General features: G+C 43.9%; 3 protein-coding genes and 1 pseudogene across 4 annotated transcripts in view; 3 read left to right on the top strand and 1 right to left on the bottom strand.

The window, feature by feature from the left end:
- Positions 1–18717, top strand: part of Map1b (microtubule associated protein 1B) — a 93088-nt gene extending 74371 nt beyond the window's left edge. Inside the window, exons 5-7 of the mRNA XM_055598449.1 lie at positions 3514–9997; positions 12920–13158; positions 14279–18717. Of these exons, the coding sequence (XP_055454424.1) occupies positions 3514–9997; positions 12920–13158; positions 14279–14434 (6879 nt within the window). The 3' untranslated portion in view covers positions 14435–18717. The remainder of the gene's footprint in view (positions 1–3513; positions 9998–12919; positions 13159–14278) is intronic.
- A 7385-nt stretch (positions 18718–26102) lies between these two features.
- On the bottom strand, positions 26103–95181 carry Mrps27 (mitochondrial ribosomal protein S27). Of its 2 annotated transcripts, XM_055598394.1 has the most exons (12): positions 95093–95181; positions 89916–89993; positions 79607–79677; positions 77630–77688; positions 41449–41563; positions 38098–38176; positions 35685–35800; positions 33643–33745; positions 31325–31467; positions 28985–29155; positions 26781–26902; positions 26103–26683 (listed from the first exon to the last, which is right to left on the bottom strand). In XM_055598394.1, exons 1-12 carry the CDS (start codon positions 95163–95165, stop codon positions 26620–26622), a joined length of 1194 nt encoding a protein of 397 aa, XP_055454369.1. In that variant the 5' UTR covers positions 95166–95181; the 3' UTR covers positions 26103–26619. The 2 variants fall into 2 exon arrangements, with proteins under 2 accessions (XP_055454369.1, XP_055454368.1); XM_055598393.1 differs by having other exon boundaries at positions 26103–26902.
- Positions 87402–87979, top strand: LOC129670007 (acyl carrier protein, mitochondrial-like; annotated as a pseudogene).
- A 98-nt stretch (positions 95182–95279) lies between the features above and the next one.
- On the top strand, positions 95280–118881 carry Ptcd2 (pentatricopeptide repeat domain 2). Its single transcript, XM_055598395.1, has 10 exons — positions 95280–95420; positions 96576–96668; positions 99901–100030; positions 103357–103474; positions 106151–106229; positions 106607–106698; positions 107853–107966; positions 111265–111339; positions 116883–116996; positions 118137–118881. Exons 1-10 carry the CDS (start codon positions 95315–95317, stop codon positions 118359–118361), a joined length of 1146 nt encoding a protein of 381 aa, XP_055454370.1. The 5' UTR covers positions 95280–95314; the 3' UTR covers positions 118362–118881.
- The last annotated feature ends 25298 nt before the right edge of the window (positions 118882–144179 follow it).

Here is a 144179-nt window from a genome sequence, read left to right as displayed (position 1 = left end):
TCAGATTTGACAAGCATGTCTGCTCCATTTTCATCCTAGTCAGTACTCAGCAGGACAGAAGTGAACTTAAAGCAGCCTTCCCCAGATTGTCCTCTGGGCTGACCTGAAGGAGCACCGCTTGTGTGGCTGCCTGTAAATCCACCTAATTCTGCTATCGCATGATTCTAAGACCCCGTTAAATGTCTTGCAAAAGCTGGGAGATACACTGTCTACAGTGTTTCCTCTTCAGCTAAGCACGTCACTTAATCAAAAAAGAAAATGCAGTTAGAAGTCCATGGTTTAGAAATTAAAGTCTGGTTTTGTTAATATCTCCAGTAAAGCCACTTATTCCTTTATCTTCCTTCCTCTTTCAGTGTGCCTGCACTTAATCAGGAAAGGTAATTAACAAAAGAGACAATTTTACCCTACAGCAGTATTACTCCTACTCATGTCTATCGTCCATCTTGTAAGAGCCATGGTGACAGTCTCTGCTTGATAAGCATGGGCAGGCATTTGTTACAGCTTCAGGGAGACAACATGTGTTGAGCTGACCAGACTTAGTGCAGTATAACCTAGTATACTTAGCCTGGTTTAAATACTGGGGAAAAAAGATAAGGATGCTTTCATTGTAGTTGGGTTTGCTGTGTGGTTGCTGTTACCGTTAACATGGCTTCCCAGTTCACTAGGAAGCAGCCCCAGTTTCAAAGAAAAAAGTCATCGTTTCCTTACTACAGCCAGCATCATCAACTCCTTCTTACTGATGTCACCATTCACTGTGTGGACTGAGCATCACTGTGGACTGGGGATCTTGAGGCACCTGTTGCCCTTGAATCCTGTCCTCATCCTAATACTTGTCCTGGAACTGTGGATTCTGGGAAAACCCAGAGGCTTTAGGTCTGTTGGGTAGTCCCAAGGATGTTGTGATATCCTTATCTCCTTAACCGGCTTTCTCCAACGCTTGTCTTTGAGTTCTTGTTTCATTGGGTACAGCATGCTAATGTTTTTCCAGAGAAATTAGATTTTTCCCTCTCCGCGTAGTCTTGTCCAGCAGTGCTGGGTTGCCTTTCTGATCGCCTTGAATCAGATTCCTATCCAGTGATGGCTCTTGGATGCCTTTCATGCTTCCTGACTTCCTCAGAATTCTTGGCAATCTTATATGTGTTTGAGTCATTTCCTGCATTTTCATAGGAACCCTCTGGGAAAAGGTAAAAAGATGGAAAGTAGGATAATATCCCTCAAGTCTTTTTACTTTCTCATTGAATGAGGTGACTATATATTTCATATTAAAAAGTTAATGATTGGGGGCTAAAGAGATGGCTCAGCAGTTAGAACTGGCTGCTCTTCCAGAGGACTTGAGTTCTGTTCCCAGTACCTACATCCATAACTTCAGCTCAGGGATTTGACTCCTTTTCTTTACATCATAAGCACCAGCCATGCATATCGAACACATACATGCATGCAGGCAAAACAGTTATACACATTAAACAAAATAAATAAATCTAAAAAAGTTAGGGACTGAATAACTTCAGACACACACAGCTAGACTATGCCTTCAGTATGCTTCAGATCAGTTAAACTGGAGCTCAAAGATTAAAATGAACTGAACTTAGTTTTACATTTTTGCTGTGAAAGACTTCTCAGTTTGGATTATCTTTAATTTGTGCCCTAAAATGTAAAACATGAATAGTTCTTCTGTACTCTGTATGAAAGTTAAGAATGAGAGAAGCTTTACCATGTTGAAATTGTAGTGGTGACACACACCATAGACAAGAAACTGTATTTTTAAATAAATAAATAAATAAATAAATAAAATGTAGTAAAAAAAAATTAAAGGACCGATGAGATGGAGATGGCTCAATGAGTAAGGACTTAAGTTTCATCACCACCTCCTTCTGATCCACATGTTATAAAGAGACAACCAACTCCAGGAGGTTGTCCTCTGACCGTCACACACTGCACCATGACACACATGTGCCCAACAAATAAATAAATAAATGCATGAGTAAATGCAATAGCAGTGAATTCTTATTCATGTTTGCTTGGCTAGCAAATAATCTGAAGAAAGATTCCCCCAAGGATGGCTGACGTTTATAAGAAATTATTTGATCAGGGATTCCCTTCACCCTGTGGGTACCTCCATTTGCTATTTTAGTTTTCTTCGATTCCAAAACAGGAGTTGAGTCTTAATTGTTTTATGGAACATTATTAAGTCAAGTAAGAGGAAAAAAGCCCAGCATTGTTACTTTGGTATTTTGTGACATCGACTGTTATGCCTTGGCATTGATAGTCTGACAAAACAAAAATGACTGTTCTCCTGCAATCTAACATAGGAAAGTACGGGCTCAACACATTGTCTTTGTGCACATACCCTCACAGTCATAGCTTTGGAATGATAGTATTCTGGAATTCATTGAAGTGAGAAACGAAAGGTAAGAGTGCAGAGCCAATGGCTCAGGAATGGCCATTTGTTTGAACCCTGAATCATTTGCATCAGGATACAGAGCCCTTGTCACTTGAATCTCTGAGCTGATGTGTGAGATTTGCTGAAAGAAGTTTGGAGTTTATGACATGATTTGCCTTTGCTGAGTCAAAACTGATAAAACAAAACAACAACAACAAAACATGGCCTTGGTACTAAAAAAGAAAACCATTTCTGTAAACCATATTTGTTATTTTGGTGCTGATTCAGTTTTCCAAATTCCTTTCCTTAGGAAGTACTGAGTGGCATGTTGGAAAACACAAAGAAAAACAGTGTTTAAAGCAAATGAGATCTTATCACTCGCAGCTAAAGTAAAGATCTATAATCCATGGTGAAATGATGGCTACAGCTTTCTCCTGTGATAGTCTAGTATTTGTTAAAGAGCATCTTTGCATGGAAAATACCCAAAGGCAGTATTCAAATTATTTCATAATTGCTGAGATATAAGCACCAGTACCCAGATAGTTCCCTATTTTGGAACTGGAGCAGGGTTCTGGGGCAAGGGCATACAGGGAGAGGATTCTACAGCAGGAGCCACAAGATAGCAGAGGGTGCATATGGGGACTCAGACCAGAGGCTGTCCACCTTCCAAAATTCAAGTGTATCAATAATTTAATCAGGACCATGGCCAAGTAATTGTCAAGTACTCACAGGCTTTCTCTATATAACCCTGGCTGTGCTGGAACTTGCTCTGTAGACTAGGCTGGTCTTGAATTTAGAGAGCCACCTGCCTCTGACTCCCAAGTGCTGGGAATAAAGACGTGTACTACACTGCTTGGCTAAGCCAAGTGCATTTGTTGTTGTTGTTTTGTTCTCTGTGACAGAGTTTCTCTGTGCAACCCTGGCTGTTCTGGAAGTCTCTCTGTAGACTAGGCTGGCCTCGAACCCACAGAGAACCACCAGCCTCTGCCTCCCAAGTGCCGGGGCCAAGTACATTTTTGATACTAGCCCTGTTCATTAGGGCTAGTATCCTATAATAACTAAGAGTAGATGGAGGTGAGGAGCCAATGATGACATAACTTAATCCTTTTCTTCCTTTCTTTTTTTGAACCCAGATTGGGGAGCTCCTGAGCACTACCCACCCTGCCAACAAAGCCAGCCTCACCCTCTTCTGCCCCGAGGAGGGAGACTGGAAGAACTCCAACCTTGACAGACACAATCTTCAAGACTTCATCAACATTAAGCTCAACTCAGCTTCTATCTTGCCAGAAATGGAGGGACTTTCTGAGTTTACTGAGTATCTCTCAGAGTCTGTGGAAGTCCCTTCTCCCTTTGACATCCTGGAACCCCCGACCTCGGGTGGATTTCTCAAGCTCTCCAAGCCCTGCTGTTATATTTTCCCAGGGGGTCGGGGTGATTCTGCCCTGTTTGCAGTGAACGGATTCAATATGCTCATTAATGGAGGATCGGAAAGAAAATCTTGCTTCTGGAAGCTCATTCGGCACTTGGACCGAGTGGACTCCATCCTGCTCACCCATATTGGGGATGACAATTTGCCCGGGATCAATAGCATGCTGCAGCGGAAAATTGCAGAGCTGGAGGAGGAACGGTCCCAGGGTTCCACCAGCAACAGTGACTGGATGAAAAACCTCATCTCCCCTGATTTGGGGGTTGTGTTTCTCAATGTCCCTGAAAATCTGAAAAACCCAGAGCCCAACCTCAAGATGAAGAGAAGCGTAGAAGAAGCATGCTTCACCCTCCAGTATCTAAACAAATTGTCCATGAAACCGGAGCCTCTATTTAGAAATGTAGGCAATACCATTGAGCCTGTCATCCTATTCCAAAAAATGGGAGTCGGCAAACTTGAGATGTACGTGCTTAACCCAGTCAAGAGCAGCAAGGAGATGCAGTATTTTATGCAACAGTGGACTGGCACCAACAAAGACAAGGCAGAATTAATCCTGCCCAACGGTCAAGAAGTAGATATCCCAATTTCCTACTTAACTTCAGTCTCATCTTTGATTGTGTGGCATCCAGCCAACCCTGCTGAGAAAATCATTCGTGTTCTGTTTCCTGGAAACAGCACTCAATACAACATCCTAGAAGGGCTAGAAAAACTCAAACATCTAGACTTCCTAAAGCAACCACTAGCCACCCAAAAAGATCTCACTGGCCAGGTGCCCACCCCCACAACTAAACAAGTCAAGCTGAAACAGAGGGCTGACAGCCGAGAAAGTCTGAAGCCAGCTGCAAAACCACTTCCCAGTAAATCGGTGAGGAAGGAGTCCAAAGAAGAAGTTCCTGAAGTCACAAAAGCTAGTCAAGTGGAAAAAACACCCAAAGTTGAAAGCAAAGAGAAGGTAATAGTGAAAAAAGATAAGCCGGTAAAGACGGAAACCAAACCTTCAGTGACAGAAAAGGAGGCGCCCAGCCGAGAGGAACAGTCCCCAGTGAAAGCTGAGGTGGCTGAGAAGCAAGCCACTGAGAGCAAACCCAAGGTCACCAAAGAGAAAGTGGTGAAAAAAGAAATCAAGGCAAAACCCGAAGAGAAGAAAGAGGAGAAGCCCAAGAAAGAAGTGGCTAAAAAGGAAGACAAAACACCTATCAAGAAAGACGAGAAACCAAAAAAGGAAGAGGTTAAGAAGGAGGTCAAAAAAGAAATCAAAAAAGAAGAGAAAAAAGAGATCAAGAAAGAGGTTAAGAAAGAAACGCCCATGAAGGATGCCAAGAAGGAAGTGAAGAAAGAGGAAAAGAAAGAAGTTAAAAAGGAAGAAAAAGAACCCAAAAAAGAAATTAAGAAGATCTCCAAGGACATAAAGAAATCGACACCTCTGTCAGAAACAAAAAAACCAGCTGCACTGAAACCAAAAGTAACAAAGAAAGAAGAGTCCACCAAGAAGGAGCCTGTTACTGCTGGGAAACTCAAGGACAAGGGGAAGGTTAAAGTCATTAAGAAGGAAGGCAAGACCACAGAAGCGGCTGCCACAGCTGTTGGCTCTGCTGCCACCACGGCTGCTGCAGTGGCAGCAGCTGGAATAGCTGCCAGTGGTCCTGCCAAAGAACTTGAAGCTGAGAGGTCCCTTATGTCATCCCCTGAGGATCTAACCAAGGACTTTGAAGAGTTAAAGGCTGAGGAGATTGATGTGGCCAAGGACATCAAGCCTCAGCTGGAGCTCATTGACGATGAAGAGAAACTGAAGGAAACAGAGCCTGTAGAAGCCTACGTCATCCAGAAAGAGACAGAAGTCATCAAAGGTTCTGCTGAGTCACCCGATGAGGGGATCACTACCACTGAAGGGGAGGGTGAGTGTGAGCAAACCCCAGAGGAGCTGGAGCCAGTTGAGAAGCAGGGGGTGGATGACATTGAGAAATTTGAAGATGAAGGAGCTGGCTTTGAAGAATCCTCAGAGACTGGAGACTATGAAGAGAAGGCAGAAACTGAGGAGGCTGAAGAGCCAGAAGAGGATGGGGAAGACAATGTAAGTGGGAGTGCCTCCAAGCACAGCCCCACAGAAGATGATGAAAGTGCGAAGGCTGAGGCTGATGTGCACATCAAGGAGAAGAGGGAGTCTGTGGCCAGTGGTGATGACCGGGCAGAAGAAGACATGGATGAGGTGCTTGAGAAAGGAGAAGCCGAACAATCTGAGGAGGGTGAAGAGGAGGACAAAGCAGAGGATGCCAGAGAGGAAGACTATGAGCCTGAAAAAATTGAGGCTGAAGATTACGTGATGGCTGTGGTTGACAAGGCTGCGGAAGCTGGCATTGCTGAAGAGCAGTACGGATTCCTGAGCACATCAGCCAAGCAACCTGGAGCCCAGTCTCCTGGCCGAGAACCTGCATCTTCTATTCATGATGAGACCCTACCCGGAGGCTCCGAGAGTGAGGCCACTGCTTCTGATGAGGAGAATCGAGAAGACCAACCTGAGGAATTCACTGCCACCTCAGGATATACTCAGTCTACCATTGAGATATCTAGTGAGCCTACCCCCATGGATGAGATGTCTACTCCTCGTGATGTGATGAGCGATGAGACCAACAATGAGGAGACCGAGTCCCCCTCTCAGGAGTTCGTAAACATTACCAAATATGAGTCCTCACTGTATTCTCAGGAATACTCCAAACCTGTCGTTGCATCATTCAATGGACTGTCAGAAGGGTCAAAAACAGATGCCACTGATGGCAAGGATTATAATGCTTCTGCCTCCACCATATCACCTCCTTCATCCATGGAAGAAGACAAATTCAGCAAGTCTGCTCTGCGTGACGCTTACTGCTCAGAAGAGAAAGATGTGAAGGCCAGTGCCGTGTTGGACATCAAAGATGTTTCAGATGAGAGACTTAGCCCAGCCAAGAGTCCATCCCTGAGTCCTTCTCCACCATCACCCATAGAGAAGACTCCCCTGGGTGAACGTAGCGTGAATTTCTCTCTGACACCCAATGAGATTAAAGCCTCTGCAGAGGCTGAAGCAACATCAGTGTCTCCTGGAGCGACCCCTGCAGTAGTTGAAGAGCATTGTGCCAGTCCCGAGGAGAAGACCCTGGAGGTAGTGTCACCATCTCAGTCTGTGACTGGCAGTGCTGGCCATACGCCTTACTACCAATCTCCCACAGAAGAGAAGTCCAGTCACCTACCTTCAGAAGCCACTGAGAAGTCCCAGGCGGCTCCAGTGAGTTTTGAGTTCAGTGAGGCCAAAGATGAGAATGAGAGAGCTTCCATGAGTCCCATGGATGAGCCTGTGCCTGACTCAGAGTCTCCTATCGAGAAAGTTCTGTCTCCTTTACGCAGCCCTCCCCTCATTGGATCTGAGTCTGCATACGAAGACTTTCTAAGTGCTGATAGCAAGACTCTTGGCAGATGTACTGAAAGCCCCTTTGAAGGAAAGAGTGGAAAGCAAAGCCCAGATAAAGAAAGCCCAGTTTCTGACCTGACTTCCACTGGTCTTTACCAAGACAAACAGGAAGAGAAAAGCACAGGCTTCATACCCATAAAGGATGACTTTGGTCCAGAGAAGAAAACCGATGATGTTGAAATCACAAGTTCTCAATCAGCTCTGGCTTTGGATGAAAGGAAATTGGGAGGAGATGTATCTCCAACACAAATCGATGTCAGTCAGTTTGGCTCTTTCAAAGAAGACACCAAGATGTCCATTTCAGAAGGCACTGTATCAGACAAGTCAGCCACGCCTGTGGATGAGGGCGTGGCAGAAGATACCTACTCTCACATGGAGGGCGTGGCCTCAGTCTCTACTGCCTCTGTGGCTACAAGCTCATTTCCAGAGCCAACCACAGATGATGTGTCTCCTTCTCTGCATGCTGAAGTGGGCTCCCCACATTCCACAGAGGTGGATGACTCCCTTTCAGTATCTGTTGTGCAAACACCTACCACTTTCCAGGAAACAGAAATGTCCCCATCTAAAGAAGAGTGCCCAAGACCAATGTCAATTTCTCCTCCAGACTTCTCCCCCAAGACAGCCAAATCCAGGACACCAGTTCAAGATCACCGATCTGAACAGTCTTCGATGTCTATTGAATTTGGCCAGGAATCTCCTGAGCACTCCCTTGCTATGGACTTTAGTCGCCAGTCTCCAGATCACCCTACTGTGGGTGCGAGTATGCTTCACATCACAGAAAATGGGCCGACTGAAGTGGACTATAGTCCCTCTGATATCCAAGACTCTAGTTTGTCACATAAGATCCCCCCAATGGAGGAGCCGTCCTACACCCAGGATAATGATCTGTCTGAGCTCATCTCTGTGTCCCAGGTGGAGGCTTCCCCATCCACCTCTTCTGCTCACACCCCCTCTCAGATAGCCTCTCCGCTTCAGGAAGACACTCTCTCTGATGTAGTTCCTCCCAGAGATATGTCCTTATATGCCTCACTCACATCTGAAAAAGTGCAAAGTCTGGAAGGGGAGAAGCTCTCTCCAAAATCCGATATTTCTCCACTCACCCCACGAGAGTCCTCACCTTTATATTCACCTGGCTTTTCAGAGTCTACCTGTGCAGCTAAAGAGAATGCAGCAGCTCGCCAGACCTCCTCTTCCCCACCAGAAGATGCAGCGTCGGCAGAGCCTTATGGCTTCCGTGCCTCAATGCTATTTGATACAATGCAACATCACCTGGCCTTGAATAGAGATTTGACCACATCTAGTGTGGAGAAGGACAGTGGAGGGAAGACACCTGGTGACTTTAACTATGGCTATCAAAAGCCTGAGAAAGCCACCAGGTCCCCCGATGAAGAAGATTATGACTATGGATCATATGAGAAAACCACCCGGACCCCCGATATGGGTGGATATTACTATGAGAAGACAGAGAGAACCATAAAGTCTCCATGTGACAGTGGGTACTCCTATGAGACCATTGAGAAGACCACCAAGACCCCAGAAGATGGTGGCTATGCCTGTGAAATTACTGAGAAGACCACACGGACCCCTGAAGAGGGTGGGTATTCATATGAGATCATTGAGAAGACAACACGGACCCCTGAAGTGAGCGGCTACACCTATGAAAAGACTGAGAGGTCTAGAAGGCTCCTGGATGACATCAGCAATGGCTATGATGACTCCGAGGATGGCGGCCACACGCTTGGGGACTGTAGCTACTCCTACGAAACCACTGAGAAGGTTACCAGCTTTCCCGAGTCTGAAAGCTATTCCTATGAGACATCTACAAAAACCACACGGAGCCCAGATGCCTCCACATACTGTTATGAGACCATGGAGAAGATCAGCAAGACCCCGCAGGCATCCACATACTCCTATGAGACCTCAGACCGATGTTACACTACAGAGAAGAAGTCCCCCTCAGAGGCCCGCCAGGATGTTGATTTATGTCTGGTGTCCTCCTGTGAGTACAAGCATCCCAAGACGGAGCTCTCACCTTCCTTCATTAATCCGAATCCTCTCGAGTGGTTTGCGGGGGAGGAGCCCACGGAAGAATCCGAGAAGCCCCTCACTCAGTCTGGAGGAGGGCCCCCACCCTCAGGAGGAAAACAACAGGGCCGCCAATGCGATGAGACTCCACCCACCTCAGTCAGCGAGTCAGCCCCATCGCAGACTGACTCTGATGTCCCCCCAGAGACTGAAGAGTGTCCCTCCATCACAGCTGACGCCAACATCGACTCCGAAGACGAGTCGGAGACCATCCCCACAGACAAAACCGTCACGTACAAACACATGGACCCCCCTCCAGCCCCCATGCAAGACCGGAGCCCTTCTCCTCGTCACCCTGACGTGTCCATGGTGGACCCCGAGGCCTTGGCCATTGAGCAGAACCTAGGAAAAGCTCTGAAGAAGGACCTGAAAGAGAAGACCAAGACCAAGAAGCCAGGCACAAAGACCAAGTCCTCTTCACCGGTGAAGAAAGCTGATGGGAAGTCTAAGCCTTTGGCAGCTTCCCCCAAACCAGGAGCCTTGAAGGAATCCTCGGACAAGGTGTCCAGAGTGGCTTCTCCCAAGAAGAAAGAATCCATGGAAAAAGCTACGAAGACCGCCACCACTCCTGAGTTCAAGGCCACGCGTGGGGAAGAGAAAGACAAGGACACCAAGAACGCCGCCAACGCCTCTGCATCCAAGTCAGCGAAAACCGCAACAGCAGGTAGATGGGGGTGCTGGGGTCCGCTTACACACCATGTGCGTGTCTTCACGCACATGGCTCCTCTGTTTGCCCTTTTGCTGGGAAGACCGGAGAGCATGGGCTAATGCTTCACCTTCCCTCTGCCTTCCTCTTCTGCTTAAAGGTACACCTCTTGCCCCAGTGTGGCTCAGAGATAGTAGATTATGTGGCCCAGCGCCGCAGGGATCTGTGTGGTGGAACTGCTGGGTTGGTATCATTCTGGGCAGCAGCTACAGGCCTGTTGCAAACCTTCAGAAATAAACCCTCAGGCTGTTCTGGGAGGCTTTAGGCCTCCCATTGACCGTAAAAAATCACATTGGGAGCCAGGTGCAGTGGTTCATGTCTGTAATCCCAGCATTCAGGGAGGCAGAGGCAGGTGGGATCTTTGGGAGTTTGGGGCCAGCCTAGTCTGCAAAGTCCAGGATAGCCAAGGCTACACAGAGAAACCCTGTCTTAAAAAAGAAAGAAAGGGAGAGTGAGAGAAATCAATCAATCAGCCAATCGATCGATCAATCAATCAGTCCTACTGGGGTGATAGGCCAGGAGCTCCCAAAGGCCTATGGCAAACCAGAGGTTTCCTGGCAGACCTGGAATCTTCAGTCTAGGCCCAATATTTATTCTGTAAAATTTAAAATGTAAAATTCTTTTTCAAACTACACATTTTTTAAAAGCCATCCATTGAAGCATCTGCTGTATTTTCTTACCTGTTCACGGACAGTGTGATTCCAGTTGAACAATAAGTGTCTAGTGGAAAAAGAGGAAAACATTTGAAGGCTGTTTCTTCTTCCTTCGTACCTGTGGCCTCACTAACCGGAATTCTTCTCAGCAGAAGCAGAGCAGCGATTTCCGATGGCTCCTAATTTGCCACTGATACCCAGCCTTCTCCATTTCTGAGTAGTGACTTGAGACTTCTCTTTCCTTTGGTGAGATAGGTTCTTGGTTTGTAGCCCAGGCTGGTTTTCATCTTGTGATCCTCTTGCCTCCACCCCTTGTTTTGGGTTAATAGGGTGCCCAGGCTTTTGATGGGGTGGCTCCTTGGCAGCACAATTTCATCTTATTGTTGTCATCATTTATATTAATACACTTTGCTTGCTTCACATACTCACCCAGAGATCTTCAAAACACAAAATAGTAGACACTTATCCAAATGTGCAAAGCATAAAATTAATTTAAGCATTTCCTTGCTCTATGAGGGGAAATCTGAAGGACCAGCTTCTGGGGCTTTCAAATCCAGTGCTTTTTAGGACATTTTGGTTACAACCTCAGGCTTTTATTTTATTGTGGACATCAGATTTTGTCAGGCGTGGCCTTTACAAAATTTATGTAGAAAACAAACTGACTTTCTTCATGATCAGATTAAACATAAAACCACTAAATAGTTTCCTCCCTGGTCTGGGAGAGTTGACAGTTGACTTATACTTAGGAGAAAGCATGGAATTCATCTAATAGGTTAAGAAAAAAAAAAAAAAAACAGTTGAATTTTGACAAAACACTATCATTTTTTTTTTTTTTTATGTTAGAGCTAAAGACAGGGGCTGGTGAGATGGCTTTATGGGCAAAAGCCCTTGTCATGCAAGCCTGATGAGCCTTAGGTGCTGAGGACCATGGAGGCCATATGGGTTGAGGTCTTAGCTACTTCCTAGATCAAATGTTAGGGAATCCTGTTTAGCTGTGGGTGGGGGTCAAAATACTTCTAAGAAATCCTAAAAAGGATTATTAAGGTCACCAAACTATGGTTTGCCAAATATGAATGCTTCTTTTGGATTTTTAACATGTTTATTAATTAAGGGCTTCTTAATCTTTTTCTCTTTTGTCCAAGAAATTTTTATACAACCCTGGGTATCCAGACATATAAATAGATATATAAATCAAACATTTACTGATATGAACTTATATAGAAATTTACCTTAAATCAGTTCTTTGGTATATATACATGTATATATAGTATTTATTAAAGATGAAAATCTGAATATTGATGAAGTGAATGTACTTTTCATTTATACATGAAGAATTAAATTCTAGCTGAATATTTGATACTGTGGGACGGAGAGAGCCATCAGCATTTTTCAAACTTGACCAATAATTTTGTTTTATAATAATCAATGCTGAGAACATTGCCTGTCATAAATATATATAAATAAATATGGCAGAAGTATATTTAGGGCCATTTCAGAAATTATTGGAAATTATTTCCCAGCTCCAATTCAAAATTTCTTGAACATTTTTTTTTTCTGAAGCTCAAGTCATTAACTCAAATAACAGTGTTTTGTTTTTAAATCAAACATTTTAGCGCAAGCAATACAAAGATACACTAATTTGAAACTTACATGCTGAGGTGATGGTAGAAAACTATGAAAAGACTTTGTTTTCATAATGAAACCGTTATGTTTCCGCAAGAGCTGCTTGTTTCAAATACCATCCATTGCCCCTGTAGTTATGACAGCACGCACAGGTACAGAGGGTGATCAGAAATGTCTTACTGTTGAAAACGTATCTATCCATTTGTGTTTAGTTGTTCAGTTCCATATGGCACCAGGATCTATAGCTTACGCCTCTCACAGAGCTCTCACAGAGCTTTTCAACTTAAAGTGCACGCTAGTAGGTCCTTCGGGTAAGGGCACTACTATCTAATCCCTTCTTTTGAAAAGTCCTGGAAACTCTTTTTACTTCTTCATGGGTTGTCTGCACAGGGAAGCCATCTCATTCTCAGTTTCTCCTATTGAGATGACAAACAACCATGGTATATTGTCTCAGATTCCCAGAGTTTGATATTCTGTCCAAGGTGCCAGGGAAATGGGAATACTACCAGCCTTTCCATGTCCCAGAGGACCTAGCCGGGCATATCTGTGAATACATCAGTGTCTTCACACTGCTATGACCCTTGCTTTGTCTTTGTTCCCAAAGGACCAGGAACCACTAAGACGGCCAAGCCATCCACCGTGCCTCCAGGCCTCCCTGTGTATTTGGACCTGTGCTATATTCCCAACCACAGCAACAGTAAGAATGTTGACGTGGAATTTTTCAAGAGAGTGAGGTCATCTTACTACGTGGTGAGTGGGAATGACCCCGCTGCCGAGGAGCCCAGCCGGGCTGTCCTGGATGCCTTGTTGGAAGGGAAGGCTCAGTGGGGAAGCAACATGCAGGTAAGACTGTGAGGCCTACCTCTCAGCTGCATTCAAGCTAGTTCTAGAGGCGAAGAGAAGGAACCGTGTTTGAATAGGCAGCTCCGTGATTGTGTGTCCACATATGGGGCCCCTGAGTATTGCATGTGAAATATACTGCACAGAGGGTCAGTTTAGCATACAGAAGGTAACCCAGAGTAGAATTCGTGACAGGCCCACCATCAGTGGCAGTGGAGGCGAGCAGTGGGTGGAATTCATGCATCTGTAAAATGACCTGAAGTGAATTGCTGCCCCCACCTCCACCCCACCATGCTGAGCATTGTGTGTGTATCAGAGTTGTCCTGTGGAATTGATGCTAAGGAATTGTTTTCACTCATTTGTGTTTGGCGAAGCAGACTAGAACTAGCAACGTGGTCACCAGGCTAGAGGGATGTGGGTCAAGTCCTCAGGTAGAGGCCTAGAGTGGCTCCACTGTTTCTCAGGGTATTATTATCTAGCTCCAGACCCTCAGGGCTCTTTCAGTCTCTGTGTTCCTACTAAGCTGAGATTTCTGGTTATCTGATTTGTGTTTCTGCAAATAATCACTCAGCGACCGTGTTCACATCTTCAATAAGATTGCTTTCTAATACTTCCATAATATTCACACAAGAAGTACCAATCAGTACCCCACTCCTATCTTCCGCAGCCTGCTTTCAGGCCAAAGAGTGGGTTTCTAACGGTTTTGAGCAATAACTAAAACATCTTGGATTAAGTATGGAGTATAGTCTGTACAATATTTCCCCTGTGTTAATGGAAATATGAGAAATTATACCTAATCCAAACACCCCCTAACACAACAGCATTAACGAGCCAACAGTGAAATTTAGATGAATGGACTGGTAAGTTCCTAGCTGATTTAGATTCTCATCTCCAAATCCTCCTCTCACTGAAAAACAAACAAACAACAACCTTTTTTAATTTTCGAGTTTGGTTATGGCTCCTGGAAAACATCAGTTGAAAGCTTCATTTGCATTTTTTGGGAGAGAAAGATATTTTTCTTTTGTTCCCTTCTTCTCAGGAGCCAACCAATACCTTGTTCTGTTTTAAATCCCGGCGTCCATCTCTGCTGCCCTTTAAATATCGCCTTTCTCCCCCTCTGCAGGTGACTCTGATCCCGACACATGACTCCGAAGTGATGAGGGAATGGTACCAGGAGACCCATGAGAAGCAGCAGGACCTCAGCATCATGGTCCTAGCCAGCAGCAGCACCGTGGTCATGCAAGATGAATCCTTCCCTGCATGCAAGATAGAGCTGTAGAAAGCAGCCCGCCACTCCATGGGATTTGAACTTTGTTTCCAGAAATTCTTGAATTTGAAACTACCTTTTCTAAAACGTCCATTCATCTAATTAAGTCACTGAACACTTACCTGCCAAACGCTGTACTGTGTCACGGTGATGCAAGTCACTGAGATTTCTCAATTTTTGCTGATTGCTAAGGGAAGTAACCATTTTCCCATAATAGAATTCAAGTTACTGCAAAATTACCTACCCTTGTTCATCTCTGCTGAATATTTGGAAGCCATGCACTCGCGCACCCAACTGACTTCTGCTAGGTATTGGCATTTGTCTTAGAGAGAGAAAGAGAGAGGGGAAGAGAGGCAGCTTGAGGGGAGGGAGATGGGGCAGTGAGGGACAAGAGAATGCAGGAGAGAGAGAGAGAGTGAGAGAGGAAGGATGAGGAAGAAAAAGAATGCAAGAGAAGGAGAGCTAATGGTGGAGAGTTCTGCTGACATGCCCGGGGAGAAAGCGGGCAGGATGGGGTAGAGAGAGACGCCAGCAAGTTCGTCTGCATTTCCTCAGACCGCCATGGTGTGGTCTACACCAGTGCAGTTTTCTGTTTTCATCAGAGGCATCAAAAAGAATCTTAACCTCCTACAGCATGTTTCTAAAGAACAAAAAGAGTGAGCCTGTTCCGAGGGCATGAGATTTTTCACGCCTTAATTAAATGCCTTTCCTCTAAAGGCTGCACACGCCGTCACGTAGCAAGTGCAGACTGGACACGCACGTGGTCGGAGCCCCACTCAGAACTCTCAGATGTTTCGACACAGGAGTAGGTTAGCTAAGGCATGCTCCCAGCATTTGTCCACCCAAGCCCACCGAGTCAGCCTGCATGCAGCAACGCCCACGTCCACCCCAGTCAACTGAAGCAAATACCAAAGCAGTTGGGAGTACATATGGGAGATACTTTGCCTTAGGAAGTGACGTGAATGTACAAAGATACCTGATGCACTTATTTTTTAACGTGAGACAGCAAGTTTTTAAACCATCCATGTAGGACTGTAGCTACTCCAGGTAAAGGAGCGTGTGGGGAGGGGAGGTACTAGAAGCTCATCTGATTGGTCCAGTGGTTTAATGCTGAGTCGTGCTTGCCGAATACCATCACTTCGGATGTACCTGTGGCCCCTCAGCCAAACAAGCTGCACCTTTCATAGTGTGTTTAATACTTCAAGATCAAGATGGAAATGGCTTCTGTGATCAGAACTGGGAAAACAGTGAATCTTACGGTGGAAGAGATTCCAGCAAGTGTACAGTATTTGCCTTCATTTGTCTTGCATTGGCTATTTTAATTTTCCATTAATTTCAACGCAATTATGGGAACACATGTACAGAAGATTTTTTTTTAAGATAAGTGAGAACTTTTCTTAGATGAACTTTTTAACGAATGTTTTCATTTACAGGAAAATGCAAAAAAAATCAAGTGATGATCTTTTTTATTTTAAGTGTTTTTTGTAAGACAAAAATTGAAGGTTTTTGAGGTTCTGGCAAGATTTGAAGTCTGATATTGAAGTTGTAATATTTATTAAAAACCCATAACCACCAGAAATGGTGATACCTCCCACCCTTTGACTCTCATAACCTAACAGTCTGATACATGCTGTTTGAGAGTGGGTGGGCGGCAGGGTAGACCACTGTCAGGGCCTTAGTACATTACCCAGTACTGCCCCACCTCTCCTTCCAGGGTTCTTCAACATGTGGTAAAAGAGCCCGGGTCAGAAGAGCCCCAGCACCAGTTTGCTTGGGGGCTTGCTTTTCTGAAAAACATTACATGAAAGAAATAACAGATTGAAAACAAATGAATTCCCAGCTCCTACGCTCACCAATGTAGAGTTCAGACATAGTGTCCAGCGTTGTCTCGCTGAACCACAAACCTGTAAGGCCAGATCACGAGGACAAGTGATGTCAAGTTTCAAGTGGCAGGTCCGTGTGCCAGGGTTCAGGGGTGGCAGAGTTCTCAGAGACAGCCGTCCTGTGCTGTCACACTAGGTTTCCTGCAGACGACGGGGTAGTGAACAATGACCTCATTTTATTTTCTACGTTAGTTATTTATTTCAAAATTTACATTTTAGTTTATTTTCGTCTGTGAAGTATATGTTTCGCACTGCTATTTACTCTTGAGGGTTCAAACAATACTTTCTCCAGGGTCCCCTCACTGAGGACCTGTGCAGTCTACTTAATGCTGTGAATCACATTTTCCAAATGTTTAATTTTTTAAAGAAAATTAATATTCTATTTTTGTTAGGTGTCTCTAGGAATGCAATTTTTTATTTATTATCCTATTTCTTTCAAACCCACAAAAGTAATGCATTAGAGGTACAAACATGTCATATATGATAGAAAAGTCATCGTGATGAAGACAGACTTCATTGACTATAACCTCATTTGCTTCACACTTCATGAGACAAGTTGATACACACAAGGTAGTTATTTAATGGTAGCTGTTGGGCTGGTCCACATAATATACACAGAGAGAAACAGTTTCTAGCCTTCTTGCCAAATCCAGACCTCTGGGTGATTTTTCTTTTATAGACGATGGAGTTATTTCTCAGTTTACCAAATTAAATTTATTTAGCCTGTATATTATTTTGTTTTAAAAGTATAAACATCTTAGAAGAGCCATAGCCAGCCTTCAGTTATAACCACTCTACCCAACACTCATTATCTTTCCTACAGGTTCTAATAGGAAAAATACTATTCAAAACTGTCACCGATCCACTGGCTCTGATTCCTATCCAATCTGGCAGCACCCTTTTGCACCCGCCGTTCTCAGTGGTGGCCATGGGGCTGAGGACACCAGGGTGAATTACATTTGCTTTACAGGTGGCTCCTGACTTCCCAGGCACCTCTCCTACCTGCGTGGCTAGTCTGATTTTGCTAGTTCCATACATACACAATTAGTTTAGAAGCAGCCATCACAATGGACCATGTACATTTGTGGTGAGGACTAAAAAACTGACAAAGACATCTAGAAGATTTGTGCATACAATCCTTAATCCAATTGTATAGATTGAATATTTGAGTGGAAGGGATTTCCACCCTGTTTAAATGATGGAATTCTATTGAGCTAGCGCTCTTGATCATGACCTTTTTGGTAGTGTTTGTAAACAAAATTCTACAGAGACTAAATCTTAGAGATAATCCTCCGTTTTCAATTTTAACCAATCTGTCCTCTTTTTCCAACCCCAACCCCCATGCATGCTTTCTCAGTCTTGTGATGGGACTGGATACAGTGACCACCCCCCCTCACCCCAAACACCATTTTCCATGAAATTCAAAAGAAAAAAAAAAAAAACTTTTTTCTTAATGTTACATATCATAGTGAATGTTTTCCCCAGTGTATATTGAATGTTTTAAGTGTTTCCAATAGCTTATGAAATTTAGAAGCTTTCTAATACTCGTTTTATAAATTTAATCATTTGCTAATGGGAATTTTACCACCTTCCATTTCTGTTACAAATCTCGGCTCCAGGGAGCGACGCTACAACGCTACAATTCTGGAGTTGCTTTTCTTGCCTGTCACAGGAGGTCCCTGCTCGGCAATGACCTTTGTGAGTTAGGATAATGACTTTTCTTCTTTTCTTTCTTTTTTCCTTTTGTACTTCAGATGTAGGAAAAAAGGATTCTGTTTCCATGTGAAAGGAACTGTAAGCGTTTATCATTTAACCAGCTGAACAACACACCAAAAGCAGCCTAGAGATGGACACTGCTTTGGTAGCAATTAGGTCTTATTCACCTGGTATTTAAACTATTTACAATTTCAAACAAACAAACAAACAAACAAACTGTGACTTTATGAATTCATTTCAAGGGCAGCATCCAGAACTGAAAAGGAAGAAAAACAACAGCTAATAATAACCACCACGGGCTTCTCCGAGTGGGTGGAGCTCCAGAAGCAGGGACCCTGGAGAGGCTCTGCTCAGCTGCCCTGGCCCCAGTGATGGTTCTTGCTTTTTCGCACCTGCAGCTCGTGTGCAGCCCGAGCCCGGCTGTGGAGAAGCTCACTCCTCTCTCTTGTTCTGAATGGTGTTTGTGTCAGTCTGCAGCTGTGTATGGTATTATGTCTAATAATCCTGCATCACTTCCATCCTATCCAGTCATATCTAATGTAGAAAAATTAGTTTCCAGTGAAAGTAATATGTAGTGCTTTTATGATATTTGTGTGCAATATCCCCTCTTCCATTGAGGATATTTGATGTAAAGGAAAAAAACAAAACAAAACAGAAACTCAGTTCCACAATAAAATGCAAAGTGGCAAAAGTTCACTCGTGTACTGAGGCATCTTTAGCTTTTTCTTTTTCGTCGTCTGTATTTTGTCACCATGATCGGGCTTTTCGTGGTGGGCTCCCTGGCTGTGGATGATCAGCCAAGAGGGGCCTAAACCGAATTTTGCAACTTATTTTTGGTGTCTTTTATAGTCAAGCAAATAGCTGCCCAGGGGAGGGGCTTTGTGCGCACAAGAAGGAGACTTCTGGGTGTGGCTTTTGCCATCAAGTGGACGGACAATGATGTCTAGGGGGCACCCCTCCCAGCAGGGGCCCAGCACACTGCAGGGATCTTTATACGGAAGAGGGCCTCCGATAGTATTTTAAGGATTAATATTTTGAACTCTGGAGATGAAGGGGGGGAGGACAAATGCTTTTATACCATTAGGCAATAAAAAATTATTTATTTATTGGCTTTTCAAGACAGGGTTCTTCTGTGTAGCCTTGGCTGTCCTGGAACTCCTTCTGTAGACCAGGCTGGCCTCGAAGTCAGAGATCTCCCTGCCTCTGCCTCCTGAGTACTGGGATTAATGGTGTACCACCATTGCCCGACTGACAAAGTCTTTTCATAAATCTTATGGGTTTGACAAGAATAAGTTCCCTGTTTTCCTGACAATGTCAAGGACAGACAGGGAATCTGATATGCATACTCACTGTCAGTCGCACACGGCCTAAGTAATGACCTTGCTTTAAACACATATTTAAACATATATTGACATGGTCTGAGGGACATTGCCTCTAATTTTTTTTCTTTTTAACTTGTCAGGGCTGTAAGCAAAGACCAAATTAGAGGGAAGAAAAGGTGTTTTGTTGTTGTTTGTTTGTTTGTTTGTTTGTTTTGTTTAAGCCCAGAAGTTGCTAGACCAAGAGGCAAGCTTCCAGATGCTACCCTGTCGGAAAGCCCTTCTCTTGGCCCTTGTTCATAAAGTGGGATTTTACAATGCTTATCACCTTTGGTGCTGCAAAGTTCACATCCGCATCACATTTTCTGCTGTTATGACTCACTAAAAGCCAAAACATGGGCCTCTTTCAGATGAGGCCCCTTCTCATCCACACCTACTAAGGCTATTGGGTGCCAACAGAATCATAGTCCCCTGACTTCCATGATCATGTCACAGCATGTCCACTTGAGAACTCCAGACTTCTAACCCATGCTGGGAGCAAAAAAAGTCATCATTTGTCCCTTTCCCTGAGGAACCATGTTCAGAACGAGTAACAGTCTACCCTTCATTGTGCATCTCATAGGCATATTTGATCAGGAAAGAAACAACCCAAATTGCTCTCCCAGTATGTTTAATCTCTGTCACTCCAGAAAGGCTCTTGAGTGCCCTATTCATAGGTCTTAGGCTGAGGGTTCTGAACTATCAGTTTGGACTGGGGAGTCCTAGGGGTTCATGGCAGGAGGCCCTCCTGTGCCCTCTGAGATGGTTAACAGAATACCTGGCCTCTATTCGGGAGATCCCAATAGCAGCCCCTCAGCTGAGCATCAAAAATACCAACAAACATTGCAGAAAGTGCCCTGGGAGAAAAGTACATCGGTTGAGAAGCATGACCTCAGCTCCTGTAGATAGCTGCCAGGGTTTTTGCTCGTTGTGGTAGTATGCTAGAAGGCCAGCAGTGCAGCCACCCGATGAAGAGTTCACACATATGTACTTGACTGCCACGCTCCTTGGTAAAAGCTGCCGAGGTGTGCACTCTTGGAGGGTCACTGGCAGGAGCGGGGCTGCCCTCCCCCCGAACTTGTGTATTCCCTATAGGGTTTTTCATCTTTCCCTGTTGAATTTCTTCCCCTTTCACCTGCCTCCTTGGGATCACTCCAATTGAGTCCTTCTAGCCTACTTTTGTGGTGTGGGGTGTGTGTGTGTGTGTGTGTGTGTGTGTGTGTGTGTGTGTTCCAAGACAATCACCTGCCAAGTCTGATGTGGCGTGGCTCTGGCTCTCTGTCCCATTGAGGCCATGGCCTCGATGCTTCATCACTTTTCTACGAGTGTGTTTTCTTGCATGTGTGAAGCACAGTTGCAACAGGACTCAACATGTTCTTCTGGATTAAATACAGTAAGGTGTGTAAATGTTTACTCTGCCATTTGGCTATGAATGATCAATAAGCATTAGCTTTTGCTGGGCACAGTGGTGCTGGCTTCTAGCTGCTTCACCTCCTAGTTGTGTGCTCACAGGGCAAGCTGCCTAGTAGGATACATGTGAGACAGTGATAATTATGATATGTTCTCCCTCCCCTTAAAACATCGAGCTGACAAACCACTTAGTCTGAACTACTCACAGAGGTTTCCCTGTGGTCAAACCCTCATCTTAGTATATGTGGCTTTTAGCATGTCAGTTGTTCTCTTGGGAGAATAATATAGCTCTGTCCTCAGACTTTCAACATGAGGAAATGTTACTCAGTAAATATAAGTGCTTTCCTCATGGTTATGACTGTTCCTGGACACAGTAATTCAGAAGGTAAGAACTTGTTTTTCATAGAGTCTGGTGCCACTGCTGAGTTCAGGGAATTCAGAATCCATAAAATGGATAGGGGTTAACACTGTAAGGGGTGTGGCAAACTTGCCCTAAGGATGGTTCACAAAAATCTATAGGGACAAGGGTAAAGCTCTCAGTTTAATCCCTTCAGCCCCCTCACAGTGGGAAGTCAGGCAAGGAGGAAATAAAAATGAATAGTCTCTTCAGTATTCAGGAAACAAAGGATGGATGATATTGAGCATGAGGCTAGCCTGGGCTACATGGCAAGACTCCACTTTATCTACCGAAACAAAAGAGCCCAGAGACAGGGAAGAACCACACAGAGCAAGGCTGAAACGTTTGACTCGCTCTGGTATGCAGGGGCTACAGATTAAGTCTCAGAAAAATGGGCCTGCTAGTGGTGTATGTGTCACAGGAAGCCAGAAACTTCCCAGCAGAGGGTCATAGTCCACAGAAGCAAAGGAGGCACACCATTCAAGACCGCACTGGGGAAAGAGCCCTTAAGTGGTGGCTCAGGACTCCCAAGAGCTAGTCCCAAGCCCAGTTCGCTGGCAATGGTTATGAAAATGACGAGCCCTGAGCGTCTCCTGGCAGCAGATGCGGGTGGTGATAGCCCTCGTGGGGTGCGTCTCCACACCACCTCATCCCTTGTTCCAGGCAGGAAACCTGCCTACACCTGAACCGCGGACTCTGTCCAAACCTCAGGGACCCGAATGACACAGGCTTCTAAAACTGTTCCTTCTACCCAGTCCTAATTCCTTGTTCCACCTCAGCAGCCACTTATGTTTATTTATTTTCTGCACTGGTTAACGATTCCTCAAAGGGCACGTGCAGCTGCAGTGAAGAACAAAAAAGCAGCACACTGACTTCTCAGTATTGAAAGCAAAACCAGGAGGCTGTCAGAGCTGGTTTTCAGTCAGGGTGAAAAGGAGCTAAAATCTGTTCTTTTTCAAGGCCACTTGCGATTCCTCATAAACTCTCCAACCTTGGGCTGGCCTAGCGGTGCAGTGGAGAGAGCGCCTGTGCGAGCATGAGGACTGAATTACAGCCTAAGTCACTTAATGAGACCTACATGTATAGCCTCAGCAGTGTGTATGTGGGAGGGAGGGAGGGAGGGAATTAGAGAGAGAGAGAGCGAGAGAGAGAGCGCTCATTGGCCAGCCAGCGAAGCTGAATTGATGACTAGTGAGAAAGAGCACGACTGAGGAAGATACCCAACCTAAGGCGCTGGTTTCCGCAGGGACATGTGTGCACACCTACACGAACCAGCACATGCGTCACACACCCACACTCAAGATCTACAGTCCTCCCACGGCCACACCAGATAGCCATAGCCTTGTAAAAGGTAGTAAAACACAATGCAAAGGTTGGTGCGGCAAAGCCCCGAGAGATGCTGTTTTCTTCTTGACTCGTTTTCCTTCATTAGTGCTTCCCTGTCTCCCCGGCTCTTCCGCAGCTCCCTGTTTCTTTACCTGTGTATGAATCATTTCAGCTGGGTGTTGCTAGACGTGAGTAGGCGGCCTCCTCTGCCTCTGGAATCCCACTTTTAGAGGGTTGTTCATCTTTACCTGAGTGTTTGCCTGCATGTACGCATGTGCACCTCATGTATTTGGTTCCCCAGAGGCCAGATGAGAGCACCTGATCCCCTAGAACTGTTGCTAGACATGTTTGTGAACCACCATGAGGGTGCTGGGAACTGGACACTGATCGTCTGGAAGAGCAGCCAGTGTTCTTAGCCACTAAGCCATCTCTGCAGCCCCTGGAACCTAAGTTATTTCAAGGAGGGTCTGTATCCCTCATCTTGGCCTGTTCCATAGCTCTTAGCATGGTGCACCGCATGCAGAACATGCTGAATAACTGTGTGCAGAATGTATGATGCAGACCACAGTTCCTCAGGTGGTGGTTGGTAGGGCCAAGTGGAAGAACTCACAGAGGCAGGCAACTGGCTGTAGTTGGAAGAACATGTTGTTCTATGGACTGATTCAAGGTTGAATCAATAAACCACCGGCTAGTCAGCACCCACATTTCAAGAAGTTTGCTGACAGAAGGAAGGGGAAGGATGAGCTTGACTAATGACAGGATGGAGGGGAATTTGAATCAGACTTCAGACCGAGATGGACGAGCTCAATAGGGCTGATACCAGGTAGAAAGGGAATCCTCGATGATCCCTGAAGTACCAGTAAGTACAGACTGAGGCTATAAATGAGTCTAACCTTCTCAGGAGGAAGAAGCTAGCAAGTTGTCACCTGAGAGGGGAGATGGTGGAAAGAAACGATAGGGTTAGGACACTGTGAGGGGAAGGAGACCAAGGCTATGTGATGCGGCCCCATTTTCCTGACGAAGTAGGAGGCATCTTCCCAGTTCTCAGGGTGGAGTGGCGAGGCTGCTAAGATCCAAATGAGTCTGTAGCTGCCCAAAGTGACAATGAGTTCAGAGGACAGAGGAATGTGAAGAGGAATTTAATCAGCCTCAAATTATTACTTTGCACACTAACACCAGCTCAGAAGCAAACAGAAAGAATACACTTATGATGGACTGGTTATTCCCAAGGCTGCTGTTACAAAGAACCCAACATCAAGGTTGCCTGACAGAACACTCTTGAGGCTCGAAGACTGAAGCCCAGTCATGGCAGGGCTGAGTTGTCTGAGCCTCCAGGAGAAACTCTTTCCTTGCCTTTTCTGTCCTGAGCTTGGCGGGCACCTATAGCTCGTAACTGCCCGACTGGTCATGGTTACCCTATCTGTTCTAATACCGCCTTTCTTCTGTGCTGTGCTTTGGTCTTTACAATCCAACCCCCCTCCTCAATACTAGTCTTAGTGGATTAGTAATCTCATTTTAATTTGATTCCCTCCACAAAAGACCTTATTCCCAACTAAGGCCAGATTCTAAGGTACTGAGGAGTAGGGACCATTTTTAGTGAATAACTAAGGGTCTTCCAGCGGTAGGTCCACGGATGATGGGCCAGAATAATGTGAGAAGATGCTAATGTGAACATCAGGGTTCTCCTGGGCTAACCATGGAGTCTAGGTTATATGGAAGCAAGGAAGGGTGACAGGGCACAGATGAAGGGTTTGCGGCTGGGAGGAGCAGGGACAAGCTGGCTTAGCAGGGGTCATGGTATGAGAAAAGCAGAGAAAGGCACTTCAAATCTAAGGCCTTAGATAGTCTGCTCCAAATTCTCACAGGCTGAGGTATCAGTGGAAGGGACAGAGGACAACTGTAGCCAGAAGCCTCAGTTGTCAAGTGAGAGAGGAGGACACTGGACTTTAGAAGACACGTACATGGGGAAGGGAAAAGAGTCTGGAAAGCCAGGAGTTCCCACGATGGGGACACAGTCACAGTGGAATCTGAGGAGGGGAAGTTTGTAGGCTCCTGCCAGGGTGGTGACTCAGGGACAGGAATATCTCTGCGAGCAAGGACTGGAACAGCAATAATGGCATTAGGGGAAGAAAAACGAAGGCAAAACTAGGAGCCAAAGAATGAACAAGCTTCAACTGTAACAGGCATTTCTTGGTCGCCATTGGATTTATCCTGAATCTATAAAGGAATGGCAAAGAAAACCCTGCCTTTGATAAACGAGGGTGCCAGTCCTGACTTTTGCTGATAACCCTGTACCTGTCAGTACTGCACCCTGGCTGAGGCAGAGAGGACAGTGTGGGCTGGGGCGGCAGCAACTGAGCTCAGGGGAGCTACTCAGTTCTATTGCCTTCCTTATAGCACAGGGATAACGGCACTACCTCACAGCCCAAGATACTGGCACACTGCAAGCCTCATGACTGAGTAATGATTGTTATTACCACACTTGTCAGAGTCTGATGGAAGAGGGCTAAAAATGTGCTGCTCAAAATAGTAAAGGTAACAAGGGCAAGACCCTCTCCCTCCTTTCCCCAAAAGGTAAGTGTTCTGGAATTACTTTGGTGTCATGATTGCCTCAAGTTTTGATAGAAGAATACAACCTTTGAACAAAGGTGCACTTCGGTACCTAGAGGCAACATGACATGGCTTTCCAGGAATATTATACTCATCTTTTGCCAGTGTACACTGATTTCTATCACCTATGCAGTTGTTCCAAAACCAGAAACAAGAATAAACCCTGCAAAGTAACGGGAGACCAAACAGAGAAAATATACTTTGCAGGTTAGTGGCTGTTTGCAGTTAAGACAGTTAAGCGTAAATTCGTTTGTCCCATCTGCACCAGCTGTGCTTGACCACATGTGGGAGGGAGGTATGCAGGCAGGAAGTACGTCAGGATATATGCCTGTTCCTTACGGGGCCTGATGGGAAATACAGGGGCCTTACGGGTGTGCTTTTATAAGCTGCAGCAAAATGTGACTTGTTGCCATTTCCTGGGAATCCCAGAATGGTCCTCCCCAGAGCCCATCATCCTGACTAGTAATTAACTAAAGTCTGCTTCAAATTTGGCCCTGAATTGTAGAATTTGTCTTTCTCTCGCAATTCTCAGGTTTAACTCATCCCCGCTCATTTTTTACTTTACTGGAAATGTTTGCTCTAAAGTTGTCTATGTGTGTGTGTAGCGGTGCACTCGTGCACACCAAGGGCTCGTTTAACATATTTGACAATGTGTGGGAAGTTATCCCAATATGCTGAAGGCCAGGCCGTAGGGGCTTCACCCCCAGGTCAAAGTTTCTCCTCAAAAGCACTTGCATCCTGTAAGTGTCTCTGTGTGTACCTACAATAAGGCACCCACCTGGAGACCTTCTGTGCCGGACTTCTCCCAAAGGGGAATGAGGAGGGAAGGCTGCGGTGGGGGTACTCATAGGAACATATGAGTACCAAGAGCCAGATCACCAGGATATTTATTTGCATTAGTGAGGGGACTATGGGGCATAAGGTCTCAGATAGAACTGTTTTGTGGCCACTGGAGTGCCAAGGAATGCTACCATGCAACAGACGTCACAGGAAGGATTTATTGGGGAGGGGGTATACAAATGGCTGTCCGAGAGTGGGGATGGAAAGCATGCAGGCTGGGAAAGCTTATGGCGCACACACAGGGAGAATATGCGGCCCACGAAGACAGTGGAAAGGTGTCACATCTGGCGGCAGCTGCTGCTGAGTCCACTGAAGGTAGGCTGGGGGAGCACCTGGTTCACCAGCCTCACTGGCCTAGGTGCCTGCGCAGGGCAGGAAATCACTCAAACACTGTGCTGCACACTCTTCAGCTGCAGCCTCTCCCCTCACTCTCAGCGGATACTGGAGCTTTTCACATTCTGCTCAGGACTGCACTGTGGGCCATGAAAGCCCCGTATAAGAGATTTGGCTGGTGGCGTCAGCCCAACCATTTGACACTCTCTTAGTTCCTTGGCTCTTGACATCTGGGTGCACACGCTGTCTTGACATGCAGCATGTCTAGCTTTCAGGCTATACACAGCTTCCTGTAAGAAAAGAAGCTGGACAGCAGGGGCTGAGTCACACCCTGCCTGTGACGAATGCCAGGGTGGCCTGAGGCCCTTCAGGCCGCAGTCTTTGCTGCCTGCAGCGCCTGGTATTCTTGTTTCGCTTTTTCCCGCTGTGCCTCTTCCCTCTGGATCAACTGCATCTGCTCCAGGTGCCACTCACGCAGCTTCTGCTCATAGGCGGCCAGGTCCTCGGCCTCGCAGGCGGGAAGCTCTTCTTTTACAAGGTGGCTGGTCAGGGTCAGAAGACTTTCGGACTCCACTCTGCCCAGCTCCTGCAGCTTAGACTGAGAGACCTGTTAGAAACAGAGGGCAAATAAAGGTAAGGGAGCAGGTGGAGAAAGAGAGGGCAGGAGACGCCACCGAGTCCCCAGCTGAAAGCCCGCATTGTCTGCTTGCAGGTTTGACAGGGCAGCGCAGCACAGGGATCAGCCCAGCTTGACACACAGAGGGCAGCTCCACAGCCCTGTTCCCCGAGTCAGCTCTTATTTAAGCCCCAGGCCAGCAGAACTGTAACACATATTTCCATTCCTGCCTGCTCCAAACTAAGCAGTGAGCTCCAAGTGCCCAGATTCTAGGATGCAAACAAGATGGCAGGGATGTCTGAAGGGAGAGCCTTCCCTTTCTTTTCATTCAAGTGACTTCAGTGTCACTTCCCCGGGTTCCTTTCAACAGGTGGCAGTGGCTAAGGCTTCCTCAGCAATGTCAAACAGCTTTCTGGAGTGCTGGTGCACTGCAGACCTCCACCTGCTGTGCCCCTGCAGGGCAGCCCGTACCTCCTGCCTGCCTACAGCTCCATTTGAGCTGGCAGCCTGGTTGGTCAGTGCAGTATTCCCTGAGAAGTACTAAAAGCACTAATCTACCTAAGTGCTTCAAGACGCACATCGCCAGGGAGCATCCTTTAGAGCAGCTGCGACACAGCCACACAGGGCCGTGTTCTCAGATGACATAGTGCAACAGGGTAAGACCTGGCCAGGAAGACAGTGGGAGGAGGCAAGGCCACGAGCTCCAAGGAGCAGACAGAGGTCTAATTATAGAAAACAGCCCCAAACAGATTACCTCAGACTAATGAAAATCAGGCAACAGGAAGAAAAGAAAATGTAAACTGAAAATGATTTCTTTTTGACGTAATTTTCCAGGTAGTCTGAGGCTAAAGAGATAGCCAGGGACACCAGAATAAAATCTCAACTGTGAGGCAGCAGACTTTTGTCCAAATCCCAACTTCAATTACAGACAGACTCAGGCCTCCTGTGAGGATAAAGGAAGTGCAGCAGGGCCTAACACAGCTAAGGTCACTGCTCTCAGCCTGAAAACACTTGTTTCTGTTCTTTCTTGAATGCTCATGAAGTGTATTGTGGAAGGGCTGAGAAGTCAGTGAAGGCGCGGTTTTCATCCTCAAATGAGGATGGAAAAATGAGCCAAAAGAGACCCAGCAACCTTAGCCAGCATGAGCATGATGAGTCAGAGTCTGTGGGACGCAGGGAAGAACTCTGTATAAATTATTCACTCAGATTTGTTTTAGGGGAATGACAGGAACATTATTATTTTTTTATTCTCAGTTTCAAATTACAGAAGAGAAGCTGAGCAATGGCTTCGCTTACAGAAGAAGTGGGGAGAAACAAGTGCCTAGAATGCAATGGCATCCCCACTAGAGTCCAGGGAAAGGTCGAGAAGCCCCACACTTAAGGGTAAAAACCAGCAACATTCCTCCCTACCTGTTGTGAAAAGGCACAGGCGGCCAGCTGATGAGAATGGGAAATTTTTCTGCTCCTATAATGACTTAATAAGCAGAAAGGATTCTTTTCTTTTTGTATTAAATAGACATGAAACAAAGCAGGGAGGAGGACCATGGATTTTCTTCCCTGAAGAGCACAGCATTTGGGACACAGAGTTCAAAGCCAGCCTGAGTGCTCAGCGCTGTTCCGGAGACCTGTTTCCATATGCCACGCAGTCATAAGGTATTGTCTCTAATGGTCCTGCTAGCACAAAGCTGCCTGGCACAAGCCACAGAGGATGCCTGAATCTTATTTCTTCTGAAAGTGTGACTAGTGCCTCCCTGAGTTTCCATTCGAGCACATTTGGCGTCGTGTAAAGAAACGAGAGTGACTTTCCACACTGAGTGGAGTCAGGCTATTGTTAGAAGGAGGTAAGGACTATCTACCCATCAGGCACAGAGGAGGGACCACTGAGGATGCCATGCTGCCGTAGTGAAGAGAACCGTGACTGATTAGCTTCAAGCACAAAATCAAAAAAATTACACTGGTTTCTCAGAAGGCCAGGGCCTGTGGGAAGCAATACAAAAGCAATTCTTGATGTGAGTTTTTAATGCCTTTGTGTGTGACGGATGCAGGAAAAGGCTCAGTTCTGCTATGAATCACCTTAAAGCGCTCCAGGTATTGGGGAAGCTTGGACTGCTCTGGTTCCTCAATGTCTAGCTGCTCCACCAGGTTTGCTGAGCCCAAGCCGCCTTCCTCTTCCTGGGGCTGTGTCTCTGAAGCCTGGCCAGCTGGAGACGTCACCACCTTCAGGACTCCGTCCAGCACATTGAGCTGTGGGGCACAAGAGGGCCAGAATGACATCATTTGTTATGGACTTGACAAGTCCAAAGACAAAGAAAAAAACACCCCCCCCCCAAGACTGAGGATGACAGTGAGGGTAACATCGACGGGTTCCTGGAATGGTGGTCCATGTATGTATGAGGTGCTGGGTTCAATAAAGAAAAAGAAGGAAACATAATTTTATTTTTATACATTAGTAACACCCTCTCAGACAGCTCAAGGAATTTGGTATAACAAAAGCTACAAACCTGAGCTAAGGAACATCTGTGTGAGTGAACAGCACAGTGGTAAGTGAACTTTATTTTTAATTAACCAGGTAGGAACTCAGGAATGAAGTTTGATGGGCATTAAAGGACCTCCCTACGTTCATGTCTTTGTTTGGAGCCAGTCTGGACTTGGGACAAAGGGGAAGAAAGCCCACCACAGACCACAAACAACAAAAGGCTTCTCTGCACATTAAAGCTGCTGGAGACAGGCAACGGCCTCCTGCAGAGAGTGGCTCCAGCACAGAGTGGATATAAATCAAGGTCGGCCTAATCTGGCCAAGGCAGAGATGTGCACAGGAAATTCATTTTAATGAGGTGGCGATTTCTATGACTCAAATAGTGAGCAACTGAAAACATGGGGGTTCTTCTTGTTTGGCATTTACTTGTCCACCTCCAGTGTGTGCTGCTCCTTCCCATACCCTAACCCAGACAGAGCTCACGAGAGCTGGGCTTGCACAAGCACCTGCTTGGACATGATCACCCCACCAGCGTCACAGCAGAGCAAGGTGCCTGCTTCTAACCTTTACACAGAGACTAGACAGACAGCACATTCTTGCTGACCTTCAAATCACATCCCCATAAATTAGAATACAGAGCATGTAAAGTTGGCTGAAATTAGAAGGAATGTATCCCTGCAAAGAATTGTGTATAATTTTGTATTTTCAACTACCGGCACTGAATACAGCCAGCTTCAAACACACACACACTGCGTGTATTCCTTGGTTATAATGACCGGGAAAGAATGTTTATGGTGTCAGTAGGAGTCAGCATAAAGTGCCATGGTAGGCACTGGACCGGGTACCTCATGACTGAAATGAAAGCCAAGGGGTGGGCCTCAGTGTTCAGGGTGAAGGCCACACAAAAGAGCATCTCCAAGGCAACCTTTCATTTTGATGTGACAAGTGTCTGGGCCTCTCTGGGAGAGCAGCAGGGATAGGAGGAAGCACTGTGATTCCATGTCAGGTGGAAGGCCTCCTATGTCTCTTAGTCTGACTAAGCCCTTTGCACTCACAGTGTCAAGGGGTTGAGGTGACTAAGAAATGAACTTTGGTACAAGTGGAAGGACAATGTTTGAAATAAACACCTCAGAATGTTGCAGGACCACGTGACACAGATGCCATCACATGCACTGCAGGACAGTCCAATGGGAACAAAGTAAGATGGAGTCTTCTCCAGTGCCCAGATTCTGTGTAGCAGGATGAAGACTGAGTGCGTGCTGGTGTGTGCCTGCATGTGGACTTCAGAAGACGCGCTCAGGCGTCACTCTCGGGCCTTTTCTGCTTTTTTGTTTGATACAGGGTCTGCTGGCTTGCAACTTCACCTAGCAGTCTAGGCTGGCTGGTCAGCGAGCTTCTAGCGTTCCACATCTCTCTGCTTCCCATCCTGCCGTTACCTGGCCTGTAGCTGCACTCCTGTGCCTGGCTTTTTAAGTGGTTCTGGGATCTGAACTCAGATACTTAACCTGGTGAGCCAAATGCTTTACCGATAGCCAAGGATAATAAAGAAAATTGCTATCTAGTCTCTCCAGACTACATAAGGGATAAATCCACCAAAATTATTTACTCTTTCTCTTATACCCTCATTAATTCCTTCTGGATGGGAGTGGTGGTAGAGAGGATGGTATTTATTGATCTGAGCTTGAATATCAAGGGAGGGAACAGTATTCCTCTTACATAATGAGGTATAAATCAACAATAACTTTATTTTCCATTGCCTTTTTGTCAGCAACACTGAAAATGTTTGTGGTTTCTTTTCATCCTTTTCAACTGAATAAATGCCAATTCTATACAAATTTAGAAAGCAGGGGGAAGGGGGGAGAGAATGGAAACAAATTCAAACCACTCAGCCAGACAGCGATGGCTCCATCTGCCTGAGCAGGGTGGGAGGGGCATACCGCTTCTCTACACAGCTTGAGGTCTTCAGAGGAGGAAGCCACCCTCTCCATCACTTGAAGGGCTCTGTCGAGGTAGCCTGGGGTCCACAGCAGAGGCATGTTGTGGTACACAGCCCGCAGCCCTCGCTGCAGTTCCACCTTCCCTGTGGCCAAGAGCAACAAACACTCCTCAGCATGGCTCCCCATCCCCAAAGGCTTGGAAGGTACCAGCAAAAGGCAGCCTGACAAGGAGCCTCACCCTGCACGTTTTAAATGCAAGCTTTGAGAACTTGTTTTATGTGCTTCATCTGGCTGGAGATTCACCTGGGCTCATGAATTTCTGGGCTAAGGAATTCTGAGAGACTGACAGTTGATTCTACAGAAGGCCACCCTTAAAGACACAAGAAAATGATAATACTAATTTTTGTTTCAAGGCCAAAACCTTAGTCCAGAAAAAGAAATCTCACTTTCCTACTGTGAAAAGCCTGTGAATATCTGATGACCTTCCCCTGTCAGGAAATGTCTGACATGTTTTGAAAAGTGTTAAATATCCAATCTATTGTCTTTATGAAAAAAGGAAACAACACACTCTCTTGAGAATTATCAGTTCTTAAGTCAGAGTCCCAGCAACCTCCTGGCTCATAGGGCCTGAATTTATCCTGGGTTCCTCAAACTATCATGCAAGCTGTGGTGGGGCGGAGGGTCCTGGGATGTTCAGGGGTTGTCTGCACCAGGGGGAAGAACCCTCTCAGCATTGCTGAGCAAAGTCACCTTGGGCAGCTGGGTCTTAAGTTTGCCTCTACTCATCTTTCCTGGAAAGGAGGATTTGGGAAGCTGTAGGAGGATACCAACAGACAAAGCTTATCAGGAGATGGCTAATTTTAGATCTTTAAGGTGCTTGGGCTGTACAGGGATCATTCTGGGCTGCTGGCCTGAGATGAGTGAGGCTGCAGAGCAGGCTACAATGAGAGCAGGGGTGGGGGTGGGGAGTTGGGGGATGGGCTGTATCTGATCACATGGCTGCCCATCACAGGGCCTCTATACACAAACAACAGTCAAGTACATTTTCTTAGCCTCGCCAGCTTTCTGAATGATCCATGCAATACAGCAGTCCTAAATGTTAATCTGAACACAAAAGGAAAAAAAAATAGTGTCAGACTCCTGCAATCACAGCACCTAGGGAATGGAGATGGGAAGACTCAAGTGTGAGACTAGCTTGGACTGTAGCAAGAACTTGTCTCTAAAGGCCAAAAATTGAAGATATAGCACAGTTGGTAAAGGGCTTGCCTAGGATCTTGGGCTCAATTCAGAGCAGCACATAAACCAGGCATGCCTGTAATTCTAGCACTTAAGAGGTAGAGGCTGGAGGATCAGCAGTTCAAAGTATTCCTCCATGGCTACACAGTGAACTCAAGGCCATGGGCATGAAACTTTGTTCCAACCAACCAACCCCAAACCCCAAACTCCCAAAATAAAACAAAACAAGACACTAAAAACTGAACAACAAAGAGTGAAGACTTGTGTTAGTTTGCTAGCCAGTCTGACAGAGATAAACTGAGACAAACTAAGGTCTCCCAGCAATTTATACCAGAATCAACACCCAAGAAATCCAAACTATTTTGTTGGCAAAGATGAGCTTCAATAACAAAGAGTTATAACTCGGATAGACAGGCAGGAGCAGGGAACAAAGAAAAAGTACTTTCAGGGAAGCCTGGCTTTGAGGTGTACATGTGATGATCACTGTAAACGGGGACAAGGTCATGGCAGCCAGGCTGCAGGGTCTGCAGACCCTCACAACCCAGGTGCGGAGGCTGTTCCTCTGCACCACCCCACTCCCCACCACAGTGGGCACCAGGGCTGTGTAAGCTCACGGGACCGACACAGGACTCTCCCAGGAGTGTGCTCTCTGACCTCTCCTCCCTCACCTGGAACAAAGTTAAAGAAGCCATCTGCCCTTATCTCTTTCTTAGCTCCTGGACTGTAGTTGGTTAATACTGTGAGGAGCACTGGCTAGTTCTCCTGATAGATTGCCAGAACTTTCCTTATGCTGTCCCTTCTTCACAGTGACCAAAGGTGAGTTTTACCTACAGGTAACAGAACCAGTTCTGACCTTGTCAGTGGTGACAGGTGTGCTGACAGGCCTTAGCTATCCATAACTGTATGCGCACGGAAGGTTATTTTGTTATGTATATTATGTATATGTTTGTTTGTTATTTTGTTATGTAGGTTATAACTGGAACTTCACTAGCAAATTGAAACGAAGTTTTACTGTTAGTAGGAGACAAAAAGCTGTGCCCCGTCTTTCCACAAAGAACATTAGCAAGGCTCACTCAGCTTACCGAGAAGTGCGCAGCCGTACAGCTGGGAGCTCAAGCCTACTAGGTTCCTTTGTTTCAGGCCCAGAAGCAACAGGGACGCACCAAAGTTCCTTTCTTCTTCCTCCTGCAACAGAATACAGCCGCTCACTGTCTAGGAAAGCTACAGATACTTCATGCAAAATATTATTTTTTAGTGACACTGAATGCCTGTATTAAGCTTATGAAAATAACAAAAGTGTATAAAAGTTATTCCAATACTATAAATAAAAGGTATTTATATTTTAAAAAATCAGAACAGAAATGCCCTATATACAACTAAGACGATTCCTGGGTGGTGAAATCAGGAAGTCATTTTGGTTTTATTTGTGCTTTTCATTTTCCATACCTTTGGTAATGAACCAGTGCTTTTTACAGTAAGAAAAAAAGACAAGAAAATAGAATACACCTTGGCCCCACGCTGAGTTGGGAGGGTCAAAGAGGCCGCGCAGGCTGTCAGCTTCATAGCTGCACTGCTGCAGAGAGGGGGAGCGCACTCACCAAGCAGCGATGGACTTTCATGGTTAAGATAAGTACACCATTAAGTTGCTTTTAGATAGATTCGTGCCTCTTAAAAACACACTAGGCAATCAGAAACACTTACTATGTCTTTCCACCTAGGGTGTAAAATTGTACTTCAATAAAATTGAAGCCTTTTGAGACAAGGAAAAAAAGGACAAAGCTACAAGCCTCACCGGGACTGCCACACATCAACTGTAACAACTGTGCCTAGGGCACTCGGAACGCGATCTCAGAGAAGGTCCGGCGACAATGACAATAGAGCCGTACCTCTCTAACGCCCTGTACAAGGGCAGGGCTGCGGCCCTTTCCCACAGCCATGTGCCAGGCTGCATGGTCTGTCTCTGCCCCAGAAGCTAGGGAAGAGGCAGAGAAGGCATGCCTACCAACTGCAATTGCTGCCATCAGCCGGGCTCTACCCACGGAGGGGGAGGGGGCTCTGTCCGTGGAGCAGGCTCTGCCCGAGTGGGGCTGTGGAGGGGGACTCTGTCCATGGAGGGGGGCTCTGTCCATGGAGCGGGGCTCTGCCTACAGAGCCAGGCTTTGCCCGTAGAGCGGGGCCCTGCCATGGAGGGAGGCTCTGCGGTATTAAGGGCACAGATCTGACCATGCTCCATGCAGCACAAGCACCAGTTGTTGCGATTTTCCTACACCCTGGAAACCAGTGGACCCCTAGAGAGAAACTCCATAAAGGCTTCCATGGCGCAGATAAGGAAGAGTTGCTAATTAAGGACCTGGTCACTTTTCCAACGCAATGTGTGGGTAGGTGGGTGGCAGATGACAATGTATCTGGATATTGTGTTGATATTTGGCTCCATCTCTTTTACCTTACTGTGCAAATATTCTCCAATTTAAAAGAAGTCTCAACTCCAAAACCCTTTAGGTCCATAGGACACTGTGCTGGCAGTGTGGAGTAGGTCAGATCCACTTCACCAAGGAGTGCCCATGTTATACTCTTCCTTGCCAGTCAACACAGAGCAAGCCTTCACCTCCTGCCTCTCCCCCTTCCACTTCTCTTCAGAAGCAAGCAAAATGGTCAGCATTAAATACACTAGCTCAAAATCGACCACCCACCTGCTTCTTTAACACACCATGCCTGGCTTTCAGTAGTTATCAAGGACTCATTTCTGGATTGTCTGAGGTCACTGGACTGGCTCAAGTTTCAAACTGTGTCTAGGGCTGTAGCTCGATAGTAAGATGCATGCAAGAGGCCCTGGGTTAAACCCCCCAATACCAAAGCAAAAATGACTTCTTCCAACCCCATAAACATGCATAAGGGCTTTTACATAGGAAGTATCCAGTACCACTGTTAGAAACGAGGAAAAACAAAAACAAAAACACATTGAATGAATGTTCATTTCTTGTTGTACATGGCCAGAATTGCACATGGATATTTTTTTTTCTCCAGGCTCTGAGCGCAAGGCTTCCTTGGCCCTCTTCTGCCTAGGCAGGCAATCACTGCGTGGTTTTCCGCAGGCTCGCAGTCCTGTGTTAGGGCAATCACGTACCGTGAGGTCTGTCTTCTCTGCGAGGCAGTGGTATAAAACATGGAGGGAGAGGAACTGGGTGGACGGCGCTTCAAAGGCTTCTTGCAACATGATCTCAAAAACCACAGCTAAAGCATCTGGCAAGAAGGTGAAGGTGAGCACGAGAGGAAATTAGCTATAGGTAGCATCACCACATTTCCAAATATAAACACTCTTTCCAAGTGCAGCTAGCACAGGGGAAAATAAGCAGAACTGAGAAGTAGGAAACCTGGGTCTCGTCCTAGTTTTTCTACGAAGCAGGTCCTTTTCAAGCCATTCACGCCTACTGTGCACACTGCGCGCGCAAATGAATCAGGAGCTTGGGCATCAGTGATGCAAACATGGAGCTAAGCCCTGACTATCTTGTGGCCCACAGTAAGCAGCATCTTCATGAAGATCAAATATCGCCTGCTCTATTGACTTCAACAAGATAATGCATATGAAAATGCCTCACACAATGTCCATCAGCCAGAAGAGCTAAGGCACAGGGAAAAGAGGCACACCACTCTCAAGGTCACCCTGACAAGCAAGCAGGAGCAGGCTGCCTGCCTCTCTCTCCATTATGATGCTCTCTCACTGCTGAGGCAAAACAAGACCAAGGCTAGAGGAACTCCCAAACTCTGGGTATTATTTCAAAGAACAGTTTAAGAGAATTGAAGAAGGGAAAGGAAAATGTTCCTTCATAACTTATAAGCCCTTGAGTATAATATACAGCATATGTTATTTATGTCTACATGAATGCTGGCCGTAGAAGAATGGACCCTGATGATTCCTATTTTCCCTTGATATTCTACAACACAGACAAAAGCTAAAAAAAGAAAAAAAGCAAGTTCCAACAATTCCTTTCCCTCAGTAAAGCGTGGTCAAGGTAGAGAATGTTAGTGCTAACCCTGGAACAGAATGCCTGCACGTGCCACAAGCATAGCAAACGTCGCCCACTGTCTGCGTGTGCTGCTCTGCTCACTCTGCATGCACTCACAGCTACAGAAGCATTACCCCCCCCCCCCCAGCAGCTGCTCCTAGCCAGCTTTGCACACACTGCAATGGGAGGCTGAAAAGGCGTCAGCTCTTACTCTCTTTGCAAATGGGGAAACTGAGACAGACAGACCAGTAAAGCACCTAGCAAATCTAGCAAAGTAAGGACCTGGAAGAGATTTTTCTTTCCTGTTTTTAAGACATGTTTTTGTTATGTAGCATTGGTTAGACTAAGACTCACTGTGTAGAAAGGCTGGACTTGAACCCTGCTTCTGCTTCCCAAGCACTGGGTTTAAACATGTGCACAACCATGCCAGGTGAGGCTTTCTTTTAAATAACCATGCTAATTTTCAGAGAGCACCAGGACTAAAGCCTATTTGCTTGTTAAGAATTTTTGTAAGATTATTTATTTATTATGTATAGTGTTCTGCCTGCAGGTAGGCCTGCACATCAGCAGAAGGCACCAGATCTCATTATAGATGGTTGTGAGCCACCATGTGGGTATTAGGAATTGAACTCAGGACCTCTGGAAGAGCAGCCAGTGCTCCTAACCTGTGAGCCACCTCTCCAGCCCTCTTGTTAAGATTAAAAAATTTTAACTTTATAGGTATGGATGTTTTGGCTATATGTATCTGTCAACACATGTGTAGTGCCCGAGGAGGCCATAAGGGGGCACCAGATCCCCTAGAAGCAGAGTTACAGAGGGTTGTTGGCTGCCATTGGGTGCAGGAACTGAGCCATGTCCTGCATAAGAGCAACAAGTGCTCTCAGTTACCATGCCCTCTCTCCAGCTCTAAGTCTCTACTTTTTCTTCTTCTCCTGAAGCCATACTTTAATTAATTAATTTATTGCATTATTACCTTATTTTTATTTACTTCATGTGCATGTGTGTGCACTCATGCCATGGGGCGAGTGTAGAGGTCTGCGGAAAACAACTTGTGGGTGTCCGTGCTCTCCTGCCATGTGGACGGCAGAAACAGAACTTAGGTCCTTAGGCTTGGAAGCAGGCACCTGTACCCACTGAGCTACCTAACTGACCTTTTTTGTCTGTTTGTAAATTTAATGTCAACTGTTCACTATAGATTCTAAGGTTACACATGAAAACTAAATCAATTTCCACTTTATTCTCTATACGCTGCATTTCAATCAGCTGAGAAGTAGAGTCAGAGTGTCCCGTATAGTTTACTTTTCCTCTATCGTCACTTACATATGTTGACATTTTCTATCCCAGCAATAGCAAGGGTGATACTTAACATTTTTGGCACAAATGATAATAATCTTCATGTAAACTTTTCTGACTAAAAGAGTAACATAAAGAGATGTAATTAAGAAATGAAGGAGGAGGAAGCTGTCTGCATTTGTACACTTCCATTTGGGGCTGAAAGGCCTGTATTAACTGAATTATGATCTGGTTTCTTACCTTTGTAATTTTCTTTCTTTATGAAACAGTCCATCAGTAAATTGAATGTAAAGTTATCTGGGAAAATTCCATACTGAATCTGTAGAGAGAAAGAAATCCTCTCTAATTCAGTCTGTAATATACACCTTTAAATTACTCAGGACAAACCTCTGTGCCATGGAGTTAAGGGACCTAACTATCCTTCTGCAGCACCTGTGATAGTGAGACGGAAGCTATGACTCATGAGGTCAGGGGAGAATGTTGTCAGTGGGTGTCTGACAACTGATACGTGGAAATAGGGCTCAACTACAACAGCTCATCATAGCTAAAACCACAACAGAAAGACAAAGCCCCGATCCCCTCCTCCACACATAGCTGGTCCAATGATTCTTCCCACAGGTATGAATGAAAATGAGGAAACAGACCATAAGAAAGAAAGAAGAAAAAAAAGCATGAATTATACAGAATATGGTCTGGGGCTTGAGCTTCTAAATACCCAAGAAATATTCCAATGCTTTGCTATAAACCAAACTCCTAGGATTCTGTTTACTTGCACATTTAAGAAGTCAGAATTTAAAAATAATCCTTTAGGAATAAATAAGGATGCTTCAGCGCCTGTTCTAGGGGCTCGATAGGGGCATTTTAATAATTCATACCTCAAAGTCTCAGCCCCACAGCATCAGAACTAGGTTGGAACCCTGAAGTTTTGTGGACTTCTGTGATTTTCATATACACTTGAGCCTGATTACCTACTACCTAGACCACAGTTATAATACTATCCCCAATTCTTACTTCAGTAGTTAACCTCTCTGTTCCATGGTGTCACCAACTACCAGAAACACCCGGGGAACCTTCCCTGCCTCACTACACCCTGGGAGGTGTGCATCACTAAACGGACTCAGGACAGTAGCACAGGATGCCTTGGCTGGGCTGAAGTATTCCAGTGTCAGAGGCTGAGCCTGTGGGTTTCAGAGAATTCACCCACATCAGCTCCAATCCAAGGAAGGCTAAAGTAATAATATTTCAGAACAATAATTCATTAGAGCTAAGAAAGACCTTTGAAATTAAGTGGTCCAAGCTGGGCATGGTGCTCATAATTCCTTAGAAGGATGAGACAGAACTAAGGTGGGTTATAGGACAATTGGCGCTACACAGCAAGATCTAATCCGGGGTTCAGGGTAAGGTTTGCAAAACAAACAAAAAGAAATAAGCCAGTACAGGACTCTCAACGTTGGCCATGGATCAAGTGAAGCTTGATGTAAAAGTCCCTGGGAAGGATGAAAAGGCAGATGAATATTTCTGCTAGACTCATGTCATTAAGCATTTCATCCACAGGATGCACAACATCAAGAATGAACTCTGATGTAAACTGTGGGTTCTGAGCACTAATGTGTGTCCACCACAGATGTTCCATTCCAGCAGATGTCCCATTCCAGGAGCAGGACACTGGTCAGGGAAGGCTGTGTGTGTGCTGGGACAGAAGTGTTTGAAAATCTCTGCTCTTCCACTAAGTGATGCTTTGAACTCCAAATGCCTAGACCCAGAAAGAGTGTTTAAATCAGAATAGTAGGGGTAAAGACAAGTATTTGTAATGCTTAATAGTTTGTGTGTGTATATGTATGTGTGTGTACATACAAGGACGGGCTGTCCTGCTCAACTTTGATATGGGTGCTGGGGATCCCCACCCAAAACCTGCTTGTGGTAAGCATACTGACTCAGCTATCTTCCCAGCCTCAAGCTGTAAATTTAAAAACCTGTGGGGAACTCCAGTAGGCAAGTTCAGACTGTAAATCACTAATACAATTCACTCAAGTTGGAGCAGAGAAAAACAGGACACAAAGGAGAAAACCATTTGCCTGACATTGCGGGCACCTGACAGAGCCCAAGGGGTTACAGGCTAGGTTTTCTGATCCCTCAACTGGTGACTTCTCTTTTTAAAGGCCTGGAAGCAACAGAGAAGAGATCTTTGCTCTACTTTTTTAGATCCTTCTGGAATCTGTTTCCACAGGGATCTTCATCTCTGAGTGTAATTTCTGGAATGAGGAGAATGAGATTTTATCTCTTTCTTCCCCTGGGGCCTTCCTTTCTTTCTTGAGACTGAAACCTTAAAACCTTGACTGTCCTTCTCTGACTTGGTCCCCTCGGAATAAATATAACCATGACTGTGGACAAAAGGGCCACACATTCCACTCCATGAACATCTTTTGGAGATAGTTTAAATGCACTCATGTCCTCTACTTCTTTCCTTCCAGCTTCCTTTCCTTCTGTCATTTTAAATCCTCTTGTATGGCACTTAGAATTCTCCAATGTGAGGTTTACCAGTGGAGCGGTATCTGCTTTATGTCCACTAGGTAGGAATGAGATACTGTTCATTTCTATCTTCATGTCCATAGAAGTTGATAGATAGTCAATCTATCATCCCACACAAATAATGGGTAGAAGATAATGTTGATTTGATTTGAGGCTAAGTTATAAACAAAAATCATTCTTCACAGAGAAGAATCAAAGACAAAATCAGTATTCTGCCTGAACTCTAATTTTCAAGTTCTGGTGATACTATGAACATAATATATTTTTATGAAAATACTGTTACAATTGTGTTTTTAAATGTGTACAACGTTCTGCCTGCATGTCAGAAAAGGGTACCAGATCTCACTCTAGATGGTTGTGAGCCACCCTGTGGTTGCTGGGAATTGAACTTAGGACCTCTGGAAGAACAGTCAGCGCCCTCAACCTCTGTGCCGCGCCATCTCTCCAGCCCCATTGTTAAGATTCTTTAATGGCTCATGATGGTGTTTACGTTGACTCTGGCAACAGTAACTTCTACAACCCGTGCTTATTTTGAATAATATTTTTATGCCATGAAGTCACTGACGACCAAAGTGTTGGATGAAGTGTAACACGGGAAAGACCTTGATCATGGGAGCTCTGAGGTTTGGTGGGGAGGAAGAGCTATGAAGTTTAGGAGGAAGGACGAACTATTATCCAGGAATAATGTCTTCTAAAAAGTGTCAAGATGCTCAGAATGAGCTGGAGATCACAGTCCACTGAAAAAGCTCACTATTCACCCAAAGCTTACAGAAGGGAGGCAGACAGGGACTCCAAGGCTGAAGGATGAAAATGAAGTGAGCAGCAGTGCGGCAGTCCACTGCACACCAACCCCAACTGTCCTTTCTGAGCACTCTGTTGGCAAAAGAAGCAGTTACAGCATGAGAAGGAATCTGAGGGGACAACCTAATGTGTCTTCTGCTACCCCTCTTTATGGCACCATCGTAAGTACAAATAGCAGATCACACATACCCCCAGGAAGCATGCCAGGAAACCCTCACCTTATGAACAAGGGTATACAAGCCTTTGGCAGGAAACCCTCACCTTATGAACAAGGGTATGCAAGGCTTTGTCTTGTGCACCATACTTCAGACACTGTCTAATCCAGGTGTGGATAGTCCAGTCTCTCAGGTACCAGCAGTTGGGACTGTGTCGAAATCTAAATAAAACACAAGAAGGACAATACTGGTGTTATCTTCTCAATGTTAAAGTCCAACATCTTCCATCAGTGGGTCCTTCTCTTAAAATACTGGGTGTAGTCAATATGATTAAAAGTCAGGAGAGTCGACAACTAATAAAAATTTGAAGTTGAAACTTTTAACTATAAGTCTGAGATGGAAAGAGAGAAGGCAAAAATCATAAAAAAGAAAAATTTAAACCTACTTATTTGTTTTAAGGGCTTCTCTAAGTAGTCCTGGCTGGTTAGAACACACAGATTTGTCTGCCTCTACCTTCCAAGTGCTGTGACTAGAGGTGAGTCACCATACCTGGCTTTATCATGTAATTAATACCCTTTGCCTCAATACCTTGCTTTTAATACCTAGCTTCCATTTATATGGAAAAGATGACATTATTATTATCAATTGTGACACTATGCAAATACAGATCTCATCAGAAGGGATCTGTGAAGCTGCAGATGGAGAAAAGAAAACCAGACCAGCACAGAATTCTGAATTCAGCTTCAAGTTACACCAGCATTTCTTGTTTACTCAGGAGCAACCAGGATAGTACTGAGTCAAGAAAATAAGCAAACAGAAGCTGAGCAAGATCTCACTTGCAGGATCTTTGGGAACAATGACCCACTCACTGCCTTCCTCAGAGTTCCACTGTAGGCTCTGAGTGCATTCCCTCTTGTTGCCACAGCAACCCTCATGGTCCTGTGTCAGAGGCAGCCTGAAATGAGTGAGTAGTTATTTGGAGAAATGGCTCCAGGCATGCTGCTCTGGCTTGAGTGCCCACACACAGCTATGGCCTGGGCTGGAAGGCTGCTCTCTCCTCTCTTCCCCAGGAAGCAGAGGGGGACTATCAGGGGGATCTCTAAACACTTACCTGTTTTCATTAGGACAGACCTTCATACATCCTACAGCTCCACCCACCCCCATTTTCTTTAACCACCCAGAAAGCAGCTTAGAGGTCAAACCTTTTTTTTTTTTTTTTTTTTTTTTTTTAAATAAAGAAAGACAGAAACTTGGAGGTGAAGACTTTTTGCCATTTTAAGAGCCATGGGCACATGCTAATAGTGTTTTAGAGGTGATTCTTCAACATATCACCAGTCAGTTCCAGTTATGAGCCTCTGGGATTGTTCCTTTCTCTGGGTGACAAAGTGAAAGCTTCGGAGATGGAGGACAGGATAGCGTTTAATTTCGGCTGTTTGTGCTTTGGGGAGAGATATGCCAAAAATAAAACCTGAAAATACTTTATAGACTTGGAGTCATATTCAAAAAAATCACCCTTTTATGAAAGAGGGAGGGTCTTGCCACGTAGCATGGGCTGGTTTAAACCGTATATTCCTCTGCCTTGTGAGCCACATTTACATACCCAGTTTATTCCATCCATCCATCTTAGATTTGGCATGGAAATGTTTCTTATTCTAGTTTTCTTTGTAAAATTACCTCTTTTAAAAATGAAAAAAAAAAAAAACAAAAAACACAACAACAACAATAACCACACACACACACAAAAATTAAGATTTAAAATGTGGCCAAGTTACTTTTATTTTATTTAATTTTAGGTGTACTGAAGGTTGAACCCAGGATAGTATACACACCGGGTGAAGGCTCTGCTCCTGAGCTGTACCTTAGCCAAGTCTAACTAGAGGAAGAGGAGGAGGAAGCGGAGGACGACCACCAAGGAGACCAGCAGGTGAATCATCTCCGTGATGACTACGTTCCCTCTTTGGTAGAAACTCATGGGGTACATGGGCACCCACTTATTCCACATGATTCCTCGGTGCCTGACACTTCATGGCCCATGTAGGTTTTCGGGAAATAAAAGCGGAGCTTCCGTCAAGACGTTTGTTAAGTGGTGCATAGTGCTGTGCTGTCCTGTTCACGCCTATGGTGTGTATGAAGAATGGCAGCCCCTCTGCCTGGGGCATCTTATAGCCTTGTTACACAGGTCTTTAATAACAATGTAAGGAGGGCATGGCCCAGGGGGATTGCTGGATGCAAGGTTTGGGGCTTTGGTGGTGTAGTCCACCTCTCATTTCAAAACAGATTAAACATGTCAACTATCTATTTTTTATCCACTTTAAACCTAATCTCCATTTTAATCTTCTATCTGAGAACATCTTGGATGGCCAGAGGCTACAGCTTTTTTGCTGTTGCTGACAGACTTTAATCTGCTCTGTATGTGGTTATATTCATGACCATATCAATGCAAGTACTTTTTCTCTTATTCATGATCAGCAAGCAATTCTGAGCTTTGAAGGCTGACAATAGGACCTGTGATACAGACCTTCAGAGCTTAAATTAAAATTGTATTTCAAGCAGTTTGCTAACATTCTAAGGGTAATGTCTAGAAGAAAAGGGAAGTCTTTCCTTCTCAAGTCTTTGTTTTTCACTCTACTTTTGGAAGCCTAAAGGAAGCATTAACACAATGACCTCTCATATATCTCATTTAGCCACAGCTGCCCAGCCCTTGGGGGGTCAGATCAGTGGTCTCTGGTCTGTAAGGTTTCACAATGCATAAGGTTTCACAAATGCCTAGGACACTAACTGCCACCACCACACCACCTCAGGAATGTATATATACATATGATTCCCAAGTGGAATCCCAGTCTTTCCCATATAGGCAGCAAGTAAACCCCTCTCTAGACTTGATGAGTGTTAAAACTAAGAAGAAAGAAAATGAACGCACAACTTCTAGAACACGAAAGTATCAACACGGTATGCCGAAAAGGGGGCCAAGTTTGAATGGTATGAGAGGAATTCCTCTACCAATTTCACAAGCAGTTTGGTGTGGATCCTCTTTATAACCTCCAGTGAGAGGCAGGTTAGGCTCTGAAATGGGTGTCACCTACATGCTCCTACGGTCTGCTGGGCAGCACAGTACTCAGGAAAGGTGAAGAGGACACAAGCCAATGCACTATTTCCTGCAAACAGACTCTTTTGTTCTCCTCTGCTCCGACCAGCAGACTGGCAGGTCACAGACAGCCACTGTAGGATGGCCCTCTACACCTGATGCTCAACAGCAGCTTCACAACAGCTGAAGCGGCCGGCTGCCAAGGCTGGCAATCTGTGAGGATAGAGAGGATAAACAATGCAACTCAAATAACCCCAACAATGCTGTGCTCAAGAGGGCAGGAGACAGTGTACAGCTCAGTTCTATAGATGTGCATTTCTAATTTGTTTGTCTGTTTGCTTATTTATTTATGGTTTTTCAGGGTTTCTCTGTCTAGCCTTGACTCCTGGAACTCATTCTGTAGACCACGCTGGCCTTGAACTCACAGAGATCCTACCACGCCCAGCTTGGATGTGCAATTCTTAGAGGAAGGAGCATGCTGTCAAGTTTTCACTCTGATTCTACCCATGGCCGAAGAAAACTCTGTCCCTAGTGCTAACTGGGGCTTCCAGAGCTTTCTATGCTGAAGCTAGTAAGTAGCAGGAACTGAGAAGCATCCTCTCTCCCTGCCACGCCTGGGACTGCTCAGGACTGCTCAGGACGGCGGCTCACCTGCTTTTACTGCTCAGGAGGCAGGAGTAGGAAGTCAGTTAGTTAGACAGACACAGATCCAAAAGCCTTGGTCACCTTTGATTTCTTAGAAGGTAAGGGAAGTCATTTAAAAGAGATTGAGAGTAAAAAGAAAAAGACCAGAGAGTGACTTTATAGTTATTTGTGACCAATGTAATTATTTAATCAAAACAATAAAAGTGGATTATGGCTGTTCTTCCACTGGAGTCAAATGCATGTCTCATCATCCCTGGATGACGCAGTGGCCACACTCAGCGGTATTCGGATCACAACTCCAAATGCTGCAGGTTTCAGGCATGGTGTCAGGGCCCAGAGCCCTGCAGCAGCCCTACCGCTTAGCTACAACATGGGCTTCTGCACATGAATGAGCAAGCTTTCCACATGGTTTCCCTGACTGTGTGAGCCACCGGCCAAGCTTAGCCATGCACACCGCTTCCCCTCTTTCCCAGCCGATTCTGTATCCTGTGGCAACAGGCTTTCCAGAGGGGAACCTCGGCCACTGAGTGAGGCAGCGTGGAGGAGGGGCAGTAGAGAAGGCTGCCAAGAGGAAAGTGCAGCTGGTTCCACGGGCTGTAGTGTGGAGTGTGAATCAACCCATGAAGCCAAGTTCGCAATTATCCAAAGGGTCAAGCGCTTCCCCACCGAAAAGCAAGAGTATGGTGGTACGAATCCAGGCTCTGATTCAATGGTTGCTGCCTACTTTCTCATCCTAAAAAGGTAATTGGAAAGATAATTACCTTCTTTTCCATCCTGCAGGAAATTCAGCTTTCAGAACTGTTAATTTCAGAACTCATAATCTTCAATTCCTTCAGTTACCACACACAAAATGGAAATATCACTATTACAAATTAAGATTTCTTTGCTACTTGAGATCCCATATTTTTACGTTTAAAGGAGTTTCAGTTAATTTTAACTTTCAAGAAACATATATTAAGCGTCTATTAAATACATATACCATGTTTTAAAAGATGTCTCCCTGTCCGTTACCAAGGGCTAGCTAATACCAAGCCTGGGGCTGGACACCTGCAGTTTATTAGCTGCGTGGCATAGATGGAATGTCTTTGATTAAATATTGAGGTAGTTTTCTGAGTTGAGTTACAGAGCTGTGATACTCACATCCTGAAATTCCAGTCTTTCAGCTTTACCATTACACTTTACGATGACAGCTGGACAACCATGGTTACAATGAAGACCCAAGGAGAATCCCATTGCCCCGGACATCCCCAGGCTCCCTCTGCAGTCAACCTCAAAGGACTTCCTCATTATTCTAGGAGTTTTATATAAGCCCGGCGTGGTGGCGCATGCCTGTGCCCAGCACTGGAGAGACAGAGGCAGGAGGATCTCTGTGAGATCGAGGGCAGCCAGATCTACATAGTGAGTTCCAAGACAGCCAGAGCTACATGGAAAGACCCTGTCTCAAACAAACAAACAAACAAACAAACAAACAAACAAACATGTAACCACAATTTGTATCTGCTGGTTGGTTATGATTTTTATTCTGCCAATTTCTAAAAAGTACTTTGAAAAAAATTACAATGCAGTATGCTCTACAGTCTCTAGCCCTCCTGGCACTCTGCTGGCCAGCCTGAAAGGAGAATAAGCAAGGTACTTTTGGTAAAATGACAAAGGCATAGAATTTTACAATATGCAGTGTTATATTAATGTAGCATAACAACACACCACTGAGAGGAAGATGTGTGGCAGAAGGACTTCTCTGCTATCAAAGTCTGAACTCATTAGATCCACAACTTAAAAATGAGGCCACCGGCCTTCCACTGGGAACACACTAGAAACTACTGCATGAGGACAGCACCATGGACCAGAAACGATGACAAGGGGGACATGTGCCTCCATATCCTATATGGTTTTGCTGAAACCAGCTGCTGTCTTGTCAGAATGACATTTCTCAACCCAGGAGACAGACACCACACACGGCCCCGTACAATGACCCGCTCCACCCCTACTGGCCTAGCAACCCCTCTAACTCCAGTCTGGAAATGAAACCTCTTTATTTTCTGATGAAAAAAAAAAATTAACTTTAGACAGAATGTGTGCTGCTTTGGTTCCTTCTTTCATGGGACCTAAGGAAGCCAATCAGAGCAAAGCCTATTGTTCTTTGGTGCTGGGAACACTGGTTTAGCTGCTTCTAACAGGCAGTGTGCATAGCTAGATGGGGAGTATTATAAGGAGAGAAGGAGAGAAAAAATATTTACAGTGATCAGGGTGCTCTCCTGATGAAGGTCCCCAAAGAAGAAATGGCTACTAACTGATGGGTAAAACTGCACCCAGAGGCCACTGTGGGGGCTGTTTGGCCACTGGAATGCTGCCCTTCCACAGGCTCATGCTAGCTTTAAGTAGCATGGAAGCAGGAGGGGATGCTAAAAGGAGAGGGCCTCTGGCTAGGAGAGGCAGGGAGCTGAGGAAAACTGGATCCTGGAACTAATCTTCTTTATAAAAACATACAAGTTGTGGGAACTGCCTTGGTTTGTGCAGAGATAAGGGAATGTTTTTCAGTTTTGAGTATGAAACCTACAGTCAAGAAACAAGTGGGTTTAAAAAATACAAACATTTGCTGATGTCTTATAAAGCTGAGGGCTGCAGACTAAACTACAAAGTCAAGAATGATGTAAACAAGGCAGGAAACCCACACACTGATTAGTCATGGCTACATTAGAATAACTCTGAGGAAGGAGAAGGGAGACAGAAGGAAAGAAAATCAATAGGATATTGGTCTGACTGAATAAGTCAGTGTTTCCAGAATGCTCTAGGTGTACTCAAGCAGGCAGGGCTCTGTCGGCCACAACATGGATGAGTGGGCCCAGGAGTGAAGCACTCTGATGCGATGGCAGAGAGGAAGGAAGCCCTCACAAGCAGAGCTGACATGGCTGCCCTGGGATTACAGATGTCTTCACCATTTCTGAGGGGACAGAAGCTCAGTGCTAATCTGGATTTCTTAAGAACCGGATTTTTTTTTTTTTTCTCAAATAAAGAAGAAAATCGCCTCTCAGAGTTCTCAGCTTTCCGACACTCCTAGCGTGTGACAAAGTCAAATCCCTGAGGATTTTCATTTACCATGAAAGACTGGACTCGTTTTCAGCTGCACAACCCAACTTAAGCTTTTAGGCTCTCACAAGGCAGGAGACCTGTCACCGATCATTTTGCATGCAAACACCTCAGGTACTTGATGATGCGGCCCACTAGCGCTTACCAGTGGCAATCTATATGCTGACACTGGTGAGCATCATTTACATAGAAACAGCCATCCACTGCCAGTTTTGAGTATTATCCTGTCTATAAATAGAGCTGAAGCCAGGAGGAAACACTGTCTTTTTCCTACAAAGCAGGAGGAGACCCATCTAACGGCAAAGAACGCAGACTAATAGGAAACCATCTATTCCTTATTTCCTCCCCCTACTGTTTCCTTTGTAGCCCACAGAAGGAAGGATGGCATGGATTCTGATTTAGGGAGCAGAGGTTCTGACAAGCTGGCAGAAGATGCTGTTCAGGGGTTCAAAGAATCCTCCTAACAAAGTTCTAATAAAAACCACCTTCAACACTGAACAACACTGAACAATGCTCTAAAAGGGAAAGCACTGGAACAAAAATAAGAAAGCACTCCCAAGTAGATGGCAAAAAATAAATCAAATTCAGGGCTGAAATCAACAAAGCAGAAACAAGCAAAAATGCAAAGAATCAATGCAATAAAGAAATTTTTTTTTGAGAAAATCAGCAAGATTGGCATCCCTAGTTTGAATTAACTAAGAAGTGAAAATTTCCAAATTCTAAAAACTAGAAATGAAAAAGGGGATATAATGACACTGAGGAAACCCAGAGAATCATAAGGACATACATTAAGAACCTGTACTCTACCATATTGGTAAATCTAAAAGAAATGGATAATTGTCTTGATATATATCACCTGTCAAAAATTAAGTCAAGATCATTTAAGCAATTTAAACAGACCTACAACCCCTAGTGAAACAGAAGCAGTCATTAAGCATAAAATTAATTAAGTAAAAAAGCAGAGGCTCAGAAAGTGTTAGTGCAGAATTCTACCAGACTTTCAAGAGTTAATTCCAGTACTCCTCAAATTATTCTCCACAGAACAGAAGCACACTGCCAAACTCATTCTATGAGGCCACAGTCACCCTGATACTCAGATCGCACAAAGACTCAACAAAGAAAGAGAATTACAAACCAATTTCCCTTATGATCATAGATGCAAAATTCTGAATAAATATTCGCAAACTGAATCCAAGAACACATCAGAAAGACCATCTGTCATGATCAAGTAGGCTTCATTTCAGAGACTCAGGGATAATTCAACCTATGCAAACTGATACATGTAACTAACCCACAACATAAACAAACTGAGACAAAACCACATGATCATCTCATTAGATGCAGAAAAGTCCTCTGACAAAAATCCAACACCCCTTCATAAAAAAAGTCCCAGAGAGACTAGAGACTCAGGGAAATACCTAACATAATGAAGGCAATTTAAAGCGAGTCCATAGCCAACAACTTAACTAGAGAAACTCAAAGCAATTCCACTAAATGAGGAACAAGACAAGGTTGTTGACCTTGTGCATGTTAAGCAGACGCTTGGCCCTGGAGGAAAACCCTTAACTCACTGGCAGACATGATGGGGATATCAGAGCCTGCAAGCCTGTATCAAAATGAAATGATACAATCATGAAAGTTACACACAAGGCCTCCAAGTACATTTTAATTAAAGCTCAAATTTTGTAGGAAATAAAATGTTTCAATAATTGACTATTCTGTTAGCAAAGCATTTTCTACTCAACTGCCCATTTCACAACATTCAACTTAGATCTAAAGACTCAACCAAAGTAACTATTTTATGGAATAGAAATTACTGTTTCGTATATCATTAAGCATTAAAATTTTTTATTCATAAATTTGTTCTTTTCCAATTTCATAAACATATACTGTGTATTTATATAGCTCTTCTCCTTGTCCCCCACTTATTTCCTATCCATCCCAGCTCCCCCATTCCCCTATAAATTCCTTTGCCCTATTCATTAGTGTGAGTTTAATGAGGGCCCTCTATGTGACCCTGAGTGTGGACCTGACCATCAGAGCTCAGTGGGCCCGAGTGGGAAACAGCCTGCTACCTCCTTTCCCCTCCAGAGCTGACTGCCTGGAAGGCCTGAGTGCTGTGGAGTCAGTGCTGTACACACAGTGCTGTGAGTGTGTGGGCCCCATGGCCCTGTCCTGATTAGGAAATGGAATTTCACAACCCCTCTCCCTAGCCTGAGGCTCTTCTACTGTCTCTGCACCCTCTTCTGCAGTGTTCCCTGAGCCATCAAGGAGCTGTAAAATGTCCTGTCTAAGGTCTAGGCCTCAACTGCCCTTTATTCTTAGCATCTTGTGCAGCCATGGGCTTTTGCCTTTATCTCCATTCACTGCAAGGAGGGGCTTCTTTATGAGTGAGAATAGCCTTTGTTTGGTTAGAGCCAGGCTTCACTCTGTTACTGCTTTTACTCTGTAAGTATACTGCTGTTCAGCAATCATACGCATCCACCATCACTTATTTTGGTGTGAAATTCCTACAGCAGAAATGCTAGAGCTCTTTTTTAAAAAAAGGATCTCAAGATGGTGTGGGCACAGAGATAATAAGAACTTAGTTGACAGCTGGCTTCTGGAACCATACAAATGATATAATCATTGTCTTCAGTTTAATAAAGAAGCAAGTTTGCATACTGAGATTTGCATTTGTCAGTCCAATTGGTTCCCAGAAAGTTTTAATTTGCCACTTAAAAAAAAAAAAAAAAGATTCCTAAGTTGTTTATATATAAATGCAGGAAAAAAGGGTGTTTTAGCTTTTATTTTGATGTGTCAGCCTGGCATGATGGTGCACGCCTTTAATCCTAGCACTCAGGAAGCAGAGGCAGGGGGATCTTGGAGTTTGAGGCAATCCTGGTCTATCAAGCGAGTTCAAGGACAGCAGGGCTACACAGAGAAACCCTGACTCGAAAAATCCATCTTCCTCTATTTTGATGTGTCAGTTAAGTTTATACCACATGTATACGTACAGGTGACCACAAAGGATCCCAAAGGGTGTCAGACGTCCAAGAGCTAGTTACAGGAAACTGTGAACTGTCTGACATGTATGCTTGGGGATCCGATTCAGGTCCCCGGGAAAACATAGCAAATGCTCTTAAGCACGGTGCTTTCTCTCCAGCCCCACTTTGGACCCTATGTGTCTCCCACAAACCCACTTTTTGGGGGTTGTGAGATACTGACCAGCTTCTTGCTTTTTTTTTTTCTTCTTCTTCCAAATCCCAGGCATGAGGTGAGTGGTTTTGCTCTGCCAACTTGCTATTATCCCTAGCAACCCTACTTGCAATGGATCCATGCACCAAAGACTCAAACCTCTAAAACTATAAGCCCAAAGTAGCCCCTTTCTCTTTCTAAGTTTGTTCCTTATGATGATGGAAAGCTCATTAACCTGTTTCTTTCTTGTACTGCCAAATGACCAGGATCTAGATGAAGATATTTAATAGGCAATTTTTCTGTTTAACTCAAGCCAGCTTCTGTATCAAAACCCATAAACATTTTAAAAAGTATCTAAAATATATAAACATAAAATGCTATGAACATTCTTAATGACTGAATGTAAACTTTACCTCATGGGAAGAAGGGTAAAGGCCACATACAACCCCTTTTGGCACTAAGACAACCACCAGGAAAAAGGACTAGAATTTTGAATATGGAAGAGTGATAAACCAAACACAAAAGTCTGCGGCTAATCTTCCATAAAAACCCCATGCTTCAGCAAAATAAAAGCTCTTAGCTGGCCCAGAGAGAGGGAATGAACCATCTGAAAAACATCTTTTCCTGCCTGAGAACATTAAAACAGTGCCTGGAGGTGCCAGGAGAGCTGCTTTACTGTGACTCCAGGCAGGCTTCCAAGGCTCTGTTTGCTGCGATGAGTCATAGGGGAAGATGAGAACAGTCTAGTCTTCCTCCCTGCCTCTCTCCCCTCTCCTTTTATCTTACTTTATTATTATTATTTTTAAGGCTTTGATGGCTAATAGTTAAATAGATTCCAGAAAGGCTTAACCAGAACACTAAGAGCAACTTGGGGACAAAACACTACCACATGAGGGTCTATTACCTGGCACTGTGAGCTGCAGACCCTGGAGGTATCTTCTACATTCTAAAGATGCAGACTGTTGATCACGGCTACACTTGGTTGGTGAGGGCTGAGAAACAGCCCATGCAAATACCTTTGCTTCCTGAGTTTCCTAAAACTGTCAGCTCATATACCGGCCAATTCACTGAGCAGGAAGGGCTGGAAGGTGTCCTTTAGGAGTGGATGTGAAGTGGCATCTCCACCACTACAACAGGAAAGCTCTTCACACGAACGTGTCTGCAGCAATGAATGAAGCTCTCTGGGAACTGGTACCAAAAAGTAGGGTTTTTTGTTTGTTTGTTTGTTTTTGTTGTTGTGTGTTTTGAGCTATTCTTTAAATTTTTTATTTTAATTAAAGAAAAACTGCGTGTAAAATAAGAGAGAATTCAGTTTCTGGACCTATTTAGAATTATTTAATACAGCTTACTAGAACATTTGATGAGGGTAAATTTTTACTCTTGTGTACTCCCTCACTTACCAGTCACAATACTTAGACTGGAACTGCTTATTAAAGATGAATAAACATATTCCTGGCCTGCTTATCAAAAACAAGTTACATCTATGTATATTTGAACACACAGCTCTCAGTGGGAAAGTACTCCTCCTTATCCTTTTTATTTCTGTGAAGTATTAGCCATGTGGATAAGACAGGGTCCTTCTTCCTCATGTACATTTTCACTCTTCACAACACCCAGAAAGTGTCTTCTGCTGAGCACTCAAAGGTGCAGACATGTTTACCTCTGTAGTTAAGGGTCTGTTAGACAGAGAAGTAAATTAGACCAGGGCAGGGGCAGGAAGAGAACCAACAGAATTTGCTCAGACATATGGGAGGATCAAGCTTTTTTTCCTGTACAGTGGAAAAAAAAAAAAAAAAAGGCATTGTGGCCAGGAGCTTCCTGACAAGATGCTACTCTGTGCTTGATGAGAACAGGCCCTGACTCACTGGCTGGCTTAAGTCATTTATCCTGAGAATTACTTTTGTCATTTGTAAAGCAGAAGTGATAATGCTATAATCACTAAGTTACTACGAAAATCAAAAGAGAATTAGGCATGTGTTTGACAGCTGGAACCAACAGAGTACAAATATGTACACATCCAAGCATAAGTCTAGGTGATTAGGCACTTGATGGCATTACGTCTGGTACTGATGATCAAAACCCTTAATGCTAAGCACACCAGTCAGCTAAGCTTCTGTCACTTCGGACAAGTGCCTGGCACAGCCTGCTTATGAGGGAAGGATTATTTTTGCTCCTGGCTCCAGAGGATCAAGTTCATATGGTGGTACAAGTCTCGATGAGGCAGCACATTATGGTGGGAATGTGTGCGTGATGGTTAGAGTTTCCTGCCAACAGCATCTAAAATCACCTGGGTGGTGGGCATGCCTGTGATGATTATCTCCACTATTACCCACTGTAGGTGCCACTTTCCCACGTCTGGGATCCTGGCTACAAAAGTGGAAAAGGGAACTGAGCAACAGCACACACTCATTGCTACCACCCCTTCTTCGGTTTTAATCTTATTTTCCATGTATGAGTACTTTGACTGCATGTGTGATTGTGTACTATGCATGCCTAGTGCCTGGGAGGGCCAGAAGGCACTGAATTCACTGGAAATGGAGCTATGGACGGTTGTAAGCTGCCATCTGTGGTCTGGGAACTGAATCTAGGGCCTCAGCAAGTGCGTTTAACTGCTGAGCAACCTCTCCAGCCCCTACTCTTGGCTTTTTGACTATGGAAACAATGTGCCTTGATGTGCTTTGAGTTCCTACTGTGATCAACTATAATCTGTGACTACGAGAATAACCTTCTGTCCTCTTGAGTGGCTTTAGAAGAGTACTTTTATCACAACAGAAAAGGAAACTAAATCAGCATGGTAGATACACTACTCACATCCAAGTCAGGAAGGAAAGAGAGACAGCATACTGGCTAGGACATTTACACTCTTATAATGGTGCTGAAGATAAAACCCAGAACCCACTACATGCAACCTAGCAATCTGGCTCCCAATTCCTTCTGATGGCACACCCCATCAGAAGCCGGGACCTTTCATTAGACCCCACCTATTAAACGTACACAACATCTTCCGTATTCCTCTTTGAACAGTCAAAGAGGAGAAACCAGTCGAGGTGGGGTGACCCAATAGGGAGTCATTTACCCATTAGTGCCCCCCCCCCAACTCATTTCTACAAGCCTGGCAAGTCAGTATAATACAAAACTTCTGTCTGGATTGTGGCAGATCAGCCCTCAGCAGCTTTTGCTTGGAGTAGACAACCAGGTGTAGTGAGAATTTGGTTTGCTTGTCTCCTGCTCTAGGAGGTGATTCTTGACGGCTACAGATAGTTTAATTCTGGGGACCCTGGAGAGGGTATATAAATGGGAGAGCCCTGAGAGGGCCTGTGGGGGCCGGTGTTCCCCCTTCTGGACATTCTGATGATGGACAGAGCCCTTGGTCAGCAGGAAGTAGTCTAAAGAGATCTTCTCCCCCTTTCCCTCTAACCTTCTTTCTCACCTACCTAGTGTTGGGGGAGGGTTAGAAGAGATTGGGGTGGAGAAGGGTAGTAGATGTAAGAACCCAATATAGTATGCCTACAACCAGGCTTAATAAATTCTCCCCCTCCCCTTTGTGTTTTGGAGATGAGGTTTTACTTTGTAGCCCAGGCTTATCTCAATACTACACTCCTGAACCCCCTAACTGAAAGATTATAGGCACAGGCTGCCACACCACCTTTAGATATATAGGAAATATAGATATATAGGAAACTATGTAATATTGCAATCATTTATTCATTCATTTGCTTTTTAAAAGTCTTGCTATGTAACTCAGGTTGGCTTGATGCTTACTATGTAGCCTTGAACCTTAGAGATCATCAGCCCAAGTACTGAGATTTTACGGTTAAGTCAAAATCCTAGCATAATTTTAATTTAAATTGGTGAAACTTCAGAAATATTCATAGGACCTCTTCCCATACAAACATATATATATATGTACACATTTAAATTAAATGTTTTATTTATATTGGAAGGGCCAAGAACCTAGGGGAATGACTCTTGCAAGATTTTAAAAAAAGTAAAAGAAAAAGAAAAGAAAGAAAAGCACAGTAGGAACATATACTTACAATGAGGCCCAGAACATGGAGGGCAAGTTCTTACAAAAGGCTGACCCAGAAACCAGGGATGCCATAGCTTTATAGAGCAGATATAAAATGTGTATGTGTATTTACAGGGGGAAGAGAAGGAAAAAAGGACTAAGAGGAAAAGAGAAATAAAACTGCCTTTACTTAATAGCCTCAAGGCTGACAGAAAGCAAAATTCCTTTCCCGATCCTGGAATGACGTATGTAGATGCTGGGGAGAGGACGTGAGACTTTAGTGAATTCGGACGCGTACAAGAGCAGGGAACAAGGTTCCTGTGAAGCTGTGGTACATAATAGCACCTACTTCCTCTGGGAAATCTGTGCGAACGCCACATGGGATTGACACTGTACGCAAGCCATGCCATTAGATACTTTTCTTTTGTACCAATTCAAGGGACTAAAACACCTCCAAGGGCTGTGTTAAAAATTCTTCTTCAGTGAATTTAGGTCATTCAAATTTTAATAAGGACTGCTATTAGAAATGTTTAATGGTCTTTTGCTTTCTGGCTACCGTGGTGCTTTTCTTTAGAGAAGTGCCTGCTACCAAGAAATATGAATGTCATTTTCCTTCACTGAATTAAAGCAAAATGCTCTATTAGTTCCTCTAACCTGTCACATCTAAAATGTGACACATTTTTGGCATACATTCAATAATCACAGAAAGCCTGAGAGAACAGCAGGAATGGACAAAGGGCTAAGAGCATTACCAGGGGCAGCAGAACACGCCTATGGTCCCCATTGCTAAGGAGGCTGACACAGGAAACTCATCCGAGCCCAGGAGTCCGAGGCCAGGCTGGATAACACAAACAGATAATCAGATGAATCACAAGCCTATTTTAGGTCAGTATTAACCTGCCCTCATGGGATACTCATTACACCTGATCACTGCTCCATGCCTAGTCTCACACCCGTTTTTCCACAGGCCTCCAAGCTGATAGCACACAGAAACTACATTCAGTAATATAACCAACATGTCACAATTTCTTAACTTGCACATCATTGTACTTACCACCTCTTAAAGAGTACTTATTTACTTATCAAAACAACTTTTTTTTATAAATAAGCATATTATGCTCATTTTACAGACAAGGAGCCTCAAAACTAAAGCTTTCTCAAGGTCATATAGTCAATATGAGACATGGCAGAATTCAGACTTGGAGAGTTGGGTTCTGAAGCTCTCAACCATGAATTGTCTGGTGCTAAGGTTTGGTGACTGGGTGGGATAGAGATGATAAAAGTCTCTAGCTGCTTTCTACTAACACCTGGGGCTTCTTCAAGCCTGAGCCAGAGTATCAACAGTAAATCATGAGGTTATATTTGAATTAAATTCGTTCTATAGAAGAGGGACCTTTGGCTAGAAGGTGTGATTTTTCATTTCAGATTTTGAAAACATCAAGTGGATTCAATCATAAAGAGTGAAGCCATCTTGTTTTACTCCTGGCCCTAGAATGCAGTATTATCAATAGGCTCATGAGCAAGCTGCCTTGGCTCTAAAATTTCCATTATGATTCACTAATAACAATCAAGTACCATAACGAATCTCCATCCTGAGGATGCCACAAATGTGCTTACTGGTACATGCCTAAGGTATCGTGTGCATTATGGAAGTATATTTTGTTTTCTAACAGGTTTGTAGATAGGCATACAAAAGAAACTGCTATTATATGGAATAACAGCATCATATACTTAAGAATAGGTGGAGCTATTCCAAAATGTTAAATCCTTCCAGGCATTAATAAAAGGATAAATAAAATCTAAGGAAGAGAAGATAGGTCAAAGAATACAGGCTGACTCAACTGCAAAATACCCTGTTGACTGATACAGGAGGCCCGGGAAATACTCTTCATACTGTCCACTAAGTGCTTTCGGGAACTCAAACTTGACCATGAGAACTCTGGTAATTTTATGGTGTAAAATATATTAACCGAACACTGTTTTCACCCAGCTATTCAAAGTAGCTAGAACTGAAAAAATACACAGGCCAGACAGAGAAGCAGTAGGATGACTCATCAAATCCAGGGAATTACTGGATCTGATTTTGGCCATTTGCCTAAGTGAGCCCTGAAACAATGGGCCCGTTATTCTCTAATTTTATTGGAGCCTCCATACTGACTCATGTTATCAGATTTTCAGAATAAGATGACCAAACTACACGGCCCTTGCGGCCTAATGCAGTTATTTTTTGATCATCACCAATACCAGCACAGAATGACCAGCATGCCATTCTTTGTAAGGCTGGGATTTAAGAAAGCTCCCCCAGGATGACGTCCTAAGTAAGTACAGTATAAGAGGAGCACACGAGGTCCCATTCCTAGCTGAGGAGCTATTGGCTGCAGGGGAGGGGTGTGGCACATCTAGTAAAAACCCCATACTCAAGTACATGCAAACAACTATTAAAGTTAGTGGGTTACTGAGAAAAAAGAAAAGACGTCAAAGAAGGAGGGTGCCTTGTGGGGATGAAGGGCTTGGAGGTGGGGCAGCACAGGTAAGAGAGAAATAGTGTGAATGAATATGATTAAAGTATATTATATACATGCATGAAATTGCCAAATGTCAATAGATGTAATGGCATGAACAAATAAAGAATGGCTTGTTGGCTGTTCTGCACAGGATACAGCTGACGACCAAAGACTGTAAGAGCCATGTTGTGTGATTATTTTCTTCTGAGATAACAGAGAAAGTGCACTATATGCACAGTCATGCGCCAGGAAAGAGAATCACACCTCAGCTGCCTCAGACACCTGAAACTTTGGCTTTGACCCCCCCCCAACATACACACTGTTTTTGTTTTCAGCGCTGAGAATCAAACCTAGGGCCAGCACAGCAGGCAAATGCCCTACCTCAGAGCAATACCTCTAACCTTTTGTATTGTTTTGATGTTTCTTAGTGGAATATTCATAGCTCTATATACATCAGCCTTATTACAGATAGATTTGTATCTTTAACAAAATCTTTTATGTCTTCCTCATTATAGTTTGAGCTTTGTGAAATGAGGCTAAATCAGATGACCTTGAGGAGAAAAAGGCTACACTAAAGCCCTGCCTTGTAAGGTCCACAAATACTTGGGTTATTATTCTCCCTACAGTAAACTGACCACCCTGAATTCACTGTGATAAGCTGCCTCTTTTCTAACTGAGTGATGCTAGTGAGAAAGTGGCCATTGTGGCTGCTCCAGTTGCCAACACTCCAGAATCAAGTGACCCTGGCCTGCAAGAGCTTCCCTGCTCCCATGGGGATTCATGGACAAGGGTTTTATGGAAATTCTGTTTCAGAACAACAATTCATGTTCTAAGCTGTGGTGGGAATAAAGAATAAAAGCTGGATTTGTATGCCTTTGTTTTCTTTGTTCAGGGTGGGCTGACAAGGCAGAAATGAAGAAAACAAAGGTTATGTTAAGATGACTGCCTTGGTTGAGGTAGAATTTAGAAGGCACTACCCATCTATTCAAGGACTTGGTCTACAAGAATGTTAAGACTTAGAGTTAACTGAGCTTGCAGAATGCCTGGCACCACAGTATCTTCATGAATCAGTCCAAGAAACAAGAGGGAGGGCCTCTGTCTAGAAAGGCTGCCAGGTGAACCCATAAACCTAAGAACAGATCAGTGTTCTGTCCCAGTGCACTTCCATCTACTGTGAAAAAAAAAGAGTGTTCAATTATGCTCTCTGTGTGTTGCTGTTTGTTTGTTTTAGAAATTTACCAAACAAAAGGCAATAGAAAATTGTGTGCTTTCATTGATTTGGGCAGAATAAATGAATCATTTTGTCATTATTTCAGTGGCCAAACACATTATGGAAACAGGTTTAAATGTTTTCTCACTTCTAAGTCTCAAACTGGAACTCAACTCCCTCCTTCCCTCCCTCTCTCCTTTCCCTTTTATTGCGACAGGATTCTCTGTGGTTCCTCTGGCTGTTCTGGAACTCACTTTGTAGATCCAGCTGGCCTTGAACTTAGAGATCAGCCCTCCAAGTGCTGGGAGTATAAGCGGGCACTACCATGCCTGGCTGGAACTCACCTCTTACTAAACACAATACTGTTTCAGGAAGGCTGGGTGGAATGGGAGGCTGAGGTGGGAGAGCAGAGCCTCAGCTCCCCGAGGACAGCGTGGAGTGGCTCCTTCTGCCCTTGCGCCCTGTGAGCGGCGGCACTCTGGGGGAGCAGGCGCGGGCCTTTAACCACACACTTAGGCACCTTGCTCTCACACCTCACCGTCTCTAGAACTGAGGAATACATTTCTGGTTGTCGTCGCACAATATGGAGGAACACAGTCGGCAGTAAGACAGGTTAGCTGCAGACAGCTACTGAACCCACATCTCCAGGCCAAGCACCCCCCAGCAGTGGACTGTATCGTGCTGCCACAGGGCCATCTCCATGTGCCTTCTTCCAGGTCTTCAAATACACCACAGCCCTGGCTGAGCCTCTTCACTCTCGCATGGACATGTGCCGCCTTCTGTATTCTTGAACCCCACTGTAAGAACAGTTAAACTAAACAAGCCCAGAACACTGCATGCTCTGACTCTTACAACCAGTCCTTCTGAACACCTTATCTAATAATCTGCTGTACTCTAAAAATCCAATTTTCCCACTGGTTTCCTTGCAAGCTTCCATTTGAAAGTTTTCTTTTCTGGCATAAACCTGGTAATTTTATTCATTACAGAAAAAATATAGAAGCAAAAATAACTGGGGTCATCCAGAGCTAGTATTACAATCATCATTTAACCAGTTACTTAATGATTTAGGGTATTTCTCTTTTTTTGTTATTGTAAACAAAACTACAGTTAATTTTCTTGAGTTATACATCTATTTCTTCATAGGATAAATTCTTTTTTAAAATTACCAATTAAAGTTTTTAGCTAGTGGATGTATTTGGGGTGGGAGAATATTTGCTTCCATGAGAACCGAACTATTAATTTTAAAAAATTTACCATTACATTACTTACTTACATATTTACTGGCAAGGCTGAAACCTACTACATATGTTTACTGGCAACTTGTCTTCCTTTAGAATTGCCTTTTCTCACTCCCCATTGCAATGTTTGTAATTCCTACGATTATTAGTTTAGAACTATTAAGGTTATTAATGGAAAACTAATACAATAATTAACTAGTTTCTCATTTTTCCTATTATTTAACTTAGCTGTAAGCCATTTTGCTACATTTGAATTTATAATCTCTAAGACAAACCTAATTCTTACTAATGTGATCTTTTACACTCATACCATGTTCAAAAAGACCAAGCTTCAAGATTATAAAAAAATATTTTCTCATTGCATTTGCATACACTTGGAATATTTCACTTGTTAAATGTGAATCTTTGGCCCACGTGTAACCTATCTGGAAGATACAAGACTGCCTTCAAAGTCTTGTATCTTCCTGTATTTCAGGCATCAGCCTTTGTTTTCCTTGCTGTTTTACTATTTAAAGCCCCATACTTCAAGATTATCACACTTACTTTTTAGCTACTGTGGTCTGGGTGAAATTTGTGCAACACAGAACACAGGGAGAAAAACTTACCATCTATAACCAGAGGAGAGGGTCCATCACTGTACTAAAACTGACCTGACATTTTATTTTACCTGTGCTAAACATTGGACAGAGTAAAATGAGTGCTGGTTGAGAAAGAGAGTAAAAATCATTATATAATAAAAAATGTAGCATGCAAACACATTTGAACTAATGGTGAAGTAGTCACTCAGAATGTTCTAAATAATTAGGTCACTCAAAATATGCATGAAATGCTGGGCTGTTTCCAGGACAACAAATTGCCAAGTTTCATGCTATTTTCTGCCATAAGTAGCTAAATAATCTACATTTAAGTAACATCTTGCATATGTTTCTGAAAAACCACTTCACTGGTGTGATAATACTGCTGATCAGAAACTGACTGAAACAATGAAATAAACCTCCTAGAAATTCATGAAAAAACAAAACACCAACAACTGAGTATCAGGAAGCCATGTGCTACATTATAGTGAGAACAGTATTTTTTAAAAATGTTTACTGAATGTATTTCTTTGTATGTGTGTGTAGCCATGTATGCAGACATACCATAACATGTGAGGAAGCCAGGGCACCTTGAGGAAGTCAGTTTTCTCCTTCTGCTATATCGGTCCTGGGGATTGAACTCAGGTCCTTAGGTTTAGTGGCAAGCACTTTTACCGAATGAGCCATATGTATATATCAGTGATATGTACACATCATTGTGGTTTCAAGTTTCATTTTTCAGTAATAGATATAGCAACCAGGATAGCTACTATACTTCCCCCAAATAGAACAATGTTGGTGAGAATGGAAAAACTGGAACATTACATATTGTCGGTGTAATATGGTTCAGCTACTATGCAAAAAACTGGGGGTTATGAAGCACAGAACTGTCACAGAACACAGCAACTTATTCCCAGGTATATACTCACCCCAAATTGAAAACAGGTAATTAAACAAATACATATATACGTGTCCATGGTAGCACTAGCCACAAAGTCAAAGATGGAAGCAACTGAAGTGTGTACCAGCAGATGAACTGAGTGGCAAATGGGTGAAATATCTTTGCAAAATGAATGAAGCATATTTACTACAATGAAGATGAACTTCGAAAACATGCTCAAGAAGCCAGACACAAGAGGGAACAGCGTATCAATATACATGATACATGTAATAATAGATAATAGTAGAATAGATAAATCCTCAGAAACAGAGGGTAGGCCTGAGGCTGCCAGGGGTTAAAGGAGAAGTGGTAAAAAAAACAATTGCTTCACTTGGTCTCTGCCAAATGGCAAAGAAGTGACTAGGATTAACAGCTTATTGGGCAAAGGCTTTCTCCTTTGGAGTGATGAAAATATTTTAGGTCCAGGTAGTTACTGCACAAAATTGTGAATGTATTTTTTATTCTTTCTGAGACAGGGTTTCCCTGTATAGCCCTGGATGTCTTGGACTTGCTTTGTGGACCAGGCTGACCTCGAACTCACAGAGATCCACCTGCCTCTGCCTCCCAGACAGGGATTACAGGCGTATACCCCGGTGCCCGGCGTGAATGTACTTTTAAAGTGGTGAGTTTTATGTTATGTGTTTCATCAGGATTACAGGCCAAATACATCTCCTGAAAAGACATCTTGAAATTCTAACCTCCAGTACCCATGAACATGACTTTATTAGGAACTATGGTAATCAAGTTAGATGTAGTATGGGGGTATCCTAATTTGACACAACTGGTGCCCTTCCAAGAGAATCTCTCTCTCTCTCTCTCTCTCTCTCTCTCTCTCTCTCTCTCTCACACACACACACACACAAAGAGTGTCAGACAGAATACCCATCTACAAGCCATGCAATGCCAAGGAAGCCAGAGGGGACACTACAGAACAGACTGTCCCCTGGAGACTGCAGAGTCCTGTACTATGGCATTCTGAGTTCACACTTTTGCTCCAAACTGTAAGAAAGTAAACTTCGGTTTTCAAGCTACTCAGTCTGTGTCATGGCAGCCTAAGGGAGGCAACAAGGCTGGCAGAAGCACGTGGAACAACTGGCCCGATGGGAGCCCAGATATGGAACTCAAGAGCACTTCCATGAGAAGAGCTAGAGAAAATTATTCTAACCTGAAGCTTACAGTGGCAGCCAGGCTTCACAAAAGAAGAGTGGTAGACTGTAGTGACAATTCTGGAATTTTGGTTTCTTTAAAAAACCTCACAAAAATATTATAAGAATGCTTCCTGTTTAATCCCAGTTATGGGGATATGGGACTGCTTCAAATGGACCACAGCAGCTATGATTTGCCTCATGCTCTAGCAGAGGCATGTTTTTGCCAGCTGCAGATAGTTTCTGCCATTGTGTGACACTTGGAAGCCTGGGAACTTTTCAGAGGGTATATCAATATCAGAGCCCCATAGGCGAGGTTGGTGGTTGTTAGTCATCTTACACTTTGTTAGTCATGCTCAAAGAAGAAACAAACAAAAAATTAGATTCAGGGAACTCTATTTCTTTCTCTTCCCCTCTATCCTCCTTTCTGTCATATCTAGTGATAGGGCGAAACTGGGGGGGGGGGTAGGGAGAAGACAAAGGGTGGTAAAAAGAAGAACCCACAAAGCAGCAAAGACTGGCTACAGTAGACACTCACTCACTGTCACTGAACACTTACTACTTACTTCCTGCCAATACTATTGTTATTATTATTGTGGTTTTTTTGTTTTTGTTTTTGAGACAGAGTTTTTCTGTGTAGTCTTGGCTGTTCTGCCAGTATTTGAAAACAGAAGACCCTATGTGAATTCTGAGGTTTTATTAAGTGAAGTTTTTTTCAAACTACTGCTATTCTCATAGCTTACTAATGTCACAAAGCCAGGCCCATGATCAGTGTACCTGGGAGAGGTGAAAAAAGGGCAAGTGTGCAAGCCAGGAGGTTACCGCTGGCTGGAGTGATGCGGAACAGCACCATGGCCTGGCAGACTTCTAAAAGGAATGAATCCCTGTGGCCAGAGCACCGCTCAGTTTTTATTGAAAGTGCAATTAATGCTTCTTGAGTAAGAATGGAGGAGCTGGGAGAGACGATTTTCTAGGTGTAAGAACTGTTTTAGCATGATACCTGGCTGGAAATGTTGGTTGGAAGATAGCCAGACAGTTCACCTTCCTGAAAGACAGGACGGCTGTGGGGGATCTGAGGTTGGCTAATCACTTTACTGCTCTTCTAACTTCTGGGAACGGCAGAGGACCCACTGATGACTGAACATAGAGCATGTGCATCACCCTGGCTTGTCACCTCAACAGGCAAAGTTATAAAATAATTGGGCGATGATATCCATCTGCCTGCCCACAATTGGGAATCGCAAAACCAGGAAACCATTAGTATGACGTGTAATATCTGTATCCTAAGGGAGATGGGAGGGTGGTTCTGTGCAGGAAATCAAGATTTTTTCAAATAAATCTACTTCTGGTTTAACGAGACAAGATCAAGATCTTATGATGCAGCACTGTAAGCCAGTGCTCTCTGTAAAGCAGACTGTCCCTGAACTCGGGGATCCACTTGCCTCTGGCTTCTGAATACTGGGATTCAAGCTGTACACTACCACACCCAGCCCTGATACATTGGTTAATGGTTTTCTTATTCTCATCTTTGAAGAATAAATATTTGTGCTATAAATAAAACAAATACAGATGGTAGACAAAAAAAAAAAAAAAATCAGAAAATACTCTGGAGCTTGGCTTAAGATGATATGCCACCTTGGGCAGAGACAGGGAAAAGCAACAGGCCTTGATGAGCCAGACAGAAAGGCAGATATGCCCATTGCCTCTTTGTCCTTCCAAACACCCACACACTCCCTGTCTGAACAAGTCTAAGCCCAGTCAGGAAGAGGGCCCATAGAAGTTCCCTATGGTTCTCAAGATATGGTATACATACGGCTGCCCTGCCCCTAACTGAGCGAAGGAACCGAAGAGCACCATTCCTGGAACTTGCACTGAGTATAAAAGAAGATTCCCCAAATAGTCCCGTATTTTCCCAATGCTCTATGAATCTACAGTTGTTTGAGTTCATAACTACAAGCAGAAACGACACGGAAAACAGTATTGAGCTGGGGAGGAAACACACACACGGAACCAGAAATGTGCTGCCACTGAGTTCATGGTCTTCTCGCACCTTAGCAAATATGGTGCTTTTATGGTGAGGAGTCTCCATGTCTCCTGCAATGGAGCTCAAAGCCCTGGAGATAGCCCCACAGAGAACACAGTTCCTCTGTACCTGTAGCAGGTTTTACCCTTTCCAGAGCATTTGAAGAGCGGTCCACAGCTTCCTCTGTTTACTTTAAAGACGAAGAAGCTGAGATCAGCAAGGCTTAAGCAGCCTGCCAAGACTCAGACTGGGGTTATGCTGGTGGAACCACACAGATCTGGTTCCAGTCCAGTGCCCACTGCTAGTCACACCATCTCCCTAGAGTGATATTCTATACTTCATATGCATGTTTTTAAAAATGCCCCACCCCCATTTTCCTTACTTGCTCATTAAGTGAGTTCAAAGGATGCAAGAACCGAGGAAAACAACATATACACAATCAGAATCCTAAATGTTAATTGGCTTATAAATTTCATTCCATCATTCAGTCAACAAGTATTTATTGAAGAACAGCTGTCTTCTCAGCATGGCCAGGGGCTCAGTATACCAAGTCACTATGAGAGAATCAGCCTCAAAGAGTGAACCTTAGCTGGCAGTTCTCCAGAAATACACTACATTCTGTCCAAGGGGGGAGGGGCCAGACTTATTGCTGCCAAAGATGAAGATATCAAGACAAACAATAAAAGAGACTCTGTACTATCTTGCCATAATAAGATATCAAGATCCTAAGAAATAAAGTGCCCCAATGTCACTTTCCAAATAAGTATCTTGGGAACTCAGAACCACCAGAAAATACTTGGCTAGAAGGATCTGAGAGTGGAGCCCAAATGATGATTATCTACAAAGAAAGGTAATCCTCAAAATGAAAACCAAGAGAAGGTGGGTGGAGGGTGGGGGCGAGGACATGACATTTACAACACCCTCAGTGATTGCCACCTCAATCCCATGTATATTATGATCAGCCCCACAATGCTGGCCTTGGTTTCAAATCCACACTCTGTGCTGAGGCGAGCTAACTTCACTTTGTGGTAGGAAAAGAGGCCCTGTCTGAAGTCTTTCAGTCACCGCTTTAAAATAAAATCTGAGAGTCATAAATATGACAAACTTACAGCACTGCTATCACAATCCAGCCTTAACTTGAAAACCATCCTCTTTCCAAACATCTTCCAAAAGTCCAGAGACTTACAGGCCTCTACTGACATGTGAAGACAAATCCAGGCTATTTCTGCCTCTCTTTAAAAAGACATTTTTCTCTTTGAACCACGAATGTTCCTGAATAGGAGGTAGTGTTTTGACACCGCTGGAGAAAGTGACACAAACACACCAGAAATGCCAGTGTGCTGTCAGGAGCAACACAGCACTGAGATGAGGTAAGTTAACCTGACCAGACATTTGTGGAGCTGGCAAACAATGTTTTTATGAGACTGAGTGATAGGGAAACAAATGTTCCTTCAGGCTTAGAAGAAGAAACCAAAAAATCCCGCATAAGGTCTTTGGTCAGTCTCTAGCTGTATGGCTGTGGGAAGGTTTCTCTTGTTTATAACCTTCATCTACAGAAGAGGGGGACATATAATGCCTCCCTTTGGAATCCACAGGCTCTTCTATGAGAAGGATGAAAATGAGGAGAATGATATTTGGTTATGACTATTATTAGCAAAAACCCTATAGGCTATCTGAAGTTTGTGGCCACATATCTGAGAATTTTAGCTACCATCTAAGTTTCTCCATTGGGAGAAGGAGGGAGGGTTTGAGAATTAATAAGGTTATTAAATACAGTTCAAAAGGAGGCATAATAGAAGTCAAGCAAGGATGCAGGGAGAACTGTAGATAGAATGTTTCCTATATCAAGGTACATCATGGATCATGGATTGTTCAATAAATGGCATAAGTATGGCTGGGGCATATGTTTCTACATATAAGGTCATGTATAAGCATGAATCTGTATCTCATAATTAACTCAAAAGTAATTCCACATGAATTACATATATTTGCATGTTAAAAGGAAAAGCACACATAATTGGGGGAAATTTATTAAGATGGAAAATGTCAGTCTTATATAAAAGTCATAAAGAAAAGTTTAAAACTTAAATTACAGAAAGAACCAACACAGCAAACATTACTATACATTAAAACAATAAAAAAAACAAAGTAATGAGAAAAACATTAATTCAAAGCTATTCTTTAAACATTAACAAAAAGCCTAATAAATCAGAACAACAACAACAACAAAAAACTCCAGTAACCTAAGCAGGATGCTGAAAAGGGTATTAATAATTCTTACTAAGAATAAGCCACTCTCAATAACACTGAACAAGACAAAATAAGATATTGATAAGCCACATAGCTATTAAAATATACCAAATTGTAATTAAAAATATTTAAAATAAAAATCCAAGTCCAGATTACTTCACTGGTGAATGCTATCAACTACTGAAGGGATAATGTTTTATACAAACTTTGAGAAAACAAAGGAGGGAACATTTCTGCTGTATTTTGTAAGATTTCATAATCCTGAAACCAAGAGATATGAGCAGACTAAACAAAATCACAGACACTATTATTAAGCAGACACAACTCTATCTTCCCAAGTACAAGCCTAACTCTGGCAATACATCAGGATAATAAACACTTTGCCAGCATCACTGTGGAGCCTTCCATTCGGTTATTTATCTCTGTATTGTTCCAGTTTTCGTGTATGTGCTGCCAAAGTGAACATCTTATCCCAGTAAGCGCAGGTGGACTGTACATCCTGCTTGCTTTTGCTGTATTAATCTCTTCTATAGAATGTTTACATTTTCATACACTGGAGTTACCAACTTTTAGTCAGTTACATTTTTTCTTCCATCATATTCACAACAAGCCTTCCCTGCCACAGCTCTAGTATTCTCCTTTATTTCCAGACAGAAAGAAGCAGTTTGCTTTTATCATTTAGACTGCTGTTCTATCTTTAAAAAAAAGTGTACACGTGTGCACATTTCTTCATATAACCCACCGTCCAAGCAGCAGGCGTGACTTAGTCCCTCTCCTTGACACTCGGAGCACCTCAGGTTTCCATGTGTGCAGCTTTGTTCTGCTCTGCTGCTCGCGTCACCACACTGCGTGCAAGTGCTCATTGCTCATCCAGCACATCCTAATCAGCCTTGTTATCGATCCGGCAGACTACTCCATCAGTTTTCTAAGTTACTCTTGGCCCTTTATTCTTTCACTTGATTTTAGGATTATCTTCTTAGCTTCTCAAATAATTCTGCAAAAATGCGCATTAACTTTATAAATGAAATCTGAATATTTCAATTTGCTTAAAACAGATAAATGGAGGTTAAAATAAAAAGACTGCCAGAAAACATTAAAATGCAGTAGTTTTTTTTTTCTTTACAAGTTAAAAGAATTAATGACCTTTTCCATAATTTTTAAAATACTGAAATTTTTGTCTGTCTCATCCTAACCTTCAGGCCATAGTAGAGCATTCTTCCATGTAACAATGGGCTACACAAACAGGTTACCAATTTCTCCATCAGGAAGAGGCTGACAATAGCCGACAGCTTTAGCCATGCTAAGTTGCTGCATGGGCGAATCATCAGAACAGACGTACAGGTTCTTTATCAGCTGTCTGAATGCCTGCAGCCCAGAACTCCTACATAGTCTCTATTCTGTGCTTTGATTACTGACTCAGTAACATCTGGCCAAGGCTGGGTTTGGGGCAGGCTTTCCTACCTGGGAATTACTTCATACACCCCTTTCCTGCAGAGAGAAAGCAGATGACTCTCTGCTGCTCCCTTCTGGTCTGCTATGGCTGCTGTAAAGCTTAAAACTTGTAGCTACCAATAGGGTGATTTCAAGTAGCTATCTTTTAGAGTCAGGACGCTTCTCCCAAATTTGACATCCTTTCCCTCTGGGTATTGAGCTAGGACTCTTCATAAGCACATACCTGTCTCTCCCCACTTTTGAGCCCTGATGAGGCCTGGGCTGTGATGCCCCTTAGTGAAAACTGGCAACAATCACTGGGGAATAATGGGCTTAAAAAAAAAAAAAAATCCAAATCTGAGCCAGGCATGGTATCACACGCCTGTAATCCCAGCACTCAGGGAGGCAGAGGCAGGTGGATCTCTGTAAGTTTGAGGCCAGCCTGGTCTACACACTGAGTCCAGGATAGCCAAGGCTAAACAGCAAAACCCTGTCTTGAAAACAAAACAAAACAAACAAACACAAATAAACAAAAACAAAACCTGAATTTAAAATACATTTTCCCTAGAAGAAAAGTGAAGGGAAAAAACAGTCCTTGACCTTCAAGGACAAAGCACGGTGAAATCTGACCAAGCATTCACCTTCTCTGCTCTAAAACCCTTGCAGCAGCTTTTAAACAGCTCTTCCAAGCCTCCCGCTACCCTGAGACAGGAGTACTATTTTAATATCGATTTTATTAGTGAATGTAGACTGTAACTAAACCACACTGCTAGCATACGCCACAGCTGACACTCAAAGCCTGCCTGGCACACTAGCTCCTGACTCTGTGATCGAGCCTAAACTTCAAAACTGCTTCTCAAGTAAAGAAAAACTGATTTTTGATGAGTCAACAAATAGCTGAAATAAAATTTTAAGGAAGGATCAGAAATTAGATTAAAAGTCAGGGCAAGAACAGATGAGGCAAACAGGAGACAGGAAACAAAGTCAGAAAGCACAGGGTACTCTTGGGACAGCAGCCACCGTGGCTGTGCTGTGAGAGCACTGTGTGTCACACATGATACCTTTCATCACCTGCCATTAGCCCAGAAAGCGGAAAATGGGGGTGATCTGTACCTAAGAGACCCAAGAGTCTCATCTTAGCATTTCCCAAGCCTTTTCTACCAGCTGTACCAAGGCTTGTAGCAATGAAGACTATGACTTCCTGGAGCATCACCTCTGGGCAGCACTCACCCCTGAGGTGTGCAGCAGGAAGCAGGGAGTTATTTCCCTCAGAGGCTGCTTAGTCTAGTGCTAAAAGGACCTAGTTTTAAGTTCCAAGCTCACCTAAGACTGGCTAGGAAAGGGGGGGTGTTGTCTTAAAACCAGCATTGCTACGTAAAGGAACAGAACAGGCCTCAAAAACCCCTACCTGTTTAAAACAAACACAAGGGGAAACCTAATCATGAAAATGACAGTAGTGACAATCAGTGAAGAAAATTCGCCTCAAAGCTCATAAGTGTTCACTTCTCTAGATGCAGAACATCTGGAAATACTTAAGAATTTATTTGCTTTTGGCCTCAAAACTCATGATGCAACCAACTGCAACTTCTGCTGCCGCAAACCTCCCTGCAGCCTCTGCTTATCTGCTCTGCTCTTTTTTAAACACCGTGCCAGGCCCTGAGAATAACTACAAACTCACAATCGGCAGGAGGGTCTAGTTATATCTGTGAGTCCCACAGGCTTGGTTCAGGGATCCTGACCATGTTATGACCATGGACACAGCCAGTAGAAAGAGTTCGATCCCAGGACTACACTGCATGAAACAGAATCCAGAGAATATCTTTTTAAATAAATCTTAATTTTTTTAAATAGTTACTCTTTAAAGATTTTGGAAGCTAGCTATTAGAATAGATTTCTTTAGCCCTTTTCTTTCCCATTTATATGCAAGTCATCAAAAATGTGCTTTGTGAACCTTTCATAGATAGAAGATAGGAAGATAAATATTACACAACAAATAGCTGTCTAGAAAGTAAGTGGGGATCACCACAGCTATTTACAACTAAGACCCACAACAGATCAGAAACCCCATTCTTTCTGTGATCTAGTTTTACATCTACTGGTTTCTTTTGATAATCATGACAAAATTGACCGAAATATTAACAATAACATTTAAGTGATCAGTGTTTCTGAGAAGCTAAGCAGACCAGACCCTCATGCTCACGAAGTTTGAGGGCTTCAGTCTTAATGAGACAAGGCCAGGCGCTCCTCTGGGTAGCTGTTATGGGCTTAACAGTTAACATCAAACTGGGGCTTAATCCAGAACTACTGTTCTGACAATATCAAGGTTTGCAAGCACTTACCCTCCACATACACTGGTCTCTTTACATGCTAGGCTTTCTTTAGGTCTGACTGTTACTCTGTCATAAAGTATGTTAAGCACTCATTGTGTCTTTGTCCTGGCTCCTCCTGAGACTGTCTCTGGAGAAACCAGGCACAGGCCTACTTGATAACCTACACTGGCCTACTTGATAAGCCCCTGGATTGAGTCACCGCTCCACCCACAGCTGTCAGAGCTTGACTGGCCAGAGACTTTATAGAAGTCACTTCAGTTTCCATTTCAGATTCTAGAGTTGACAAGCCTCAGAGATTCCCAGGTGGTGTCAGAATGCCAGGAAGACCTAATGGTATGTTTTGGCAATTGTTCTTCCAAAGGTCTGTGGCCAGCTCTTTTCTAACAGCCTCAGTACAATCAGGGGCAGAAGGCAGCAGACTTAGAAACACATATGTGGACAGTAAGAGGTGAAATGTCCAGCCTCTTGCTGCTTTCTAATCTGCTTCCGACTCAGTACCTCTGCCAACGCACCAGTCATTTTCCCATTAGCCAGGACTTCATTTCCAATCCTCTTTGCTTTCAACTTTTCATTAACTCTGTTGATTTATTTTTCCCCTCCTGTGTATAATACATTTCTCTCTTCATGTCTACTGCTGATTATTATCACAGGTCAGTTATTTTATCACTGCAAGCAGGAAAAATTAATTTCCCTTCTACCTTTATCTATTTAAATAAAAAAAACTGTTAATAATCTTCATGGAATACCTTTGTTATTATACACATTTCTCAAGAGTCTACTGATGATGATTATCTTATGGATCATTAAAAAATACTCCTTGACTACGTTATACACACAGCATAAAACTCGAAAGGCCCAAGAGAGAATTCAGTGACAAGTTACGCAGAAGTGTTTTCTGAGAGAAAACACTGCTCACATAGTGCTTACCACTCCACGACATTCTGTGCACACACGCAAGTTACACGCATACACGTATCACAGCACATGCACGCATTTCACAGACCCCAGCTTCACCTAATTCTGTCACCATTCTTTAGAAGACACAAGCAAACATTAGCCCCCGATTCTTTTTAATCACTGCATACCATTTACTACATGGTTACAGAATAACTAATTTAAGTATCCTCCTGCCAATAGGCAAAGTTTTGCTTTTTGCAATGGATAGTATTTCATATGTAGGAGGTTATATTAGATTAAATATCTGAAACTACAACTGGATCTAAGAATATCATTTATAAGTTTTATATTGCTAAACATCCCTCTATAAATTTGTGTTTGTTTATGAGATAGGATCTCACCATATAGCCTAGGCTAGCCTCAAATTCATGACCCTCTTGCCCTAAGCTTCCTGAGTGTTGAGATGTAGGCATGTGCCAATTTACAAATTTAATATCAATATAATCGTAACAGATTAAAACTCTCTTCTGCAATCCTTTTCTCCCTCTATCTATCAGCCCTGCTTCTCAGTCCTCCCTCAGGCAGCTCTCTCTGATGGCAGGCCGTGTGGTCAGTCCTTACTTCAACTTTCCCAGTCAAGCCCTATCTTTTTTTATGCACATCTGCTGCTGACAACATTAATCCCTCTTTCAGTTTACCCCAAACATATACCTTGTTATAAAAAGACAGAGAATTTACCTATTATATTTGGGATCTGTCTGGACTTTGAAGTGCTCTACATATACACTTATTCTTAACAATCTGCAGTCTTTCTGGACTTGTACTGATTATAGCATCTTTCCTTTGAATACACTACAGTTTTAGCGAATTTAAGAAATACTCTTTTATCTTCTATTGGCTCTAGAATTTCCCTTATAAACAGAGCTGATTCAGTAATTGGTATTTGTCCTCATGTATTTTCACCTCAAACATTATCAGAGCAGTGTATTTGTTTCAGTGGAAAAAGAGTAGCTGACTAACAAAATTAATCTTTCCCTTCATGTTCCTTATATTTATATCTTTTCCCCTTTTTTCTAAATATATATTAGATATTCAATACATATTGCTTGAACTGTTTATTTCTAGTCACTTCCACGTTAAAGTTGCATACAGGCATGGTGGCATGCATTAGGTAAGCATCAGGAGACATAGGTAGGCGGATCTCTGTAAAATGCCAGCCTGCTCTACATAGTGAGCTCTAGGTCAGCCAAGGCTACACATTAAGACCCTATCACAGCAAACAAACAAAACAAACAAACAAAAGAAGGGAAGCATATGTGGGCTGGAGAGATGGCTCAGTAATTAAGATCAATGGCCGCTCTTGCAGAAAAAAAGGTTTGGTTTCCAGCATCCACATGGCAGCTCACACTACAGTTTTACGGGATCTGATGCATTTTTGTGGCCTCTATGGGCACGAGGCACACACAGAGTGCACATGTATAATACATGTAGTCAAAGCACTCATACACAAAATAAAAATATATCTTAAAAACATATGGAAACGCAAATGTGTATATACATGTAATAAAGACAGAATGGAAAAGACCTAATTAGCCAAAAGAACTTTGCTAAAGCAGAGCCTTGTTAGATCCATGTTATCTATTGAAAAGACATTAAAAGCTATGGCCGCCAAGACAATATATTTATATCATCAAATAAATCAAAGCAGAGATCAATGGAAGAAAAAGACATATGAAAATTACTACCAAGAGGTTCAAGGCAGTGTTCAAAAACAGTGTTGTGTTTGCAGTAAATAGTCTAGATAAAATCAGATGTTTTTATGAAAAACAAAACAAAACCTGATTTTTCTATCCTATGTAAAAACAAAACAAAAAGCAAAAAACCCCAAACCAAACAATTACCCAAAACACAACAAACAACAACAAAAACCCTCAATTATTTATAGATCTAACTATAGAACCTAAAATTATAAAATTCTATACTAAAATACCAGAGAAAATTATCTCTGACATTCAGTGGGGGCAAAGATTTCTTAGATGACACCAAAACCATAAAAGCAAACAAACAAACAAACAAAACTCGGGAAAAATTGATTTACATCAAAGATAAAATCTTACTTTGAAAAATATGTTAAGTGAATAAAAACACAAGACACAGAAAAAGAACTTTCAAAGTCAGTAAAAAGAAAACAACTGCTAAACCAAGGCAAAAACCTGAACATTTTGTCAACGGAGGAATCACCAGGCAATTACAAATTTAAACCAAAATAAATATACATTTGTCCAGCTTAATCTGTCAGCTAACGTGGAGAGGAATGAGATTCCACTAGGATTTTAAAATGGGCTAAGTACTTTGTAAAACAACTATCAAATTCTTTATAAGTCAAACATGTATCTTCTATATGTTCCAGCCCTTCTCCTACTAATTCACCCCAGAGAAACGAAAGGACACGTCTATACAAAGATGGATCCACAGGTATTCTTAACAGCCTGGACTGCTTTGGCCTGTTAGAACAAGAGCCCCTACGGGTGGCAAGTCATCTCCCCATTGTAATAAAGGCGGCAATCACCTCAGATCACTCGAGGAATGGTAAGCCACACCTGGGGAAGTATATGAAGTCCACACCATATTCTTGTTTCTAGCTCCAGGCTCAAAGATCAGAGGGAAGTATAGACTCTCAAGTAGTAGAAGCCAACAGCTCTCATTCTTATCACCAAGCCTTCATGAATCTCTGGTGAGGCATGAACGAATTTTGCCAATCTGCTCCTGTCTAATACAGAGCATTAATTACAATTAACCATCTCCCAGGCTTGTGGTAAGGATTAGCAAATAAAACAACCACAGCACGCAGTGTTAAAGCTGCTGTTCTTAAAAGTATTAAAGGGAACTTTTCCTAAAAAATAAGCTCTTGCTTGCTGCCCTTTGACTTTTAGACTTTAAAAAAGTGTGTGTCACAGAGACTAAGCAATATGTTAACAGAAAAATGTAAGAAGGCTGTGGAACACAATCTCTAAGACCTCAAAGAGAACTACTATTATGTAAATCTGCAAGCAGCTCACCCCTAACAAACACTCTCCCCACAGCACCTTCCAAGGAGCCATCACAACATTTCTGCTTATTAAAAAATGAAGCTATTTTGGTCCTCCGGCGGGCTGCCAACATGGGACCCGGAGACACGCAGGCTGCCATCTGCCTCCCCCCAGCTGTTCCTGACCTGTCATCCACCCCCAACCAGGGACGCCTGTTATGTGCCAGGTCAGCTAATCAACTGAGGAGGGCTGGGATGCAGCATGGACGGACGAATGTGCTGCCACACCACAGCCAGACTCTGAGCTGAGCCTTCCTCTCATCACTGGGTGGCATGCTACTCTCCATGACAACGCAGGCCTCTGATTCTGAGGAAAAGATCCTTCCCTGAAGAACTGCAGCCTTTTCTACAGTGTGACAATGGATTCAACATTCGCCATGCCTTTTCTAGAAACCACAGTCCACGCTAAAACTGTAAAATTCTCAAAACTGTTTTTTCACAACTGAAACTAACTACCCAGATACAAGTATCAAGATACTAAAGTTTCCAGATGAGGCAAGGTATGTGCTGCATCATCAGTGCATGAAACCCCAGAGCCAGGACCAGGTCTAACTACCAGCTTCTAAGCTGCGACAAGCAGTTTTTAAAACATCTGCTACAAATGTGATATGGTTAAAAAAAAAAAAAAAAAAAAATCAATGATTTTAATTGGTGAGAAAGACAAATGCTGCAAATAGTACAGGCATCTGCCATCTATACTCACAACAGAAGAAAATGCTAAGCATTAGCATTTGATTTGCTAAAATGTGATTTTCATGCTTACCCAATTTGTAGATCTCTATAAAACGTTCTCTGCAGACCCCAACAAAGAAAGTATATGGAGGCATGACTTCTCCGACAGAAGCGAAGGGCCTGTGGCAGCACAGTTGGGCTCTCTCATCCTCATTTTTCCCTACCCACTACCCAGGGCTTCTAGGAGGGCCTGAAGACCACTCCAGAAGAGTGCTCTAGAGGGGTGAAGAACACCTGTGTAGCACTCCCAGGCCTGTTTCCCAACCTCGAAGCCAAACCACACCCAGCCCAAACCACACCCACCTCACATATCTGCCTCAGTTCCCTCCTCCTGTGTCAGTTGTCTTTTACATGCTTTACTTCCGCTGGTGCTCTCCGAATGCCCTGTTTTCCAAGTGCTGTCTGTCAGTTTTAACCTCCCGACTGTCTGAGTCACTTTTACTCTTATTTTCCCTTCAGATGTAGGATTTCTGTCAACGAATGCACTGCCTTGAACACCTGCAGTTTGCCGTGATAACTACAGCATCCGCTCCTTTTCTCTCCTAAGCAGTGTGTCCCACTGTGGTCAGCTCCCACAGAGTAGCGTACAGCCCATGCCCAAATGTCCAGATGTTTTTTATCCCTTCTGCTGCCTCAACAACAGACTTCCTGTAAAGATCCCTGGTACCCAGAGATACTGGCGTTCCCAAGCTTTCAGATCCATGATGTCGAGAGATTTCAAATGTTCTCCTGGGATAAGAAGATGGGAAGGGAGAATGTACCTCAGGTCCTGGGAGCTGATGGAGCTTGCAGCTGCTACCTGTGCCCCGATCCACGGCGGAAAGCCCATCAGCTTTCCATCAGTCAGTTAAAACATGATGGTGGCTACTGGCTGTGACAGGGACAGTGGCGAGCCTATGCCATGGCAGCAGTAAGTGTTACTCTAAGGCACTGGTTCTTGATCTTCCTAATGCTGCAACCCTTTAACACAGCTCCTCATGATGTGTTGACCCCAATCATAAAGTTATCTTCATTACTACTTCATAACTGTTAGGAATTGTAAATATTTGTGTTTTCCAACGGTCTTAGGTAACCCCCGTGAAAGGGTCATTTGACTCTCAAAAGGTTACAACCCACAGGTTGAAAACCTATGCTCTAAGTGATGGACCCGCTCAGGGAATAAGAACTGTTCCAGGCAGGACAGCCAGAAGCTGCAGGCTAAGATTAATAAATTGTTCAATATGCCTTCATGTTAGGCCAGTGATTTTAAGGTCCCTCTGAGAAGTCAAAAGTCATTCTCTAGGGATGCTAGCCACAAGAACCACAGAAGGCCTACCTAGTTGAAGTATCTCAGAGGGTCAGGTCTCTGGTGTCCTAGCTTAAACCCCAATTTCAGTTACTTAAGAGAAACTCCAAGAGTTCATAGCTTGTAACTTTTCATTTTCACAAAACTTGTTTTGAGGCTTTATATTATGCTTTGTATAAACTCTGAGCCTGGGAAGGACTCATTTAGACAGCTAGCATACATCATTATCACTGTCCTTGCATGGTTTACCCCGACCCTGAAGACTCAAAACATCCACAAAGTCACAAAAATGTTTCCTAAAAAAAAAAAAAAAAAAAAAAAAAAGCTGAGAAACAGCCAGTTTTTCTGATAATGAAAAGAATAGACTTTTAAAAAAGATATCTTAATAAGAGCATTAGTTCTGACTAAAGCAAACGACAAGATGTCAAAGTACAGTGGCTTGGATTTGAAGTGAATAGGAGTTCACATAGTCTACATGGGAACAGGAAATACATGAATCTTTTGTTAATGTAACTGGGTTCAAGATATCTCTCTCTCTCTCTCTCTCTCTCACAAACTTCTCAGTACTACAAAAGAAAAAATAAAAACCCAAAGTGTTAAAAGTGGATGTGACACCAGCAGTGAAGAAAAGCTTACTTGTAAAGATAGTACTCTGCAGAATCTATATCTTCTCGAGATGAAATGTTGTCCACAAACTACAGGAGAGAAAAAAAAAATACAATTATGCCATTGTCTAGTTCATACACTGCTCTTTAGAAGATATGCACTCTCCTTACTGTAACGATACCCCTGTGGTGAACCTCCACCTTAAAAACCCTTCTCACCGGTGAAAACACACACACACTGTAGCTTCTCCTATATGTAGAGAATAATCCTGGTCCAAACCAAACAACAAAGCAGCCAGGAAAAGCTAAACCCGAGCCTTGCTCAGATAGCACGAGCTGTTCCCAGTACTGTCTACAGCCCCTGCCCCTTTCTCTTTCCTCTACATCATTTCTGCTCCAAAATTCAGGGAATGAAGGTTGAAATGGTGGAGATTCTTAACACGGGAACAATACTGTTCAGAACATAAACACCTAGAGTGTAGAGAAACCAGTGTGCACCACTTTCACTCTGATTTAGGGCCGATATGGAACAAGCATGTCAGGACTGAGGGCTCTCATCAAGCTACAAAATCTGTGGAGCATTGTGGCTGGGAGAGCAGCTCATTGATGGAGAGTACTGGACCAAAATTCATGAGGCTCTGTGTTCAATCTCTAACACTTGAAAACAAAAATGTGAAAACTCTGAGTATGTTCCTAAATGTGTCTAAATGGGCAGAAAATAGCACCCAAGGATGGACTCTGCCCTCAGGTGGGAATCACAAGACGGAGGACAGAACGAGAGTCTAGGCAGGCTGTGAGTGTAACTAAAACCCCATGAAGAGAGAGAAGGGAGAAAAAAGGGAGATGTTCTAAAAATAACCAGGACTTGTGGGTTTGATTTAGAAACCCATTAAAGGGCAGATAACATGTGGTGCAAGCACCGGCCCTGAGCTTGAGAACCAGCTCTCCTGATAGTTTGCTCTCACACAAACAGATGGCACGGGCCCTCTGGGACCTGGCTGCTCCATCTGTATCAACAGCTACAGGCTTCCGCCCTGAGGACTATGAGTCTCAGGTTGGAACATGCACAAAAAAAAGTGCTTTAAAGCTCCAAGTGATGTTTAAACGAAAATCGGGTATTATAGCCCAAAGAGGGGTGGCCACCCTGAAAACAATGGTCTCTCAATTTCTTCTCCACTGTGACAGATCTGAGCCCCACAAATCTAACTGATGGCAGCTGAACTGTTTCCCTATTAAGAGGACAAAAGGCACAGAGAAAAGGCTGGAAAGATTCATTCTTTCCTTTCCCTCTTCTAGATTTAGAATGTCCTGATCGAAGGATCTTGCTTACTTCCACAAAAGGCATTCCTAAGATCTCATCACCTCCAAGGGAGCTACAACCACCCTCAACCTGGAAATGGGGAAACCCAGGAGCACTGCTGCCCAGTATCATAACCTTAAATCACCATCAAGACAAGACCAGGCACATTTGATGGAGGCAACAGAGGTGGGCTTTGATGTTCCAGCCTTTCTGCCTACAAACTGTGATTCTGGAAATTTCCCTCACCATCCATCCCTCACAAATACCATGCTCATCTCATATGGCTCCTGTGGAAATGAACATGATGTATGGCAAGAAACTCGACGAGTAACTGCCATGGAAGGGCTCTGCAGTGGTTCCTACCAATTACCACTCCTGATGGCTGGCCTGATTGTCTTCCTAACCACTACCTAGCAGCAGTCAGCTCAACATTAGTATCAGCTACTGAAATTATGTTAACTACTCTTACACTGAAGGCTACATTAACTTTAAATACACAGGATAATGTAACCCGAGGAAAAATATTTTATAAATCCGTGCTTGCTAACTTGAGTCTGGTATCTTTACTTCCTTTCCTTTCAGCCACTATATCATAAACTATCCATTGGTAATTCTATTTCCCATGTTTCCACATTTCTACAACACAGCCTTGCATGCAGTCTTGCTTGCTTGTTTCCTTCTTTGAAAATAGGTTTAAAATGGTCTTACCCGTGATATTGACAAAGAACTAACAGGCAGCTTTCTTTCATATGCTTTGTCCATTAAGGATGCAAGATCAGCTGTGAAGACAAAGGAGAAAGAACCTTGTTAAACATACACATTTCTCCATAAAAATCTAACAGATTTGGCTCCTGCCAGATGGCTGTGAACATTACAAAGTCAGTATCTGAACAGATGCTCACTCTTGCTCTTTTTCAGAAACTGAGGACAACTGACTGTTGTCACAGTTTTAAATAATTCGCTGAACTAGAGAATATAAAATAATAACTTAAAAAGGGCAAATTCAGCTCTTAAATGGATCAATAAGGTCCCTGTGTAAGGAAAGACAAAGAATTATGTCTGTCAAGTCCAGGAACAGACACTACATGAGGGCAAGCATAGGACCTGTCGCTGTCTTATTCCCAGCAGTGCACACCAGTCAAATCAGCTGCCCTAAAGGTTTTACAAAGGGCACTTTCATACCTTTCCTGAGCAAAGCAGGGAAGCCCCTGCCTGTCCTTCCTGATTAGTACCCTCCACCATCCAGGTGTGGGTGCCTCTCAACAGAACATCCTTGGAGACACTTGGAACTTGTGGCATTACACTCATCTCAGATGCTAAAAATCACCTGCAGTCTTAGGCAACACACACTCCAAATTGTTTATGTCACAACACAACACTGTTTCTCAAGTTTACAGTATTTTCTAGCTCCCCTCACTGTCAGCTGATGATTCTATCCCATTTCACTGCCAAACTAATCAAGAGAGCATCATCCTTGTATCAGATCTCCCAGGCCAATGGTAGCTCTCCAGCCTCTCTTATTTGACCTCTCTTTAGCTAGAGATATCCTTAAGAAAACATGTATCCCGCACCCTCAGCCCATTTCTCAGGCTCCTCTCCAGGATCACCTCTGTGTCTCTAGATGTCAGAATGCTCAGGTCTCCGCAGCGGAGTCCGCTACGGCTTCACTGGCCTCAGGCGCTGCATGATGGCAGTCTCTCCCACAGCTTCAGCCTCATAGTAGGCTCTGTGTGTAAATACCTACCCCAAGTGGCCTTTCATTCCAGACCTGCACTTCCAGTTGTACAGCGATATCTCCATCTGTGTGTTTCATAGGCCATCCAATTGCATGTCCTCTAAAATTCTTCAACTCTCCACTCTAAATATGCTTTCCCCTTCCTGGTAACAAGAGATGGCTGGCTAGCTGGAAAAGCGGGAGCTACCCTTGATCCCACTGGTTTTCACACTCTCTAAGTAACTGCCAACAACACCTATCAACTCCAGATTTGAATATATACATTTATTTCATCATCTCCATTGCTGCCCTTTCAATCTCTTACTGACCATACTTTAATTATCAAAGGGTGCTAGGGGATAGCTCAGTTGGTAAAGCGTTTGCCGGGCAAGCGTGAAGACCCAAGTCTGATCACAAATGTAAAACGCCAGGCATGGTGGCGTGTGCTTATGATCCCAGCAGGTCACTGGGGCTATCTGGTCAGCCAGGCAGCTGACGTGGCAAGTTCCAGACCAGTGAGCAATCTTGTCCTAAAAAACAACGTGAAAGAAACTTGAGGCTCTCCTCTAGCCTCCGCCCACACATGCAGAGATACACATGTAGGCTGTATCATCCACGCAAATACACACATCACCTTACTCTTACAACTGAACTGCTGTCAAGCATGCAGGTTGAGGGAGGCTTTTAAACAGTTCAGATCCTATTATCCTCTTTCTGAACCAAAATCACTAACTACAAATGCCCATGTAAGATGGTCCTCTCCTTCCCTTATGTTAAAAGTGTCAGGGAAGAACTGAATTCACCAACCTACACTCATTTTACAGGACAGTTCCATGAAAAGCACTCAGGAAATATGTAAAAGAAGGATGAGGAATAAATGATTACACTTCCCAGGCTTCCTCATGGTGGGCGTTGGGGGAGTGGAACAATCTTGAGTCATTCAGAGACTCAACAGACACCTGTTCACTGGTAACCTCTTACTGCACATTAAGCACTTTTTCTTCTTTCCTTGGGGAAATTTCCCCTCTGCTTTATAGCAACTGGGGAAAAACAACTTGGTAAAACTCCTAAGAGCTGACATGATGTAAAGAAATAGCCTTTTAAAATGACCATTTAAAAAGTATTGAAACAGGTGATTACAGCATCTATAAAACCCACAAACAGATCCTTAAAACCCCTTCCTATCAGGGATTAATACTGTCAAGTATACTTGCTCATAATTAGATACCAAATAACTCTTTTGTGCTACCAAATCTATAATTATGACCACTCACATCAATGACCAATATGAGTTATCACCTCCCTTTATCCAAAATTTATGCTGTATTAAAATAAACAAACAAATAAACAAAAAGCCAATATCAGAAGATGCTGTCCTAATTAAAATGGCCTCCAGGGTCCTTTCTCTTGTCCTTTCACAGAGCCCACACAGCGTCTCGCCCACTGCAGGATTGAGATGGCCACTGATCACCTCCAAGCATGGTAACCAGATTCTCTCTGAAGACTTTACACCCAGGCATCTTCAGTCAAGTAGAATTGGCCGCGGCTTCAAAAGAGGCCACAGCTGCAGAGCTCCCATCCGATGAGTAACGTTTAAACACTTCAAGTCAGAAAGGCTTGCTGCAAATACACTATGTGACCAATCACCCTGCATTACAGCAACAGTGTGATGAATGAGGCAGAAAACAGCAAGGGTGGGAGGGCTAGGAAGGCAGGACAGCTGCAGCCTATGGAAGGCCAGCGCCACAGGCTTCTGGACCGTGGCCTTCCACAGCCAAAGTCACACTTTCTGCTTTAGGGAGGGGCCAACAGATGCTCAAGTTCTGTTCAACCGGCTGTGCCAAAGACATTTCACTAGGTTCTCAGCTCCCCCGGAACACATACTGAAGCTGATGGCTGTGGACAGCAAAGACTACGGGGAAATGGATCTGAAATATAAGTTCTTCATTTAGCAGAATTTTCAACCACACAAGGCAGCAATAAAATTAGATGAGCAAAATGACAGAAGGGAATGCTAACAGGCAAGTGCTGTACACCTAGAAAAAAGTCAGTGTAAAGATATTTTAAACAAACAAAACAAAATGTATTAGCAGTACTCACTAAGGCACTATTCCAGGGTTGATTTTTAGCAGGTTTATCTTTAGAAGGTGATAGCAGAAAAATTGGGAGTAAATAAAGGTGTCAAAATAGCTGCTTAAATGAGGTGTTTTGAAGGATAAAGCTTTAGCAGTGAACACTAGCATATGGTTTTTCTGTCTCTCTGTCTCTGTGTGTGCATGTGTGTGTGAGCTGTCCTAAAAGACAAGGTGGTGAGCATTAGCATGTGAGTTAAATAACTACCTTAGAAGATGTAGGACAATAATCTTTTAAAAATGGGGATAGATGGCACAACTTTCAGACCAGCAGAATGGGGAAAAAAGTACAAACCAAACCACCTCTAGCTAAGGCAAGAGAAGGGGACTGGGGAGGCACTCTCTGCCTGTCATATAAGTGAACTGCCTTCTTCCATAGGCTTCCACCACAGTTCAGAGAGAAGGAACCATGGCCCAAAACCTTGAGGCCAGGGAATATGATAAGCTCCTTTTCCTTAAAAGCTGTCTTCCTCAGGTATTTGTCACAGTGATAGAAAGCTGGCGCAGAGAACACTGACAAGGAGAACAAGGAATGAACGGAGGTTGGAGTCCTTCAACTTCTAGCTTCAACCCTGACCCAGGTGAGGCCTCCCCTTTCAGATAAGAAGGATGCCCTGGAGCCTACAGCAGGCTAGAGCTGGGACTCAGAGAACTCACTCACAAAGTAGGGAATTTAGGATAAACTTAGATGAGTGGACAGGAAGTACGCACCTATCACAGGAACATGATACCCAAGAAAAATATCTCCCTGTGTCTAAAAGAATTAAGCTCCCCAAATAGCACTCTTAAGAGAGCCCTTCAGACAGCAGTCCACCTCATTGTCTGCTGCTGTTTTGTGGGAAATGGCTGCTCAGGTAGGCCGTGAGCTCTCCACCAACTTCAACAGTAGCTCTGATGTTTTTTTGAAACTTGACCTTGAGTTTGTTTCTGAAGCCTTCTCCTCCACTCAGCTCCATGCATTAACATACAATCTCTCTAAGCCACAAAGTAACAAGCAGCTAAATCAAACACACAGAAGTCACCAATTGGCTCTTTCATCAAGGACTAAACCTTTGCAGTAACGGTGGAGAATGAAAGCCATCAGTCTGGGAGACTGCTATTGTACCCCAGCTTCCCAGATGTCTAAGAATCCCTGAGAGTCTGGGCTGTACTGACCTCAGAAGTCGGCACGTGTAGACTTCGTAACAATGTTGACTCTTACAACCCAGGCAAACAAAAAATAAAAGCAAAAGCAACAACAAAACAAAAACAGGGGATAAGACTAATCACAAACAAAATATGACCAAAAATAAGTTCAGATATACCATCAACCATGAAAAAACAAAAACAAAAACAAAAACCACAAAAACCAAAACCAAGGCCTGAATCTGACCAAATTACTTTTTTACAGCCACCGTTTATACGGGACAGAGGGAAAACCAAGCAGGCCTAGGATGTGAGCTCCACTACTAAAGGCAAGTCTGCCGGGGTGAGTGTGACACGCGCGTAGGTCCTCTCTAAATGAAGAGAGCGTGTTTCAGACATGAGGAAATGTGTGCTGGGTTATTTAATTATGGCACTATAGTTGTCTTCAAAAACACTCATCTTTTGGAGGTACGCATCAAAACACATATGAAATGATTAGGTAACAGATTTACTTGAGCAATCTGATGATATCAAATTAGTAACTGATAAATCTGGTTCACCCCTATGTTTCTACAAAAAGATTTTACTGAAGAGTCAAGAGAAAGTACAGTCAACTGTATTGGCATGCTTCAGTTGGGTCCGTGTTCAATTAGGCCACTAAAACTATATAACAATACAGAAGATGGTTGGGCGCGGTGGCACACACACTCAATCCCAGCACTTGGGAAGCAGAGGCAGATGGATATCTGAGTTCAAGGTTGGCCTGATCCGCAAGGATTACACGGTGAGACCTTGCCTCAAAAACAAAAAACACCAGACGCTGGTTATTTCATATTTACGTGACTGTTCTATATGTAACAATGGCTTTAAAAAATCCTTATCCTTTTGAAACACACACAAACACTCGTGAGCAATTATTTGCTTTCCTGGGACTTGCCTCAAAACAATCCAAAAAATAGGGACGAGTAGTAGACATAAAGAAACTGAGCTGATAACTGCTGAAAGCAGACGGCTGGTCACGGGATTCTTTATAGCTTTGTCTCTACTTTCCTGTTTATACTTTCTCCTGAAAAACGCTTTTATAAAGAAGCCTATGGTGTCCCAAGTCAGGACTTCGGGTGTCTCGGAAGAGAGGTAGGCACAACCCGGCCTCCAGAGCGTGAAGAATGCTCCATCTCCTAGACAGGTGTGCTCACTCTGTGGTAACTCACTGTATTCGAATGCACAAGGCAATGCAACAAGCATCTTTCAAGAAAACAGAAATGCAGCACTTTAAATTCAAGGACCCCAGGCCCGGCGGGAGCAGCCTTTCCAGGCCTCGTCGGGCGGAGCCAAGAACGCCACACCCGCTCCTGTGCCAATGGGCGCGACAGCACGAAATGCCTCATATCAGCCCTCTTCCCTCCTCCAATCAGGAAGCCCGACCCGAGCACCTCTCGGCCCTCCCAGCCCCGAGTCCAATCACGGTGCTCCACATGAGCGCACGGTTCCCCATAGGCCCGCGCCACCAGCAGGAGGAAGAGCGCTTCTCATAAGGACCACACCCGCCATCTACTGCCCGTCAGGCGGAGATGCAGCAGGGGGGCCCCGGAGCATTCAGCCTGCAGCCCTGCTCAGTCAGATCTCAACCCTCAAAGCAAGCTGTCACACTGAAAAATGTGCACGTATGAAGCAGAGGCGGAAGGAAGCAGTTCACTTTCTACTATACAATGGGAAAATACAGTCCCCGAAGGCTCTTTTTCTTCCAAGCAATCTGAATTCCAAACTTTATTTCACATGAAATATTATATACAGGGACAAACACTAAGGACACAGGGACAAACACTAAGGACCCAGGGATTCACTCATTCTGCATATTTCTAGGATGAATGTTTAGGAACTAAGACAGGCATCACCCACCCCTGATTTATAGTTATAGACACGGGCGGGGACACAAACTCTGATGGCAGCCTCTTGGGTACAGAATCCACATCATGCTACCTAAGGAAAGCACAGACAGACACAGGGTAGGGAAACAGTTCTGACTAAATGTACCAAGGCACTGGAGGTAGACAGGCAAGGACAGGAGGTGCTCAGTAAATCGTAATTTCCTGTTTTCCCAAATACTAGTCTTAACAGAGAGGAGATGGTTGCCTCCCGGTGATGCTCATGTGCCGCAGATTATCATCCTATTCTTTGGCAAACAACTTGTTTATTCATGTAACTAGGACAAGGATCCCTAGATTTTTGTCCATATAACAGATCTAACTATACCTGACACAAGACACAAACAGCGGCTGTCTCCATTTCCTCATCTTTCCTCCATACCTACAAAAAATGTTTAACAACATGCTTTCCCAGAATGCACCATTCCCATATTTATATTTCCATAGCACTGTGGGAAACTCATGTTTGGCACACGAGAACAACCTTTGCTATATAACTAGCTGAAGCTACATTGGAATTATCCCTCGAACAGTGGCTTCTAAGAGAAAAACTGACTTCAGGGGGCATCTTAACATGCGTAGGTTATCGGTGACTTTCACGATAACTGGAAGACATAGCTGGTACTTTTTTGGGTAGAAGACAGAGAAACTGCATAACATGCAGTGGTGTGACTCTCCCCACAAAAATGCTGCCTCTCTTGGAAGCCACGCTCTAAGCAGACAGGAGACCCCATCCAGACCAGGGAAACCCCCCTGCAGATGCTGGAGACTGGGGTAGCAGGTAAGAAATCAATGGCATCTAACACCAGACCCTGTTCCAATACCACCCACTCCACACAGAACTGGAAAGAGTTCCCAAGAAAGGGCTGAGCCCAGGCTAGGGAAGGGAAAGACAACACAGTTAAATGGTAAGAAGGAAGGAGTGAGAAGGAGAAAGCATTTATGCTAGCCAGCAGGCATGGGACACTGACTTCCACATAATGACAGAAATGAACCACTGAAAAACATCACAAAAATCAACAAGATGTCAACACAATGTATGAACACAGATGCATAAATGAGAAAGAAACACAAAAGAAAGCAAGGGCTGTTGCCTAAGGAGAACGCTGGGTGCTAAGTAAGTACGGAGAATTGGAAAATCATCACTTTGCAACCTTCACAGTATAGTCTGACTCAGGCTAGAGCATGAATGGGGAAAAAAAATCTTAGGGGAACTTGAGAAGCAGCAGGAAGTCATCATTATGTTAAATGTCTCCCTACTTACAGTCAAGAGGGAGAAAAAAAAAGTCATGCAGCTGAGAAATCAGATGCATGCGACTAGGGGACCGCAGCTGACATGCCTGGTGGAGGCACAGAGACATCAGCTGTGTGCAGCTCAGACAGCCTGACAGGGTCATGGCATAAGAAAGCAGCCTGTCTGGGGAGGCAAAACTGCACCTAATCATAAAGATAAGAAAAGTCGTAAGAGGTAAAAAAGGATAAGGAATAATTTCAAATTAAAGACTTGATTTAACTGCAACATGAACCTGGAGTAGAAAAAATGTGATTAAGGACAATTAATAATAAAAAGTCAAAATGATAAGAAAAGATTCTGGGTTGGCGCAGCCATGGCGGCCCATGTCCTTTCCGCCTGTGTCCACCGCCTGCCCACGGTCTACGCACCGCTGTCCCAGCTTCCCACACCGGCCTTGTCTCGGCCACTCAGCACCACTCTCCGCACTGAGGGAACCTGGAGGAGACCCGGGACTCTGCAGCCCGCCTTGGCCCTCGCGCAGGTGCCTGGAAGGGTCACACACCTGTGCGGCCAGTATAGTCAAGCACCCCCATTGACGTTAGAGGGAATCAAAGACTGAGTTCTGTATGTCTTGAAACTCTATGACAAAACTGACCCAGAAAAGCTCTCAGTAAATTCTCATTTTATGAAGGACCTGGGCTTAGACAGTTTGGACCAAGTGGAGATTATTATGGCCATGGAAAATGACTTTGGGTTTAAAATCCCTGATATAGATGCAGAGAAGTTAATGTGTCCACAAGAAATTGTAGATTACATTGCAGATAAGAAGGATGTGTATGAATAAAGTATCAGAGCCTTCTTCCTCACTGAGAGAACTCCGAGGACACATGATGGCATTATGACTGACCAACAATGGTTCTGTTGGATTTGTATTTAAATTGTCTGAGTATTTTGCCCTTTAAAAATAAAAAAAAAAGATAAGAAAAAACAATAAATAAGTCAAATAATAAAGAGTTAAATAATAAAAGACATGAAAAATCCATTAATTAACGAATTCAATAAATGTGCTATGGTATATAACATGTTGGATAACGCATACTGAAGAATTTAAGATAAAGAGCTATAATGTAGGAAACAAACTCTCAGATAGTTAAAAAAAAAAACAGCATGTGCACACTTCCCTGATAGGGACAAAACAGAACACACACACACGAATTAGAAAGCAAGAGCAAATACATCAAAATGGTACCAAAAAGTGCATATGAGCAAAGGTTGAGGAGAAACTCGATAATTTTTTGTAAGCTGAAAATTACTTCCAGGGGTAGGATCTGACTTAGTAAGTTAAGAGTACTTGCTGCACAAGTGTGAAAATCTGAGTATGACTCTCCAAAGTGCACATCAAAAGCCTAGAGAGGTTGTGTGCAGGCCTGTAATCCCATTTCTAGGGCACTGTGGATAGAGGTGGGAAGCCTGCTTGGGTTTGCTGGTAGCTAGCTCACCTCCAAGTTCAGTGAGAGACATTTTTATTTTTTACTACTTAAAAACCTGTCTAATTAATGGAACTGATTTCACTTTACACATTAACACAAAGAACTTCTTTCATAATTAAAAATAGGCCACATTTTCATTAATGCGTTCTTCAATGTCTTTTACTTATTCAGAGCTTTGCCAAAAGCTGCTTGTTTTCTAAATAAAATGTCAGTCTATGTACACTTGTGATGTCTGATTTCACCAGTATAGTACATCTGTGCCCATGCATATTGTCCTTTCTGTTCAAAGCTGTACATGCAGAATGAAAGCATGAGGTGACTTCCAAGTCCTCAGTGAGGCCTAAATATTTCTTCACATTTCAAAACACGATTATTCATCAAATTACTTCATTTTGTTTCTCTTTTACAGCATGTAATTGCATAAATTTTAAAAAGCATGTTTAGAAAGCATTGTATGTAGATTTAATCTCAAGTTACTGTAGGCTGGCTGTGGAGGTCTTGATCGCTCACCTTCACACCCTGCCCAGCTCTGCTCTGCCTGGCCCTGTCCACACAAGCCCATTTCAGAGCTGCCGGCCAACTCGGCAACTCACATTCTCAGAGAAGACCACAAACATTCCAAAGCATCCAAAAAGGTAGCCAGAACTGACAGCTATGTCCCTGCACTTCTGGAAGAGTCCATCATAAAGGAAGACTTTGCTCTCATCTAACACAGCACAGAGGACAGTGAGAGAACAAGTGTGTGGAGGTAGGTGGGCATGTTAGGTCTGCCTCCGTGTGCAGGGCGCTACAGTCTCATAACTGGTCCCTGATCATGTCACTCTGCAGGGCCATGTTTGGCAGGGCAGTCGGAAGTGTGTGTGCGTTTGGAAAAGGTGCTTGTGAGGGGTCAGTGACATTGCTTAGGCCCGGTAATTCATACAAGAAAGGCTGCAATCTGAACAAGAGAAACAGGGAGCGGAGGAGCGTGCTGCTGGGAAGACACTCACTATTTTTTCATGGCTTCCATGAGACTGCAAATTTGCTTCCAAATCTGTCACTTGGCAATGATATAGAAGTTAAGAAAACAATGAGTTTGAAAAGACAAACGTATAAAGTGTAAAAGTCTGTAAACAGAAACAAGCTGTGTGAAAACTACAGAATACAGTGAACGAAAAGCAAGAAAAATTGTTTATACAACCTTGGTGGTGTAACCATCAAGGCAAATAATAAAGACAGTTTTAGGAATGGAAGGGCAAAGGCAAGCCTCCATGTGTGATCATAGCTTTTTTAAGACTTAAAGTGTACTTCTGTGAGCTGAGTCATTGTAAAAGTATCTTTTCATGTATGCATCATGAGAGCATATGATGCGAGGCGTGTGGAGTGCCACAAGTGACAGAACACGGGGCAGCACCTACCCAGGTGGCATTGCTCCTTCTCTCTGGCTTCCCACTGGCGGCTGTCGACGTACGCTGCAGAAAGCAGGCATCTTTTACCTGAGGGAGAGACAATCATCTCAAAAGGCATGTTGTTTCACAGACCTTCACCAAACATGACTTCTGTCATATCTGCAACTACCAGTATATGTACTTCTTCAAATTCTAACATAACGCTCTAATTGAATACCGCAGGGTTCACGACAAAATGCAGAACAAGCTGAAAAGCTCCACGACAGTTTCAGGTGAGCATGCTGCTTATTTTCTTTCAACGTTAGAACTGAAAGTCATTTATGCTATTTAATTACAGCCCAGCTTTTCAGAGTCCTAAAATCATTCCCAGACCACAAATAACCTGCAGTACTATTGTTAATCATTAATGGATGAGTTATCAATCCTGAAAACATCTCTATTTGACTTAGATTACCATATTTATCCATATTTTGCATAAAGGAAATAAAAGTATCTTATCAGTGACCCAGAACTCCATGAGGATAAAAGAAACCTGAAAGGTGAATTAGAAGCATCACACAGGTGGCAGAGCTGGATTCCCCGCAGCTGGGAATAAACAGTGCTCAGTTACATGGACTCCCAGAATAAACAAGGAAGAGCTGATGGCAGTCTCAACAACGGTGAAACCTTCTCTATCTCAAAGCATATTCTCAGGAAAGTGATAAAATAATCTACAACATGGAAAAAAATAAGTAACTTGTATCAGGGGCATAAAATACCTTTACAATTTAACAATGAGAGACAACCGACTGAAAGGTGGGCAAAGGATTTGAACAGATACTTCTCAAAAAAAAAAGGGGGGGGGAGTTATGCTAGGCCTAGTGATACAAGTCTATAATCCCAGCCATGGAGGAGGCTGAAGGAGTAGGTTCCCAAGCTCAGGGCCTTTCTGGGCTTCGGAGTTAGTTCAAGGTCAGCCTAAGCAACTTAGTCTAAAAACCAGCAAGTACTAGGCCAGTAAGATGGCTCAGGGGTTTAGGGCTTGCTGCTAACCCTGGCAATCTGAGTTCAACGCTTGGACGGAGAGAGAATGCCCTCTAGCCTCCACACAGTACCAGAGCATATATGTGCTCCCCTCTACTACAAAGTAAATAAATAAACGTAATAAAACTTTTTAAAGATTAGTACAAAAGGGCTGGGCAATTAGTAATAGCGTGCTAACCCAGCAAATGGAAGGCCTCATGTTCAATTCCTAAGACCACACACACACACACACACACACACACACACACACACACACAAAATCAAGAGGCACAAGCAAAGATGCTTACCAACACTGGCCAGTAGGGAAATAGAAAGCAAAGCCACCAACTATGAAGAACACAATCACAAAGCAAAAATATAGTCGGGGTGAAAACTTTATACATTGCTGGTGAGACTATTCAGTAGTGCAGGTGCATGGGAAAACAGACAGCACCCCCAAATGTTATCAGAATTACCAAGTGACCTAGCAATTCTACTCCTAGGTATATGGAAGAATGAAAACTTAAATTTGCATCAAATTTATATACCAATGTTCATGGAAGTATTTCTAATAGTGGATAAAAAGCAGAAATAACCAAAATATCCTCAGGTTATATATCAAAATTTGGTACATCATTATAATGGAACATTTCAGCAATTTAAAGATAAGAACTTTGATAACATTATGTTAAGTGAAAAGTTTTCAGTTTCAAAAGAGCACATACTATATTCTACTTACATGAAACATCAGAGCAGATAAGTCTAAAGAGATAGGAAGTAGGTTACAAGTTGCCTAGAACTGGGAATGGGGATTGAGAAAGTGAGAGTAACTGGCAATAAATATAGATTTCTTTGGGGTGTGATAAAAATATCACACAATTGGTTGTAAAGATGCTTGCACAACTCTGAAAGTCTCAGAACTGTGTACTTTTAATGTGTGAATTGAACAGCATGTAAATTCTACCTCAAGCAAAGGAAAAGAAGAACTCCAAAATAAAAGGCAAATACACAGCATCCTAACAGATGGCCCAAGCATTACAACCTGAGTTTTACATAGTTGGAGAAGAACTGAAGATGACACCTGACTTTGACCTCTGGCCTTCATATTCAAGCATGTGCACACAAGTATGCATACACACATACTCAACACACACACTTTTTTATAAGTAAAATAAAACAACACATTAACCTTTCAGTGATGCTTTATGAGTATCATATAGACCAAAGGTTTTTCCATTACTGCACACTAACTGAGGGTCTGTATATTAATGTTACAACCAAAGAATTTCTACAGCTGTGGGCAAAGGATGAACGGAAATGGACCAGAAGCAAAGACCTGGATCAGACTGTCCAATTTTACTCTGCATATGAATCTCATTAAAATGCAACATACAGTAGTTCTGTATGTTGCTGGTATAATGCTTTTTTTTTTTTTTTAATGTATACACCTTACCCTTGTTCACTCAAATACTGATTTCTCCTCCACCCCACCCCCAACTCTGGTTTCAATCCAGATATTGCATTGTGATACTCATTCTAAGCAACCTGTCTCAACTCTTGTGTAAACAGGACAAAATAAAGCAACTAGACACAATATTGAGCAGGGAGGAGCCAGAAGGCAGGAGATGAGTGGGAGGAGAAGGGGAGAGAGGAGAGCTAGGAAAGCAGAGCTGGAGGAGAGATCTTGGAGGAAGTGGAGCATGAACCAGACCTAAGATTTCACAAAAAGCAAGTACAACGTGGGAAATCTAAATGTTAGGAAACTGAGTGAGGGCTTGGAGGTTTAGGAGGGAGTAAATATTGCCCAGCATTGTGTTCTAGGTTAACTAAAAACCCAGTCTCTGTGTGGTGCTTTGGTTATACAGCTGTTTAAGATTAACAGCAAGCTCTACTAGAAGATAAACCAATAGTAAATATTAATAACCTCATATAACGGTGTGTCTAGAGAGCAGACAGATTCCACACATCTAAGTGACTGGGTAGTGACAATGAAAGTCCTCAGACCACATCTGAATTCAGGCTTAGGTCTCAGCCTGCCCAATCCCTCTCTGTGCATGCCATTTAAAATGTTTGCTTAGCCAGGCTGGAGGCAAAGGTGGGAGTGTCTACAAGTTCAAGGCCAACATGCTCTATACAGGGTTTCTACCGACCAGCCCTACATACAAGACCCTGCCTCAAAGACTAGAGTGTTTAAAATTTTCCCAAGCCTATTACTGTTAGGTCGCTTTCCTTGGAGCAACAATATTCTCTAATAAGTGTCCTCAACAAAAAGAAATATTTTCTCCATTGAATTCTATAATACTTAGAAAGACCAGAACTTCAAATTTGGTGAAAATCATATCCGTTCCATTTAAATCCTTACACACTTGTTATTTCAGCCTTTTTGTTTGTTTGTTTTGTTTTTTTGGAAACAGTGTTTCTCTGTGTAGTCCTGGCTGTTCTTTAACTCCCTCTGTAGACCATGATGGCCTTGAACTCAAGAGATCCGCCACCCTCTGCCTCTTTGCCTCCGGAGTGCTGGGACAAAAGGTGTATGCCACTACATCTGGTTCTATTTAGGCCTTTAATCAAATGTCTCCAAGCATTGTGCTTGCTTTGTTTTTAAAAGAAGGAAATAATGTGATTGTGGAAATGGATAAGCTTTAGTGTCACAATTTAACTTTTAACTCTTGCCTTGCTAATAATACATGTTATAAAAAATTGGGCAAATCACACAGCGTTTCTGATTTTCTTTCTTCATACACAGAATGAGAGAACACTGCCTGTCTGAGCATGGTGGTTAAGGACTCACTAAATAGTACCCAGCAAGCTTCCTTCCTCTGACCTTTCCATTTATTTGTCTTGTTGTTGTTGCTCTATCTCATTTAATGCCATCTTTTTGTTCATTTTAGCTGTACTCTTTTATCCTATTTTAAGTAGACTAGATAGAAGGCTCAAAGTGTTGCATATCTGGTCATGAATTTGTCTAAAGCAGAATATTTTTCCAGCTCAAACATTTCAATGTCTGTAAGTCATTTATCTTCATATCCAAATCTTAAGTGTTGGAATAGCACGGGTGCAGCTTACCATAAATTTACCAGTTTAAACTGAAACCAAACTGCTATATTAATGGTTCTGTCAAGTTGCTCGATGTAATTTCCATTTCGCTGTTAGAATGGTTGCCCCAGACACTATAAGCAACCAACACAATCTCCCTTATCTACTACAATGGGTCTTATTTGACTTCAAAGAATTTACCAGCAATCATAATTAAATATCCTGAGTAGCTCTACAAACCATCCTTACTTTGGTGCCAAGTATTGTTCCTATCAATGTGTCAAATGTGGGATATGCAACATTCTTACCAGGTAGTTCAAACACTTTATCTTCAGAAAACTCTTGAGGCCAACTATGAAGTTTCTTAATGGCTGTACATTAAGCAGTGTGAGCAAGTGCACTGCTTTTTTTTTTTTTTTTTTTTAAACCAGTGTTAAGGAAGGCGATTGAAAGCAGGAGAGAAGCAGCAATGGAAACACCCAGGTGTGGTTGCTACATTTCACTTCTGTAATACGAGGTTGTGACCACTGCAAACTTGGCTTTTGTAAATACTTTAAAACATGTTTTCAGCATGAGGTCCACTAAAAAGGCTCTGAGTGATGTCCACTCAAGACCTCAACGTGCTCTACTTGTTTACCTACACGTGGAAAACTAAAAAAACGTCAGGCAGACGTTGTGACCAAGGTCATCAGGTGAAGTGAGGCTACTATTGAAAAATTCCTTCACGAAGTGACGACCAAGGGTCCGGACCATCAAGTTCGAGGCAGTGAGGAAAACTTCTGCCTGATGCCCCTCCAAAGAAATCTCAGGAGAAAGAGAACAGTTCTAGCTCCAGAAGTAATCATATTCGGGTTTTTCCTGCTCAGCCAAAGACCTACTAGTTTAAAATATTGGACCTGCAAGACATACGCAAAACCTCTCACGTCACAGCCTTCCTACACTTCTTAAAATTTGGATTGGCGGGTTCTATCCTTAAGGAGATGTTATTTTTTTTTCTTTCTTCGGTACCAATAGCCTAATCGGCTTCTCTAGCAACCGGATCCTAGAAGCAGTTACGCTCTCTTTGAAAGCCCATCGCTCCCGTCACTCAGCGAACAGCGTGTTGAGAGGTCTAAAGGAGCTGCAGCTCCAAGGCAGCCGTCACCAACCTGCGAGAGAAAGGCGAGACGTGGATATTTTTCGAGCCAGGAGCGACCCACACCGCACCATGGGGGCCGCCATCTTGAAGCGTACCAAGTGAAACGCCGGCCCGGGGGTGAGGCTCGGAGGAGGGCGGGACAGAGCCCGCCCCCGCCGGAAGTGGGCGGATCACATTGGACGCTTTCCCCCTGCTCGAGTCCCACAGTTGGTGCGGTCCGGCCCGGAACAATATGGCTACGGTGTTTCGGCCTTTGGAACGGCTGCGGGCGCCCCGTCCTTCGTTGAATCCCGGGGCGACAGGCTCGGGCTCCGCCTGCTTCCGCCGCGCTCTCGGAGGTACCCGCGGCTTCACGCTGCGGAAGGAGGGAGGGTGGAAGAGACGGGGGCGTGAAACCCCAGCGGCGTCTGTCTTTGGAGGAGGCTGGTGCGCCCTGGTTTGCCTTCCCCTGTTGCCTGGAAAGCCACGGGCAGCTAGGGTCTGGAGAGGTCCACGTTGCCCTTTGAGAACATTCCTCACCCCTTGGGTGTCCTTTTCTGCAAGGTTTTGGTACGGAGTTTAAGAGATGGGAACCCAAGCCATGCTGCGTACATTCTAAAAGACTCGAGGCAGGCGCCCTCATCCCCCAAGTTGTTCCTTACCGCCTTTCTGAAAATATTAAACGTGAGACTGCTACTGAGTGACAATAAAAGTATTTAACGTTCTATTGGCCTTTTACATATATGAATTCCTTTCTTTCAGTCAGCGTCCAGTGACAGAAGTACACATCTTTTCCCTGTCTACAAAGTAGGAAACAGTCGGGGTTGTCACTTGCCCAAGGTCACTTGCCCCGGGGAGCTGGCAGATGATTATTTGAACTAAAGACCCGGGTCTGAGAGCTTCACAGGAATGCCTTTTCATAAATAGCTGTTTTTATTACTACTTTATCGTAACAGAACTCGGTGCATGATTTGTTGGCCAACCTTCATCTGTTTTTAATCTCATGCACAGCCAAGGATGCTGAAAGAAGGATATGTTACAGGCTTGCTAAGCTGTGGTCAGTGATTTCTGAGTAGCCTTACCTAGTCTTCAATTCAGAAGTTTCAAAACTGGAAGTCATGATGTAGCTTTTTCCAGTATCCCATGCTTCTCCCAAAGTAAACGAAAGTGTGTGTGTGTGTGTGTGTGTGTGTGTGTGTGCAGTTGCTAGACCTTACTACATGGCAAATACCCGTTTGTCCTTCACATCTCATCTTGTCAACCAGTCTTCACACTCCCTTAATCACCACATTCTTCCAAATGTAAGACTTTTGCCAAAATATGCATCCAGTAGTATACCGGTGTTTGTTTCCCCACCACGAATACTATAATATATATACCTCCATGGATGGATCATTGTTAATGTACTAAGTGAAGATGAGTTCATTAGAGGCAACCAAGCTCTTATGTTATTTGCTAGGGGAAAAAAAAAACAGTCAAAATTATTTCACTTATTTTCTTTTTCTCATTTCTAGCTAAAAGATACCTACTCACAGATAGCGTTGTGAAACTAAGGGAATTTCAACATAAGAAGGTGGCTGTTGCGTATAACCTTCCTGGCACCAAAGGTAATGTTAACAGTTTTACGAATTCTTTTATCCATTGTCTTTCAAATTTCCTCTTTGTCGCTATTCATTCTTTCAAAACCCATCAAAAAGAGAGAAAAAAGTGAACATTTGCTTAATTTCCTAGTCTACCTTTCATCTCATACTCTGCTACTTAAACTCTTCTCTTAGCCCTGCCCCCTGGGAGCCCAGGAAATAGTAAAATTAGCCCTGTGGCTAATCATCTAGATCTGTGCCCCTCAGGATATGATTTGAGGACTGGCATCAACATCAATTGGGAGATGGATAGAGATATGATTGGAAAGGCAGCAGATGATTTGTATTCACTAGTTCAAGATCCAGGTGACTGGCTTTCCAATGTTGGTTAATCCTTGGTGGAACATAGCCCTTACGATATACTTGTAGGTAAAAGACCATAGTGTAATAGTGCATTTTGGCGCTTTTTTTTTTTTTCCTGTAGAATCTGGGATTTACTTTGAAAAGTCCATTGTGTTTAGGGTGTATAGAAGAATCAACATTAGCAAACTATTGGTATTTGTTGGGCCTGATTGGCACTTGAGGGTTATTATACTGTTTTTTTTTTTTGTTTTTATTCCTACTTTTGAGAGAGAGTTCAGGATTTAAGAGTGATTGCTGCTGTTCAAGAGAAGCTGAGTTTGGTTCGTAACATGCACGTTGGGTGGCTCACAGCTGCATAGAACCCTACCTTCAAGTCACCTGATGCCCTCTTCTGGTCTTTGCAAGCAGACATGTGCACAAACCCATGCTCAGAGGTTTAATTAAATGCATTTAGTTAAAATACTTTGAAATTTTAAAACACTAAAAAACATCTTGGCAATCTTGCTGCATTCATTTCCTCTGTTTTACAGGAAGAATTTTTTTAGAACTTCAGATTCCTTTATAAGGATACCTAAGACTTCTGGCTTTTCTTGTTTCCTTTTTAAGAGAGCTCTTGTTTGTCACTGTTGACTTGTTATAATTAAATTTGTTCTTAGATGAGTTACATCCGTCCGTGATACATACTGACCACTCTCACCCTCCACTCCCTGCCACCCCTTCCAAAACCTTCTCTCCCTTTCCTGTCTGTTAGCTTGTCTTGTGACCCAGTGAAATAAATGGATTTCTTCAGATCGAGGCCCAGCTCTCTTTCCTGTCTTGCCAGATGCTATAGAGCTGCTGGCTGGCACTTTATGCCTCCATCCCTCCCATCCTGCTGTCCTCAAATTGCTTCTTACTGCTCTGCTGATCATGTGGTGGAGTCACTGTGGAATCCAGAGGTGAACCCTAGCAGTCAGGGAGAACACTTTCATCTTCACTTGAGTGCACTCAGTGTGGAGTCACTGATGTTTTTAAGATTTTTATTTCTTTCACATATTTTTAAAGATTTTTTAAAAAATAATTTATGTATGTTGGTATTTTACGTGCATGTCTGTGTATGTACCATGTGTTTGCAGTGCTCACACAGACCAGAAGAGGGTGTTGAATACTTTAAAAGTGGAGTTACGGATAGTTGTTAGCTGCCATGCAGCTTGAGAGCACTGAACCGGAGTTCTCTGCAGGAGCAACAAGTGCTCTTAACTTCTCAGCCATCTCTTTTTATCTTTTTATCTTGGGTGTTTTTTAGCTATGTGAGGTTTGCAGTTAGGAAGGACTCCCTGTAATTGTCTGCTATGTCTAATTGCCATGGTCTTCACAAAGCTGTGACAGCTGTGAACGTATTCTGAAATGCAGTCTAAAAGCCCACGCCTATCTACTCTATGGTCAGACTGGTATTCACATAGTTCTGACCCCAGTTCAGCACTTTAGGAACCCACAGTGACATTTGTTTTCAGGCCACACTTTGTACAGACTGTCCCATCACGGCGTTTATTGAGATTACCTACTTCCAGGAAACTCCTCTGTCTTGCTCAGAATAACAACAGATGTGAGAACAAGACTCTTCCTGCTGTGTTGGTATCATTCACTTGTCCTGTATGACAATAACCTGCCTTCCTGCGTAGACTTAGCACTGCAGGAGGAGCCATAACTGTGTGAGAGAGGCATTGCTCGGACTATGATTATGTGGTAAATACCTACTATATGGTAGGCCCCATGCCAGATGCTTTCTGTACTTACCCTCATGCAATCCCATGAGGTATAGGCACCACGCACTTTGCTTTGGGCATGAGGAATGGTGTTTCACAGACAAGGGTCTTTTCATAGCGTGTAAGTGTCAGGTCATCTGTAAAATGATCACCTGGTTCTGAGAGGAAAGATTGAAAGTTCCAGTGCCTTGGTCACAAACCATATAGGTCTATCCTTGTACACCAAAAACGTGACTTGGCTCTCACTCTTATATTGCAAGTGTACATCAGTAGCATTCCTTCAAAGCTCTGGGCCTTGTAGCAAATCCTTGGCAACTTCTTGGCAACTCCTGAATCCGGAAGCCCTACCTTTTGCTTCCTGCATTGTGTCTCACAACAGTGTTAAGGAAAGTACTGCTCAGAAGCCATGCTCCCTTTGGTGTTTGTTCCCATAGAAACACTACTCTAGAGATTGTCATTAGTGCAAAGACAAGGGACCAGAAGAGATAGTGATGAGCTGAAAATGGTTCTGTTGCTAAAGAGTGCTAGTTTTAGAGAGCTGGTTTTTGGTTGGCTGTTGGTTGGTTGTTGGTGGTGGTTTTGTCTTTGTTGTTTTCCCTTTTTTTTAATCTCTGCTCATTATATAATAGTATGGCTACTTTCTTATAACATAGTAAAGACAGGCCATGAAGATGAAAGGGGGAAAGCTGAATTAAATGCAAGACCACAAACTATGCTTGAATTACTTGGTCTAACCACTGGCTAACTCCATTGAAATTCACATTTTTCTTTTACTTCACTTCTTGCTAATTGATGGTTTGAGGATCTGGCTATATTTCCTCCTCTTATGAGTCATCTGTATTTTACTTATTAGGACTTGAATGGTAGTTGTCCAACTTGAGAGTGCCTGAATATCACCCAAAGAATTCCAGAGACACCACTACCCCCTCAGTTTGTGTTTTCCAGAGACTCAGGTGGTACATGGCCCAGAATTGCCTACGACACAGGTCCTTGGAGGCCGTCGTCAGACCCCACTGTTCTAGACATGCTGTCCAGTGAAGCGAGCCATGACATTAGAGGTACCTCTGGTACCTCTTAGCTGTGGCTAGGCTTCCTGTCACTGAGGTCAGCCTCCAGTCCCACTCATCCTGAGAGATTGTGCTTCTTTACAGAAATCTATTTCAGAAACTTGGAAGAGAAGTTGACCCAGAACAAACTCATTTTGAAGGACGAGTTGAAAACCTTGCTTCACCTGTGTCAGTCCCGGGAGGATGTAGAACTGGCGAAGGCTGTCATTTACAGGTGAGGCATCTCTTCAGAACCCCAGCAGCCTTCATCACTCCTTGCTCTGCCCTTCCCAGGGTGAGCCCATCCACTGTCACCTCTACATACCTTACCCGAAGGCCTGCCTTCAGCTACGGATGTTGATACTTACACAGGGGCCAAGTGTAGAAAAGCAGCTCAGATACCACCAGCATGCTGGCCAGTCCTCCAGCTCCCATCCCTAGCTCCTCTGCAGCCTCAGTCACAGAGGAGCCTTTATTCCTGCATGGTCTATCACTTCCCCTCTCCCTGGCACCAGTGGCCTCCTTGCCCTCCTGCCCGCTCTGTCTGCTTTTAGGTATTTCTAGAGAACTCTGTCAGAAAGGAAGCACTGCACAATCCGAGAAGATTTCCCTTGGATTTCGGATGCTTCCATGCTCCTCGATGTGGTCTCACCCTTTCTCCCTCTCGTGCCCCACTGTCCATTTGCCTGGTGTAAGCAGCACAAGCCTGCACAAAGCTGGGAACTGCTGGGCTTTGGGGCAGCACCACACACAACTCAGTTTCTCCGAGCTAAGGTGATTTGTCTGGCCACACTGATGTTGGATGTAGGGAAAGGGATCCCGCTTCTGGATAGTTGGGGCTGCAGTACGTGTTGGGCAGACTGGAAGTGATGGAATTATCTTTAGAGCCCATCTGCAAATATTTACTTATTTTCATAGGCTTTTTAAAATGCTAATGTTGTATGGTTTGGGTAGGTTTTCTTTTATATAGTTCGGGTGGGTTTTTTTATTTGATTGATTTTTGAGACAGGGCTTTGTACCTATCCCAGGTTGGCCTCCAGTTATCCTTGCATGCACAGTTTTCTTCCATTGGTTTCCTGAACGCTGAAATTACAGCCATGTGTCATGACACTTAGCTCCTCTTAGTCCCAGTTATTACTGTATAAAAGATAGTATTCTCTAAATTAATATAACGTACTCCAATCTTAACTATTTATATATTAAGAAACCATAATTTAGTGGCAATACAGTATTCCACCATATACTAGGTATTTTAAACAACTGTTTCCCGTTGTTAGAGATCTAAATTACTTCTAGTTTTTCCTCAGCACAAATAATGTCATGGTGAGTAACTGTAGAAAACTTAGGTACTCTTGTTTCTGTTTGGAGTCAGAGAGTGTGTTAATCAGTTTTTTATTACTGTAATGAAATACCTGAGACAATCTACAAATGAAGAAAGGAGATTTCTTTGATTCACAGTTTTGGACATTGTAGGGAATGACACTGGCATCAGCCTAGGTCTCCTAAAGGTCATACTGTGCTGGTCACATCTCAGTATAGGAGGCCAGAAAGCTGGTGGGACCAGACTCAGGCTTTTATGATAACTCCTCTAGAACTTGAGGTGATCACGTGAAAAATACTTAATCCTTTTTGAGAGCAATATTTTCAGTTGGTCTAAGGACATCCCCTTAGACTCCACATTGGGCAACAAACTTGGAATACTTAGAGCCATGGGAAACAAACCAAATCAAACTGTGACACAACCTACCAATAAACCTGCAGGTTGTGTCAGTAAAACTAATTTTATGTTATCCTTTGAGACTCTGGCTATTTTTCTCTTATTTTTTCTTACCCTAAAGCCATAAGGAATAATACAACAGGATAAAAGTTCTGTACACTCTGTATTCACCACACACATCCAAAGTGTGACTGTAGCTCTCTGCCGAGGCTCACAGCATAGCCCAGTTGCTTTTGGCGCTTTTGTGAACAGCTGGGGAGGTTGGAAGAAGGTCTAACCAACCTGTTGTCTGTCTTCCTGAGACGTGCTGAGCTGAAGCGGGAGCTCCTCTTTATTGAGCCACAAATGGGAGTGACGTAGGCCTCCTCATAGCCTTGTTCCGCTGTTGTTTGATTTACTGGGAGATTTCAGATCCGCCCTGTTATTGGTGTCATTTTGAATGTGCATATCAAATCAGGGAAACTTTGGCTTTCTGTTTTTAATCTGACACAAGTTTGTCATTTACTGAAATACTTATGGATATTGAATGTGCCTTACGTTTTTACATGAGCTAACGTTAAAAGAATTGCCACCTGCCAAGCAAACCGTATCCAGTTTGCACAAAACTGGAATTCTTATCTCCACTTCACAGATGAGGAGCTGTTACTCCAGATGATTCATTGATTTACTTACAGTTACATAGTCTGTAAATAGAAGAGCTGGATTTGAGCTAGCACACCAAAGCAGTCTGTAGTCCTTAATCACTGTGCTTTCTTGTCTTTAATAACTCAGTTCTCAAGTATTATAATGAAGCAGGTCACATGTTTACTGTCACTGTATTTGGCCTGTCGTGCTTACAACACCCCAGCCCAAATACAACCCAGCTTTCCTCTGTTATTCCAGCAGAAGGTGAAATGTTCTCTAGTAAGTCTACATTTTAAAGTCATTTACATCATGAAACTGACTTGCATGGAGTCAGGAGGCTCTCCTTTGGTCACCAGATTGTCATCGCAGATACCTACAGCAGCTATGGCTGGTTACTGGACGTAGTTTTGTACCGGTTAGTTTCAGATGGCTGACTGGCCACTTGTAGACCTTAGGCCATGTAGTCAGATGGCACTGCTGTTAAAATTAGCCTTTCCCTGGGACTGAAAATTTTAAAAGTGCATTTAATTTTTTTAGCAAATGAACTTAGAAAAGCAGAGGTTGATGCTGTATGACATCCTATGTGGGCACAGTGCCACCTGAGAACAAGGAACACCTCCCAGCTCGTGTCCTTTGTTGTGTAGGTGGGGCCCATTCTGAGGAGACCCCGCTGTGTCTAACATGCTTGTGCTCATTCCTGGCCCAGCAGGTAGTTGCTTAATTTAGGGGATGATTACAGTGCGTGTGTTACTTCTTTTCTTTCACAGAATGTGTTGGCCTCTAACAAAACTTCTTTGTTTCAATGCCCAGTATACTAAACACTGGAATTCCTGATTTTATTCAAATCCTCGTTTCTCCTAAACTGGGAGTTCCTTATTCTTCACTGTGTTCCCAGCATCTAGTAGAGTGCACATTGTGATCCGTGTCTGTCCTTGTATGTGTGTGCGTGTGTACACATGTGCATGTATGTGTGTATACATGTTCATGTGTGTATACGTTTGCATCTGAGGGTGCACATACATGGTTAGAAGTCACATCAAGTATGTTCCTCAGTTACCCTAAACCTTGTTTTTTGAGTTCCACATGCATGAGCCTGGCTTTTACATGGGTGCTAGGGATCCAGACTTGGGTATTTCCGCTTGGTGGTTGAAAGCCACTCATTTCTGTATCTGTTTTTGCTATGCCCATCTTTTTGCTCATGGAGTAACTTTAATTGCCAGGTACCATGCAGAAAACAGAAATCTCACTTTGGGGGAATATAAGTTCGGGCCCCTTTTCATGAGGCTGTGCTATGAGCTGGACCTGGAAGACTCTGCTGCAGAGCTCATCAAAGACAAGGTAACTTTACTCCTTCCCCACCACTGCGGCCTGGCACTCTGGGGCCGTTAGGAAAGAAGTCCTTTGCATTGCATATTGTTTCCTGGGTAGGACCTGCAGGGAAAGGCTACTGGGCTGAACAAACAAGCTCTCTGCTTTTCAGTGCTTCCTTGGAGTTGACTCACAAACAGACTTAAGTGTCTCCGGAGACACACACAATGCAGAAGTGATGTCCTGCTGGGTATCTACTTTGGATGCAGGTGGTGACCCAGGACACATCTCAGGAGTTTCTATCCTGCATCTACACTTATTTTTGTGTTTTTTGTTTTTGACTGAAGACTAAAGTGGTCAGGTTTTAAAATACTTTTATATATTTTTGTTTTCTTATTCTAAAGAAACAAAACATAATTTTGTATACCCATGAGATAAGGGTACTTTCCATGCAAGCCTGATGACCTGAGTTCAATCTGTGTAACCCGTGTAAATGTGGAGGGGAGAGAATCGAGTCCACACAGTGGTCCTCTGACCTCCACGGCATTTTTCTTTGAGACAAGTAACCCAGGCTGGCCTTTAGCTTGAATCTTCCTGCCGCGGCCTGCCGAATGGTGTGATCACAGATATGTACGACCCTGCCTAGCATTAGGGTTGCTCTTCTTTAAGAACACCGTGCATGCGGAAGATGGGCGTAATGTATTAATGAGTAGAGGAAAGGTAATTGAAGACCAGTTTCACTATTTGATATTATATTCTAAGAAAGAAAGGAAGGAACAAATGAAGGGAGGGAGGAAGAAAGGAAGGAGAGAAAGAGAGAAGGAAGGGAGGGAGGGAGGGTGGGCGGGCGGGCGGGCCTGGGGAAATACTCAGTGAAAAAAGTACTTAAAAAGAACCTGAGTTTGCTCCCCAGAACCCATATTTTAGAAAAGCCAGCATAGCAATACATACTTACAATCATAACACCTAGGAAGCTGAGATGTGGATTCTTGGGGTTCATTGACTAACTAGCCTAGCCTACTTGTGCATTCTAAGTCCATGAGAGGCTCTGCCTTAAAACACAAAAGGGGTAGCAGCAAGCAAAGAAAATGATATACAGGGTTGTTGGCCTTCACATACACTGGCATACATGTGCATACCTATCCACACGTACACATGGTTACAGTCTAGTAGTATGTGTGTATTAAAATCTGGAAAGTAAACTGTGTCTTCAGGGTAAGAACTATTAAAATCTCACTTTTTATGTAATTTGTGCCCATTTAATATTTTAAATAATTATTTTAATGTCACAGTTGAAAGACAATAGAAACTTTATTATTATGCCAAAGCTATGATTATGACAGTAAAACCAAATGTAAGTAATTTCTTAGACCTTATATATGGAAACTCCATGTGTAAGAAGGTCTTCTGTAGAACAGAGTGAACTAAATTAGAACTGAGGCCTGAGGCCTAATCTTCCTTCTATGACAGTTTTCCTTCCACTGTCTCTATATTCTCATCACTGGCCTCTGTAACCCCTGGTGATGACTGAGACCATGGCTTTGTTTTTCTCACTTCTCTTATTCCCATGTTCACTGTCTCCCTGACCCACCTAAGCTCTCCGAGACTAAAACCCAACTAGCAATTATAGCGGATTTTTTTTTTTTTTTTTGAGACAAGGTTTGTCTATGTATTCTTGGCTGTTCTGGACTGGCTTTGTAGACCAGAGTGAACTCACAGAGATCTGCTGCCTCTGATCCCAAGTGCTGGGATTAAAGGCATGCGTGGCTGCTGCCACCACCGCTGCAGCTGTAGCTGTTGCTGCTGCTGCTGCCGCCGCCATCACCACTGTCTTGTTTATCGGTCCTTTTTCTCAGCATTTAGGATCTACACGGTAGGCTCTCATAAAAGAACAAGGGAGAAAACTACTTAATGATGTATGAATATCATCACATTATGTCATTCAAAATGCTGTGATGTAAAAGAATTGAACTGTTGTAAAACATGGTGATGATAGTAACATAATTTATCCTTTAAAGTTTATGACGAGAATAAATCTTTAAGTTTCTTGAGTAGGTCTTAAGTACTAAATGTTACCTGACTTAGCTGTTCTGCTTTGTGTGTATTTTAAAAACAAATATAATGATTTAAGTACACGATGGTTTTGTCTATTAAATATGTTAAAAATAATGTTGCGAGCCACTGTTTCAGAAGTAGATAATTGTGTATCACGTGCCTGTGCTGAGTACAGTTGGGACATTCTCTCCTTTATTCTGGAATCAGCTTGCTGCTGCTATTTGGTATTACTCGTTGGTACCAGGTTCACAGCCACGTTCCTACTTCTTCACTACTCAGGAAACCAAGAGCTTTCTTGCTTCTTGTCTAGTGGGGCCATTCCCAGAGCTATAACAGTGTTCGGCAGTTAAGCTTTAAAAAAAAAAAAAAAATCTTTTGTACACTATAGTACTAGAGAATTTAGGAAATCACAAAATAAAACTTGTAGATAAGATATAGGCACTGCAAGTTGACTCATGCCTTTAATCTCAGTACAGGGGAAGCAGAGGCAGGTGGGTCTCTCTGAGTTTGAGACCATCCAGTGGTCTACATAATGAGTTACAGAACAGCCTGTGCTACCTAGTGAGACCTGATCTCAAAAAAAGAATAAATATGTGGCATCCCCTTAATAGTCTTAACTTTTGACCAAACTGTATTGTTTCTCTTCACTAGCATTTACGAGGTTTCTTCCTAGACTCAACATCATTCAATATTTTGATGGATATGTTATTTACCAAAGGCAAATATGAAAGTAAGTATTGCATATAGTCTGTGGTTATGGAAAAACTTAGTGGACCAGCAGCTGGGGTGGGAAGGGCCGTAGAAGTGACCCTTAGGCTCCTACTGAGGAGCCTACTGTGACCTCACTCCTTAAATTTGAAAACATCTCATTATGTGTGGTGGCTGAAATGAATCACCCCAGATTATCTAAAACCCCAGCAGACTCTCCTCCTCCCGCTTGACCTATGGTTTAATTCAACACTTAGATAATTGCTATTTAATTGTGAGGAAGGGCTTTTATCTTGATGAAATCTGCTTTTGGTAGGTGGTGCTGAACTGGTTAGAGCTTTGGCAGCGGCCCGTTAGGTGTTGCTTTTAACCCTGTTGGCCACTCCTCCCTTCTCACAGGTGCACTAAAAGTGTTGATTGAAATGAAGAACCAAGAAGTGAGGTTCAGCAAAGACACTTACATCCTTGCTTTTGCAATTTGCTACAAACTGGTGAGACTATTCCCCTTAACTCTCAGGGCAGTGGGAATTGAGTAGTAGCAGAGAGGATTTTTCTTTCTTTCTTCCTTTCTTTCTTTCCTTTTTTCTTTCTTTCTCTGGTTCCTCTAAAGTATTTTCCAGCTGGAGAAAATATTTTAATTTTTAAATGTGTCCATTTTTAGAAAACTCAATCAGTTAATTTTATTACGGGGAAAGTGATCATTGCCCTTCTTTGGCAAGCATGGCAGTCATGAAGACAGGAGACAGGTTCCTGCTGAGCTCTGAAGTCCCTATAGGTTAGTCTATCTAGACCCACCTTCCTGTTGCCCTCTGAAAACCATGCCATCCTCCTGGGTGCAAACTCCACATATGATTGCTGTCTTTCTGTTTTGTTTTTTTAGTACTATTGTTTTTTGTTTTTTTTTTTTTTGTATATGGGTGTTTTCACCTGTCTGCATTCTGTACACCACATGCATGCCTGGTGCCTGTGGAAGCCAGAAGAGGGTATTTGGCCTCCCAGATACAGAGTTGCAGAGAGTTAAGAACCATCATGTAGGTGCTGGGTATCGAACCCTAGTCCTCTACAAGAGCTGCTCTTAACACTGCACCATCTCCTAAGCCCTGCTACCACATAGATAGCCTAACCTAATTGCAAATAGTCTCGGTATAACTTAATTTTTTCTTTTATTTTTGAAATTATAATGTAATTATAACATTTCTTCTTCCTTTTCCTTCCCCTAAACCTTCTGATATACCCCTCCTTGCTCTCTTTCAAATTCGTGGCTTTTTTAAATCCATTTTTACATGCATGTATGTATATGTGTAGACATGTATATTCCACAGTACAACCTGCTCAGTCTGTATAACGTGTATGCATGTCGTCAGGGCTGACCATGTGGTATTGGATAACCAATGGGTGTGCTCTTCCCTGGGAACACTGTTTTTCCCACTATGCGCACTCCTTAGTTGCCTGTAGTCTTTGTGTAGGGCTGAAGCCTGCGGCCTTTCCTCAGTCCACATTGTCATGTCTACTGAGCTTAATTTTTCAAGTGACTTTGGGTAGGCTCTGGGAAGTTATTATAGAAGGAAATCTGAGATACTAAACGCTGTTAATCATTACACTTAATGGTTCATGACATTGACTGAGCAATCCCATCTCCTCACAGAATAGCCCGGAATCTTTTAAGATTTGTACTACATTAAGAGAAGAAGCCCTAATTAAGGGAGACATTATCTCCAGGAGAGCATCCTGTTTTGCAGTGGCATTAGCTCTCAATCAGGTAAGGTCTTGGGGCAGAGGAGACAGAAGGGGATTAGAAGTGGGCAGGATATTACTGCTTTTCTTTGTTCTTGTTTTTCATTTATTTTTGTATTGGAAAGAAGTTCCATAAGGAAAGTAATTCCTCTCTTTGTCACAGCAGTTTGCTGCTATGCCTATGCCTGCAAATAATCTTTTTACTTGTAGCTGAAGACCCAACATGCATTTCTGTTTAGATCGGTTGGGCCAAGATACTATGAAGACTCAGAATGAAGCTGCAGTCTAAGGGAGTGTCTTTATGACACATGCTTCCTGTGCTGCGTCCTCAGATCTTTTTAAAGTAGTTCTCTCCAAAGTCAGATGAGCAAGGACTCCTGGGTCAGTCCTTGCTAGTTAGATCCATCTGCTATTTTGTAGTTGGAGCCTTAGTATTTCTTTAGTCCCTTATCCTCACTGACAAATGAAGCAGCCAAGGCCCAGAAAGAAAGGTGAAACCCTCGAGATTGATCTGGGTGAAGGACACAGTGCGGCAACACCTGCTGTCTTAAACCTCTGAGATTCCCTGTTGGAAGACCAAAAATATATGAAGTACTTGGCACATTTGCTATGTGAAAAATGAAAATCTTATGATAAGAAACTGTAACCACGCTCAGTTATTACCCAGCTGGCCAAACAAGGCTGGGAGCTTTTACTTAAAACTGATTAGAATAGGTACTTAGAATTGACAGGATGATGGTTTCCTTAAGCTGGGGACGGCTTACGAGGATACACCGACCAGGCACCAACTGGGCATGAGGCATCTGGCGTAGCAGCTCGCCTGTCTGTCTAAGGAAGTTGTTTCATGTCTTCCTACTCTGCTCAATGACATGTACTGAAGTCTCATCTGAGACACATGTCCCAGTCTTTCTGTAGCTCTTGCAGCTGTGCTCTTATGAACTCAGATAAAAACCTCCTGCCATGTGTTTGAATCTTCTAGCTGAGCTTTGTTCAGGACTTCTTATCACTCTTCCTAGCATCAGCCTTGTCTAAGAGCATCAGCCATTGTTTCTGTTCATTTTGATCACATTTGCATCTGTGTACCAACACCTTTTTAGTTTATTTGAAGTTTTTCTGAATCATTTTGGTTTAGGTGAATCTTTTATATGTTGCAGAACTTCAACTTGGCTTTCCAATAGGACATTAGTCTTTCTTAATCTGTTTATATTCATATGACATGTGTGATCTTAGGTGGAATTATATTTGATGCTTTGAGTGTTTAGAACTTAAAATATTTTCTGGTAGTTGGTTTTCATTGCTTTATACTACTACTCTCCTGGTTACTTTTAAAGTGACGTTGGTGAATTTATGAATGAAGAAGAAGGACAGGTGCTTAGAAAAGGACAGTGACTTCTCTGCTGTGTCTCTGAAAGGAAGGACAGTGTTTTTCTGCAGGCGGTTTGCTCAGTGTATAGATAACTAGGTGCCAGCCAGTGAGGCAAACCAGAGCTGGTGGGGAGGCTTGCTCTTCGTGTGGCCCTGTATTTCCTATACCTCATTAACACTAGAGTCCTGAGAAACCTTGTATTGAGCAGTCTTCATCTTGGACTTCGAAGAGTTGGGTGGAGACGCTGCTCTGAGTGGGCTGAGCACAGCCTCAGCAAACCTCGGGTCACCATCACAGGTCATCCCGTCCTGAGCCCGCTCTACTGCCCAGGCCAAAGCCCTGTTGCCACATGCTTTTCCAATCTAATTCCTGTGGCAGCAGATAATAATAGTGACATCAATGTGTTTTCTTCATGGAATTTTAGCTGATAGTTACCTTTTGTAGTGTTTGCCTTTCTCTTAGATATACCCAGTTTATTAGCTTTAAAGAAGAAGTAAAGGAGAGGCATTGAACACTGCCCTCTAAAATTTTTATACCCTTGTTTTCCTTTTGTGTAGTGTACTCCCTTCCTTTCCAGGTGCATAGCATTCACACAGTTCCGTAATCTAATCTGTACAGTTGTGGGCCTTCGTGTCTTGATGCTTTTTGCTCATTGCCATGGCTTGCTATTCTTCCAGAGTTCTCAGACCCTTTGCCTCTAGCATGCCTTCTTGTAAGTTCATCGAACAAATCATATTACCTGAGCTCTTGACTTTTATTTTTGCCAGATTTAGCATTTTGAGATAGCACCTGCTTTGAAGGGTGTTGGCTGTTTTTAGTCTCTGTCTTCTGTATGTGTCTGGCCTTGGTGCTCTTGTGAAGTCTGTCTGATTTCGTTTCTATACCTGATATATGAAAACTCGTTCTGTTCTCATTTTGTCCTCTGTTTCTGGCATGTCATTGTGCCGGAGCTTCCTCTACTAATCATTCTCTCAGTTTTTTTTTGTTTTTGTTGTTGTTGTTGTTATTGTTGTTGGTTTGTTTTTTTTGTTTTGTTTTGTTTTTTTTTATTATGTCCTTTTCCTCTTTTATTTTTATTTTTCAAACCTTTTTAATCAACTTCTTATACTGGTTCTCTTTTGATTGCTCATCACTCAAAAGTATAAATTTCTTTTAGAAACCGTTGGCAGGAAATTCACATCAGTGATGCAGAACCCCAAAATCCTAGTGTGGACAGCAGGCTTTGCGCTGTGCAGCAGCTCTACCTTGTAAGCTGCAGTCCTGTGTATGCATGCCCACATAGTTTCTTCCTGGTCTATGGCAACAGGATGTCGGGACGCAGCCTCTTCTCTGCTGCCTCCTGCAAATATAGCCTAGCGACAAACCTGCACCACCACTCACCTGTGCCTTCCTAGGGATCCAGATCTGCCCCTTTGTCCTAACGTCAACTCCAGTCACTGGAGGCAGGCACTTAAGTGATAAGAGTTTAGGTTGTACTGGTGGAGAACCTCCTGGAAAGTAGAATGTAGAGGCCCTTTCTGTAGCTTGTAGGACCTTTGCCTGATTCCCCCCCTCAATCTTGCTGGGCTGCATCTCCAAGGATTCTGATCATATACCCACTTCTGTGTTTTGAGGCTTCACCAATTATGCCAATGATGAGGTTTGCTTTCTGCCTCTCATTGTTCTTTGCCCCGCTCGCCAAAAGTTGGCTCTAATAGAAGAAAGGAAAATGCCTATTTAATGAAATGCCTCCAGTTTAAAAACTAGGTTCAGAGAGATTGCTGAAAGAAAAGATGCCGTGTCTCTGGGTAAAAGCCTTTATATAATATTTGTTTAATTTGGTTATTTAAAACATTTCGTTGTTGACTTAAAACTCTGAGGCCCCAGGTGTAGGAACATCCGCTTTCTGTAAGTGACCTATAGGAAAATGGAATGATGGCTGCATGCTTTGGAGTGAGACTTTTGTTTTCTGTTCCAGAACGACGTGGAAAAAGCTATGTCCATTTTCTCTCAAATCATGAATCCAGAAAGTATAGCCTGTACTAACTTAAATGTAAGTGGTTTCCTTACAGTTTAAAGTGAGTTGAAATATGGTGACATGTCTGCTTTTTCTGTCTGTGTGCAATGGCCTGATTGTCCAACACTCATTTAGTTCAAAACAATACTCATTTACCAAGCTCCATTCTGGAAGAACCGCTCCTGGGAGAGAAGTCATCACCATTGGGTTTCTGGGGTCAGAGGGGTGTCATGAATGGTGGGGAGATGGATCTGCTCAGGTACATGACAGGTATACTCTGAACATGTGAGAAGGCTATAGGTTAAGGAGGTCAGACCTACAAGGTTTCTTCCCAGGCCTTGGGTGAAGCCTGTGTGCTAACTGCATCCCATGACTGGTCGCTCAGTCGTGGCGTGCTTGTGACTGGTAAGCTAGTATGCTTGCTATGCTGCCAGTAGGCACAGTTTGCAGTCCTATTTTATTGTCAGTCTGCCAGGGATATCCACCCTTTAGCTTATCTGGACTCCTGTGCCACCTTGTGGGGCCTTGTTGTGTGGGTCTTCGAGGGGCTGCACTCATTCAGTGAAGACATGAAACATACAAACTGAAAATGAAAATTTTCTCCCAGAACGCTAGGTGCACCTTAGTAATAGAGATCATAGCAAACCCTGTCACTGCTCCTCATTTTAGAGCAGTGAGTTAAAGAGAACATATCCCCACTCAGCCAGCCGCACTCAGTACAGCCCCTTCCCTGTGTACTGAGTGTGTGCGCGCGCTGTGTGGAGTTGAGGAAGACAAGCTCCCAAGTATGTATTTATTTACTGTGTGCGTATTTTGCCTGCATGTATGTATGTATGTGCGCTATATGCTTGCCCAGTGCTTACAGAGGTCAGGAGAGGATATCAGATCCCCTTGAACTGGAGTTATGGATATTTGTGAGCTATACCATGAGTACTAGGAGCCAAAATGGATCCTGTGCTAGAACTACAAGTGTTCTTAACCATTAAGCCTTCTCTCCAACCCTTTAAGTTCTCACTTCTCAAGATCTTGTCTTCTAAAACAATCCAGGGGTTAAGCTGAAGAATAGACTACAGCTTTGTGGAATAGAAATATGTAAGCACCCATGTGATATGAACTAGGCCACAGCCAGGCAGTAGGTGTCTCAAGACAAGAAAAGGCACAGCCAGGCTGCAGAGCAAACTATGGAGCGTGAAGGAAGGCTGCTGAGGTTGAGACTGAAACATCCCCTGCTGGCTCATGTGTTCTGTTGCCAGTTGTGGGGCTGGAGGGATGAGGTGGCATGACAGTGCTTCCCACAGATTGCTTTTGCTGAGACCTTCGATAAAAGAATACACGGAAAAACAAACAAACAAACAAACAAATAAAAAGAATACACGGTTGATTGCTTGCTAATAACCACCTCCTACTAGTACACGGTTGATTGCTTGCTAATAACCACCTCCTACTAGTTCTGAGTCCCTGGGTCCAAGCTACAGGATTCTTGTCTTAGACTTTGTGTCTGATGTTAGCTTTCTAAGTATGCCCTGAAAGCTTATCTATTCCTGAAAGTCCTGTGGGCACTGGTGCAGGGGTGCGTCTGAGGATAATTCCTATGGGCAAAGCTGAAAGTTATTACCTGTAAGTATTACTGTCTCCTCAGAAGCTTGGAGCTATGTCTGAACCCGATCCTAGGGCTTGTTACAAAAAGACCCCTTTTATTAACTTACCCCATGTCAAACAAATGCTGCCAGTATCGAAAACTGCTTCCTGCACCAGGCTAACTGCATCATAACCCCCTCATCAGTCATCTCAAGAGAAGGACTGTATTGCTTTTGTCCTCTTGGTTCCCATTAGCGATGGATAGCTCTTGTGTCCAGTGTGTAACTGCTGTAAGCAAGCACTGAGTGACCTAGAGTAACTAGAGAGTACCCTGCAAGTGTGCTCACTTCCTGATGGGATGGGATGCTTGCTGGCACCAGCTAGCCGCGTGGCTGTGGTATCAGGAAGGAAAAGTATATCTGGGCCTGTCAGGAGAGCTACTGTTGGCGTTTCCTACAGAAGAGATGAGGTTGCTGGAGAAGCCAAAGAGCCTGAGATAGGAAGATTTTAGGTTTATCCAAGGTACCAGACTAAGTGCTTTTTGATTTGCTAGTTAGTTTTACAGAGTTGTGTTGGGACAGTTTTACTCTGTGTTGCAGATGTGGAAAGGGGTGGTGCAGGGCAGGTGAATTGCCAAGTTCTCACAGTTAAGTAGACAGCAGAGTCAGGGTTCTAACACTGGCAGAGACTATGACACCCAGAGAGATGAGACCCATGAAGATAGAAGGCTGTGCCTCGCCTCACTACTCAAAGATCGCAGGAATGACAAGCATGACCACTACCAGGGCTGGTGGCCCTTTCTGTAGGCCTAGGTCACTGTTCATACCTGTCTCTCAGTTGTTACAGAAATGTACTGATTTCTGTTTTCCAAGTGAGGAAGTGTTGTGGTAGGAAATGTTGTGGTGTGGAGAGCGGGGAGAGCTGTGGAGCCTGGGATAGGGTGCAGGGCACATGTGCACCTGCAAGACACTTCCTGTTCTCTGACGTGGGAGGAAAGCCAGCTAGTACCCAGGTAAGGTCAGCGTGTCATGCTCCAGGGCTGTTCGTAAGGGACCTTGAATTAATGTTAAATATGATCCCTGGTGTGAATGCCCAAAAGGAACTAGCCACTTTCAGAAAACTTTAATAAAATAGTCTTATTATTTAAGAATCCCCACTTGGGGAACTTCCAAATGTCCACTCTAAATTCCTTGTGTTGCATTATAAACCTGTGTCATCATCCTCTGGGATGACCAGAAAGACAGTTTACATTCATTGAGGAGGCCTTCAGATTCTGGCTCTTCTATTAAGCCAAGCTTTTTAAAGTGACATAATGGCCCTCAGCTTTTCCAAGACTGCCATCTACTTGGAATCCTTAAACAGTTTGTTAACCTGACAAAAGAGAGTCCATATTAGCAAAAGTAGATGAAAGTTTTCTTTTTCTTGGTCTATTTTAAACATCAATGACTTAAATATTTTGCAGTTATGAATTAGAAGTTGAAATTATCTAATCCTGCTCCAACTTAATTTTGTTTATATCTGAATTGCTTCTGCTGCCTGTATGGCCCTGGTTTATTTTTCCAGCTGATACTTGCTACATACTGCATTCATTTAGCCTATGATTTCATTAAGACACATGCATGTTGACTCGCTTTCAGTCTCAGAAGAGCCATGAGCCCTCCTCAGCCGGGCCACGCAGTGTCTCAGGTCTATGAGAGCAGCAGAGGCCAGTACAGGACAACTTTGTGACTGCATTTAGATCCTTATCGTTTCTCTAGAAATCTGGCATGACGTTAACTAGAGACTCAGTTTGGAGCAGAATTTGCCTCGCAAAGGTGCTGACAAGTGACTAGTTTGTCCATTTCTCTTGTGTATTTGCTAATGCAGGCAGATGTTTTAATGCTGTGAAGCTGTTCAGGACCAAAGGTAACCCCTGACCACGATGAGCTGCTTGGCTTGAGATTTTGTCTGTCCCTCAGGAGACAGGAGACCTACATGAGGCTCCATCCTTATGCATGGAGCAGTTGGCAGTTAGTGGTGTCTGGAGGAGGTAGAGTCATTTTTCTTCAGGAGTGTAGCCACTATAAGCTACCTAAGACCTAGGAAATAACTCATGCACATGCAACCCTAATAAACTCAACGGTTACTCCTTAAAAGGGTGTGAGAACAGGAGGGGTGTGTTGGAAAGAGGAAATAGTCCAGAGGAAGTGGTATGGGAATAAGAAAAGGGAATGTGGTCAAAATGTATTATATACATGTATGAAATTGCTTTAAAAAATACTTTTTTTAATCAGAGGGAAAAAGACAGTGCCTAGAGGATGGGGGTAGTGTAAGACTGTTGTTCCAAACTGGGTATGGTGGTACCTGCTTTTAATCGCAGCACTTGGGAGGTAGAAAGGTGAATGCGTGAGTTTGAGGCCAGCCAGGGCTATACAGAGAAACCTTGTCTTGAAAAAGAGAGAGGGAGAGACAGAGACTGACAGACTGAATATGAACGTTGTTCTAGAAGCCTAGCCAGGCCCCACCATCTGCTGTCTGGTTTCCTCTGTGAGATAATGACCCCTGCTTGCATGTGTGTTTACTCATCGCCATCTGCCATGGTGAACACCTTCCCTGGCTGAGCGCAGGCCAGCGCCATGCCCTGAACTGCCAGAACTGTGAGTTAACAGGCTTCTTCCCTTCCTGCACAGCCTGTGTCAGCTGTCCCAGCAGACAGACATTACAGAAGAGGTGGGGGACAGTACAGGCAGCTCAGTATGGAGGAGGAGATGCTGCCTTCCATAGGGACCAGGGCTTTCAAAGTGTTTCTTCCATTTGTTTAATAACTTCATCAAGTCCAGGAAATTACCAAGTTTTTATTTCCATGTATACACATCAGTCAATAAAATACAGTATGATATATTTCCATGGTTAGTTTCTATGCATTTATCCAATATGAGGTTTTATTCTAATCATTTCTCATGTTAAGCAAGATTATTTAGTAAATGAAAAAGGAAAGATCCAATTTTACAGAAAATACATTTTGAGGATTACACATTAAATCATAAACAGTGACTAACAATGGTTGATGAATTCTCAGTTATTCTCATCTTTAAAACCTTTCTCTGTGCCTCATTTGTCTTAGTGGATGCTGATAATTAGAGGGGAAATGAGCCTTGCTTTTCCATGTGCTATGTGTGCCAAGCTGACGGAAAGTGGTTAGCAGTGCCATTTTGAAAGCTTGGTTTGGCACCCAGTTTTGAAGGGTCTTTAATGGGTGCAGTGTACATAGGCAGGCTTCACAGAGACCTCAGCCAACTTCCACTCTGCCTGCCACAGCCTGTGTGCTGCAGGTAACTAACAGTCCTCCAGCCAGACTTAGGCGATGGCTTGATTGTCATGGCCCTTGATGATAGAGGAAAGCAAGTGGAGTGTGTGTATGGACCTCCCGTGTGCTGGTATTTAACTTAATGTGCACAGTAACACAAAATGTGGGCCTTGGGAATATTTTTCTAACAGATGAGGAAGTTAAAAATGGAATTTGCAGCTGGTCCAATGTCACATAGTTGGTAATTGCTAGTGTGGAGATTTCAGCCAGGCACCACACAAGTGTCAAGCAAGATTTCAAGTTATGGTAGTTATTTTGTTTTCTTTGTGTGTGTGTGTGTGTGTGTGTGTGTGTGTGTGTGTGTGTGAGAGAGAGAGAGAGAGAGATTCTTTTTGTGAAATTGAGGAATCAAGAGAGAGAGAGAGAGAGAGAGAGAGAGATTCTTTTTGTGAAATTGAGGAATCAAACCCAGGCTTGTGTGTCAGGCACCTCTGTTGTGTGAGGCAATTCACTAGCCCCAACTACAGTGATGTCATTAGCTATAGGAAAGTACATTTTGGCTGGTGAGTGTACATGCAAAGCACTTAAAAAACAAAAAACAAACAAAAGCCTATCTGTGCTAATAAATTAGGGAATAATACTAAGGGGAGCCTATAAGTGCAGGCTTTTCTCAACATTGAAATGCCAGCTTCGTCTTGTCTGTTCTTTTATTCAGATGTTAATCCATGTCCAGTCAAATATGATGGAAAGCATGATAAAGATCTTACAGGACACTCTTGACAGAAATTTATCGAAATTTGTGAAAAGACACACGTTCTCAGAGGAAGTGGTAAGTGTTGGCTGTAGATGGCACTAAGTGCAAGAGCCCTGTTGAGACGCTCACCTGGTGTCGCTGTCCCGAGACTGTCTGCAGAACAGGTCAGACACAGCAGTCTCTCCCTTGAGGTTTCAAGAAGTCTCATGTGTTCGTGCAAAGACTGTTTCTTCCTGGCATAATATGGCTTCTGGAATTCTCAGGGAACCATTTCCTTTTGTCTTACACTATTCTGTAGGTGCCTTTCCTCCTCTGAATAATGACATCACAACTATCTTAGACCTGTAGAGCGAGGTCCACTACATTCTCATTTTGAGATGACCCCTTTTTGTGGGCTTAGTGTCTTCGACTGTTGACAGCTGTCGATTGCTCTGGCCTTGCCACTGCTCCGTGTCTCAGCCCTGGATGGCCAGTGGTGTCCTTGCCATGTCCACCTCGATGTCTCACCTTCAGAGTAGAGTTCCGGACTCTTCCCTCTGATTTTGGCTCTTCCTCTCCTCCCCATCTCAGTAAATCCCAGTGTCCATCATCATGCTCCTAAGACCCAGGTTGGGAAGGTGACATTGGCCCCCTTTCCTTCAGCTCCTTAGCAGTGAGTCCATTGCTGCAACCCCACAGTCTGCCTGCCTCATGTGCACTTGCCTCTCCATCTTACCTGTGCTTTTTCCACTCTAAATCAGCACTTCTTTCTCCTCTGGGCTGTGACAGGGACTCTGGAGTTATCTCCACATCCCTGCCACCCTCCCCAATTACTCTCTGTGCAGCGTGTTAAGTCTTGGTCAGACCTTAGCCCTCATCATGCCCCTGGCTTTTAGGGTGGATTCCAAGCATCTCTGCACGGACTATGTGTTACACCCTGTATAATGTGGCCTGCCCCAGCTCCTACCCGGTTGGTTGATTCTGTTGGCATTTGGCCTCCCTGGCTATGCCTCACTGTAAGGCATGTGCTATTTGAGTTTCCCTTGTAAGGTAAAATCCAATGGCTTGCTTCTGCACTTGGTGTGTGCACTTCCAGAGGAGAGGCTCTTATAGGCAGCCATGCCTGTGTGCTCTGGTGTTCTCTGTATGTGTACGCTGTGCATCTCTCCATGTCTGTTTGTGCTTCTTGGAGTATATGAAGACATCACTGTGATGTAGTGATTACTCTTTCTCCAGCTGACCAAAGTGAGGGCGAAACTGAAGGACAACCCCACCCTCACAGCCAAATTTGATGAAATCTATGGGAAGCTGCACATAAATGGCCAAGTCACCACTTACACTTTGGATGCTCTGCTCTGCCACGTCCCCCGGGATAAGAAATCCAACATGTTGCTGTTAAAGAAGAGAACAATCAGCCAACGGACCTTACAACCTCTCAACCAGGCCCTACTGACTGAGTAACTGTTTCAAGCTCCTGTTCTGGAGGAGCTGCTTCAAGGCACCCACCTTGAGTAAATTACTGGCTTCTCCAAGATGCCAGGCATTTTACTTCAGTGGCACTATGCCTGTGTTTGTTGTCAGCATGTTTCCCCTGAGTGGTGATATGCTGACCAGAAGAGCTAGCTCACGCAGGGGAAGCATTATGGAAAGGCAGCTGCCCCTAGGTCAGATGCCCCAGCATCAGGGCCACAGCCTGTAATTCAACCCAGCACAGACCTGTAGAAGGAATTCCCCCAGGTCTGACCAACCTTGACTGACCTTTCAAAGGAGAGATGCCTTGCAAGTGATGTCCTCGTTGAGTTCAGGAGATCTCTACCATGTTGGGAAATAGCCAGCGCCTTGTCTCATCTCTGCCATCGTTTTTCCATCCGAAAAATAATACTGCCCATGTGTGCTTAGATGATTTGACATTTCCATTCAAGGTTCAGTAGAGTTAATGTTTCTCCAAAATAAGAAATAAAAGGTACTTGTGCAGACTTGAGATTGTGTTTCTTTTCTCAGCAAATAAGCCAAACTAGAATTTAGCTTTTACAACTATTAATGCTAAATTTAAAATGATTATTGCTTTTGTCATTGGCAAGCCAAAAATGCCAATTAAATACATGGAATGCTTGGTTTTATATTTAATTCTGTAAATATTTGGTCCTGTGCGTCACCTTGCTTGCTGTGCATGTTTTCTTTATGTGCATTATCGTTCTTTTGGTTATTACTGCTGTTGTAAAACTTTCTTGACAGCAGGTCACCTTTCTGTGAGCGTCTGAAACGCAGCCGTGGATGAGTTGTGCTTATGTGATCATTTACAAAAGGTGCCAGGAGCCGTCTCACTTGTTCTTGTTTCTGAAGGCCCAGACAGATGTTGAACCCAGCAGAGGCCAGGCGTGCTGCAGACTTGTACTTGAGGCCATATCCAGAATAAAGTCTGTTTACTTTATTGTTTTTCTCAGCAAGAATTCTCCATATGCTCAGAAACTTCAGAGCCGGAGAACCTCCTGAGTCTCCCACTCCCTCAGCTTTCAGGTTGAGGAAATGACTTGTTTCAATTGGCAGAGCTAACTTGGGCTGGGACACTAGATTCCTGGTCTGGTGTCCTCCCGTTCTGCGACATCATCTCTGCTGAGGCTGAACCAGCTCCTCCTAAGATACTTCCAAATGCTAAGGACTGCCGTGGCTTACTGGGCAGCTGCAGGCCATCAGTTTCCTCATTTGCTGAATGGACCAGTAGCCAGCGCCCTGGCTTAGAGTGAGTGTGAACTCATAGTGAATGTGAAGCAGGCAGACTTAGTAAGTGCTATGCTATGCTGTGTCAGCTCTCTTCACCACCTTAGTAGGTGGCACTTAGAGTTAAATGAGGCCTTCTTCCTGCTCAGGAAACCCATCTCATAGGATTTTGCCTATGTTCAGTAAAGCATTACACAGCCTCTTAAAAAAACAAACAAACAAAAAAAAAAACCAATTCTGTCTTCATAGAAAATAATGGCTTCTGAGTATGTCTAGTGTTTTGTAAATAAACAACAGCAAAAGCTTTAGTTTCTCTACCTTCAAAGCCTTAGAGAATAGACCATGTTTCCTGTCCCCAATGTATCTTGTGTCTTCACATAGCATTTAAATGGCTGTAATGCCTTAAATGAATATGGCTCTGATTGTTAGGTCACAACCACTCATCAACAACAACAAAAGGAAAAAACCACAAACAACTTTGTGAACAATAAATATCAACCTTCCTAATCCCTGCTTCCCTGAGAGGAAAGCAGCTGGTCTGCTGATGAGCAGCCATCATGCCTGTTTTAAGATCTTCGTGCCGAGGAAACTGATGTGCAGTGGTAAAGGTGAGGCCTTCCTTAAAATATGCTAGTTTTTATTTTATGCACATCGGTGTTTTGCCTGCATGTGTGAGGGAGTCGGAGTTATAGACAGTTGTGAGCTTGCATTGAGTGCTGGGAATTGAACCTGGGTCCTCTGGAAGAATAGCCAGTGCTCTTCATCACTGAGCCATCTCTCCAATCCCATTTGTTTCTTTGATCTATAGCGGTGGTTCTCAACTTCATACCAGATATTTACATTACGATCATAACAGTAACAAAGTTACAGTTATGGAGCAGTGAAATAATGGTTGGAGGTCACCAGAACATGAGGTATTGAAGGGTTGCATCATTAGGAAGTACTACTGATCTGATGCTTGGTTCAAGAGAAGCAGGGCCATGTATGCCAGAGTTGATTAAAGAAATGACCTAACACATAGCAAGGCTTATTGTCTGTCGGGCTCCTGCAGGGCACTCTGGATGCGTATCTCACTGAGTCGTCAGGAAAACCCTCTGGGACAGTGTTACCTGCTTCTCAGAGGACAAATGCCAGCTTTGATTCCAGGGAGTGGAAGACACGGCATTTAAAAACAGGCAAAAACAAGGAACAAGACAGGAGCCTACCACAGAGGCCCTCTGAAAGACTCTACCCAGCAGGGTATTAAAGCAGAGGCTGAGACTCATGGCCAAACTTTGAGCAAAGTGCAGGGAATCTTCTGAACGAAGTGGGAGATAGAAAGACCTGGAGAGGACAGGAGCTCCACAAGGAGTGCAACAGAACCAAAAAATTTGGCCCAGGGGTCTTTTCTGAGACTAATACTCCAACCAAGGACCATTCATGGAGATAACCTAGAACCCCTGCTCAGATGTAGCCCATGGCAGCTCAGTGTCCAAGTGGGTACTCCAGTAAGTGGAACAGGGACTGTCTGACATGAACTCAGTGGCTGGCTCTTTGACACCCCACCACCACCCCACCCCCACCCCCCAGTGGGGAGCAGCCTTACCAGGCCACAGAGGAAGACAATGTAGCCAGTCCTGATGAGACCAGATAGGCTAGGGTCAGATGGAAGGGGAGGAGGACCTCCCCTATCAATGGGAAACATGTTTTTAATCACATCTTGCCTGAATGTACATGTGTGTACGTGTGTGCGCCTTTGTTCATGCTGTGTTTTTCCAACCTACAGCAGAACTTAGAAGAGACAGCAGAGGGCGCCAGAGTCTTCTCTTTTTTTTTTTTTTTTTTTTCTTTTTTAAGAGTATTGGTTTTCAAAAATGTCCTCCATTTCTGGAACTCGGAGAGAACAGAGATTCATACTGAGGCCACATGGGTGTCCCTTAGGAGAGATGCAGAATGTTGTTTTCACTTGGGTTAAGAGTCATCTAATGTTGATTGATAGATAATTAGAGGAGAGAAACCATAAGGTTGCTCCATTTCAGAAAGCACATGAGTGCAAGAGCCGTTGTACACCCAAAAACACTGGATGACTCACTAGAACATCAACTGGAATAGTCCCTATTTAGGTGAGGAAAATCATAGTATCCTGGTCATTTAGCTCTGCCCAGTCTTGTTTAAAATTGTTCAGAGGTCATGTTTGATTGCATGAAACTTACATACTGAGGCTTCATAGAGTACTGATTATAATGAGGTTGAGATTCAGATGAAACACGTCCCTGCCAGAGACCAGAACACCAGGGAGGAGCAAAAGGACAAGGACTGTTGCTCAAGAGGACTTCGTACTCCAGAAGGAGACCCTAAAGCTGAACAAGGAAGCGAGTTTAGTTAACCTCTGAAGGGGACTTCTTTGTAGAAGAGCAGTCTCAGGCTGTGAACATCTTTGGTGGACATTTTCTGCTCACACTATTAATACTGGCACTCAGACCAGGAGGGATGGCTTTACCATTTTCATGAGCCTAGCCCTGGAAACCTTTGCCATTTTCCCCTGGGTCTGCGGCTTTGGCCTTTGATATGGCTGTGCTCATGTCAAACAATACATCTTCACTCAGGACTTTGCTCATTCAAGACTTCCTCCATTCATCACAATCTCACATTATATTTTAAAATGACATGTTGGGCTGTCCCAAATCCAATAAAAATCTGAAATTAAACTAAATTAGAAGACTAAGATGCTTTCTCTTTGCATATGATGTTAAGTAGGCTTTATGTACACTTTTGTATTTAGGGGTTGAAGCAGAGAGAGAAAGTCTACTATATTGTGCAGAAAGAAGATGACTTCTTGGACCCATAACCATGACCTCACAATCAGTAGCACGAAGCTTACTCCTCCAACATCTATCTTTTTGGAATGTGGGGTAGGATATGGTCTTCCTTTATAACTCAGTCTGAACTCAAGAACCTCTTGCCTTACCTTGTCCAGTGCTAGGATTCTCTAATGGTGCATGCCACCACGCTTGACCAAGATCTTTTTTGACAAAGGGACAAGTTAAAATCAGTAACCTTGTTGGATGGATAGCAGCCCTGGGCTGCCATACCTCTTGTCATGACCTGAGTCATGCTGTGAATGCTCAACTGGTAGCATGATTTTAAAGGCTGTAGAACCTGTAGGAGGTATGGCCTGTGTCGGGCCAGGCCCTTGAGGGTTAACCCGTCCCTGGCTCCCATCTACACCCTCTACTCTCTGTCCCTCTGCTCCACTGCCCCTTCCCCACTGGGACAGACTTAAATCCCTCTGAAACCATGAGCTAGGACAAATCATTCCCTCCTGAACTTGCTTCTGCCCGACATTTTACCCAAGGAAAAAGAAATGAATCTGCCCCTGTGGGTTCCACAGCCTTTGCTACCTTCTCAGAACTGAATAGTGAACTCAGTGGGCCATAGGTGTAGCCCAAAGATACAAAACTTTCATAGAGAGTATTTAGGTCTGCGTTTATTTGTCTATTTTCTTTATTTTGCGGCAGAGTCGTGCTGTGTAGCCCACACTGGCTAGCAGCTCATGCTGGCCTCTAACTCATGATCCTCCTGCCTCGCCTTTTAAAAGTCTCTTTTTCTTCTCCAAACATTTCTGTGTCTAGAGGGCAGACCTGATGTTCAAGTGATCAGTTATCTAATCCCACTGACATCCTCTTATGTAGAGCCTTTGGAGAGACAAGGAGCATGAGATCTGCAGCAGCCAGCACCCTGCTGCCCATTTCCTCCATGGTGATGGCTCTAAAGCAGCAGGTGGCGTGAGCTTCCCAAGCTCTGGGCTGCAGGGCTGGTGAACAAGCCAGTCTAAGGCAGAGGAGGTGAAACTGCACGTTCTGTTACAAGTCGCTAGAATGAGGTCTTTGAGTTCTTTTGTCCTTCTTGAATTCTACTTCCTCTTTCCCCTTTCTCTGTTCTTCTATTTTCTTCCATCATTCTATTAGTTTCTCCCTTTAAGAGATAGAGATTTTAAAAAGAACAATGTTAGGTCCCCTTTTGGGTTGTTTTATGACAGGTTTTGGCTTCCTGTGCGCCTCACCCTCTACTCCTGACTCAGACAAGAGGCCACTTTACTGGAATTTAGTAGAAATCCAACGTTCTCTTCAGGCCTGTGCTTTCCCTAGCCTAACCTTATTAGAAAGAACTGAACAGGTCAAGATGAGAAAAGCGACATCGTGAAAAGCCATCTTCCTCTCCAGCCATCATGGGGCTACAACCTGGGACAGTAGGAGGGCCACCTGGAGCTGCCCATTTCTTCTCAGCACTGCCTCACAGCCCAGCATCTTTTGCGGCCTTTGACATGACTCGCACCTCTCAGAGGAGGATATAGGCAAGAATAGCTAACCCCTATTTTTATTGCAACCTGAGGTACATTTCTGTTTTCCCAGTTTGTTCAACAAAGAATATTTAGCAAGCATTTTTTACCTGTAAATAACACCAAGAATAAATTAAAAACAGTAATGTGTCGGCTGGTTTGACATTTCCAGGGCTGATGCTCAGCGCTGGGGTGTGCCCCTCATCTTCTTCCGGCTTCAGAGATATTCATCACACCCAAACCCATACTATCTGATTGCTTTTGCCCATATTAATCTTCTCCTAATTAATATTACTGTATTTGGCTTTGGGGAATTTTCATTTTAAAACTGATCCAACTTGTTCTTAGATTTGGCAAATGAATAAAGGATACTAGGGCAGGAAGTGAAGAGCTGTATGCACCTGAGGTTAGGGCAAATTGCAGAGCTAATTAAAACAATAAATAATGGCAGAGAATGAAGTGCAAACTTATTATGACTCCATGGGTCCGGCTTCTGGAGGAGTCTTCACTACCAGGAAAGCACTTATTTTTCACAATGTCCCCCAGCACATTGGAAAATTAAAAGATGTGGTGTTAGCACGCGCCTGTAATCCCAGTACTCAGGAGGCAGAGGCAGGCAGATCTCTGTGAGTTTGAGGCCAGCCGTTCTACAAAGAGAGTCCAGGACATCCAAGGCTACATAGAGAAACCCTGTCTTGAAATAATGAAAGAAAGAAAGAAAGAAAGAAAGAAAGAAAGAAAGAAAGAAAGAAAGAAAGAAAGAAAGAAAGAAAGAAAAGAAAGAAAGGAGAAAAGAAAAGAAAAAGAACAAAAAGAAAAATTGTGGAATGCTGTCTTCTGGTCATGGGCGTCACTGTCTCAAAATTAGAGCCTTGTGATTGTGCACAAAACCAGGCCCACTAATGTTCCCTGACAGAGGGAGTGGGCTCACTGCATATCTACAAGAGGTCCATGAGCAGCACAGAAAACCATTCAAGAGGGCCCACCCCTCCCTGAGCGTCTGTAATGTAAGTCATTGGTGGCGGCGGGGGGGGGGGGGCTTTTCTGTGGTGGTGTTCATCTGCAAGCTGCCCATGTTCCTGTAGGTATTTCCTTGCTCTTGCTATGGTGACGCCAGTTAAACTCATTGCTTCAGCAAGCTGGCCTATCATTCCCTAGCTTTCTGGGATGAGCAGACATTTGCTCATATGTCACGGGGGGGTGGGGGGGGCACAACATATGGAGCCACAGTGCACTGGTCTAGAGTGGTTTTGAAAGCATTGTCACCACCAAACTTTGTGATTTAGTGATAGCAATAAAAATTCCCTTCGTCCTTTCCTCTCAGTTACACCACACATCTAAAACAGTAAAAGGCTAGAACTACTACCAAAGAGAGCTCAGGGCCTGATTTATTCCAGGCTAAGAATAACAGAATGGTGAAAGGCATGTCACTTTCCTACTCCTACTCTTACTATCCTCCGTGGCTCAGAGCTAAAGAAACTTAACCTGCCTGCAAAAGTGCAGTAGTTCTTTCCTGGCAACCAGTAGTTTCACAAAGAATAAATATGAAAACCACCACCAGCACTGTAAGGTTCCTTTTCACAAGTTTCTGTATGTGGGAGACACGGCTCTGTTCCTAACGGCTGATGGTCTCAGGACTTAGCTGAGACTTCTCTCGGGGTTGGGGGGGCACCCATAAGATCAAATCCCTTTCCATCTTTCCTCAGATCCTAAGTCAGATCCCCTGAGTCTCATAGGATAACAGTTTGCAACATAGCAAACCCTAGGGAGGGTCGGGAATGCTATTCAGCTTACATGACCTTGGCAGCCCTGAAGACCACAGACAATGGTGCACAGCTGTGCAATGAGGGGCGGTGGGGAGGCCTAAAAGATGATGCAGCCTTTTTAGTCACCCAAACCCACTGTGTGAACTGCAGAGTTGTGAACTGCCATCCTCTCCTCTCTTGTTTGATAGAGAATGTCTTTGGGTTTCTATTGATGTGATCAAACACCATGACCAAAAGCAAACTGGGAAAGAAAGGATTTGTTTCAGCTTATAACTCTCCGCTCAACACCAAGGGAAGTCAAGGCAGGAACTGAAGCACAGGCCATGGAGGAATGCTGCTTACTGGCCTGCTTGCCTGCTTTCTTAGAGCATCCAAGACGACCTGCCGAGGAATGAAGCTGTCCACAATGGGTGGGGTTTTCCACGTCAATCAGTAAGAAAATACCCTACAGACTTGACTATAGGCCAAACTTATGGAGGCATTTTCTCAATCAAGATTCCCTTTTCCCAGATATGCGTAGGTCTGTGTCAGGTTGACAAGAACCAACCAGCACGTAGAACACTAGGGACATGCTATTTCCTCCTGAAACCTCCGAGGACTCCAGCACAGTGAGTAGTAATCCCAAAGTCCGCGTAGTATGCAGCCTGCCCTCAAAGTTTTGCAACTTTTCAGCCACACAGGCACCTTCTGCCGTTCCTAGAAGCCCCTCTGCATAGACACACCTAGGCCTCTGTACTTGTTTTACCCTCCAAGAGGCCTCCCCCATCAACTGCTCTCCATTGCCCCTCCTCTGCCTTCTGTCACTCACTTGATCTTTACTCAAATCTAATGTCTGCTTACTTCATAGTTACTCCTCTAGAAGAAGGGCTGACCTAATTCAACCTGTGTTCAAAATCCCATTTGCTTATTTTCACAGGAGAAGCCTTGTCTGGCTGCAGCTACTGTCTTGTCCACTACAATGGCAGGGTTGAGTCATTGCAATAACTATCACAGTCTACAAAGCTGTAGGTATTTGGTATCTGGACCTTTAGACAAGAAGTTTGTCCTCTGGGCTGAAAGCTCTGTTTGTATTCCTCTATCTCAATCACATAGGAGGTTGCCTAGGATTCAGTAAGTGCTCAATAAAATATGTAGTAAACGAACAGGCATCAAAATGGCTGGAGAAAGTGCTTTTATTAATTCAGTAGCTACTTAGTGAGCCTCATCTGATGCCATGCATTGTACTCTGGACAGAAGATACCACAGTGAGGCGTGACATCACATTCAAGACAAGGTAAAGAAGATCACATTCCAGGTACACATCAGTAGCATTGTGAGCCATAAGGAAAGACCTCCATTCCAGACATGCTAAGAGGGTGGCCTCTCAGACAAGCCTTACAGAGAAGGATGAAGGAGCTAGAGGTGGGATGAGTGCTCACCCTGAGAAGGCAGCCGCGGTGCTCTGGGGAGCAACACTGGGAGCAACAGGAACGTGAGGGTTGTTTAGAAGGGGCCTGAGACAAGTCATTAGTTTGGAATAATCGCTCCCTTCATCTTTCTGCCTCTCCTTCCCTCCCTGCCATTTAAATCTTAAAAGCAAATAGGTTTTCACAAAAAGGCAACCTTTCTTCTGCTAAGGGCGTCAGGCCCAACACAAGACGCTCTTCGAAATGTCCTTCAATAGGGTAGCGTATCCTATCATTGGGGCCACATGAATCTTTGTTGTGTGCTGGTCAAGTAGAGGTATCCCTGGACCCTACCCACTGGATGCTAGTAGCATCCCCTGGTCACGGCCAATAGTGTCTCCAGACTCTATCATGAGTCACGAGGAGGAGTACTCTCACCATGTACAGAGAGCCATTACCGTAGAGAGTACCGTCAAACACATAGATTGCCTGTGGGGGAGTGGTTACTATCAGATGCTGACTAAAGGGGGCCTCTACTCTCATGCTCCCCTTTGATCCCCACATGAACATTCAGCACAACTACGACAAGTAACCAGTGAACTTGAAGGACAAACCACAGCTAATTCCTCACTTGCTGACCTGCACCATTTCTTCCTAGGATTCATGGGTTTGGCATTATACCGAGACACACTACCTTAAATACATATTAGAACAGTAGAATATTTCTCATTGGTTATAGAGAGTTAGCTGTTGATAAACACAAAAGCATGTATGACTCTCAGAGGCATATAGTGAGCAAAGAAAGAAAGACAGTCTTAGAATATGCACACCCTTTGATTCTGTTTCTGGAACTTTCCAGAAAAGACAATACCATGCTGAGGTTGGATTATAAGAGGTTTTGTGGGAGAACATATTTTTATTATTATTATTATTATTATGATTATTATTATGATTATTATTAACAAGGGGGTAGATAGCATGACTACATTTTGTGGTCAGAACTGTTGGACATCTGGATTGTGTTGTTGGTTGCATGAGTCCAAACATTGAGTAAAATTCAAAATGGCACACCAGAAATTTATCTTTACTATATTTTAATTGGTGACCCCCCCCCATGTAGTCTTTGAGGAGAATGGTGGGATTTGAGTAATTGAGTATCTTCTACTAGACACAGCAAAACATTTCACACAGAGTTGAAGCCATGGGCTGTAATCACAGCACTCAAGGAAAGGGAAGAAGAAAGATGAGATTCTGGGACTAAATGAAGAACATTGGTTTCCTTGCTTCAATTCCTCTTTCTTTTTCCATAGAACAAGGTGATCTCCACTTCTCAATCCAGGGTTACCAAGTTTCACCCCCCAGAATCATCTTGTCCTCTTTGCCCAGAAAGAGAAAATGAGGTCATTGAAATAATTAGGCCAGTGTCCTTTGGGGTGTGCCCAAGGTCTCAGCATCTCCTGTTCCTGTGGATGTGATAAGGGAGAGCCTGTTGGAGCCTATGCCACTTGTTGCCTTTCCACTCCAGGAAGACAAGGCAAGCAATGTACCGGTTGATGGTGGCTTGACTCTGAAAGAGAGCAATACCCTGTGTGTATTGTTGCCTGTTCTCAGATTTGCAAGCGCAGTGGTCAGTGTATCTGGGGATTTGCCTCTTCCCTGCTTATCTAGTCTGTTACCTGCTCTCATGCTGTCTGCCTGGAACTGCAGGCTGTGGTTACAGATACAGGGAAGCACCATTTACAAGAAAACCATTGCCTGTTGGCTTATGCAATAACTGTGACAAAGCACAGCACTACCAAATCTGAAAAGAATGCGCCTGCCTCCTCAGAGGACAAAAATGAATGACAGCACTAGGCCGTGAAGTGTTCCTCCCCACCCCCACTGCTGTCCTGAAAGAGCTGTGCAAAGCAGCGGCAATGCCATGGTTGTGAATGCTGTGCTGCTTTCTCTTTTGAGCAGCATAACTGCAGAGGGACAGCTGAGGCATCTCTGAACCTCTCAGAGGTGGTCTGGTATATCAGCATCCTCAGGAGCTGTCGGTGCGTTTCCCCATTTTCTGAGTGAACACTGTAAAAATGAGGGAAACAGTGCAGCTCCTCTGTGCTACGTGTGAGAGCATGGAGCAGCTAAGGAAGGCAGAGGTGTAAGGGCCCTGTGGCCACAGAGCAGCTCTGAGAGGAAGCTCTGAACTCAGTAGTACTTTGAATGTTTTACTGTGTTTGATGCTCAAAACGAGCCTTCTCCCTGTATCCCACAGCAACAGGAAAGATTGTTTAACCCTCATTACAGAAGCCATAGCCACAGTATGAGTAGAGAGTACAGCAGAAGAAAACCAGACCCTTCTAATCATAGGGACCACACTGCCACTCAGCCAACTGTGGTAATGTGCCACTTGGCCTCACCAAACAGACCGAGAGCTAAGAGATGCAGATGTGCTTGGTGAATCTGGTAGAACCCTCTGCTCCTACCCTAGCAAACAGGAGAAGAGGGGTTGATTTTGGCTCATGGTTTCTAAGGGATCATTTCAGATTTACTTGGCCCTATGCATTTACACAGAAACCACTATGGTGGCAGGAAGGCATGACAAAGGATTTCCTTCGCTACAAAGAAAGAGACAGGAAGACACCAGTGACCTACTTCCTGCAGCTGGGTCCCATCTTTTGAAATTTCCAGAAATTCCCAAAATAGCACCAGCAGCTGAGGACCAAGCATGCAGCATGTGAGCCTATGGGGAATATTTCCCATTCAAGCTATAATGGTAAGATCATAGCAACTGTAATATATTCAGTGATTGACAAAACTTACCTCGAACCTCCCAGCAGATCGTAGCTCTTTGTGGAAGATGGCTTTCTTTCAGGATGGCCAACAATGACTTTTGTTTCCTGCCATCCCTATCTGTGGGTAGTCCCCGCCTAACACCAGATAGGGATGACCTTGTGACCAATATGAGGAATGGCAGGGTGTGGCTTTTGAGACAAGAGTTTATGCCTTTTTCTGTCTTGGTATCCCATAATATGGGTCATGGATATCATGACACTTCAGCAGCGGCATCAAGGATTCTGTGTGGCTGGGCTTCCTCCCCACAGCCAACATCAAGTCACTATACTCAGCAGCACATGAGTCCACCATGCTGGAGGCTGAACCCTCTATCCCAGTTTAGCTTGCAAATGATGCAGCCCTGGCTGACATCCTGACTACTACCGCACAAGCCAGCCACCCCTGGACTTCTGACCTACAAAATTTGTATGAGATACATGCTACTGTTGTCTTAACTTGCTCATTTTGAAGGGAAGTTCTCCCAAAGCAAGAATGGGCGTGTTATTCTAAATGGCTAGGTGGCTCTCAATAAAGAAATGTGTCTTGCATGCTAAGCTCTAGATTTCTTCTTGTTTTAGGGCACAGAAGCTATGGGATGAGAGAGCTGGTTGACCAAACTAGGACTTCCATATCCTCAGCTGTGTGGCAGTAACTAAAGCAGGTATCTGCAGCCACGTAGCCTCTCTGGTTCCTTACCTGACCCAAGGATGAAAAGCGCCTCTTCGTGTATGTGCCCCGGCAAACAAACTTTCAGGGGCAATCAGAAAGCACCGAATCATATATTTTGATGTTATGTAACTGTGACAGGCGTGTAGGTAATTTCTCCACACAGTAGGGCAATTCTTATCTCAACAGCTCATTTTGGAGTGCCCCCTGTGTGCCCTGACCACAGCAGCTGTCGGACTTCCCAGTCTAATGTGTGTAAGTTTACCATCCTAAACCTTTCACATCCCCAAACCAGTGAAAATGGTAGTGTTTTCACAGGAGCCAATATGTGAGTAGCAATTCAGAAGATCCCTTGTTTATGTGCATTACACAGCTCATACTGATATCTAAAACTTGGCTGGTGGCCACAGAGGGTTTGAGCTTTAAGTCCCCACAAGGTTGTATTTCTGTCACTAAAGCCATGTCTTCTCCTTTCCCCCACTGGCCGCTGCTATGTCCTTCACCTAACCCTGTCCACCCACCTGTCTGCCTCCACTTCTGCAGGGTTCTACCCCTCAACAATTGCTTTCATTCATGACTGCTGTCCCCAATTCCCCTTCTGTCCCAGCATGCCTTATTCCTAGCAGAACTTCCAAGTTTGGACCCTGGCCCGATCCCAAACAATTTCAGTTTTTGCAGATAACCTTGAATGTCTGGCCTCTGAGTAACCACAGATTGTACAGCCCCTTGACATAGGAATTGACAAGTTCCCTTGGAAAAAAAGACATGGCTCTTTGTTGTGTTCAAAGATGCCCCTTTGTTATGAAAAAAAAAATGAGTGTCTCAGTATGGGTACTATAAATTGCATCCCTTCTTTACTCTAGTGAGAGAATTCCATTCTCAGTGGGGCTATCTTCCTTCTGAGCCATTGACACAGACCTGAATATCCTCTTCTTCAAACCCCCCCCCCATGGAGTTTAAACACCAATAACCATTAGATCTGCTATGGCTGGTCTGCCCTAGATTTTGAAATTCTAAGACATGTAAATGTATACATGAGACCCTACCTGAACCTCCCTGGGTTTGAACTAGTTACCACCAGCACGATGCAAAGAGTTTACTCTGGCCAAGTCATTTTGTTTTCTGTTATTACTTCCTATTTATTTCACATAAAACTCCAAGCCTAAAGAAGACATGGTGAATTTACTCATCAGGCCACCCTGAGCTGCTGAACTGAGGCACACTATCAGCAGGTCCTCATGCGCACACAGCAATAATGACCTTTGACTTGTCGGCTAGGCCTTGCATTTATGTCCACACAGTCCCGGAATATGTGTCTGTTGGTGTGTATTTTTAAAATCTTTTTTTTGGGGGGTTCTTAGGCCTCTACCTCCCTTCACCACAATCCCTTTCAGCACCCCAGGCAAGAGAGAAAGAGGCTAGTTGGGAGATGGGACATAGTTCTATTTAGCTACTTCCTGCCGATTAGGGTCGTCGGGTTCCTTGGGGCAAGTCCAATTTTTGTTTCATGATATCTCCAACCTATCACCAAACTTCATCAACAGCAACCAGGAGCAACAAGGGGAGCAGCAGTCTTCTTCCTCTAAGCAGCCCCAGCTCCCTCTGGGCTAGAGCCTTTATTCCCTCTCAGAGTCCCCATAATTAAACTATCTGCAGCTGGCAACGATCACATCCCTCTCAGAGCCAGCACAAGGCAAATTGTCTGCTGCTGTGGACAATCTAAAGCAGCCCCATGTCCCACACCTGGAATTAAAACAAAAGCATGTTAGCACAACTGAGTGTTTAAAGACTCCACTACATGTGTCCTTTTTATGTGACCATGTATGTAGTAGATTCTGATAGCCCAGGCTTTGAGCACTGGCGGTGTTAGGAGTTGACGTCAGAACTCAGCTGAGGAAGTACCGGGTAGCATGTGTCCTTGGAGGCCTTAAATGGAATTGGATATTTTAACCACTCGCCTCTGCTTCACGAGGGGCTTTGTTATCACTGTCATTGAACTTGTTAGAAAAGACTCTGGTGTTTGCTTCCAGCACAGTGGCTCACACATCGAGGATTGCCAGTTAATACTTCTCATTTGGTCTTATTACTGTTTTATTGGGTGGGGCTAGCTTGTGCACAAAAGACTTTTCTCCCTGTGGTTTTGTCAAAGTTGTAAGTTTGGCTTATTAAAATATGTCAAGGAAGAAAGGCTCCAAATTTCGCCTAGGGCAAAAGGCATATGAGTCTGTCTCTGTTTTGATTTACTAGCTTTGAAGCTACATAATCACTGACCTCCTCAGGGTCTCAGGATTAAAACTCCTTCTTCTTCTCACCAAGAAAGATGACTAACCCTCCTCCATACTTTATACATAATTTCTGGTGACAGAAATACAACCTTCAAAGCCAGCACTGTTTGGGTTATTGGTGTAGCATACCCAAATCATAAGAATAGCCCCAGTAGCTGCAAAATGTATGGAGAAAATTTGAATTTGCTTATTTTGTTCATCCCCAGACAAACCCAGTAATGTAGCTGCTGCCTACAACTTTTTACAATTCCTTGGTCATTTTACTGTGGAAAGAAAAAGGAGAACTAGAAGGTAAAGTCCTAGGAACTTCTCCTTTATCTTAATCATCTCTCTTCTCACACTTGGGTGACAGGAACAGAGAGCAGGGATGGGAATGGTGTGATTGATACAGATACAAGCTCACACTGGTGGTTAACACTTTTGGGGGAAACTTAGACCACAGCCTCAGCTTCTCAGTACTCGCTACCCTTCGGAGTAGTTCTGTTTTTAAAAATCAAAAGCTCGGTTTTGGGAGGCTGGGGAGGTGACTCAATAGATAAAGTGCCTGCATGCAAGCACTAGGAGGACCGGAGTTTGATCCCTAGGTCCTTTGTAGGAAAGCTGGTAGTGGGGACCCTCGCTGGTAATCCCCGTGCTGGGGAGACAATGACAGGCAGGTGGCCAAGCTCACTAGCTCTCAACCCAGTCTGCCTAGTGACTTTATTGCAAGTGAGAGACTGTCAGAAAAGCAAGGTGGATCATATCCTAAGGAATACCTACCCATAGCTGACCTCTGGCCGCCATGGGCACATGTGTCTGTATTCCAGTACACACATGCACACATACACAAACCACGCATGTCCCTCAAAATCTCTCAATTTTGGAAGCTTCTGGTAGGATTTATTACAAGAAATTACCAGCAGTTCTCTGTTGTTTTCTGAATACAGAGTTTCACTGTGTAGCCCTGGCTTGTCCTGGGACTCACTCTGTAGACCAGGCTGGCCTAAAACTCAGATCTGCATGCCTCAGCCTTCCAAGTGCTAGGACTAAAGGTCTGAACCACCACTGCTAATTACCCGTATTTCTCTTAATCAAGGTGATGCTGTGTTCTGTTTCTAACACAGAGAACTGACTGTGAGTGTTACAGAGAAGAGACTTGGCACAGGTTTCATGCTTGGGAGTAATAAACCAATTGTGAAACATTCCCTGAGATTAAAAGGCCTCCAGAGCTGCATGTCTGAGTCACCCTTAGCTTTTCCTAGTCCAACCCATGTGACACCTGTCTCCGGACTAATCTCTTAATTGGAACAGCTGCCTCAGAGCTGTCATTCTTGCCTTGCCTTCTGTGACTGCCATGACCTCCAAATCTGTCAGTGACTCTTTCGCCTATGCTTTCTATTGAGCAAGAATGAACATCTGCTACAGATGTCTAACCTTTCTGTGTCCTCCGTGAGACTCTGGTCCCTCAGTGTTTACTGCACACCTTCTAACTGCTCATCTCTGCACCCTGTCCTGATCCTCTCCGCTTTCTTCACCTGGAACATTTCCCCCTTCTCAGCAGTGCAGTCTGAGTCAGTGCAAAGAATGGGGTTGGGAGTTGGGTAGATGTGACTTGATTTCCACCTCTCCTCTGCCCTTTGTGGGTCGTTAGATGCTGCCTTCTCGTCTTCCTTGTCTGTTTGAGGAGAATCTCCCACCAGGTTGACGCTTAGTGAATACCAGATCCCTTCTTCTGCTTCTCTTGCTAATGTCCATGTAGCTTCTCTCGATCCTGAGTCAGCGGTCTATCAGGGGCCGTGGGATAGGGCTTGTACAGGAGAATGAAGCTTAGGTATAGCACGGAAGGACCTCTAGGAAAGATGTCACCAAGGTGTGGCCCAGTTAGGGAGTCACCAGGCCCCAGGACAAAGCTCAGGGGCCAGAGCACATGGATTCACTCCCTACCAGAGTCACGCTAAAATTTCAGCTTGAGGGAATGGAAGCCAATATAGATTCTTGGAAAAGTTCCAATCAGCTCACAGATGGGAGCAGCATTGCTGGGACTCACAGTTAAATAAAGAGTTTCTGAATAACATATTTGTATAAATCATGGAAAATCTTCAAAAAAATGCCAATTAAGAAATTCAGTTTCAGAAGATTAAAACAAAACAAACAAAGCCAATGCTCTGGGCATACCATGTCTTTCCCCCTTTAAAGAAACCACCGCACCAGCAGACCCCTATTTTACTGTGTGATAGAAACCATCTTCAACTGGTATAAGGTGGGCACTCAACCAACAGACAGCCAAAGAGTGTCTGTGACATATGTACTATTGGAAACAATGAATGGAGCCAATCAGATTCCTCATCTTTCAAAAACTGGATAAGGAAACAAACAAACCAAAAAAAAAAAAAAAAAAAAAAAAAAAAAAAAAAAAAAAAAAAAAAAAGAATGGGCCCATAGCAATAGGAGTAGAAATGGACCATGCTGTGATATTATGAAATATGCGTTTGTTCTCCAGCCTTGTTTCCCTTGTTTCCTGGTATACAACTCCTAAGATCCTGGAATCTTCAAAGTGATGCCTTTTGTATGTCAGCAAGATGACTGATGGGCTAGCAGCTTCTAGCAAGCTTCAAGATTGGGAATTCGTCATAGATCAGACCAAGATAGAATTGGTACGTTGAGATGTTCGGCTCTCATTCCCTATCTCCAGCCTTGGGGAGGTAGGGGAGCAGGGCTGACAGGTTGATCACCAATGGCTAAGCTACGTAACAAAGCTTCCAGGAAAACCCCAAATGAAAAGGATTGAGTTTTAGAGCTGCTGGGTTCATGTGGAGATTCCTGAAGGCTAGTTACCCAGAGAGGGCTAGAGCTGCAAAGCTCCTTGTCCTGTGAATCGCCATATCTGCCTCCTCCCTGGTACCTTTTACAATTCAGACAGTGAATGGCAATGTTTCTCTGAGGTCTGTAAGCCGCTGCAGTGCATTATTCAAGCCTGGTGTTGATTTACAGCCAAGCAAAAGCACAGTCCTAATAATATGGTCTAAAACTGGCATCTAAGCAGGGGCCTGTCTTGTGGGACTGAGCTTTCAGTCTGGGTTCTGGTGGTATGTTCGGGCAGCCAGTGTCAGAACTGAGCTGGTACCCCAGTGCTGGTTGCTTGCTTGACGTGAAGCAACACCCAAAGCCCCTACACATTTGATTAGAGTAGAGGTCTGTGTGGGAGTATAGTAGGAAAAACAATTTGGTTTGCTCTGTATTCACAGAGGCACTCTAAGGGGCAGGTGGGGACATGATAAGTGAAACCTATGCAAAGCCACAATCCAGGAAGTCTAGACATCCCTCACAGGCAGTGTCAACCAGGTAGTAGAGAGAGGAAACTAAACAGAAGCAGCTCAGGAAACAAGAAGCCATGAGAAAGAGATGGGTAGCGGGTCCTGCATTTGATCAGTTCCGTAAGCTGTCTCAGTTCCTAAGGCAAAAACCCCCATCTCCAGCAAAATCACATCAGTTCCCCTCAAAAAAACAAAAACAAACAAACAAACAAACAAACAAAAATCCAAAACAGTGGAGAAGCACAGAGATATGTTAGTGCTAGGAAAATAAAATGTACTGCTTTGAAAATATTGTACAAGATCACAGACTCACAAGCTCCATAACACCAAAGGATCACTTTTCCTAGGAACTCTCTGTAACACTACCTCAAAGGATAAAATAATGCTTTCTCAGGATACAGGGAGCAGGGAGCCTCTTACTTTTTGCCTCTGAGGACAGACACCACAGTACTGTTTAGAAATCTCTCTACCTGCTCAGATTACTGCAACCACATGGTGGAATCAGATGGAGTCCTGCTCAGAGTGTCCACAGTGATGCTTAGTGATGGTTCCAAACATCCCTGGGGGTGGAACTGCAAGAGACAAGCCGGAAAGAGCCTGCCTCGGCAATAAGGCAACAGGTCCCCAGAGCCTTATGACCGGCGTGTGCCTTTTATCCCAAGCAAAAACTGTGATCTCCACAAGACTCAGTTTGTGGCTGTGATTTAGGTGTTTGTGTGTTGGAAGCTTAGCTCTCGGTGCGGTGAAGTTGAGAACATACTTCACAAAGGAGAGCCTAGGGAAGGGCCTCAGGCAACTGCTGGCATGTCACCAGGGCTGATTATTGTAGTTTTCCTAAGGGCTCCAGTGAGATCTAGAAAATTCCTATGATCTCCTAGCACTGTAGCCTTCTGTTCTCACCATGTGATTCACATTTTCTCTCATTCTTGTGAGACCACCTACTGTGAGGAGATCAGCTGGAGATGCCCTCACCAGAGTTGGCTGTTTGGACTTTCAGCCTCCCAAATTATGAGCTAAAGAAGCCTCTTTTCTTTGTAAGGGTGTTTCGTGATAGCACAGTGATAGGTAATCACTAAAGTCACTTCAGGGAAAAACATACAACACAAAACAAAACATGATCGTCAAGAAAAATTCTTCCAATTAGATTAGAAAAGGAGGCAGCCTAGAAGAAGAAAGACTGAGTTCCCGAGTCAGGGATCTGGGTTTGAGCTCTGTCACTCACTGGCTGGGCGAGCACAGCAGCTCACCTGCCTTTCTGGGATTAACTCATGACACAAGGAGTTTGATTTATTTTTGTTACAAGGACATTTTCACTATAAATTCTGTGATTTTTAAGACCTCTCTACACCTCTCAGTCTACGATTCCAGTGGCTCTTTACACTTGTGCTTGAAATTCCTTAATAAATAAATATATATATATATATAATCGGTTCATGTTGAGTTTTTGTACTTAAACCCAAGTCCCAAGTCCCTATAAATCAGTCACAGTTCTAATTTTGACTAAATTTTTACAAGTATATAAATAATCCTTATTATCAAAGGCTAAAAATATTGAAAATTTTATATTAATATAAAAAGTTGTATAAACAGAAGGGTGCAGTTGTCCAAAGAGTGTAAGAGAAGACTGAAGTATTCACTTATTATTTCTGGATGACCCTGGAATTCTCACTGTTTCAAATAAAGTAGTGAGGTCACTGTGATGTTGTCTAATCATGATATGATCTGGGAGAGGGAATGAGCCTTCTACATCCTGTCCTAGAACTATGTCTGAATCTTCCCCAGTCGCAAAATTGGCCAACACATCCCTCAAACTGTTGGGCTGTTCACTGCACCCCTCTTTTCTCAAGACCCACTGCTTTCTGTCTGGGAGTTGAACAGAAAACTAGCTCATGATAACTTGCGCTGGCAATAGAGTATGCTCTCTAGGCTGGAAGAGCTTGAGTCTGGTACAGCCCTAAGCCTGCCTCCTCAGGAGGCTTCAACAGACTGAGATAGGCAGGCAGTAAGCAGCTGCCGGGATGCTAGGTATGAGCAGAGAGAAGAGGAAGAGGCTGTGGAGGAGAGCAGAGAGCCTCTCCTGCAGGGTGAGAGGCAGCATCTCTAAGGAGAACTTGAAGACAGAGAAGAAGAGAGACCAAGGAAGAGCCCTAGAGATGAGGTCTCAGGAAGGGGGTGGAAGGAGAGCACAGCAAAGTACCAAGCCAGCATGAGCAAGGTGTGGTCTCAAAAGTGTAGCTGGAACGGGGCAGCTGATGTGTAGGGGCGGGGCCAAGACCATGGTGGGTGGCAGGGGCGGGGCAGTAGGTCCACGTGGGAACATGATGGAGGAGGCTCAGTGGCGAGCTTAGGTATAGCAGGGCCAGGTCAAAGCAGGGGATGAATCAGGCAACAGCGTAGCAGGCCAGAGGAAGAAAGATGGAGGTGGCCTCATGAGAGTGGTGGCAGCCAAGCTCTTAGGAGGAAAGGTGGGCTAAATCTAGAGATGCATACGTCTCATAATTACATCAACATTTTCTTAGGTTATGAGAACTGGGTATTTTCAGGTCCATGCTGTTTCCAGGAAACACACTCACTGTTAACCGCTCTCTCTCTCAGGGATGTGTAGCGAGAGCATGCATTTCCCATTGACTCACCACATCTGGCCAGAGGAGAACATCTATCTTAACCTTAAACATAGGAACTCCAGAGTGCTGAGCCATTGTCCTGTCAGGAGGATTAGCAGAGCCTCCCAAGGCAATGAGCTTGTCTATGGATAGCTGTCTTCAAGCAAGCTGGACAGTAACAGGATGTGGGAGCAAACCACACCCTCGGGTTTTTCTTACTAACTTCCTCCTTGGACATTGGATGCCGGGGGCGTGGTTCTCACAGAAAGATGTATCAGACCATGTGGGGAGGGGGCAGTGAAGGGAACTCCCGTGTGAGTGCCGCTGGCGCTCTACAGCAGCCGCTGCTGTAGTAGACCTGTGTCAGTCACCATAGCTTGTCACAAACAAAGCCAGCTGATGAAGGTTTGCTTAGAGAAGATACTCAGGGAAATGGCTTTATTTGGTGATAGAGATACACAACTTCACCGTAGTAGGTTTTATGGTGTGTCGAAAGTTCCCGGCAGCAAATTAAACAGGGTTGAAATAACTTTTAAAATCAATCTATAGTAGCGAGAGCCTATGAAGCAGAACTTGAGTCTGTTCTCTAGATGGTGAGTTAATTATATACAGCTTTGGCTTGAATCCAATAAGGATAAAGAAATTTCAAAAGATGTCTCAAGAGAAAGCTACCCTTCTCAAAAATTAAAAAAAACCTTTTTATATATTTATTTAGATTTATTATTATTTTGTGTGTATGAGTGTTTTGCACCATATGCATGCCTGATGCCCAAAGAGGTGTTGAACTTATATGTGGGTACTGGGAATCGAACCTGGATCCTTTTCAAGAACAAGCGCTGTTAACCACTGAACCACATCTCCAGCTCCTCTTCCCAAATTTCACCTCTGCTGCTTCTCAGGTCCCTGGAATCTGAGTCTTGCTTGGACATGAGGATAGATGCTAATTATGGTTAGGAGATTAAGAAATTTGAAATGGGGAGAAGCCAAAGGGAGGAAGGCTTGTTTTTGAAGGCAAAATATAAAGCTGAGGCCATTTTGCACTTAAAAACAACAACAAAACACACACACACAAAAACAAGACAGTTCTGTCACCTTATTTGTCTGTCTCTCCATCCATTTGTCCATCTGCCTGCCTGCCCATGTGTCCATCCATCCATCCATCCATTATATATATATATATCAGTTGTTATATATATATATATATATATATATATATATATATATATATATATAAAATTAAAGGATATAGCTTTAAAGGGGACTAAAATAATATCTAGTAGGTAAGAAAATTTACATTAGTACTTAAATTTTATTAATAAAGCCCTACTTTAGGCTATGCTTTCCAAAGGTAGCCAAGTGGGTATTGTGGCTAAATTATTAAATAAATGTTGATTCAAGACAGTCAAGTCAAACAATTTAAAAGTATACAAGCAAAAATTTAACTTTCTTCCTTATTCCTCAGTCCCTGACTCTCACCCAAAGCAAATGCTTTCTGTGTGCCACTTAAATTATTCCAGTTTTTTTTTTCCAACAACATTCAAACAACATATAATTTAAAAAACAAATGTGGATTTCTCTGGTCATACTATTCTACAAATGGCCATTGTTCTATGTCAGTAATTAAGGAGCTACCTTATGCTTTTTAATGAAATCATCATCAAGCTTTGGTCTTATTTAGTTTACCACTCATGATCCTATTGGTAAGCACAGAAAAAATTACTTTCAAATAACCAGGTGTCTACGTAACAGAATTTGCTATGATAGGTCATTGTCTGAATGTTCTAGAAGGAAGAATAAACACTGTGTTTACAGAGCACAGAGGCCTGAAACATGAAGGAAGTCATCAAGCTTGCAGGACACTCTGTCCGCTCCTCAGCCTGGTGTTGTCCCTCATGGTCCAGCAAGTACTGTGGTCCCCTGGGGAAAGGAAAGGGCATTAAGAGGAGGAAGAAGCTTGATGTGGAGAAAATAATGGAAGGAAAAGAGGCAGGAAAGTGACAGCCCACAGGGGAAGGGGCAAGAATGAGGGAGTGGAACATTTAAGGGGCGGCACCTCTGTCCCCGTGGAGGAAGCCACAGGGGCATGGGGCACTCAGCTCCAGGGAACACATGAGATCACAGAGCCCATTTTTCCCCAGGGGTGATGTATTGCCAAATTAAAACGTAAAGGCTGAGCCAAAGAGTTTCTAGTTAGGAAGGACATTGCGAACCATGGCACAGTCCTGGCGGTGGACTTAGAAGTGAGAAGATTCAGATCAGAATAAAAAGGCATGTTGCAAAGAAGGCCTGGTTCTCCGCAGCCAGACTCTGGGGCCCTCATCACGCTCTACCTCCACACCGCGCTCGGTTGTCTTCAGTTGGGACAGTCTAATTTGCATCTGTAATCCCATCTGAAAAGAACAATTGACTTCAACTTTTCAGTAAAGGAGAGACTAGACAACTCCCGCGTCCCTGTGTGCAGCATAGAGCCCAGTGGAGGCCTGTGTAATGACAGTGTGGAAACACCTGATAAGGGGGTACAGTGTCAACCCAGTTACTGAAGCCCAAGCAGGAAGATCCTATCTACTGACACTACTTGTGGTCTGTTTTGATGTTGTTTGGGGGGGGGGTATTTTGTTTTGTTTTTTCCCCATCTACTGTGGCTCCTTTTTTAGGTGGATCATTCTCATTACTAAAATAGCACAGTTCTAAGCAGGCCACATGATGACTGGAGGATGAACATTCCTGACCTGCTGCCAACATAAAACCAGAGTCTGCTAATGCCCCCTTCATGTGGAGAAGCCATCCTGCTAGGTAAAAGAAGACCCAGACTTTGGGGACAAAAGTCGACCACAATAAAATTAAAATATGTGCTCTCTTCTTAGCACTTAGCTTTCAGTCTTTTAATTGAATGAACAAAGCAAAGCCATTCTTTTGGGTTTAGGAGTTAGCATTTCAAACAGATCTGCCTGTGAAATATTAGAGCCTGAAGACATTGCCTAACATTGTCAGATTAAAGTGGGGCCCTGATGGAGGATGGCATACACTCTAAAGTCTATTCATAGCTGTAGTTGCTCAGTTGCCAAGTGAGGGTGAGTGACAGTGTTTCGACATCATCCTCTACGATGCTAGTTTGCTAAGAAATGAATACATGTTAGCAAATTAAGGTAGGTTCATAGGTCCAAAGGTCAATTAATAAGTTACAGATAAATACTCTGCAGAAACTTAAAACTTAAAAGCTCTTGAATATGTTTAACTTAAATACTATAAAATGTGTCCATTCTAAGCATCTAATTATCTTTTTATAATTTATTTTTTACACGTGTTCAAGTGTGTCTGTGTGCATGCACACGTGTGCGCAGGTGCCTGAGGAAGCTAGACAAAGGTGTCAGATCTCCAGGACCTGGAACTACAGGTGCTTGTGACCGACCGATGCGAGTGCTGAGAGCTCAGTTCAGATCCTCCAGAAGAGCAGCCAGCGAGCACTATTAACCACCGAACCATCTCTCCCCCCCTTCAATTACTTTGTTGTGTAATTTAATTTTTAAAAATTTTTAATTTTTCACTCTAGCGTCTATTTATTCATTAAATTTCAGATTAGCATAGAAAATAGCTATTTACCACATCCTCATATATGTGTCCCTATAGTTTCTCACTCATTCAGTCCCTACTACCCTCCCTCTTGCCCCTTCCCCAACCAGCAGGCTCCCTTCGTTTCCCTCATCAGCCTGATTCTGCTTCCTTTCTCAGTTCTTTTATATTGACTCTATGACTTTCACACCATGCACCCCAGTTCCACTGATCTCCCTTTCACTCTTGCAACCTCCCCCCAAAACACACACACACATACACACACAGACACCGCATGAAAAACATCTCATCATGGAGGCTGTAGTGTGTCACTGTGTCCCACAGTGTATCCCTGTGTCCACACGTCTTCAATGGCAAATGTTCACTGCAGTGAGTCACTGGTCTGGTTCGAGGCCTCTGGCTTCTGTGATGCCATCAACGCTGGGTCCTCACTGGGCCTCCTCCCGGTTATCTTGTTGTGGCCCTGTGTCATGGAGATCCTGCACCTCTGAATCAGCAAGACCGGCCTTTGCATGCGTCCCAACTGTTTGCACATGATGAAGAGTTTGGTGTGGGCCAGTTCAGAGCCCTGGATCTGGGCTTGAGGGGGTAGCTGAGCTGACCAGCCCTCTGCGTCTCCTTTATCCACACCCCCGGGGCAAGTTCTCCAGCACTGCTCCAGCTAGGCTACCCAGTGCTGCTCCTGGCAGGAGGCAGGGTCAGCTCTCCTGCTCTCCTGCTCTCAGGGCCGGCTCACTTGCAACCACCCCTCCAGAACCAGCTCCACTGTGCTGCCCCGCCAAGGCGCAGGGCCTACTTTCCCAAGTGCTGCGAGGCTGGACCCGCTCCCCCCCTCACACCCTGTGGGATGGCTCACCCACGCCTGCTTGCGGCATCAGGGCCAGCTCCACTGTGTTGCCCAGGTGAGGTGCTGGGCTCGCCTTCCCAAGTGTTACATCCAGTGAGGGAGCAGGGACAGCTCTTCTGCTCTCATGCACTCAGGGCCAAGTCTCCTGACTACTTCTGGAGGTGAGGGAGGGGCACCTCACGGCAGACAAGTTGCAGGGCCCCGCTTTGCTGAGTGCTGCAGCCAGCCAGCGGCAAGGCCAACTCACCTGATCTCATGACCTCCCCAGGCCAGGTCTCCAGACTGCCTCAGGTGGTATGGGGTGAGGGGGCAGAAAGCATCCCCACCCCCAGGCCACCTCACAGCAGAAACAGCAATGAGTGGCAGGGCTAGCTCTCCCTCCCTCATACATACCCTTGGGGCTGGCTCACCACACCTCTGCAGCCAGGACCAGCTCTACTGTGCTGCTCAGCTGAGGTGAGAGGGCCACTCTCCCAAGTGCTGTTGCAGGTGAGAGGTGGGGCCCGCAGCCAGAGAGGGGCGGGGATGGTTCTGCGCAGCCCCTGGACATCCATCTGGTCCCCAGCGGCTGTCAGGACCAGGACCCGGCAGTGTTCTCTAGCGGTGATAGGAGGCGTGGACATCGATGCCGACCCCTGACACTGCGTAGCTGTGGCCCCAGATGTGGCCCCAGACATGGCCCTCAGTGGCAGCTCAGGCAGGGACTTCATGGCTCTAGGTGATGGGGCTGGCCACTCCCACCAGGCTACTCATCACCGCGGGATGTCCCCAGTTCCATCTCTCTCCATAACGCTCAAGCTGCTCCACTTCTCTTTCTCTCCCGTCTGTCCACCCCATACTTGCACACTGTGGTGGCTCCTGCTGCAGGCCCGCCGCTTGGCTGGTCGGCCTCTGGGTGACATCCTCAGTCCACATTGCGTGGTGTGGTGGCGAGTGGGCGTCACCCCGCACCTGTACTGTGCGCCTGAGGGCAGGTCTGCGTGTGGCCTGGCAGGCTGCCCCCTCTGCCAG

Source organism: Psammomys obesus, unplaced genomic scaffold (genome assembly GCF_907164565.1).
Source record: "Psammomys obesus unplaced genomic scaffold, mPsaObe1.curated_primary_1811, whole genome shotgun sequence".
Classification (NCBI taxonomy): domain Eukaryota; kingdom Metazoa; phylum Chordata; class Mammalia; order Rodentia; family Muridae; genus Psammomys; species Psammomys obesus.
This window is presented reverse-complemented; position numbering and strand designations above follow the sequence as displayed.

Bases quoted from the DNA above. Each gene is read 5' to 3' on its own strand.
- Mrps27 (XM_055598393.1), bottom strand. From the start codon at position 95,165: ATGGCGGCCCCCATGGTGCGGTGTGGGTCGCTCCTGGCTCGAAAAATA. The intron at 38,177-41,448 runs GTGAGGGTTTCC...TTCTCTCTACAG, and splicing joins TGCATACCCTTGTTCATAAG to ATTCAGTATGGAATTTTCCC. The intron at 29,156-31,324 runs GTATGCCCCTCC...TGTGCCCCACAG, and splicing joins TCAAGCTGTGTAGAGAAGCG to CTCAATGTGCTGGACGGAGT.
- Ptcd2 (XM_055598395.1), top strand. From the start codon at position 95,315: ATGGCTACGGTGTTTCGGCCTTTGGAACGGCTGCGGGCGCCCCGTCCT. The intron at 106,230-106,606 runs GTAAGTATTGCA...CCCTTCTCACAG, and splicing joins TACCAAAGGCAAATATGAAA to GTGCACTAAAAGTGTTGATT. The intron at 107,967-111,264 runs GTAAGGTCTTGG...TTTCTGTTCCAG, and splicing joins TGGCATTAGCTCTCAATCAG to AACGACGTGGAAAAAGCTAT.